The following is a 114282-nucleotide window of genomic DNA, read 5'->3' on the forward strand; positions in this document are numbered from 1 at the left end:
CACCAACCATCCAGCAGGAATTTTGCTATAACAATTGGCTATTAACCCACAAACACTGTCCATTTTCCCTGGTTTGTCAAGAGGTCAGCCTGCTGCGCTCGCGGTGCCCACATTATTTCTGCTCTTTGTTCTTAATAAACTCACTCCCTTCTGAAATGCTCTGTGTCCAGAAATTCTTTTTCAACTCGCTCTTGGACTGCTCCAACATTACCCACACGCATCAGCGAGTCGAACCCTGAATAAGGAGCCACACTGCTGGCTGGACCATTCTCCCCCTGCCCCGCCCCCTCCCCACCACACCCCAGCATTGGGTTGCAAGGCCTTGGACGGCCTCCTGGGCTCATGGTCTAGTGAGGAAATGAAGTCTAAAAGTCAAAGTAAGGCTTCTGTGGTGGTCTGGTGGTCAAAAGTCCGCTGCCAGTGCAGAGGACACAGGTTCAATCCCTGGTCAGGAAAGATCCCGTGTGCCGTGAAGCAACTAAGCCCACGAGCTACAACTACTGAGCCTGAGCACCTAGAGCCCATGCTCCAAAACAAGAGAAACCACTTCAATGGAAAACTCTCGCACAGCAAGTAGAATAGCCCCCACTCGCTGCAACTAGACAAACCCAGTGCACAGCAACAAAGACCCAGAAACAGCCAAAAATATAAGTAAATCTTTTTTTAAAAATAAAATTTTTTAAAAAGCCAAAGTAGCTTCATGTGGTGAAGGCTCACTTCTGGGCAGCAGATGCCAGGCAGGGCTCTGAAGGATGAATAGGAGCCCTGGGAGTCCGGGAGACAAGGTGAGAAAGGTGTACAATGAGGAAGAATGTGCGCTAAGCACTGTGGCCGGCTCCACTCTTGATGAGATCCGGAGCAGGTGGCAACGCTGCTGGCCATGGCCCAACCTGCAGAGGGGCTGGAGCAAAGGCACACCACCTGCAGGGAAAACATACATCACATACATTAATATCTTGGAGCCAAAAGATATAACTGTTACAGGATCTGCGCTTAGTCGTTCAGTCATGTCTGACTCTTTGCAACCTCACTGATTGTAGCCCTTCAGGCTCCTCTGTCCATGGGGATTCTCCAGGTAAGAATACTGCAGTGGGTTGTCATGCCCTCCTCCAGGGGATCTTCCCAACCCAGAGATCAAACCCAGGTCTCCCAAATTGCAGTCGGATTCTTTACCATCTGAGCCACCAGGGAACTGTTACAGTAAGACAATCCAATTTGCAGAGATTTGAACAAATCCTTCAAACCCGAGAAGATGCATAGAGAGCACCGGCAAAGCGGTGCAACATCATGAGTCAACAGGGAAACCCAAACTGAAACCAATGGAACAGCCAAGATTAACGTCTGACCAAATGCTGAGGAGCACACAGAGCCATTGGGAATCTCAACACTCCCAGGGGTGAATGGAACATGGAACAGCCACTTTGGGCCACAGATTGGCAAGTTGTTACGAACTTACAGACACACCTAACGCAGGACCGGGCAATTCCCCTCCTGGGTAAAAAAGGAAGAGAAATGAGAAGATGTGTCCACACCAGAGGGCTTCCCAGGTGGTCCTAGTGGTAAAGAACCCGTCAGCCGATGCAGGAGACCTGAGACGTTTGTTTGATCCCTGGGTCGGGAAGATCCCCTGGAGGAGGACATGGCAACCCACTTCAGTATTCTTGCCTGGAAGGTTCCCATGGACGGAGGAGGCTGGAGGGCAACATACAGTCCATAGCGTGGCAGAGTCAGACACGACTGAAGCGACCGAGTCCACACGCACATCCACATCAGAACTTGTTTACAGAAGTTCAGAGCAGCTTCCCCAGTAATCACCAAGAGCCAGAAACCACCCAGATGGGTGAGTAGACACAAAGCGTGGCATATTCGTACAATGGGACCCTACTCAGCAATAAGATAATGAATCTTGGTGCACACAGCATCAGAGGAACCCTGCAGTCACTATGCTGAGTGAAGAGCCAGGCTGCATGACAGCATTGATGTGAAATCTGGGAGCAGGCAGACATCACGAGTAACAGAGATCAGGGATGCTTAGATGGGGCTGGGGCCTGCCTGGAAGGTGGGCGGGGCTAATGGTGAGGGCTGCCATGGCAGTGTACCTGAGTCTGGAGGGTTTGGTCTGGAGGCTGCAGGTCTGAGATCAAGGTGTCCAGGGTCGGCCTGAGGCCTCCCTCCTTGGCTCGCAGATGGCTGTCTTCTTGCCACATCCTCACCCACATCACCCATGTCTCTCTTCTCGGGAGGACACCAGTCCCCGGGGACCAGCGCCCCTCCCTTCTACCCACCTCCTGAGAGCCTGTCTCCAGACACAGCCACGCTGGGAGTCAGCACTTCAACACATGAATCCAGAGTAGATGGGATTCAGGGCAAACAGACACGGAGCAGAATGCAATTCCTGAGGGCCACGAACTTTCTCCCTTGTTCAGTGCTGTCTGTGTCCCCAGCACCTGGCACCGAGCAGAGACTCAGAACAAACCCAATGAGGCCAAGGATAGCTGCTTGCCCGCCTCGTTGCTCTCCCAGTGAACAGAACAACAGCACAGCCAGTGCCCACAAAGACACGTCAACCAGGTCTGACCGCAGACGGAACACAATCGCAGTCAGGCCACAGAAGTGACCCTGCTGATGCAGTGACTGCTGCTCCTTCCTGCCTCAGCCTCAGCTCCAGCTTCGTTCCACCTGCTCAGCAGAATGTACTGAGATGCTCCATCATCGACTTACCCTGTCCCTGACAGTGAAACCTATCAGAGCCTCTGGGGCTCCCAGGCACAAAAGCCTTTCTGTGTGCACCATTTCTTGTTTGTAAGGAATAGACTCCAGCCTCTATGACCTTCCCTGAGTTCCAAAGAGCAGATTCAGACAGTTGCTAATCAGGGAAGGAAGGGGACAATGGAGGGGAGCAACTGAGGCCAGATTAAAGGAGTTCAGGCCCTGACCGCACCCTGATCCTTAGCAATCCCACCCCTGAACCATTGCTGTAAAACTCCTCATCAAATCCCCCTGGGTAGGGACACCGTTTTTCAGGGAAGGCACCCACATGGGCCCCTTTGCCTGATAAAGCTGCTGGATCTGGGGATGGGGGATGGAGGGATGGGAGTATGGGGGAGGGGGAAGGGCTGCCACAGACAACCTCCACTTTCTCCTCTATCCTCTTCTGCAGGCTCTGAGTTTTGGGAACTGCATGTTTCACTTTTATGAGAAAAAGGCTGATGAGGACATGGATTAACATTCACTGCTGGTCAAGGCCACGTGACCAGGACACCCCTGGGAGCTCCATACTGACCCCAGAAGGAAGCCTTGTCAGGTATTCATTGCCTGCTGCACCCCCCACCCCCCACCCTCCACAATGGGCCCTCACTCCTCAGCACTGGACTGTGGGATTCAGAAATGAATCAGGCGCAGTCCTGCCCCCAGGACCCACGTCCAGCGCTCCATACACTCACATGGCACAGCAGAGTTAGTCACCTTTGTCACCAAAAGGTGGAAGACACCCGGGAATCCAGCCACGGAGGAATGGCACCCCCATACAAGGGAGGGTCATTCATCCAGAAGAAGGGACAGAGCTCTGGCACCCGCCACAGTGTGGAGGAACCTTGAGGACACGATGCTACGTGACAAGTGGACGTCAAGTGACCAGCACCGAATGACTCCAGTCACGTGAGCGTCTAGAGCAGCCAAGTCCACAGAGACAGCAGGTGAAGAGGGGGAAGGGGAGTGAGTGCTCAATGGGGACAGAGTTTCTATAGAGATGATGAGAAAGTTCTGGAGACAGTTCTGATGGCTGCACAACAATATTTATATCCTTAAGGTCACAGAATTACACACTTAGAAACGGCTAAGGTGGTAACTTAAAGTATGTATGTATGTTTTATCACAATCTGAAATTAATGATTCAATAATGTTTTGTTTGCAAAGAAAGCAGGAGTGATCCTCGCGGTTTTGGAATGTTCTGTATCTGGACCCAATCAGCACTCCCAATCTGATCCCTGTACTATAGTTGGCCCCCCCACCCCCAACCGTGCCATGCAGCATGTAAGACCAGGGGTCAAACCCACGCCCCCTCACCCCTGCAATGAAAGCATGGATTCTTAACCACTGGCCGGCCAGGGAAGTCCCCCTGCGCTAACGTTTTGTGAGGTGTTACTGATGGTGAAGGGTGCATGAGCTCCTTCGTGTTGCTTCGCACAATTCCCTGTGAATTATCTCCAAACAAAACGTTCAACTAAAAGAATATAAATAAAAAGCATGTGAACTAAAGGTCTGCACACTACGTGCAGGAAGAGTTGGCCAATTGACCAGGCTCCTGGGCTGTGGACCCTGCACTTTTGAGATGCCACCCCGGGGTGTTGCTCCAGCTTCCTTCCTTGGCCAGAAAAAAGGAATCACTGCCTCCAGGAGGTGATGCTGGAGGGTGGGGCCCTGGGGCCTGGGAGCTGGTGTTGTCCACCTTCAGGAGCTATGGTTTCCTTTTTAAATGTGAACCATGATCATGTCCTTCCCCCAAACTGATATCAGGACATTAAAAAGATGCTCACCCCCAGCCTGTCTCCTTTGTTTCAATGTGGTCACGGGCTTCATTTCACAAAGAAAACCTGGGACATGAGGGGAATGTTGTCTGGCCACAGCCTGGTGAAAGGCTCCCCACCCCCAACTCACGGGTTCTTGTCGTTTTGAGCAGCACTTGTGAGGCAGCCCTGAGTCTCCACCACCTGTGACATGGATGTGGTCAACCTATGCCCCATATTCTGCTGCTGAGATATCTGACACATGACAGATTGGCTCCCTGGATTCTCCAGCCAGCCATGCTAACCAACTGCCCAATTGACCTGGAAGCAGAGGACCGTGTCCATGGCCCCAGCCCCGTCCCTGGACCAAGGTTCCCAGATAGGCTGGTGGGGAGGGGGGCCCTCCAGGGCCCAGGGACCAGGCAGTCACCCGCTGCACAGTTGAGAGTCTCTGCCCGCCTCTGATAGGGAAACAGGAGGGCTCTGAGCCAGCGGGCCTTACCCTGAGTCCAGGCTCCTCAGGCCTCCAGGAAGCCAAGCTCTGTGTAACCCACATTTATTAAACACCTACTAGATGCTGAGGAATGGGGCAGAGGGATGGCCCATTGGTGGCTGCCCCCTCCCCTAGAGGAGTGACCTGCTGGTAGGGGGAGTAACTGGAGCCCTGAGCGTGGAGCAGGGGGCTCAGAGGTGGAAACTTTCATTGGGGTGGGAGATGGCTCACAACCCCATCATCTGGAGCCACTCCAGGCACAGAGGCAGCGGCGCCATCCACAAGGCTGCTGCCTGCTGCTGTGGTCACCACCTCTGCCCGCTGACCACCTTCTCTGACTTCTGCTTGCTCTCTGCATAGCCCACCCCTTTTCCAGAGCTTGACTGAAGCCCCACCCAGGCGGGGGCAGCCCCTGGCTGTCTGTCCACACCGGGCCTGGGGCAGGCTTGGGCCCAGGGACCCTCCACCTCCACTTCCACCTCTGCTGAGAAGCAAGGGAACTCAGAGCCCCTTACCTTCTGGGAGCCCAGCACTTCCAGGCGGCAGGACCAGGCCAGGAGACACCAGGGGGCAGCAAACCCCAGATCTATGCCCTGGTCTCTCCTGGATGGGCTTTAGTCAGGGAGCAGGGGAGGAGCGGGCCAGGGGAAGGAGCCTGGGGCCACACTCCCTTTAAGATTGTGACCCCGCGTCCCCTCCCATACCGGTTCAGTGCGGGACACGGGCTGGGCCCAGGACTCCTGACTTCTCAGCCTTGCTGCCAAGGGAGGAGGGGGCTCTAATCATGGGGAACAGATGGGGGCAGATTGAGGGGTCCACGAAGAGGTACCTGGGGGAGCCGCAGTCCTTGCTCTGCTCAGTAATGTTGGGCGGTCACCACAGGGGTGGAAAGGGAACGAGGGAGGTTAGGGCCAGCCTCCACTGCTGAGAGGCACCAGCCCACCCCCACCCAATTCCTGGTGTGTCCTTTGCAGGGTCCCTGGGCCAGCAGGGTCACACTAGGAACGCTCTGCCATGAACTGGGGACAATGTCGCTCTGGCTCAGAACCCACATCGTGGGCACCATAGGGAGCTCCCAGAGACAGGAGGCTCCCCCTAGGAGGCCTGGCTCAGGGTGGCCCCAGAAGACAGAGGGTCTTCTTTGTCCTTAGAGGCTGAGGGAGTAGACTGGGCAATGACCATGGTTCCAGGGAAGAGGTCAGCAGGGCAGGGATCCAGCCCAGGACACCCTGGCACAATGCCCCACCCCTGGAGGGCCAGACCCCTCCCCATGCCCTGGGCAGGGACCCCAAATCTCAGGGGTGGTGGTCCACTTGAGGGTGGGGCAGAGACCCAGGTGGAGTCTGCAGACCAGGAGCTTTATTCAAGCTCCACGTGGTCCAGTTCTGAGACACACATGGTATGAACCCTGCACCTCTGCAATACATACCCCTGTATCCCACGGGAATGGCACATGCCCCTTAGCCCACTGATGTCCAGCAGGTGGGCATGCCCTTCAAGGCCACAGCAGGCCACCACCTCACTCCCGCTCTAACATAAAGCATCTAGTCCTCTCCCAGCCTGAAAGAAGGAGAGGTGGAGCTGCAGGGCCCGGCTGGGATGACCAGGCACACCCGCCCCGGCCCCACTCCACTCCCTGCCATGGACAAACTTGATCATTTACCGCCTTTGCAATATACAAAACCCTTGTCCCCAGGACTCCTCTTCAAGGTGAAGGCTTGGGCACAGCCCACAGCGAACAGTGGAAGGCCGGGCTCCTCAGCCTTGGCGGGAAAAGGAGGGGAACCACATTGCCTTCTTCGGGAGGAGCACTGCAGCTGGCCATCACGGCTAAGCCCCGACCTGGGACCCTAGTAGGAGAGGAACCTAGTGGGAGGGGAGTGCCTTCGCGTGCGGCTCTGGCGGCGGGGGCGGGGGTTCTTCCGCAAGGGGCTCTTCAGCTCCACCTAGGTCTCCATCCTCACTTGGTGCAGGGAGAAGTCCGGAAGGCTTCTGGGAGGCCGCAGGCCACGCTTTCCCTGGATCCATCCGCAGTGTGAACAGTGTTAGGGAGAGTGAGCCCAGCTGGGGACTGCGCGGGGGTGGGGGTGGGGGGCAGCGAGGGCTGTCTGGGGCCCGACCTCTGGGTTTGGGTGACACCCCTCCGCGACCCTCGCCAGGACGGATGCAAAGCGCACCAGGGATGGTACCACCGCCATCTCCAGCACGTCCCTTCCCCGGCTCCGACTTGACCTAGCGCCCACGCAAACTGCTCGAACAGGAGGGAGAGCAGAGTGGTAGCGAGGTGTACGCTGGACCCTGCAGGGACCCCCAGTGACACCCTGCGCTGCAGTCTAACCAGACCCGGATCAGGGTTCACTCTGGGGTACTCACGGGGTCACGCCAAGGGCTGGGGCGCCTGGTGCAGGAGGGCGGCAGGAAGGCGGTAGTGGCGGTGCTTTTATGGGACTGGGTTGGGACTAGGGTAGGGGGCCCAAGGGCAGGCACGCTTCCCCACCTCCCCACGCTCACTCAGCAGCCAATCGGAGGCCGGAGCTAGATGAAGCTTGGACGCCAGAGGCCGCTGACTGGAATAAGGCAGTGCCTCCGCCCCCAGCAGGTGGGGGTGTGGGCGGGACGCTCGGGGACACGTGGGCGCAAGCTATCTCTGCTCCTGATACCAGTCCTCAAAGCCCCATGGCCCGGCCCCCAGCAGCCAGCAGCCTTGTAGGACTCAGGACCAGAGAAAGTGTCCCTCCCTGGGGTCTTGGCATACGGATCAGTTCCTTCCCGGACACTGAGGACAGGCGTCCCCACTGGCCACGTTCTGGTCGCTGTCTACCGGTGACACATTTGGTCCCTCCTATGAACCTCTCCAGTGGCTCACACCTGACCAGGAGCTCTCCCAGACAGGGGACCTTCTGAAGAAGGCCATCCTCACTGGGCGACAATTGGTGCAGGGTGCCCAGAATGTGGAGCCCCATGAAGATACAGCCTGAATCAGAAAAGGGTCCTACCAGCTAGGCTGCACTGAGAGGCCATTGCCTCTGCCCCCGAGAGTTCCCACACTCCTCCCTGCTTTTGAGAAGCCAGCCTCCACCTGCCACCTCCTCTGGGAAGCTCCCCTGGCCTCCCAAGGCTGGTCCTTGTCTGATGTGCACTGGGCAGTTAATTCCTGAGGCCAGGCACCCTGCCTCCCCTCCTCCCTTACCCCACCCCCTGCTTCCTCCAGGACTTGGTATTTTGAAACATCTGAATTTAGGGGGCTCTGACACCAGCCCAGGGAAGTGGCAGTGCTGTCCTACGTCTCAGATGAGGACGCTGAGGTCAAGATGGAGGCTGCGCCCAGCCTTCTGCCTTCGCCATTTATCCCTCTTGTCACCTGCATGGTGTAGCAGAATGGGGTTGGGGCAGGTGAGGTGTCTAAGCAAAAAGGAGGTGAGAGCAGCAAGGCAGCGTGCCAGCGGGTGATGGTGATCTGAGGCCAGTGGGAGAGTGGGAGAGGGCAGGCTGGTGGCGAGGCAGGCACAGCAGCGGGAGTGTGCCGGTCCGAGGAAGAAGGCCAAGAATGAGTGACAGGCCCAAGAACCATGCCAGCTTCCAGCGGGGGGAGGTGGAGGGGGGCGGGTGGCTGGCCTGGGTGGCCCCATAGGGCTCTCCCAAGTGCCCAGCCACAAGGACCTCCCAGCCCCTGGTGGTCAGTGGGCAGGCACCGCCCCCATGGTTGCAAGCTCTGCCTGGGGGTGGCCAGGTAGGCTGCACTGCGCCTCTGCTCACCCCACCCGCCGGGCCCTGAAAGGCTGGGAGCCTTTTGTGGGAGAGCAGCTGGCGGCCGGCCTTTATGTGGGGCTGTGGGAAAGTCCGCGGCCAGCCTCTCACAGCCTCTCAAAGGCAGGGATTATCTCGGGGCCTGCAGGACACCCTCTCAAGGACATCCCTCCCGGCGGGGGTGGGGGCAGGGCGCCTCCGCAGAGGTCCTGTCCGCCAAGCCCTGGCCCCACAGCCCCTTGGACAGGAAGGATCCCTGAGTGGGGGAAACCCTGATGCCCCTCTCCCTGCCCCAGCCGTCCAGCTGCCAAGTTCAGAACTGCCTGCCACATGAGGTGGGGTTTTCAGGGAGCCCCCCACCCTGCCCCTCAGGGCTCTCCCCTCAGATTGTCCAGGTCCCTAGCCCTTCAGGGGCTGGTCAGCAGAAGGGTATGCTTGGGGCTGTGCCCACCCTGGGCTGACTCAGGGCAGGCCCAGGGTGGAGGTCAGGGGGCCTGAATGAGGAGAGTGGGGCACACTTACTTAGCGCCTACGGCATGCAGACCAAGCAGGACATGCGGCTTCTCCCTGGAATTGCTTGGAATCCTGAGAGGAAGGCAGGCCCACCTGTGCTCTACTGGACAGAGGACAGACCAGCCCCGCCACTGCTGAGGTCACATCGTCCTGGGTGCTCCTTGGCCCTGCACCCAGCCTTTTCCTGTTCCATCAGGTGGCTTTCACGCAGCCCAGATGTAGACAGGGATCACCAACCCAAGAAATGGAACCAAGTGGGGTGGGTGGAAACAAAAGCATTAGTACCAGCAGCGCCTGCATGGCCACCTGAATTCTCTGCCTTTATCCCCTCCCTTTGTCCTCAGCATGGTCCTGCGGTGGACTGTTGTTAGCCCCATTTTACAGATGAAGAAACTGAGGTCTACTACTAAGTGGTAGTAGTAGTCGCAGTGCCTGGGTTTGAGTCCTGAGCCCACAGCCCTGTCCTGAGGCCATGCTGCCCCCAGAGGCTCTCTGATGTGTGCATCCAAGGGGTAGCAATCCTAACGGCTGGGGAGGGGAGGCAGGCGTCCCCCTTACCCCCTCGTCACCCTAGCAGTGCCAGGCTGGGGCGTGCATGGGACACCCTGGGGGCTGTGGGACAGGAAGGTGATGCCAGGCCAGATGTGTGGCCTTCCAGCCACTGCTGCTTCCTCAACCTTCAAAGGCAGCCCGGGGCCCCGCCCTGCTGGGACGACTGCTCCCCAGATGGCCTCTGGGTCCGCAGCCCCGCACACAAAGCCCGGCAGCCCGTGTGAATGAGTTTGTCGCCGGGCACGCGCCTTTTGTGCCAGATGAATGTCCCCAGCAGGGGACGGGGTGTGGGAAGCCACCCGGAGTGGGCCTCCCGCCCAAATTCCCGCGGACTGGGGGTGGGCAGGGCTGCGGGGCGGCTGCTCAGAAAAAGCCCCAGAGCCAAGAGCCGGCATCAGCCTTGGGCAGCACAGGCTCCCTGTCCACAGGCCCCCCGGCTTTCTCAAGTAGCATCCGACGAAAGGGGTCCACAGGGCCAGCAAGACCACTGGGGTTCTCCTGTCTTGTTCCATACGCAGGGAAACTGAGGAGCTCCAGGTTAGATGGCAGCTGCCCCATGGGGCCCAGAGCTACTGGGTGAACCCAGGGGGTCGCCTGCTGGACACCTGTGGTTGAGCCCAGGAGCCGTCTTGAGTCCCAGAGGCTAGAGGTGGGACACCGAAGATGGGGTCACTGCCAGACCTGGGCAAACCAGAGAAGGGAGCCCTCACCTCTATCTGAGTGGAGACCCCATGGCCAGGCTCTGGGCACCCTGCCTGGCATTTAACCACCACTTTAAGTAGCTGGGGGTGGGCAGGCTTGATCTTGCCCCCTCCCCTAAGCTTTTGGCTGGCCAGGAGCCCAAGACTGGTTTGGCCACACTTGCCTTCACCTGTGAACCAGGCATCGTGTCCCCTGCCCCACTAAGTGGGTCCAAGGAGACTCCCCAGCCCAGTGGCTCAGGGAGCACCAAGTGTGCCCTGGACCACTGCTGAGCCTCACTGAGAGGTCCCCTAAATGGGCTGGAAGCCTGGAGCCCCTGGCATTGGACTCTGAGTGCCAGTTATAACGTGGGGTCTGCAGGAGGTGGGAGCCAGCAGGTACCCACAGGGAATGCTGATGTAGTAGTTTGGCATCAGGGCAGGGATCTTGTTGGGGGGGAGGTTGGGAAGGAACTGAGGGTCCAGGGATCACGGAGGAATGACCAAGAAGGATGTGGAGCCTCACATCTGTGATCCCCATAATACCTGGGAGCAGAGGGTCCCGGCTGGGACCATACCTGCAGAGGTGGATTCTTTTCTCCTTTCAGCCATCACAGGACAAGGGAATGGGGATAGGTCAGCTGAGTGAGGCAAAGAGAAAGGATTTCCAAACTCAGTGCCCCAGAACTGCAGGTCTCCTTGGCATCCCCCCATAATTGATCCAACAGCAGGCAGGCCCCAGTGGGCCTGCCTAAAGCCCCCTTCCTCTGAGCTGTTGCCCCTTGTATTTCCCATCCCTCAAGCCCCCAGTGACCTAAGCACAAGGCAGGGGAGCGCCTTACAGATCAGCAAGACCAATCCAACCATCAGTGGGGACACCGAGGCCCAGAGCTGGACTGCTGGTGGAGGAAGGGGTTGGACAAGCCAGCCAATGAGCCCACGGAGCAGCCATGTGAGAATTAACCTTAGCCCGGGAAGGGGGGGTGGGTGGAGCTGGATCTTCTCTGTGGTGCACAACAGCACCTGTGCTGGGGCATGGACCCCTCCCAACGGGTGTGAAGGGGAAGATCCTCCCCGGGCAGTGGAAGACATGCAGGTGGGGTCTAGGAGCTGAGTGACCACCATGGTGCTTTATGCTGCCCCATCTGCCCTAACCCAGGGCCCAGTCTGGTCTCAGCCACAAACTGGGCCTCAGTGTGCTTACCTGTACAATGGGCATGAGGGCTTCCCAGGTGGCACTAGTGGTAAAGAATCTGCCAGTGCGGAAGACTTAAGAGACTGGAATTCGATCCCTGGGGTGATCCCTGAATCAGGAAAATCCCCTAGAGGAGTGCATGGCAACCCACTCTAGTATTCTTGCCTGGAGAATCCCATGGACTGAGGAACCTGGCACGCAGAGTGGCCATGAAAACCTTCACCTCAGCAAGGTGTCCCCTCTGAGTGGAGCTCCCACACCAGCCCCAGAAGCAAAAGGGATGGGGCGGGGGCAAGACCTATCCCTGAGCTGGGGGTGGGGGGTGGTAAGGATAGCAGTTAACACACCGATGGTGTGGTGGGTGCCGTTCCTGACTGCAGGACAGCGAACCTGCCCTACAGTAAATATGTCAGGGTTTAGGGGCCTGTGGTTCACGCACTCGGGTCTGCCTCCATCCAGAACAGCACTCCTCATATTAATAGCAGAGGGATGGTCTGGCTGTGGTCCAGTAATATTTTATTTCTGGATGCTGAAATTTCAACTCCATCTCATTTTCACGTGTCTCAAAATATTTTTCTTCTTTGGATGTTTTTTTCAAGGATTTAAACATGTAACAGCGCTCTTCCCGGAAGGCATGAAAATGGCGGAGGGCCGCGGCCCGCCCCTACCCAGCACTCCAAAACCTAGTAGGTGGGCGCAGGCATCCTCCCTGCTTTACAGATGAAGAGACCGAGGCACGGTAGGGTTCAGGCTACCCGGTGAGGGCCGCCAGGAGTCCTCCCGCCCCGCCCGGCCCGCGAGCTCTCCACGGGCGCGGGCAGCCCCGCGGGAGCTCCGTGCGTGCCCATCCGTGCCCTCCCCGCGGGCGGGCTGTGGGTCCGCACTGCCTGGCGGTTCCCACACTGCGCGGCGGCGGCGGAAGCGTGCCTGCTCCCCTGCCCCCAGCCTCCCGGCGGCATTAACGCCGGGGTCTGCCCCTGAATGAATGAGGGCGGCCGCGGGGGGCGAGGGGGGGCAACTCCCAAAAGACCATCTGGCTCCGCGTTATAATAGAGCAATAAAGGGCTTGTCTGCCTTTCAGAGGTTGGGAACGAGCTGCTCTCTGACACCGCGGGGTTTTTAACCAGCTGGGGACAGCGACCTGGCCCTGCCCTGGCCTCGCGGGGCGGGGGCGGGGCGCGGCCACGTGGGCCCGCGCGGCCCCTAATCCCAAGGCGCCGTGAGACGCGCGGCTCCCGCGCTTTCCCACCGCCCACCTCCGCGCGTCCCTGTGGCCACTCCCCTGCGCCCCCGCCCTCCCCGCCACCACCACCACCTTAGACCTGGAAAACTGAAGCCCAGGAAGTAGGGGCTGATGGAGCCCGGGGTCTGTGCTCCTGTCTGCCAAGCCTGCAGCGCAGCTCTTTTGGGAACCTGGGGCCTGTTTGGTCCGCAAAATCTGAGGGGGGTCCCCAAGTCTACAGTCCCTGGCTGACCCCTCACCCCCTCATGGAATGCAGGGGTCCCTCAGATCTATGGATACCTTGCTTCAACCCCAGGATAGAGCATAACCTTGATGAGATGAGAGAAAGGGGTAAGGGGTGGGGGAGGCCAGGCAGCCATCCAAGGGCAACTTCTGGGGAGGGTCCAAGCTCCGGGATCCCAGAATATGATCCAGTTATCAGGTTTATGACCTGGCCCAGCCCCTTTGGCCACCCTCAGTTAGCTCCAGCAACCCCTGCCTCAGGTGGTCTTGGCAGAGAAAGCCCATCCTACCCAGGTAAATCAAGGCACAGAAGGCAAGAGCAGAGCCCAGCCTCAGCCTGGACACACCCTGTGCCCATCCCGCCCAGTCCCTCCTCCCCCAAAACCAGCTCCCCTCAGTGTACTACTGAAATGCCAAAGGGAAGGAGACCATCTTCTGCGGGGGGGGGGGGGGGGGGGGTCTGTGTCTACACAGGCAGGGGCAGTACAGACCCCAGAAACTGGGGGCTGGCTGCAGAGTTGCCCCACCACGGGATGGGCAACTTGGTCCCACCCAGCACCTGGGGTGAGGGCCGAGAAGGGCATTGTCTGTGCCCCTAATGGTGCCCCTGGAAACCACCCCACTTTGGATGGGGGTTTCAGTGGGTCTCTGGGCACCCAGCCTGGAGAACTTTGAGCCTGGGGAGAAGCTGCAAGGCACGGGCTGAGAGCCTGACCCCCAGACGCAGGCTCGGGGAGGGGCTCTGCAGCCTTAGGGCACAGGAACAAAACTAGCGGGAGTGAAGGTTGGGTAGAGAGGAGCGCAAAAGACAAAGCCGCCAGCCCCTGCTTCAGCCCCTGGAGCTGCCACCTCCTCTCACCTCCGGGCAGGAGGAGCTGCAGGGCCCCAGCTGTCTGGCTCGGTCTGCGGCTTTCGGCCAGACCCCTCCTCTTTCGAAGCCTCAGTTTCCTCATCTGTGCAATGGACATGATAATAATCATCCTTGGATCCCAGAGTCAGACACCAAGCCTCTCCTCTGGCTCGGCGCGCGGTGGGCGCTCAGGAAATGCCAGCTTTACTTTAGTGCCCTGTGAGCTGGAGTGGCCCGGCCTCCAGGTTGACTGGAGGAGGAGCTGTGGAGAGAGTATGGCAGACCACCCCACTTCCCGAATCACCCCCTGCAGCCTGCTTTCTGTCCTGGAGCAGAAGAGGGTAACCCCTGGAATCCCCGCCCAGCAGCACCCAGAATTGGCCAAGAAGCTGTCTGTGGAACCCCAACTGCCCTGGGGAGAGGGCTGGGGGCCCCCTTTCTGAAACCTGGCCTCTACTATGGGGGCTGCAGGCTGAGGGACAGGAGGAGGCATCTGTGTGCCCCCTCCACCCCGGGCCTCGGGTTTCCTGCTGTTTGAAAACATCCCCTCACCTGCCATCCCCGGACTTCCGGTCCACCTCCCGGGTCCAACATAACCCAGGAGCGCTGGTCCTCAGCTCTGAGTGTAGTGCTTGGGGAGAGGCCCCTCCCCAGACACCCTGAACCCTCAGCCCCTCTGGGCTCGGGGGGCTGACTGACCCGCCATGTGGCCCGGCACCACAGCCCAGCCCCAGGTAGGGTGGTGGTGGACCACGGCACTCTCAACTCCTCAGTTTCCCCTGTGAGATGGGGATAATCTTTCCTGCCTCTAAATGTTGCCGGAGGCCTGGCTGAGCCGTGGTGCCGCCCTGGGGAGGGCACTGACCCCCAGACAGTGAGGATGGGGGCTGCTAAGAGACAAGGTCTTCCCACACCCACCCAGGGCCCCGAGTTCACCTGCTTCAGGAGGGGGCGCCCAGAGTAGCATCCAGCCCAACTCGGGTCCTCCTCCAGTTGGGGCCCCTAATGCCAGGCTGCAGGAGGGAGGAGAGGACGCCTGAGGTGCGTACACACGCTGACCTACCAAGGGAAGCAAGCCAAGCTGAGGGGCTGGGGGCAGTGCCAGGCCCTTTACCTCCAGAGCCCAGGCATGGGTGCACATCCATGGTGTACATGCCAGGGCACACATGCATGGCACACACATGGGGAAGCCTCCTCCAGCCGGACCTGGAGACTACCCATCCCTGCCTTGCTCACCCCCAAGTCTGTATCCCCCCAATCTCTTTACCTAGATAGAGCTTCTCAGAATTCCTTACCAGGCACACAGCTAGTCTCCCTTCAAGGACCTCCTTGGGCACCGCCTCCTCCAGAAAGTCCTCCCTTGGTATCCCCACCTTTCTCTTCAGCCCTCTAAATCCAGGGCTCTTCTGAAAAATGTCAGTGTCTCAAGCTTTCCCCAAGACTCCCCATGCTCCCTGGGTCCATGAGTGAGCCTGCTGCTGCTGCTGCTGCTGCTAAGTTGATTCAGTTGTGTCCGACTCTGTGCGACCCAGAGACGACAGCCCACCAGGCTCCACCGTCCCTGGGATTCTCCAGGCAAGAACACTGGAGTGGGTTGCCATATCCTTCTCCAATGCATGAAAGTGAAAAGTGAAAGTGAAGTCGCTCAGTCGTGTCCGACTCTTAGCGACCCCATGGACTGCAGCCTACCAGGCTCCTCCGTCCATGGGATTTTCCAGGCAAGAGTACTGGAGTGGGGTGCCATTGCCTTCTCCGTGAGTGAGCCTAAATGTGCCCATTTAGAAATTATACAAGCAGCTGATGCTCCTTCCAGAAAATCTGAAGAAAGCAGACAGAAGAAAAACTAAGTTTCTGGCCCCAAACTGTCAGCATTTGGGAAGCTTCCCCCAACCTCTCTGCTAATGTCAGGTAGACATTCTTTCTTCCTTGTAACTCCATGGTAGGCTAACTACTCCCTCAAAGTGACCTCCTACGTGTAAGGTCTCCCAGCCCCAATTTTAGCCCCGCTCCAGCCCCAGGACAGGGGCCAGGCCTCAGTCCCCTCTCAGGCCAGGTACATCATCCAGGTGTCTCCTCCCAGGGAAGGAGAGGGAAGCATCCACAGTGGGCAGAGGGGAGAAGAGCCTCCTCTCACATCCAGTTCTCTGGTCTGGTTCTGGGGGTGCGGGGAGCTAGGGTGGAAGAGAGCAGACAGTGGAGGGCCGAGTGCTCCCGCACCCCAGAGCACTCCTCCCCCAGAGCGCCTCCACTGCAGTGCAGTGCGGCCATGCAGCCAGAGGTTCCCACACTCCCGACCCTCCACCTTCAAGCCACAAAGGCAGCCCGCGTGCCTCGCAGCCTGCCTGGGAGCTGCGGCCGCCCTTTGTCCAGAGTTCTGGCCACTCGCCATCTGGAGCGTGGCTCCAGCCAGGGGATCCAGGGAGCGATCAATGTGCCCCTTCGCACACACCCGGGGGTAAGGGAGGGGGAAGTATGTTGCCTCTCCCCAGTCCCATCTCCACAGCAGGCTCCACTCACGTCCGGGCCCCGGGCCCCCAGCCCTGACTCTGCACTCCTTCCCCTCCCCAACCCCATCTCTGCAGGTCCATGTCCCAGCTCCCACCCTCATCCTCCGTGTGGCCTCAGCAACCTCTCGATGTGCCTATGGGCTCTCCCTGCCTCGTACCTAGTAATAAATGCTCAAAAACGTGGACTCACCACCGTCACCATCATGTCAGCTGTCTCTGAGTTCATGGGACCATGGGCAACATTTAACCTCTATGACCCCCTGGTTGCTACCTGTCAAACAGGGAAGGGATAGTCCCCTCCCTGGGCAGTCCTAAGAAGCCCTTGGAAGTCCTTGTGTGGTGCTTAGTAGATGCTGAAAAACTGAAATTGTTATCCCCATCGAGCACTGCTTGGATCCCCACAGAGAAACCCCAATGCCCTCCCCACCCCTAGACAGACTCAGCAGCCTGTAGACCCTGGCCATCGAGGGCCCCTAGGGGCCTGCCTGGCTGGGGGTGACTCTGAGTGGCAGCCTTGTCCCTTCACACCTGGGGAGATGAGTTGGGCGCCTCCCTGCTGTCCTGGGTGCTCTCTCAGGGGTCACAGCAGGTGGTCCAGGTGGTGATGGAGGGCTGGCCAGGGACTCGCTGGAAGCCACTAGGCAGTAGGAGGGGGCACAGCACTTGCTGCATTTGGATGAGCCCAGGGTGAGGGCCATGGCACAGAACAACCCCGGGGGCACCCATCTCTGCCCTGTGCACAGCCTGGGGTCCTTGTGGTGGCCCTGGATGTGGGGGCACCATTGTGGATAGTGGAATCCCTGCTTTCCCAGAAGACCAGCCTTGTTCCTTACCTGCCCCAGCCTGCCCACGCCCCACATGCCAAGGAGGAAACCCTCCTGTACCTGAGACACTAGGGCTTCATACAGCCCTGTGGACGGCACAACCTGTTAGGGAATCTGGCCCCAGGCAGGGTGGAAGGGCAGTCTGGAGCTGGGCAGAGGCCAGTGGGTATGGCAGTGTCCCCTCCAGACCAGTCCTGCCTGCAGGGCACTGGGAGGTCTGGGGCAGAGTCGCCTGGGGCCAAATGCAAGGCTGGGCAGGAGTGAATGTGTGGCTCTTCTTCAAGCAGTCCTCCTTGTTTATATATGTTTTTAAACTGTGGTGAAACACACGTAACAGTGGAGTACCGTCTCAACCATTTTCAAGTGCACAGCTCAGTGCCGTTGAGCACATTCACATTGTTTATGTCTCCAGAATGGTCTCACCTTCCCAGATCAAAGCTCTGTCCTCATCACTCACTCAATCCCCACACCTTCCCCCTCCCCCGACTCCCATGCTCCTGCTTTGGCCTGTGTGTCTTTGACTCCTCCAGAGACCTCAGAGACGTGGAATCACATAGGATGTGTCCTCCTGTGTCTGGTTTATTTCACTGAGCTTCGTGTCCTAAGGTCCATCCGCGTTGGAACAGGTGTCAGGACCTCCTCCCTGTTTCAGGCCGGACCATATTCTGTCATACAGATGAATCACATTTTGCTTACCCGTTCACCCACTGATGGACACAGGTTGTTTCTGCCTCTTGGCAACTGTGAACATGCTGCCGTGAACATGTTTCAAAGGGTTTCCTTGAGACCCTGCTTTCTATTATTTTGGATACAGAGCACGAGTGGAATTACGGGGTCACGTGGTGATTCTGTTTAACTTTGGAGGAACAGCCACACTGTTTTCCACACCACTTGCACCATTTGCCCTCCCAACAAGAAGACCTCCCTGGATACGGGGAGCAGATGCCTCTGGAGCACGCGCCGCCCCCCCCCCCACCATGGTGCTCTTGGCTTTGCAGTCAGCCTGGGAGGGGTGGACTTGGGGTGTGGGTTACTTAGAAATGGGTTGTGGTCCTAGATTACCGAATTCTAACATAATCACACCCAGCTAGTGTGTTTGGCCTGAGCCTCCATATCCACAGCAAGGTGCCTCAGTGGTTGTTCCCAGACACCCCACCCCAGACTTAGTGAGCTCTCCAGGATGGCGGCAAGACACGCTCCCCTCTCTCCTCCCCAGCTGCTGGGGGCTGCCGAGGCAAAGGATCTGATCCCCTCCACACCCTGGGCTGCCTCTGCGCTAAGACTGCCAGCCAGGAGCAGCCCTGGGTTCTTCCCCTGCCCCCAAACCCTCCCTCCTCGGCAGCCCCCCCAGGCTGCTGGGCCACTCACCTCGGACGTGTGAGCCGGGAGCCCAGCGACTTTCCCACACTTTGGCCCCATTCACAGTGTTAAGCGGCCCACAAAGGCCAGGCGTGTGCCTCGGAGGCCGCACTGCCATCTGGCCCACACGCGGGGAGGGAGCCAGCGAGCCTTTCATCCGGCCGGGCTGAGATTTAACACCATTCATTTCATATTTCCCACAACTCAAAATTGGATCAAAGCTGCTCCTGTCAGGGGGAGGGGGTGGAGGGAGGGAGGAAGCATCTCCCCCACAGACCACCCGCCACCCTCACCTCCACCCCGGCCCACTGCAGGTGGGCATACAGTTGGGGTGGTGGGGGCCGGACCACTTCTGCTGGCACGTGTCTCCTCTGGGCCAAAAGCTGGCTCAGGGGAGGCAGCCAGGGCAGGGCACACACCCCCAGACAACTGCCCCTCCAAAGCCAGGAGGCAGGGGACAGGTCCCAGCTTGGGTGCTGCTCTCAGTTCTGGGCAGGACTCTGGGGCGCCACTGCCAGCAGCCGGACAGTCAGGCATATGTGGGCTCAGGTGGGGGCTGCAGCCACAGCCCACCCCTTACTCCTGCGTTCCCTTTTCCTGACCAAGCTCCTCCTTGGCACCGGGTGCTGGGCTGGCAGGGTGTGGGAATGGGGACACAGGAGACTCAGCCACTCTGCTCTCCACCCACAGCCTGGCCCCCAGGGAGTCCATAAGCAGGCCAGCTGCCCAGCACAAGCCCTACTTTGGCTGAGCGTCACCAGGTCCCCCTTGTAGCCTGTGGGAGCTGCCAGATGGACTGTGGAGCAAAGCACAGAGCCTCTGTCCTCCGCACACCCACCCCCATTTTGCCCAGGTACCCTCTGCCCTTTGGCATCAACCAGATATGGCCAGATATCTGTGGCAGGGGTCCCCCTGCTCAAAGAGGAGCCCAGGCCCAAGGCAGGAACCTCAGGGTCACCTGCGTCCCACAGCCAACCTGGGCCTGTGTCCCCTTCAGGAGAGGTGCTTCAGGGGAGAAGCAAGTGCCAAAGGGTGAAGGTGGGCTGCCTTCTATCTCGATCCAAAGTCATCTGACATTTCCACCCCCAGAGCCCCTCACCTAATCCATCCCAGGGGTGACCAGGGGCTCTCAGGGCTGTCTTGGGCTGACTCCAAGCCAAGCCTGCCCACTATCTTCCTGCTTCCTAGACAGGGCCCTCTCTGGGTCACCAAAGGCTTCCTGTGCTACGTACTTCTTGAGCAGGTCCACCAAGCAGGCCACTCAAAGCTGCGAGTCCCTGCCAAGACCTTTGTTAGGGCCCTGCGATTCCCAGCCGCACTCAGAGGTGGCTGCTGTCCAGGGAACTGTGCTCCTGGATTTGAACTCCAGCTAATGTGCCCTGATGCCAACTGCTGGCTCCCAGGACTGAAGCCCTGCTCCCCCTTAGACCTTCTTGGATCCTGCCCTGCCCCTAGAAAGCAGGCCCAGCCCCACCCCCTTGCTCAGTCCCTACAGAACGGGATTCCTGGCTGCAGAGAATCAGAGGACAGTGACTATTCTGGGTGGAGGGGTGCTCCAAGCAGCCACTCCCCTAGGACCCAGGGTGGGGCTGGCCCCCAAGTTGTCACTGGCCCTCAGCTGGGCTGACCAGGGACCAGGATCAGCGGTTCCGCTAGTGGGTCTGAGCTGGTACAGCATTTGTGTGAGCTCCAGGCCGGGGCCTCATATCTGCCTCCTGGCACCCCTTCCCCACCACTGGCAAAGTGCTTAAGGACAGCAGACCTTATAGGTGCCCCCAGGGCTGAAATAGGACAGCACGTGGCTGAGGCTTTCCCCCCGTCCCACAGGAGCAGTGACCACACACCTGTAAGGAGCATGCCTGGAGCCACTGTGACGGCCAGCCAGATGGGGGTGGGGTGGGGCCACGCTGGCCACCTGTTGGTTCAGAGCACCCCAGATGCTACAGCCTGATAAGCCTTAGCTCCCCAGAGGAGGGGGCGCAGAAGCTCCTGGAAGGCATCTCAGGGACTCTGGCTCCCTAAAGCTACCCAAAGCCCAGCCTAGGAGGTGCAGCGGCCCATTTTCCAGCTCTTAAGTCACGTGTCCCAGGTGACAGCCTGGGGACTTGCCACATATGCCAGTAGGTCTGATGCTGAGAGCCCCCCTTCCACCTGAGCAGAGGGAGGTGGCTGTATCTGCTTCCTCCGTTACCCCTCCCCTGAGGGCAGCAGGTCCCTGCTTGGGAGGGTGTCCATCCCTCTGGAAGCTGCCGCACTTGTACATTCTAGAGCTCTCTCCGTATCTGCGCTCCTGTCCTCTGCAAGCCAGCAGCGCGGAGTCGCTGGGGAGGGGGCTGTAAGGAGAGAGGGGGACTGGGGAGGCGAGGGGCGGGGAGGGCGCCGCTCCTTCCTGCCCCCCGCCCTCGTCCCTGCGGCCTGGGAAAAGGCAGCATATTGAGGCGCGGGGCTCCCAGCATCAGGCCCCGGGATGCTAATGAGGGCGAGCGCGTTCCCACAGCCCGGACATTGTGCCGCGCGGCCCACCTGCTCCTCGGGGAGCGCCCATTGTGCCCGCGCCAATTCACAGGCAATTTAGCGTGCGCTAATGGGCCGGCGCCTTTGTGCGGCCCGCGCCGTCATTGGCCGCGGAGTGTGGGAACGGCCGCGGCACCCGGGCCCCAGGCGCCAGCCCGCCGCCCGCGCCTATATAGGGGCCGGGATCCGCGCCAGCCCGGGACGCGCCAGCTCCGCTCCCTGCCGCCTTGCCACCTCGCCTCTCCCCGCGCCAGGCATGGCTCCCAGCACCGTGGCCGTGGAGCTGCTCAGCCCCAAAGAGAAAAACCGAGTAAGTGCGCGGCCGGTCTGGCGCGCGGTCCCCGCGACCCCTGCGCTGGCGTGGCCCGAGCCCGGCTGACGCCCCCTCCTCCCGCCTGCAGCTGCGAAAACCGGTGGTGGAGAAGATGCGCCGCGACCGCATCAACAGCAGCATCGAGCAGTTGAAGCTGCTGCTGGAGCAGGAGTTCGCGCGCCACCAGCCCAACTCCAAGCTGGAGAAGGCCGACATCCTGGAGATGGCCGTCAGTTACCTGAAACACAGCAAAGGTGAGCCGCCCTGCGTCCAGGAGTCGGGCCGCGCGACCGGCTCACCGCCGCCCCGCGCTCCCTGACCCTTTTCACCGGCGCCCTGCTCATCGCTGCCCACCTCCCTGCGCCCCAGTCCCGTTGCCCAATCCCCCGCTCCCCGCGCCCCGGCTCACCGCGGTCCCTGCTCACCGCTGTCCCCGGGCCCCGGCCCCCGCTCACCGCGGTCCCCGCTCCCCGCAGCCTTCGCCGCCGCCGCCGCCGGCCCCAAGAGCTTGCACCAGGACTATAGCGAAGGCTACTCGTGGTGCCTGCAGGAGGCCGTGCAGTTCCTGACGCTGCACGCGGCCAGCGATACGCAGATGAAGCTGCTGTACCATTTCCAGCGACCCCCGGCCGCAACCGCTGCGCCCGCCAAGGAGCCCAAGGCGCCCAGCCCCGCGCCTGCGCCTGCCCCGGCCAAGGCCGCCACTGCCGCCGCTGCTCGACAACCCGTCTGTGGCCTCTGGCGGCCTTGGTGACCAGCGAGACCGCAGGCGGCCGCCCAGCCCCGAGGACAAGAGGGCCGGGGCGTTCCTCTGGCAGGGGAAGAGCCTTCCCATCGGCTGTGCGGCCTCAGGCTTGGATGCACCCCTTCTCCGGAAGGCTCTCTCTCTCCAGGCTGGCCGGCCAGCAGGAGAGTCATTCTCAGAGAATGCGTGCAGAGTCCTTGTCAATTAGGACAATCGGGCCCGTCTTCTGCCAAATGTCTGACCCTATGGGGTTGCTCTATGTTTGCATTTCAGCAAGTGACTTCTGGGAAGTCCCCACTGCAGGGGTTCTATGATATTTGTAGATGGCGGGGCTCGGCCAGCCGGCGCCCCGAGCTGTGTGTAGAGGGCTTTCTCAGATCCGGTGCTGCCGGCCGCATTTGCCTTTTGTGAAGGCGGAACTCAAGGTGTATCCTCATAGGAAGGAGAGCGTCAGCCAGGATGGGCGTGGGGCTAGGCAGAGCCAGGCCAAAAGGCCCTACATCTGCTTGGTTGTCTGGTCGGGGCTCACAGTGGGCTGCGTGGGGCGGGTGGGGGTCTCCGCCATGATCCTTAAAGGATTTCTGTGTGGGTGGGTGCACGTGGGCACGACTTTGTACTCAGAATTTGAACTCTCGGTCATGTGGGAACCACAGGGCTGTTCTGGAGACTGATAATAAAATCTGATTGTTCAGCCCTCTCGCGATCTGTCTCTGTGCCGCACACATGTCCTTGGTAGCCACCAGGCAGGCGGGTTGGCAGGGATGCAGAGGAGTAGGCACTATTGTGATATATGCAGCCACAGGTGGGCGCTGTCCTTGCTAATGACCCCCTGGACACCCGAAGAAGGGCTGGGCTCCGGCTGAGGAGGGAGGGAGGAGGGGGAAGCAGAGGAGAAGCAGGGGTGCTAGGAAGCAGGGTTGACCGGCAGGGAGGGAAGAGAAGCTGGGAATGAGGAGTGAGGGGACAAGTAGGTGGGGCCGGAAGTGACTGGGAGTCAGGGAAGCAAGGGAGAGGCAGGCTGGAGGGGAGAGGGTCTCTGAACACCTTGGGTCCCCTTGTGCAGTAAGGGGGCGTGGGGGGGGCGCCTGGGTTCCTGCCTTAGACCTCTCACTAGCTCTCTGCAGGTGGGGGTGAGAGTGGAGGCTAAAAGGGACCCCATAGCCTGAAGCACTCTCACCGCAGTCAAAGGGGTTTAGTCGTGCCAAACACGAAAGACATTCCCCTCCACGGTCCTCCCCACACATCTGGAGCCCCTGTGTCCCTGGACCAGCCCCTGGGGCACCTTCCTGGCCAGCCCAGAGGTGGCTGGCCTGCCTCCCTGCAGGTTGACCACTCACCAGGGCTGAGACAGGCAGTGCTGGCAACAGGAGGGCCAGCCCTCGCCTCAGAAAGGGCAGCTGTCTATTTTTAGGCAGGCACAGGGTGCTGGTTGAGTCTGCAGAGACCCAGAAGCACCCAGGCCGGCCGGCCCTCCTACCTCCTCAGCACCTCTCTTGGCCCCGCCTTCCAACCCTTTCTGTCCACTCTGGAGGGGAGGTCCACAGCACCCCTTCCAGAGGAGCACAGTGCTGCTCTGCCCTCGGGTCCCTGCTGAGCCCTGGGAGCAGCCCCTCCCACACCCACAAGTTTACTGTTTGTGTGCCAGACACGTGGTTGAACCATCCCTGTGGGTGTGTTTCCAGGCCAGCCTGGTGGCCAGGCCAGCCTGCCAGGCTGCCTCCCTCTCCTGAAGCCCTGCCTGAATCACCCTGGAGCTCTGAGTCTGTGCTGCTCACAGGTCTGTGTTCCAATGGGCCTTGCCAGGCAGCCTGTGGTATGCTCAGACAGAGGCTGAGGTCAAAACCCAAAGTAACTGGCCCAGGAGTTTGGCACCGAGGAGGCAGGTGCCAAAGGTACCTGACATACTGTCTGCTTCCAACCCTGGGCTCCTTCGCAAAGCTCCCACTGCCTTTTAGGGGTACACGTCCCTTAAGAGTCTCCAAGCCTTCCAGGGTTTCCAGAGATGGGCCCTGAAGTCTGTCCCCAACACCATCTGGGAGCTTTCTCAGCTTGTTCCCTGCAAACTCCCACAGACTCCATCTTCCACGAGGAAGATGCTTTCCCCTGCACTCTGAGGATCTCGCCATCAAAACACACTTGTCCAGCTGCAAGGGTATCTGCCACCCCGGTGGGGTGGGGGAGGGGGCCCTAGAGAGCAAGGTACCCAACTCTCCCCGTTTGCATGGGATTTTTGGCAGCGACGGGCCTGTGCTCCTAGGGAACCAGTCTGGTGGGGTCACAAGCGCCTTCGCGTGCAGGAGTTGGTCTCTCTGGTGGTCTGCACGTTCCAGGTGCCCTCTTTGCACTAGCTCATATCACACGAGGTCAGCAGCCAGCTAGCTCAGTGAAAGAACAGAGACGACGACAGCCCAGAGGTTTTGCGTTCAGTTGCCTCGCTGTCTTCGGTCTTAAGACCCGCGCCCGCCGGCCTGTGTCCTCCCTCCAGTCTTCACCGCGGCGGCGGCGGCGGCGGGAGGGGCGGGGCCGGCGCGGACGCTCATTAGCATAATCTATGCGCGGGAGGCGTTTAGCAGTCAAATATATGCGCATATATCTCCATGGCTGATGAGGCTGGCCGGGCACTTTCAAAATGGCGGAGTGTGGAGCGAGCGGCAGCGGGAGCAGCGGGGACAGCCTGGACAAGAGCATCACGCTGCCCCCCGACGAGATCTTCCGCAACCTGGAGAACGCCAAGCGCTTCGCCATAGACATAGGTCGCCGCGGGCTGGCACAGGGAGAAGGGCGGCGTGGGCAGGCGTGGGTGCGGGCGGCGGGGCCGGAGGGCCGGGGTGGTGGCAAGGACGAAGGGCGGGGCGCGGGCCGCTGGTGCCGCACGGCCTGTCGGGCCTTGTGGTCTACGACGGCTGGCGCGTACAGCCTTTCGGTCCTTGTAGTCTGTGGGCTGCCGGCGCGCGCGCCCTTGCCGCGGCGACCGGACTGCAGCTCCCAGCAGGCGCCGCGTGGCCGGAGCAGGGCATGCCGGGGCTCGCAGTCCTGAGGGAGAAGCAGCCGGGCGGCCGCCTTGGCACTCCGCCTCCGAGCGGGGGTGGGGTGGGGTTCGGCCGCCGCGCGGGGCGTCTCCCCGCTGGCGGGAGATCGGGGACCCAGTATCTGGGGCCAGGGTTTTGGAGGACTCGACCCCCACGGGGCCCTCTTCCCTCCCCGACGCGCTGACGCCTGCCGGCGATCGATTTCTCAGATGTGGTCGCTGAGGCGCGGAGACCCGGCTGGTCAGTGGCCAGTCCAGGCTTCAGCCTGAGCGCCCGGGACCCCCACGCGCCTGGCCAGGCATGGCCGCTCAGTAAACGCTGGGACTGACCGTGCGATCCTCCCCGGAGGGGTTGGGCCGCCCCGCCCCCCGTCTTTGGGAGTCCCTGGAATCAGGGGCTTGGGTGGAAGGCATCCAGGGAAGTGGGGAGCGCCTTGAGTCCCAACCTGCAAAGCGCGAAGCCGGGCGGAGCCTAGCAGAGGGCGGGCATGGGCAGCTCTGTGAGCGGGAGCTCGTCCTCCTTGGGGGAGACTTGCCAGAACGATGCCCTCGTGGACGTTGGGCTGGAAGACGGTAAGCGGAGGCCCAGCTTGGGGGCTCGATTGAGCGCTACCGCTGTCCTCTGAGCCCTGCTCACTCCGGAGGTGACCCCAATCCACTGGTCCTGTGCTCTGAGCTTCTAAACTTGGTGCTGCTGCTGCCCTAGCTCTGGGAGTTCTGCTCCAGCCAGCCGCACCTAACTGGTTTCTGAAGTGCTCCCAAAAAGTTCCTGGCCACAAGTCTTACCTCGATTGTTTGGTGTGGCCCCAGCTTGTCTCTGCAAAGGGAGGAGTGCCTGCCTGTCCTCCCTAATCAAGGTTCCTTGGCAGACCCAAAGGGATGTTTCCAGTGTTTGTATTTATTTCCTCTCTGAAATCCGCCATTCCCGCCGCCCTCCACCTCCGGTCTGGGTCCTCTGTCTGTTAAGGACATGTTCATTGCTAGTAAGGACTGACTTTTGCTAGTGCAGCTAGCTGCTGAAGGACCACTTGGGGCAGTGGTCCTCAGCCAGGAATCTGCAAAGCCAGAGTGCTTGTCAGTGTTCGGTTTATAAGCAGGCTCCCTCTTTTGTCTCCCCTCCCCAAGCCTCTCCATCCAGGAGGGCTCAGCTGCAGGGTCCTCAGAGAGCCCCTTCCTCTCTGTGGTGGGGCACCCCTGTCTGCTGGTGGAGTCCCTGCTTCAAAAGCCTCAGGGAGGCTTTGTATCAACACATACTTGAAGCTGATTTGACACCAGCTTTTTGTTTTGTTTTAGTTTTGGCTGCACTCAGTCTGTGTTGCTGCACGGACTTTGTCTAGTTGCAGGCTTCTCACTGTGGTGACTTTCCTTGTTGCAGAGCATGGGCTCTGGGGTGCTCAGGCTTCAGGAGTTAGTTGCAGCTCACTGCAGAGGCCCAGCTCAGTCATGGTGGCTCACGGGCTGAGTTGCTCTTTGGCACATGGGGCCTTCCCAGACCAGGGACCGAACCTGTGTCTCCTAGACATGGATTCTTATCCACTGTGCCACCAGGGAAGCTCTGACTCCAGGTTTCTCCTGGGCCGGGGGAAGGTTCCTTGGGTGAAGCGGAAGGGGCCGCAGGGCGAGAATGTGTGCAGCGATGTCCTGCACCTCTGGGTGCCTAGAGAGGAGGGACTGCGTACCCAGGCCCCCAGGGATCTGGATGAACGGCTCTTGGCTCAGGTTCCTCCCATCAGTCAGAGATGCTGTGGGCCCCAAGGTGGGGAGGGTGGGGTGGGCAGGAGGCCTGGAGAGCCCATGGTGTCCACCAGAGAGCACAGTGCTGTGTGGGTGTACCTGGTCACTGCCCTTGTCTGCTGTGGCGTGTGGAGCCAGGGGGAGGACAGGTTGACGTGCAGTCTAATCCCAGGGGACCTGAGAGCAGCCGGGATCTCCTGGTCCCCGCAGGCTCCTGCATGCTGCCCTGTGAGCATATCTGGGCTCAGACAGAGCAAAGGCTGCACCCACACCACTGACCCCTTCTGCTGCTCTCAGCAGGGCTGGGTGACAAGTCTGGGCAGGGCCAGGCTTCTCCCACTTGGTGCACATGATGTGCAGTGCACAGAACCCAGCTAACCACACCCCCCAGGGTCCCCCACAAACCATCACAGTCATGGCTGTGATATGTAGCTGACCTGGAGAACACACCATCTGCAGTTGGATTTCTGTGACCAGAGAGTCTGTTGATAGTAACTTCTAATGAGCTTGTCAGATAAGTCTTCATCCCTTTGCATTTGCCGGTGTGTGCATGATTTTTTTTGGCCACGCCATGTGGCATGTAGTATCTTAGTTCCCCAATCAGGGATCGACTGAACCGGCGGGTGGGGAGCAGTCTTACCCACTGGACCTCCAGGGAGGTCCTGTATTGCCTCTTTTTAGGAAAGGATTTGTTCATAGAGGTGAATCCGGCAACAGGCATTTCAGTGAAAGGTGCTGCGGGCCAAGCTGGGATTGGGGGCAGGGAGGAGGGATAAGGAGGCTTAAAGCCAAGTTCTGTGTCTTAAGCTCATGGCCTCGGGATGGGAGCAAGCCCAGGACAGTGGATTCAGTAACTGGACGTGGGCCCCTCCGTGCCTGATGCGGCTGGCTCACAGGATGTCTCTGGAGGCCCTGTCCACGCTGCCACGTGGGCGGCTCCAACCAGGACAGTGCGCTTGGTCTCAGAAATGGGGCTTTGATTTTTGTTACCTGGAAGAGCCGTGGCCCTCGGGTACAGGGGTGTTTCCAGATGCGTGTTGTGACTTGAGCATTTCCTGTATGCTCCCTTGGTGTTGTGTCACAAAACAATGGTTGTTGATGATTTTAACCTTCTTCTCATGACGAGGGCTTCCTCCTTATTTTTGTCGGGCCTTCTGAGAAGCACAGTTTGTTCTGAAGTCGCTTTGCAGAGCTGAGCCTTTGCCTCTCTCTACTCTGTGTGTGGTTGGCTGCTTTCACAGCCCTGCATCACCTGGAGCCTCCCTGATGCCTCCTCTCTGACTCCAGAAAGGACCACTCTGGGCATCTTTTTAACTTGCCCAAAGGCCTCATCTGCTTCCTGATGTTCCATTCTCGGTCACATGCCAGGGGCGTTAACGAGTCCTGCTGCTGATCTCCCTGGCGACTCCAGGCTTCGGGTGGCTGCTCCCGGGGCCCTTCCTTCCATGTTCCTGGTGAAAACAGTCCCTCCCCAACCTGTCCACTCTGATAAATGCTCCTTTTAGCGCCTCTTCCACCGCTTCTCCATGGACTGTCAAGGGTGTGCTTTTCAGTGAAAACAGTAGATTCATCAACTTTTTCCTTTGGTTCATCCTCATGATCAAAGCTTGAAACCGAATTTTCCTAAACCACCAGCAGTCACTGAGGTCACCCAGAAGCAGCCCTGTCTCTTTGCTCCTCTAGGAGAGACAGACAGTTACCACTTCAGCTGGGCTCTGAGGAAGAACAGACCTTTCTTTTCAAGGAAGGCAAAGGGTTGGGGTCTCATAGTTCACTCCCTTCCTCTGTTTGGTGCCCTGCAGGCTTTTCAAGTTCAAGTAGCACCAAACACCTCGTGGGCAGGACCCAGGTCTGGCAGAGGAGGGCCTGTGGAGGGGCAGCCTCAGGTCCCTTCCAGCCGCTCCTGAATCTGCCGCGTCCGTGTCTCCCCCGCAGGCGGGTCACTGACCAAGCTGGCCTACTACTCCACCGTGCAGCACAAAGTCGCCAAGGTGCGGTCCTTCGACTACTCTGGCAAGGTGAGCTTATGGGAGGGGCCTGGGCAGGCCCTGGCACTGTTGAATGCTCACACCCCTCTGTGCCTCCTAGCTCAGCTCCCCTTCTGCCCCTGCTCATGCCCCTGGCTCCCACATGCGTCAGCACTGCTGTGGGTGCTTGGGGCTGTGTCTCAGCGTTGCCCCCTCCCCAAGGCAATGCACACACGCGGTCCCCCAACTTCTCCCCAGGACACAGAGCAGGACCACGAGCCACCCTATGAGATCTCAGTCCAAGAGGAGGTAACCGCCAGGCTGCACTTTGTAAAGTTTGAAAACACCTACATAGAAGCCTGCCTGGACTTCATTAAAGACCACCTCGTCAACACTGAGACCAAGGTCATCCAGGCGACTGGGGGTGGGGCATACAAGTTCAAAGACCTCATCGAAGAAAAGCTGCAGTTGAAGTAAGTATGGACCTTGGGATGGGGTGCGGTGAGAGCTCAGAGGCTGGTTGGCCTCGGCTCATGGGTCGGGCTCTGAAGTAATGACCACAGTGGCCCAGCTGCTATATACCCCCTCCTCCCTGCTCTGGGGATTCCTGAGACCCCACGACCACAGTGAGACTTTGGGGAGCTGCCAGGGGCCATGGGCCTGAGGTCAGGCTCTGGGCCAGCTGCAGTGGGATTTGGGTGGCCAAACCTCAGGAAGGGAACTGTGCAGGGGAGTGGGGGGGCGAGGGCTGAAAGGGAGGGGAACCCCGAGACCAAGTCTGCCCGCTCCCGTGGTGACATGAGGCTCCCTGGCCCACTGGATGGAGGCTCTGGGGTCCATGGGCACACCAGCTCCAGTGAGCGGGCCCTTCTCTATCAGGGTTGACAAGGAGGATGTGATGACCTGCCTGATCAAGGGCTGCAACTTTGTGCTGAAGAACATCCCACACGAAGCCTTCGTGTACCAGAAAGACTCCGACCCTGAGTTCCGGTTTCAGACGAACCACCCCAACATCTTCCCATATCTCCTGGTCAACATCGGCTCAGGGGTCTCTATCGTGAAGGTGTGGCCTGGCTTGTGGAAGAGGGCGGGGCTTCCACAGTGGCGTGTCGAGCCCTGGCTATGTGTCAGAGCTGTGCTAGGCATAGGGACACGGGCACACTTGGGCCTGGCTCTGGTGTTCATGGGCCACAGGCAGAGTGCTGGACACCAGCTGGCTGTGGGAGGTAGCATCTCTACTCCCACCATGAGCACCTGCCAAGCGTCCCCAGACTTGGCCTCCAAGAGGGCTGTAACACGGGTAGGGGATACCCCGAGTCGCCACATCTGCTGGCCGCAGGACCTGCTGGCCGCAGGACCTGCTGGCCGGTGGCTGGGGGCCTGCTTGCTGATGCATCTGCCCTTGTTCTGCTCCAGGTGGAGACAGAGGACAGGTTCGAGTGGATTGGCGGCAGCTCCATCGGGGGCGGCACCTTCTGGGGGCTTGGGGCTCTGCTCACCAAGACAAAGGTATTTTGGCTACTAGGGTTGGATGCTTCTGGCTCCAGTTCCCTCCAGAAAGGGAAGGCTGTGTGGTTGGGGCTTGTGCTTGGCGGGGGTTGTGTGCAAGTGGCTCTCCCCTTGGTCTCTTCCTGTTACTTAGCCTCAGGAGGATGGGCATCTGAATGGCCAGAGCATCACCCGGCTGGGTGCTCCAAAGAGGATGCCCACCTCCCCCTGCCCCGCGCCCCCAGGGCCATGTCTTGAGATGGCCCCGGTTGGCGGCTGGCATCCTTCACGTGCTGTGGGGCTGGCTGGGGAGCTCCGCCAGCTCGCGGTCCCTGACAGCCCCATCTGCTCTGTCCCCCAGAAGTTTGATGAGCTGCTGCAGCTGGCCTCCAGAGGCCAGCACACGAATGTGGACATGCTGGTTCAGGACATCTATGGAGGGGCCCACGAGACCCTGGGGCTAAGCGGCAACCTCATCGCCAGCAGCTTCGGGAAGTCTGCCACCGCGGACCAAGGTACTGGCCCTGCGCCTGCTCTCGCTCACCGCGGTGCACAGCGCCCACCCGGCTGCCTGCCCAGCGCACTGCTTCCGTCCCCCAGAGTTCTCCAAGGAGGACATGGCCAAGAGCCTGCTGCACATGATCAGCAATGACATCGGGCAGCTCGCCTGCCTCTACGCCAGGCTCCACTGCCTGGACCGCGTGTACTTTGGCGGCTTTTTCATCCGCGGCCATCCGGTCACCATGCGCACCATCACCTACAGCATCAACTTCTTCTCCAAGGTAACAAGCTGCACTGCCTTCCTGGCCCTGCCCGCCCTCAGCCCAGCCTCCCCTCTACCGTGTCTCTAAAACTAGCAGGCCTGAGGGGAGGGGGCAGCGAGGCAGGACCAGAAACTGAGTGCCCCAGACACCAGCCCGCAGCCCCTTCCCACCCTCTAGCTTTGGGTGTCCTGTGTTTGGGGCGCCGTGGCTGTCCCTGAGTTTGACGTGTTGCTAAGGGTGAGGTCCAGGGACTGCCTCTCACAGAGCTCTGGGTGAGCTTTGAGGCTGGGGTGCTGCGGGGGCGTGTCGTACCTGGTGGGCACAGGAAACTGGGTGGCTATCTGTTTTTGTGGAAGACGCTCCACATGCTCTAGGTGGTAGGCTTTTAAACTCCATGTGTGCGTACAGTCCCGGGGGCCAGTGCACTGTGGGCAGGCTTCACCGTGTTGGGAGGGAGGCCTCCTGCCTCAGGTGGATGTGTGTTCTTGGGCCAAGTGCTGTGTGTGTGAGGCTGGCTTCAGGGCTGTTTCTGTGGCAGGGGGAGGTCCAGGCACTGTTCCTGAGGCACGAAGGCTACCTGGGCGCCATCGGAGCCTTCCTCAAAGGAGCCGAGCAAGACAGTGAGTGCAGCCCGGCTATGGGTCCTGGCCCGTGTCCAGCAATGCCAGAAGGGGAGGTTTCAGGGAGGCTGTGAGTGGGATGTGGGGGCTTCATGGGCCCCTCCCAGCAGTGGCAGGAACTTTTCCTGTGATCGCTGAGGAGCCAGTGGAAACCAACTCACATGGGTGCCATGTAATCAGCCCACAGGATCCTCGTGCATGGCGGGCTTCATGCAGAGGCTCCACACACGTGACGTTGGCCCTCCTGCACCCTTTGGCCCCTTGCCACCATCTCTCCAGCTGTTGAGATGTGCTTCTGGTCTGTCCTCTTTGAAGGACACGTGAAGGAGTCGCAGGTGTGATTCTGTCCCCAGAAGCGCAAGGCAGGCTTCTTTGGGATCAACACCGATCAGAGTGGCATGGGCTGACCTCACCGTGTCCTTGAGTCCAGTTTCTTACGTGAGATGAGATAAACCAGGGAGGCCTTTCAGAAGCTTGGAAAGGTCTCAGTGATTATCTTGCCAGGTCTCTGAGCCCATGAGAAATAGCACAGCAGAACAGCCTGGCACCAGGGAGACCTTCAGTGGCTGGTCCTCCAGATGTGGCCCAGCCATCCCCGGCTTGTAGCTTGCCGAGCTGCTCGCCCCCTGACGTTGGGTCTCTTGTCCTGCAGACCCAAACCAGTACAGCTGGGGAGAAAACTACGCCGGCAGCTCCGGGCTCATGAGCTCATCGCCCGAGCTCTGCCCCACCCAGAGGGCAAGGAGCGGCACTGTGAGTACGGAGTCAGGGGCCTTGGGTCCCACGTGCGCCACCTCTGTGGACTCTCTGTGGTCCCCCAAGAGAGGCCCTGTGTTGCTGCAGCCAGGCTCAATCCTGCCCCTTCCTGGTGCAGGCCGGTCTCAAACCACATACTCTGGGGGTTGAAGAGTGATGTTTGTACCTGCAGCTGACTTTCCTCCTTCCTTCTATAACATCTCAGCTTTTACAGACATTTAGCTGGAGCCCCAGAGCCATGCAGTCCTTCCCGTGTCTGCAGAACAAAGATAAAGTTTAGGGAGGCTGGGGATCTCTCTCCAGAGCTCTGGCCCATTTACAGCACAATCAAGTGAAAACCCAGTGGGACCCCTTCTCTTAAGTCATGTTCTCTGCACGACAGCTCCCCGGCAGTCCCTGGCGTGCAGAGCTTGCTGTCCTTGGGAAATACTGCCTATTGCTCAGTCTCCCCTTGGGCTGAGGAGGCCTGTGAAGCTGATGTGGAGTGGGGCTTTAAGGTGGGACTGGGCAGTCTCACATGACCCACCCTGGCCCAGGGCACTGTTTGAACGCTGTTGCTGGCTTGTTGACAGCACATCCCAAATAGCCCAGGAGCGGCTGTGAGAACCACATGGGGCAGGAGGACAGGCCAAGCCTGCAGGAGCCGGGTCTGGGCCTGCGGGTCGGGGCGCCTCCTTCAGGACAAGCCTGTGGGCTGTTTGGAGGAAAGACTGCTTTTCATTTGTGGATGTAGTTTCTAAAAAGTTGGCATAAACATGGTGAGAATGTGCATCATCCATGTCTCTCTCCTGGGGGAGCCCCCGACATGTGGCAGCCCTGGTTCCCAGGCGAGGCCCATGCTCCATGCTGCGTCCTTTACACCCAGCCCAGCCATGCAGGGTAGCTGGGTCCTTTCTGAGTGCAGGTGCCTAGGGCAGGGGTGGTGAGGCCCAGGCCTGGTCAGTGCTGTGACTGATTTTCAGAGGAAGGCCCAACATCCTCCAGGCCCCGTTTCTGATTCTCGGAGGGCAGGCAATGCAGATCCCTGCTCTACAGGTTGCAAAACTAAATGGGCAGGTGGGAAGGCTAGAAACCCTTCAGCCAGCCCTAACGTGCGCACAGTTACCCTCTAGGACCTGCGCCCATCTGGTGTGCTGGGCTCCCTGCAGCCTTTCGGGTGGGTGTGGGGATCCCCACTGTGTCCTAGAGATGCTTCTCTGAGTATCGTGGCCTAGATGAGGTCCAGCTCAGATCTGAGCTCCCACCCATCAGGGAGGTGGGGGAGCCCTTGCAGGCCGGCCCAGCTGGAGACCGCCACCTTTGACCCCCTTGGGAACACGGCAGCTTTCACTCTGCTGAACACACGTTCAGGGGCATCCTCGAAACCAGTCCTTCCCTCATGGGGTGGATCTTCTCATCCCGACCATCCCTGGCTCCAAGCACACCTGCTGCCCCAACCCACTAGTGGGCCCGTCAGAAGCACTCCTAGGGGGGCAGTTCCCTGGAGGGTTGTGGGGGCACCTGGCGGGCGAGCCCGAGCTCGCTCCTGTGGCCTTGGAATGGCTGCCCACCCCAGTTCTCATCTGAGGTCAGGGCCGAGTACATGGAACCCTTTATTCCCATGACACTGGCGTCAGCCTCGAGTGTCCAGGCCCTCTCAGCGTGGTGGGAGCAGTGGCTTGGCACTGGGACCTCAGGAGGGGCAGTGTGTCCTTGCTGGAGAACTGGCTCTGGGCAGGAGCTGCAGGACGGGCCCCCTGGGCAGGGAGTGAGGATGGTGGCAGTGGCACCCCCAGTAGGAGAGGTGAGGACCAGGCAGGTGGCTGTGTGCACAGGGTCCCGAGCTTAGAGCACAGCACACAGGGTGCAGCAGGAGAACAGAGGGTGTCCAGGAGGTCAGGGCGTCAGGCTCAGGCCCGACAAGTGGAGGGGACACCCACCTGAGAGAGGACGTGAGGGGCCCAGAGATGGGGGGAATGGGGCTGTCCACTTACCATGGGACAGCTTCCCTTTGTGCAGAGAAGCCGGTTCTTGAACTTGCAGGAGCGGGTTTTGATTTTTCTGAAAAGACATGGCTGACGGACCTACCTGCTTCTCATCCTTCCAGTTCGACTTGCTGGAAATGGATCGGTTGGAGAGGCCACTGGTCAACCTGCCTCTCCTTCTGGACCCATCCTCCTATGTACCCGACACAGTTGACCTCACGGATGACGCCCTGGCCCGCAAGTACTGGCTCACCTGCTTTGAGGAGGCCCTGGATGGGGTGAGGATCAGAGCTGGTGGGGTAGGGGTGGGGTGAGGGATGGGGACAGAGCTGGACGTCCCCCCAGGAGTAAGACACCCAACCGTCAGGAAAGGTGACTGTGGGCCTTTGAACACGGCCATCTCTGAATGCCTCGGGTTCCCAAGGGGTCACTAGAGGCATGGTGAAGGACAGGGACTTTTCCAGGAGATGTTTATTTGCAGCATTGTTTATAGTTCAGAAATGTGGCTCTCCGTCGTATCTGGTTGGGACATGGTGTCAGCGAAGCTCATCCTCACGGGCTCGCCTGGCAACCCGTGTTTCCTGAGAAGGCTGGCGGGTTGCAGAGGCACAGGAGCAGCAGGAGCCGGCCCCGGGACTCAGGCTAGTCACGTCTCAAGGCCACAGAGCCCCCTAGGAGCACCTCCTCCATGGAGCCCCTGAGAGAGGCCCATGGGATCTGTCCTCAGAGTGAGGGTCCCGCCCTGCCCACACGGACTCTGAGGATGGTCCAGAATTGCCTGTCCCCTTGGCCAGATGGGAGCTGGTGGCCGGTGGGCCCCGGGGATCATATCGGAGGACATGAACATGAGCTTTGGGTCAGGGCAGTGGCGACCCCGTTTCCAAATGGCAGGGGAAGCCCCCAGTGGCTGCCATGGCAGGCGGGTGAGCCTGCCATCCATGGGCTTGGGGCTGCCCTAAGCACCGCTGGCCACCCTGTCCTTGATAGGTCGTAAAACGTGCTGTGGCAAGCCAACCGGGCTCTGTGGACGCAGCCGAGAGGGCCGAGAAGTTCCGGCAGAAGTACTGGAACAAGCTGCAGACGCTGCGGCACCAGCCCTTGTGAGTGGCCCCTGCACCCACCCAGGCCAGGTTCCGGAAGCTGGGTGCCCTTCCCCCACACTTGGGGGCCCTAAGCACAGCCCGGTGCCTACTCAGCCTCACCACCCACTGGCTTCCTGGGCTTCTCCTATTGGCATCTGACACCTTGAGGACATCTCTGGAGGTGGAGGGCGCAATGGGCAGGTACTTGGCTGTCCAGCCCACTGAGCCACTTTCCACCTGGCTCTGTCCCCAGCGCTTATGGGACCCTGACTGTGCGCAGCCTCCTGGACACGAGAGAGCACTGTCTGAACGAGTTTAACTTCCCAGATCCCTATTCCAAGGTAAGCACTGCCTTCTCGTGGGTGAGCGGGTGCATGCTTATGGGGAGGCGCGGGGTCCTGGCAACAGGCTGTACCCTAGAGTCGCCCTGGTGAGGCCTCATCCCCTAGAAGCCCTGGGCAGCCTGTCAGCAGCATCAACTGTGGATCGATCGCAGGCAGCATGGTGACTACCTCAGCAGAGCAGAGTCGCGGGTCTGACGAGCAGCTGGTATGGCTGTGGGTGATGGCGCCTCCTGAGGTCGGCCTGGACGCTCAGAATTGGTGCCTGAGGATGTCTGTTCTGCTGACAGGCCTTCCAGGGCATGGTGGGCGGCCTGGAGGCACCTCCTTGGGCTCTTTGACCAGGAGGCCACATGCCCAGGAGCAGTGGGAGGGGTCAAGGGCCAGCATGACACACAGGCTTCTGCCCACCACCCTCCCCAGCACACAGGGGTCTGGGACGGGATCTGTGTGCTGAGGGTTTCATGGTCAGATCAGCAGTGCCCATGAGGATCTGGGCCCCCGCCCTGGCTCTTCTCTGCTCTGCCCTGCCCTTGGCCATGGCACAGTCACCCCTGGGCCCCAGCCCTCAGGGTGCAGTTGAAACCTGCACCGACATCAGCGCCCCTGGCTCTCCCACCCCCACTGCCGTGCGTCAGTGCCATTTTTAAACTGACGTGGCCTGGGTTTGTTTGGTCTCCTGTGATGACGGCACTTGGGGTCTCCTGTCCCCTAGGGAGCAGGCCCACGGTTGGTGGTATTCCTGCAGGTCCCAGCAAGGTGCTGGGGGCTGGGGGAGGCTGGCCCGTGTCTTCACATGTGTCTCCCCGCAGGTGAAGCAGAAGGACAACGGTGTGGCGCTGAAGTGTTTCCAGAGGGTGGTCAGTGCCCTGGACGCACTGGACTGGGAGGAGAGGCAGCTGGCCTTGGTGAAGGGGCTGCTGGCTGGCAACGTCTTTGACTGGGGTGCAAAAGCCGTCTCTGAGTAGGTGCCTCCCCGCCCCTGGCCTGTCCCGCCCCCTCTTTCCAGCTCAGGCTCAGAGCCGCAACCCCTTGGCCACATGTGGCCCTGGGTGGCCCCAACCCCTGCCTCAGCTGGCTCAGCTTGGCCCACCAGCAGTGGGTCTCAGCAGATGGGGTACAGCTCAGGCCCTGCTGGACACCTGTGGCCTCAGGAGTGGACGGGACAGGCACGGGGGTCAGCCTTCCCATCCATAGGAGAGCAGGCGTGTGAGTTTTTTCAGTGGGAAACTCCACGTTTACGGTGGCCATGTAGAGTAGATGGAGGTGGTACAGGGTGTGTGGAGGAAGCATGTCCCTCACCAAGTTCAGCAGCCCTGGGTCACGGGGTGCGCCTTCCAGGACCCCCATCCCCCGTTCAGTGCCTTCCCTGGGCTCACCTCCGTCTCCACAGAAGCGGCACTGCCATGCAGGGGCCTCACCCGGTCCAACCCTGGGTGCTTCTGGACCCGGGCTCCTCGGAGAGCCGCCACCTCCCTTCCTGCCCACATACCTGCCACCCCTTGGGCGAGGCTGGTGGCCGGCACTGCCCAGGGCCTGGCCTATGGCCGCAGCACGGAGGCTCCTGTACACCTCCCCCTCCCCGGTGGACACGGCAGCAGTGATGGTGACCGTGCGCTCGTCCAGCTCGGGGCCTCAGGCAGCCAGCGCTGAGGTCGGGGCTGAGGTCAGGGAAGCTGATGTCGGGGGTGTGAGAGCCAGGGCTGAGTTCAGGGTCTAAGATCAGGAAGCTGAGGTCTGGGGCATAAGGTCAGGGCCTAAGGTCAGGGAGCTTAGGTCAGGGAGCTGAGGTCGGAGCTAAGATCAGGGAGCGGAGCTGAGGTCAGAGGCTACGGTCAGGGAGCTGAGACTGGGGGCTGAGGTCAGGGCTAAGCTAAGGTCTGGACTTTGGGTGACTGTTTGTGTCTTCCTCCCCGTGCAGTGTCCTTGAGTCTGACCCGCAGTTTGGGTTCGAGGAGGCAAAAAAGAAGCTGCAAGGTAGGGGCACCCAGGGCTTGCCTCTGGTCTGGAGACTCGGGGGAGAGTAGCGGGGGCCACGTGTCCCAACCAAGCCGGGGGCAGGTGAGAAACGGGCAGTGGGTGACCTCGTCCCTGTTCCCACAGAGCGGCCCTGGCTCGTGGACTCCTACAGCAAATGGCTGCAGAGACTGAAGGTACACAGCCGCCACACCTCTGTCCTGTGCCCTCGGGGCCTGGGGGCAGGGGGCTGAGCGGGGTTCCTAGGATGGGCGGCAGTGCAGGGGATGGACGCACAGCTGCCCAGGGGGGACCCGGGGTAAGCCAAGGGCTCACCAGTCTCCCCCGCCCCCAAGCTGGGAGTACAGGGTGACTTCCCTGCTCCGAGCCTGACTCCCACAGGACAGACATCAGGCCGCTGGCCTCAGCTCAGAGGTCCTTCAGGCCAGCTGTTCTGGAAGAGGCCGGGGCTGCCCCATACCCCCGGCGCTGGCAAACCTGGCAGCCCTTGCCCAGCTGTGGGGAGTGGACTGTGGAGGTGTCTGGAACGCTTGGACGCGCCTGTTCCCAACTGAACGTCCTGGTTTTGTCTTACAGGGGCCCCCTCACAAATGTGCCTTAATTTTCGCAGATAACAGTGGAGTAGACGTCATTTTGGGAGTCTTCCCCTTTGTCAGGGAGCTTCTCTCTAGAGGGACGGAGGTGAGTGTAGGGGCCACACGGCAGGACCCTTGCCCCACGCGCCTGCGCCCGGTGGGGTTGGCGTTGCCCTGGGCTCCTCCGTGCGCAGGTAGGTGCCAGGGAGGCCGCGGCAGGGCGGGAGGAGAGGAAGACACCCCACGTGTCGGGTTCCAGGGCTTATGTCAGCCTGACCTTGGTCAGCCTGACATGAGAGCTGTCCAGGCCGTGAGAGGTCGCCAGAAGCCATGCTCTTGGCCAGCAGCGCCCCCGGGGTGGAGGGGTGCGGGGCGGGCAGGTGAGCCCAGGCTGGCCTGGCACCATCATGGTTGCTAAAGAGCTGGGCATCCTGCCACAGGTCATCCTGGCGTGCAACTCAGGACCCGCCTTGAACGACGTGACCTATAGCGAATCCCTCATTGTGGCCGAGCGCATTGCAGCCATGGACCCCGTCATCCAGTAAGTTGTGTGGGAGGCTGGGCCCGGCACCCTGAGGGGGCAGGGGCAGGGGCGCGGGGGGGCAGCTTCCTGGGGTGTCACCTCACAGTGCCGACCCCTATGCTCGGCAGCTCGGCGCTCAGAGAAGAGAGGCTCCTGCTGGTGCAGACAGGCTCCAGCTCCCCATGCCTGGACCTCAGGTAGGTAGCCCTCCACTCCCAGGCCTCCTGGGCCCCCTGGGCGAGGCAGAAGTCAGCAGGGCCGGCCGCAGCCCTGTGGCAGGGGACCTGCGAGGGTGGGTGGAGGGAGCAGGGGCCCTTTGTCCCCCTGTAAGTGGCGGGGCCATCTCCCCACCGGGGGTAGTTGCTCTCAGATAATCAGTTCATGGCTATAGAGCTCTCCATCCAGGGCTCCTAGAAGGTGGCGCCACCCATGTAAAGGCAACATGGGACTCTGGGTGTCAGCCTCTCCGTCTCTTCTTGTGACACCTCTCTGGTGTCGACTTCATCCCTCCCTGGGTGGGGGGGACAGTAAAACCCCATGCAAATAGAAAAGCATCACGAAGGCCCAGTTTTCAGGACAAGCCGCCTTGTAGAAATGAGCACAGCTGCCGCAAGTCCCCGAGGCCTTGATCCCCAGGTCTTGGGAGGGCGGCTGCCTGGCTGGTTGTCTGGGGAGCAGGCTGGACTCAGGGCCCACAAAGTTGGTGAGCTCAGGGTCACTGCCTTTGGCAGGAGGCGGGGTGTGACTCAGTGCAGGGCTCGAGGCCCCTGCCTGCACCTCCCTCACTGCCTCCTTCCTCCCCAAAGCCGCCTGGACAAGGGGCTGGCCGTGCTGGTGCGGGAGCGTGGTGCCGACCTGGTGGTCATTGAGGGCATGGGCCGTGCCGTCCATACCAACTACCATGCGGCGCTGTGCTGCGAGAGCCTGAAGCTGGCTGTCATCAAGAACTCCTGGCTGGCTGAGCGGCTGGGCGGCCAGCTCTTCAGTGTCATCTTCAAGTATGAGGTCCCAGCTGAGTGAGGCACGGCCCCCGGGCTACTCTGCTGGTCACGCGTCAGGAATGTATTTCGACTGCAACAGGGAACCGTGTTCAAATCAAAATATTTATATTGTGCTTCAGTGACTCGGAGCCGGGTGCGCCGGGGTGGGCCCAGTGCTCATGGCCTTGGGCTCAGTGTTCCTTTAATGCTGCCGTGTTCGTGGTGGGAGACACAACTTTTGTCCCATGAGACATTCGTATTGGAATCTATTTAACTGTTAAATAATCTTTTATATATATATACATATATATATATAAATATATATACATATCCGCCTCTGACAGGATGCCGAGGTCGGGGCGCAGCAAATAGAGTTTCCAGAGTGAGAATGGAGCGCCTCTGCCTTTGCTGTTTCCTGTGACGGGGGCCTGTCTACCCTCCTGGGAAGCCCGGCAGTGGGGTCTCTCCCTAGGTGGCCTCCAGAGTGTCTGGAGAAGACCTCCCCCCACGCCTGCCCTCCATGGCCCCAGGGACAGACTGGGCTCTGAGCAGCTCTCCTGACTCAAGAGTCTGCTGAGAGGACGCCCTGGCTTCGAGGACCCTCGAGGGCCCTTGGGCTTAGTGATGGGTCTGTTCTCCTGCTCAGAGCACCTCTGACCACGTGGGCGTCCAGGCTCAGAGCCCTGCCCAGCTCTGAAGGTTACTCCTCTCCCTCCGGACCCGTCCCTCAGGCTGCGCCGGACATGAGCTGCAGATGTTGGGTCGCTGCAGAAGTGGATGTGCAGGAGCTGTGAGGCTGCCTGCGTGTGCCAGGGTCTCGGGAGTGAGGAGTTACGTGAGGCCCTGCCACCACGGCTCCAGCCTCAGAACAGCCCTCTGCACTGGGAAGGACCAACGGCCCAGCACCCGGGGCCGCTGGAGAACCCAGCAACATGAGGACAAGCCAGCTGAGGAAGGCCAGCGAGGCTGTCCCTGCAGGGACCGGGGCCTGGTCCTCTTTCCCCAAGACCCCCTCACACCTGTGCTGCCGGGCCTGGGGAGCCAGGGCCCTGTACCCCATTCCAGGAGCCTCAGCTCGGTGGTCTGGGACCTACACCGAACCCCAAGGTGTGCGACATGTCTTGCACCTCAGCAGCCACCCCGGGTGACCTGAGTACTGGCCCTGCTCCTGGGTGGATCTCAGAGCTCTTACTGGGCCAGCAGAGAAGGGCCGGCTTTCCTGTGAGTGGCCGCCAGGGGGAGCAGAGGGCCCAGCCAGGCCTGCTCACTGTGTGGTCCCTGACTGAGAGGCCCTTTCCTCCAGGGCTCCCCCACCTCCACCCCAACACTGCCCCCAACCCCTGGCACGGCTCAGCTTCTTGTGGCTACCTTTGTGAGGTCTGCCCAGGCCGCCCCTTGTCTTCCCCTTCTCCCTGGTGGGAAGGCAGCACTGTCCTGGCTGGTCTGGGGCTCCCTGTGCAGAGGGTGCCCAGCCCAGACACCCAGCAGGGCTCCAGGGGTCTGATCAGAGCCCTACTTGCCCTGGGTCATGACCCCTCACAGGTCTTCCCGCCTGTCCGGCTGGGCCCCTGAGCATCATTGGACAGGCCAGGGCAGCCTGAGGGGCTGCACAGTGAGAGGGCTTCAGGGCTCTGAGCACCTGCCCCGCCCATTGCTCCTCTTGCCACCTCCATTCCCTTTCTCAGCTGGAGCAGAAGGGCCTTGGGCCTCCAGGAGCCGAGGCCAGCCTCTGAAAGTTAACTGGCCACAGAGGCAGCACCCACCTGGGACTGAACAAGCCTTATAGATCGCCCAGCCTGTGTCCCTCATGTCCACACCCCCACTGTTCCAGAGACCCTGAGAGCCCAGATGCCCTGCCTCCCGAGGCTGGGCTCCAGCTCCACAGGCTGAGCCCCTCTGACTGACCAGAGGATGGAGGCAGCCTTGCCAGCTCCCGGGGGCCTGGGGGGAGGAAAGTGGAGCCAGTACAGCTGCCCACCCCCAGGCCTTTGCTGAATGTGGGCAAGTGACCAGCACAGGTCCCTGGGGCCTACAAGGGACATGGCAAGAGAACGCCCACCCCAGGTCATCCACACCCACCAGCCTCCAGCCTTTCAGACACTGTTCCTGGCACTCATGGCCTCCGGGGCCTCAGCGCAGATCGCAGAGCTGGTCCTGGTGCGGGCCCGTGGCCTCCCCAAGCTGAGCCTGGGCGGGGAGTACCCTAGGAGCACTGTCCCTTGCAGAAGGGCTTGGAGTGGCCCCTGACACCTCAGCTGGCTCCTGTGCCAGCCAGATTCTCAGCAGGAAGAGTGGACAGACCTCCTTAGGACCCCGCCAGCTCCCCAGCTTCTCCAGGGATGGGTAGTCCTGAAAGTGTGCGCACAGAACTTCTCTGGGGTCCCAGGCAGGGCCAACGTCCGCCCCCGACAAGACAAGCAGGGCTTGGTGGTGTGGGCAGGCTACAGGATAGTTGGGGTTGTGGCCCTGGCCCCGGGCAAAGTCCAGCCAAACCATCCGTGGACAGAGGTAAGGGAACAGGAACACTGTATGGGCCAGAGAGGGAGTGAGCCAGGAGCCCACATGGGCAAGCACGGATGTGTTTATTGGAGTTGTGTTCAGGAGTTTACAAGCATATACAACGTCCCGTACAGAGCAGGGTTTGTGCAGAGCCAGCCAGCAGTCTGTGGGGATGGCCATGCTCTCGTCACCCTGGGCGCCTGACAAGCACACCAGGCCTGGCACAGCAGGACCGGGCAGACGCGCGCCCGCACACGCCACACGGCTGAGACTGGGAACAGTGGGAAGGGACACGGCACCATTTTCATATTGTAGAAGCTTTTGTCTCTAAAAAATTTAAATATCCCTCAATGTGTACGTAAATCTTAAACGGTCATGGAAGCTTTACCTGATCCTGGGACGGGGGTCCCTTCCTCCCTGGGAGGAGGGGCGGGGGCCAAAGGGCACAGCCACGCCAGGGACAGGCAGGCAGCCTCCCATCCTGAGCAAACACTGGCCTGCCAAGGCCCGGACTGCAGTGAGCGGTGGGGGGCGGTGGGCACCCAGGCTGGTCAGAATCGGAGCAGAAGGCTGGTGGCGGCAGCACCTAAGGGCTGGTGGGTGGCGCCCTTGGAGGGGGCCTGCACATCACCACAACCCTCTTGGCCCACGGAGCAGGCGCCCTCAGGGGTGCCCCGCTCCTCCTCCGGGGGTCCCCGTGGACCCCGCAGCCGCTGCTGCCGCTCCTGAGCCTGGCGGGCCCGGCTGGCGATGGCACGCACACGGCTCTGGCTGCGGGAGGAGGAGCGCCGCAGGAAGCCCGGGGCACCTGCCACCCCCTCCCCGGTGGGGCCCAGGCTGGTAGGTGAAGTGATGTCCCCAGCCTGCTGGAACCCCGTGAGCCAGCGCAACTGCTCTGTCAGGGCATCCGGCCGCACCCTTCGCCCAGCCGGCCTCTGTCCAGCCAGGCCCAGGCCGCGGCCCAGGCTTTCCACGCGGGGAGCAAAGTCGTCTGCAGTCAGGTCCCCGAGGCTCTTAGACTTGGCAGCCACAGTGCAGTCCGGGAGGCCTGCCAGGGGGAGGCGGCGCCAGGGTGGCCCCGGGGCCAGGGGCAGGGGCTGCAGCCTGTCCGGCCCCACAGGCAGCTGGCCAGCAGCCCGCAGGTTGGGGTTGGATTTGCTCTTGGTCACAGCGGGTGGGTCCAGGCAGGCGACTGGGGCCGAGCAGGGCCGCAGGGGCAGACGTCCTGCCAGGGTCCCTGGGAGGCTGTCGCAGCCCAGGCCCAGGCCCAGGCCCGGCAGGGCGAGCTCGATGACCGTGTCACTGGACGACAGGCTGGAGGACGAGGACACGCTGCCGCGGTGGCTGCCTGGCTCCAGCCGCTGCCATAGCCGGTCCCCGCCAGTGGCGTCCAACGACACGGTGGGGCAGGGCCCGGCCAGGGGCCACCGTCCACCCAGAGACTCCGAGGGCACCTGCCCCTCGCTCTTGGCCCTTCTGGGCACATGGCCCAGAGCCCGGGGGTGGCCCTTGCCTTCTATATGGCCGCTGGGGGCCCCCTTGCAGGCCCCAGCAGGGCCCCCAGTGCTGCATGCCCACTGCCTGCTTCCCGGGGCTGGCTCAGTGCTCGCATGGCTCCCTGTCCGGAGCTGGAGGGGCCTGGGAGCTTCCACAGCCGCCCTTGGGGGGCTCGCCGAGAGGGTGCTGAGCCCTGTAGAGCACTGGGGCCCTCCAGGGGCATGGCTGGGGGGGGTTGCCCCTGGCAGTAGGGGGCCGGGACCCAGGGCTGGCTCCTCGGCAATGGTTTCCAGGCTGCACAGCGAGGAGACCGACCTCTGCATGGAGAAGGGGCGGGGCTCTGTGGGGGAGAGGGAGAGGCCTGTGTCGGGGGTGGCCCGGGGCTTCATGCCCACAGGACGCCCGCACTCAGGCCCCTCCACGTGCATACAGCTGCCCCCACACCCCACTCCCTCCAGCCCACCCTCTGGTTCTACTGCTGCTGGGGAAGGAACTGGCTTCTATGCCCACAGGCAGGGGGCCTCCCAAGGCCAGGGCAGCAGGGCACACGGGGGCCGGGCCCCGTTACCTGGCACTCGGCTGCTCTCAGTTCCTAACTAGGGAGGCAGCGTGGGGACAGAAAGGAGAACAGGGTGGTCAGCAGGTGTGGGGTTGGCCATGGACACAGGAGGGGAGGCTGGGCACGTGCAGGAGAGAGGCTCAGCTTCTAGCGCACCCTCCCCAGGTTGGGTCCGCTCCCTGTGACCAGGGTCCACTCCCTGTGAGCAGGGGCCACAAACAGGTCTGTCATGACCACCCCTGAGGGCAGAGGCAAGGGGAGGGTCCAAAGCAGAGCTGCTCACACGTGTGTCCCCGTCCCTGGGAATGAGGGTCACCTGCAATCTGCTCCCCTCATACTTTGCAAGCTGAAGCCCTGGTGTCAAGGCTCTGAGCCCCTTCCAGGAGCCCAGGCCAGTCTTCCCAGAGGACTGCAGTGCAGGCCAGGGCTGGGGAGAGGCGGGAGGAAGACCCGGAAACTGCCTCCGGGTCCTGGCAGTCAGGCCAAGGAGGGAGGCTTGGCCTGGCACTGGAGCTAGTCTCCAGAAGCCACGCTTGGGCCTCCAGGCCTTGGCAAGCAGGGCACAGCTCAGACTCCCCAGTCCCCACCCTGGGGTCACTTCCCAGCCTCAGAGGTGTCAGGCCCGCGGGGCACGTCATGGGCACACAGGGAGCTGGGGGCAGCAGGGCCTGCAGGACTAGCTGATGGAGCACAGAGAGCACACGAAGGCCACAGTTCTGGACATGGAAGCGCAGCGGGACGCCGGCCAGGCCATGCGGGATGGGGCGGGGCCAGCACAGGGACGCTGCCAACGAGCGTCTGGTCTTACCGGTGGAGAACACGGGGGATTTACTTCTAATCTCCTCCAGCTTTTGAATGAACAGGGCGTTCATCTCCCTCTGCAGGGCCCCTGCCTGCCTGCGGGTACCCTCGGGCCAGCGGGTGGCCCCCTCGGGGCTGCCCGGGCTGCTGGAGTCCGAGGACATGGAGCCACTGCCGCCCGGCCCGGGATGCCGGGCCCTGGAGCCCTTGGGGGCCCCTCTGCTTCTCCCAGGGGCAGCGTGGGGGGCCCCCAACGAGTCCTCCCAGGCACGGGGCTGCTGGCTGATGGCCGAGTGCCCACCCTCGGGCCCCGGGCTGGGCAGCCGCCCCCTGTGCAGGCCCTCAGCATCCTCGCCGGCACAGGAGCCCACCACACACTTCATGCAGGTGGCGGCCATCCCAGCAGGCCCGGGGCCCACAGGCACCCGCGGGGGCTGCTCCTGCTCTGGACTCCTCTCCGCTGGCGCCTTACCTCGGGGGCTGCGGCTGCCTGGCTCCTCCCGGGTTGGGGCCTCCGGGATGGGGCCAGGGCTGGAGGGTGCCACATCGCCAGCCTCCCCCTCAGAGCCGGTGTCCTGCAGGCCCAGGACCAGCTCTGGGAAGGCCTTGCGGCCTGGCTTCTGACTCTTGGTCGGGGCGCTGGCCGTGCGCCGCAGGAGCCGCTGGCTAACGGAGGGCCGGGGCAGGGGCCGCCCAGCAGCATGACTGTCCAGGGAGCCGGGCTTTGGGCCTCGGAGGAACAGGCCTTTTAGGCCCAGAGCCTGCTTGACCTGCAAAAGAAGGAGACACATAGGGGACAGCCAGACACCGGGGGCTGGAGACCGCCCAGCCCCATCCAGCTGAGCTCCACAGGGTGCAGCCCTAGGGACCAGCTCGTTTTGAGGCACCACTCGGGGCCGAGCCTAAGGAGGAGGGTCTCCAGGGTGTCTCTACCAGGGTCAGCGGCGGCTGCATCTGCGGCCTCAACCCAGCCTGCACCGGGTGGAGTGAGTGGGCGCTGGCGGAGGGGCTGCAGGTCTCAGGGCAAGTGTCCCAGGGAGGGCTGGAGGGTCTCCTAAGCAGAGACCTGGGCTCTAGCCCTGTGCCCACTGCACACTCCACCCCTCCAGCCCTTGGCCCCCAGCTCTGAGGGCAGGCTGGCACAGGGCTGGTGCAGAGAGCGCAGCGGGGTGAGAACCCAGTGGAGCAGCCCCGGTCCCGTTCACCCACCCCAGGCACTGTGGCCGAGGCAGCAAGCACAGCCAGGTGCAGCCCCGTGCTCTCGCCCAGGCCCCTGCCCGGCCCACTGCCTGGAGGTGCTGTCTCTTCCAGGAGGCCTTTCCGGGATCCTGCCAGGCCATGCTTCCAGCCTTGCCCTGCTCTCTGGTCATGGGGCCTCAGGAGCAGGGCCCACGCTCGCTTGGTGCTCCCTGAACCAATGCTGGCCCAGGGCCTTCCCGGGCAGCTGGGCCCAGGAAGTCCCTGCAAGGCCTCTCCCCATAGCCTCCCTGCCTGGGGAGGGCAGCCAGGGTCCCCAGGACCAGCTGGCAAGTGTCTCAGTCAACACCGGACAGGCCGACTGGGTCCTCGCATGCAGAGACCCTGCAAACAGTCACGGTGCCCATGACACGGGGCCCTTCAGGGTGGAGGTGTTAGTGGCCAGCACTTGAATCAGCTGCCTGATTCAAGATCCCAAATCCAGAGCAATTTGGTCAGAGTCAGCGAGAAAGTCATTTAGAGGAAGGTCCAGAATTCAAGCTCAGAGCTCCTGGTCCCTGGGGCCTCTCCCTTCCTCCCCACCCCCAGCACAGCACGGGGCACCGAGGCACAGAGAGATCAGAGGGGCACACAGGCATTCGGGGGTGGTGCACACAGAAGGAGGGGGAGGGAAGAGCACAGGCGCCAGGAGGGCTGGCAGCTAGAGGACCTAGGGAGGGGCAGGAAGAGACGGGCTGGACCCCGGGGCAGACACACGGGAGGCCTGGCTGAAGTCCTGGACCTGCCTCGTAAATGCTGTTCTGTGCCTGAGGATGGCCCAGGGGACCCGGAACCACATCCCGACCCACATCACATGAGCTGACAGTCTGCAAAATGCTACCAGGAATCACAGATGCTAACGGGGTGGCCTGAGCATGCAGGTGGGGGCGGGCAGGCCACGCCGCCCCCGCGCTGGGGTACCTTCGAGCTCCTAACAGAGCTGTGCTTCTAAAAGTAGACTTTGGACACACAGAAGCCCACTGCAAGACCAAAGAGACAGAGTGAGGCCGTGAGACACCGACAGCAGGCGTGCAGCGAGGAGACGGAGACACAGGACAGACAGGGCGACCACGGACGCACGATGGAGCTGGGAGGCCAGTGGGGGCCCCCGCCGGCAGCACCCGGGGCCGAGGAGCGAGGCAGGAAAGAGATGGTTAGTGCCGGGAGATGCGCGGACCCCCGTGTGTGCCTGACAGACCACCTCCTACAGCCCCGCTGGGCCCCGGACACAGAACCGGGGACCCCTGGGCTCTGCACATTGGGGAAGTGGGAGCAGACCCTCTCCTGGGGTAAATGTGCTGGGGTGAGAGGGAGACGGGGGCAAAGCCAGGCAGACGCCTTCAAGGACGGACAGAGAACCGGGGACCCCAAGCAGTAGGGGGGCTCAGGGGAGACGGGAGGGATCAGGGGCGCCTGGGAAGGCCCATGGCTCCCACATCCTGGCAGACACGGAAGCAGGACTGGCAGAGGGGCATCAGGAGCCCCGCCAGCCCCTTCCTGGATGGAGACACAGGCCCATCAAGATATCCACCAGGGACAGGAATGGAGGGGGTGGGGTGGAGCTGGTATGCCCCTTACAACAAGTGACCTTGTAGGTGGCACTCACCTTACCACTGATGTCACTGACGGCCACATGGACAAAGATAGAGGCTTCTTCCATCCCCTCCAGGTACACGTGCCGATAGCCTGAAACAGCAGAGGGCAGGCTCACCCCAGCCCCACACTCTACTTAAAGGTCCCAAGGCCCTGATTACAACCCACGAGCCGGGTCCTGGGGACTCTGCTGCCTTCAGGAAGCCTCCCAGGACTGCCTCAGCTGCAAGGATCTTTTCCTCCTCTGGGAGCTGAGGTTAGAGCTCCCCTCCCCCATCCAACCACACAGTGCTGTGGCCTTGAACCCTCCTCCTCTGCACTCTTGGTGTCCCCAGGCCCAGGCGAGGCAGGAGCCAACTCGCCCCCTCCTGGCCCTCAGGGAATGCACAGTAGGGGCACTGGCCCCAGGCTCTGCCCTCCCCCACCCTCACTGGCCCCCTGCGCACCTGGCATCATGCTGCTGAAGGCCAGCGTCCTTTGGCCGATGAAGTCACGCCCAATGGGGTCGTGGTCCCAGACGAGGAAGCGTACTAGCGCTATCTCAGGCATGTGTACCGTGAACACCAGGGTCTCCTCCCACATGGGGTTGAATCCTGGAGGCCGCCAGGAGGAGGTGTCTGTCACCTCTGTCCCATCCCCACCTCTCAGGCCGTCCCCATCACAGCTCCAACCCGGAGGCCACCTGGGCCCACACCCTCCCCCAGCAGCTTCTCCTGGGCTGGCCGCTGGCACAGAGAAGCAACGCTGGAAGGCCAGGTGGCTGTCACTGGGCTCCCCACTGAGGGGGCAGCCTGGGCAGTTATGTGAGTTACAGGCTGCAGCCCTTGCCCTTCCCAACCTGGTCAGACCAGCATCACCAGCACAGGAGCTGTGATGGGGCCTGGGAGCACAGGCTGGCCTCTGGGTGCCCACGCCCCTCCTGCACCCCCACCCCACCCACATGCTCACCATTGTCGTCCACCACCCGGGTCTGCTCCTTGTTGCAGTCCACCGGGAGCCCGATGACCTCCACCTCCACGAAGGGGTCGATGATCTGGTACACAGGGCAGAGTAGCACCGCAGGCCAGGCTGACAGCCAGGCCCTCCCGCCCGCCCAGGCCCTCCCACCTACCTCCCCTCGGTCCCCCAGCATCGAGTCCCGCGGCTTGGGCAGCTGCTGACCACTGATGATCCGCAGCACCAGCTGCTTCTTGAGCTGCCCGGGCAGGGGGTCCTCAGAGTTAGGGTTGAAGATGCCTGTGGGGGGCCGGGGCAAGAGGATGAGCAGGCAGGGTGAGCCCCCCACTGGCTGGCTGGGGCAGCCCCAAGGCACCCACTCCCACCTCTCCCCCACTGACTGGACGGGAGTCCCAGGTGCAGGAGGGGGACGGGAGGCAGCACTCCAATGCAGGGGTGCCGAGGGGCCGGTCACCTCTGTGACCACCCCGTGATGTGCACCCAGCTCGTTTCCTCATGGGTGAACCACAGGGGCTCAGTGTGGGTGCCAGGCCACACTGCCTCTGGATGGGTGACTGGGTGCCCGGTGATAGGGTCCAGGGTGACAGCAGGAAAAGATCCACAAGTTGCTTTCAGCACACACGGGAGAAGCTGAGGGTCTGAGAAGGAGCAGCAAGTGCCCAGCCAACCTCGCTCAAGGGCGCCTCACCCAGGGACCCTCATGTAGGGGCAGGCTGGGGAGGGGCTCCAGATCCCGGCAGGGTCGGGGTTCCCGGGCCGCGTCCTCACCCTGGCACATGCACTGAGGCTTGAGCACGTAGCCGCAGCTGCCGTTGGCGCTGAACTTGGCCCGGTTCAGCTGCAGCATCCGCCCCTCCGACTGGTAGTTCAGGGCGACTGCCAGGAAGGACGCGGGGTGACCAGGTCAGTGGGGGGTGCAGGCATCCCACCTCTGCACTGCTAGTGAGCCCAAGTCCGCTAGGGTCACACTAGGCACAACCAGGGCCCTGCGACCCGGCAGGACTTTCCTAGAGCCTGCACAGCGGCCCCTGCACAGGGGCAGAGCTTGGCCAGACTGGGGCTTTCACCACCTTACCCTGGGGTCCTAAGGCCCCCACCCCCGCGGCCCCCACCAGTGCCATCCTGGTGAGGGTGACTGGATACCTCCGAGATTCTCCCGAGTCAGGGGCGAGAGAGCTAAGCGGAGTGACTGCGGAGTAACCAGCCACATCTCCCTCGCCGCCCAGCCGCCTCTGCTGCCCCAGGGCCCAGGCACCCACCCATCTGGCAGCCGGCGTTCCAGAAGGGCTGCGGGTTGTAGTTGCTGGAGTCCACGCGGTAGGAGGAGGGGTAGATGCGCGAGAGCTGGTGCTGGTTGAAGCGTAAGTACTGCGCCGGCTTCTGCTGCAAGATCTGCTGAGCCTTGGTCTCGCTGAAGGAGGACACCTGCCAGCTGGACGCCACTGAGGGCCGAACGGGTATCGTCAGGGCACCGGGTCTGGGAGCACCCCCACGGGACTCCGTCCCAATGCCTCTGCCCCTCACTGGGCCCTGCCCCCAATGCCCCTGCCCCTCACTGGGCCCTGCCCCCAATGACCCTGCCCCTCCGTGGCACCGCCCACCTCCAAGGCCCCGCCCCTCCCCTCCCCAGGCCCTGCCTTCAATGACCCTGCCCCTCAGTGACCCCACCCCCTCCACAGCCCCGCCCCATTGGCCCAGTTCCGTCCCTGAGGGCCCCATCCCAATGGCCCCCGCCCCTCCCAGAGCCCCACTTGTAGCGACCCCTCACCCTCCGTCTCCACGTCGTGGGTGCCCACAGACTTGGTGTACTTGACCAGGTCTGAGAGGGCCCGAGACAGCTTCATAGTCTTCTTCTGCCTAGCGGCCCTGCAGGAGGGGGTTGTTGGGGTCAGGACCTGGGTAGCACTCCTCCCTTTGAAGCTCTGGGGAGCGTCCATCACGCGCCAACTGTGCCCGTGTATTCCAGGGCTCGGGTCACACATGGATGTACTGAGAGGTGACGCTGGGGGTGGGGGCAGGTGCTGAACCCAGGGAAGAGCACCGACCCTGACCAATCCTAAGCAAAGGAGCCCAGGGAGCTGCCGGCCCTGCACCCTGGGGTCGCTGCCTCGAGCCTCCATGCCCCCTCTGAGCCTGCACATCTGACGCCTGCTGTTGCCAAAACAACGGCCTCAGCACTTTCCACGCAGCCATCTCTTCAAGGACCGAGGATGGAGGTGGGCACTGACCCCCTGCTCTGGCTGCCTTGGGAGTCCAGGTCCTCGTCCCCCTCCTCCACACTGGCCGCCTTCTTCAGCTTGCTGCTCTTTTTCTGTGCAGAAGGAGGGCAGAGTCAAGATGGGTGGAGTCTCAGGCTTGGGGAAGGAAGGATCTGCTGACCTGGGGTCCTGGCGCCCACGCTTCAGCTGGGCCTGCCCCTCCTCTGCAGTGCCCTGCTCAACCTGGGCCCTGGAGGACCTGAGCTCTGGGCATTGGCCACTGTCGACCAAGGGAGAGCCATCGAGACACCTGCTCCATCCAGCCCTGACCAAGGCTCCACACCTATAGCCTGAGAAGGCAGCCAGGAATCCCAGGGACTCTCAGGGCTGGAGAAGCCCCCGCCCCACCTCTGGCTGGGGGACATAGGGGCAGGCTCCCTGCCTGGGAGCCGGGCAGACCTTGCGCTTGGAGAAGCTGCCCATGAGGAGCCGGCTATTCCGGCGGCTGGTTCCGGCCTCTTCCCCGATCTCCACGTCCTCCTCGAACTGGAAGCAGAGACAGACAGGGGGCCGAGTGAGCCCAGCCTCAGACCAGGCCAAGGGGCATGGGCAGGAAGCTCCTCCCAGTGCCTCCTTCCTGGAACAGGGGGAGCTGAGAGGGGCCTGGACGAATGGGGTAGCTGGGCCTTGGGCTGGCCGCTGCCCCAGGCCCTCAGGAGGCACAGTCCCCACCCACATGGGGTACACAGAGGTGGTTGCCAGGAGCAGGGGCCTGGCCGAATCAGCTCCCCACAATGTCCCACTCCAAACTCACTAAGTGCCCAGTTCTGATTCTTCCCCATGGATGGTGATTGCATAATGAATACCGTCAGTGTGTCTGGAATATTCCGTGGAGTGCCTGCTTATGTAATCCTCGTTTGAGGATCCCAAGCTCAGGAGCCCTGACCTGCTTCTCACAGCTGCGGAGGTGTTACCTCTTTAGACAGTCCCCAGGGCTGTGGCTGTCCACTGCTTGCACTTGGGGCTACAGCAAGTCTCCTGAAGCCACAGGACCGAGCCTCCTCAGCACCATTTACAGAACACACGTATGGGCAGCTCCCCTCCCGGCCCCTGCCCCCTTCACCAGGAGGGGGCCCGGTCCTGGCAACACTGTGGCCTGTCCACCTCTGTCATCTGTCACTGAAGCCCAAAGCTGTCATCCATAAAAGTGAAAGTCACTCTGTCGTGTCTGACTCTTTGCAACAATATGGACTATACAGCCCATGGAATTCTCCAGGCCAGAATACCGGAGTGGGTAGCCATTCCCTTCTCCAGGGGATCTTTCCAACCCAGGGATCAGACCCAGGTCTCCTGCATTGCAGGTGGATTCTTTATCTCCTGAGACATCTAGGGAAGCCCATGCTGAAGCTCATTTACACTCCTGGAGTGGCTGGAAGCTTGTGCCTGTGTCCCTGAGGCCACTCACTGTAGCCACCACCAGCTGCCCCCGCCAGCCCCTTCCACAGATGCCCCCACAACCCTCCCAGCTTTGTTCAGGCTGTGCCTACCACACCATGGCAGGAGCTGGTTTTGCAGCCGACGATCCCTGTCGGGGAGGGGTTTCAGCAAGACGTACACACCCTGTGTGTGAGCTTGTACACACACCGCTGGGGGCACCCCTGCACATGCTCCTCCCTCAGTCCCCTGGCCTCACCCAGCAGATGAGTGGAACCCTTCAGGTCTGGATTCTGGTCACCAGGCAGGGAGCCTGGAGCTGGAGCGAGGGACAGGAGGCCCTCGGCCCAGCAAAGAGGGGCAGGGACAGCCACAGGCCCATCCCCCCGGATGCCTTCTCTGCTCACGTGCTAGAGAGGGGGCACCTGGCTGGAGACATGGCCTGCAGTGTCAGGAAGCTCCCGGGAGTCACCCCCCAACCAACTCCGCTGCTCTCCTGACCCCAGTCCCCTTCTCCACCCTCTGGGGAGTCCTGTCTCCCACTGGTTGGCAGGCTACATGGAGGGGTGCTGGTGCAAAGCCCAAGCCACAGACCCTGGGTAACGGAGGCTCTCAGGAAACCCATGAGCTGGCAGAGGCATGGGAATCTGTGTTCACAGTGTTTGCAGCCAGCAAGGCTGACACACCTCTTGGCTCGTTAACCCTCGCCTGAAACCCCATGGTCACCCAGCACAGCAGTCCTCCTGAATCTAGGTACAGAGCAGAGAGGTACGTGCTGGCCCAGCATCCTGAAGAAGTGCTGCGGCCAGGGCCAGAATCCACTGTCACCCACCCCCTCCCCTGGCATCCCAGCTTGGCAGGGAGACAGCACCCCTCTCCATCCTCAGCTGTGAGGGGTGTGGGCAGCAGGGCCACGTCAGCCCCTCCCACCAGCACACAGAGCCGGATGTGTCTTGTCTCACAAAATGGGGTCTGCAGGACCAACTGGCACCCTCCTAGCCCTAAGGCCAGCCTCCCTGCCCATCACAGCCCCCACGGGGTTCCCCCCAGGCCACTCTGTTGATGTGACCCTCCTCCAGTGTCGGCCAGTCCCTCCAGACGGCACCACAGCCGCCAGCCCAGCCTGGCCCCCAGGCTTTATGTCTGCCCTGACAGCCCCCACACTGTTCTCCCTGTGAAGGTACTTCCCAGAGCTCAGCCGCGCTTCCCTGTGAGGCTGGGGGCCTCCAGGCAGGGGGCAGCTGGACAGCTGCCAGTACTTACCAGGCTTTGAACCCCTCCCAGTCACCACCAGACCCCCGAGGCCACACCCAAGTTCTCTTTTAGGAGGAGCTGGAGGTCCCTAGGGGGCTGCCATCCGCTCCTGCCCACAGGTGGGGAGGATGGGGGCTAGAGGAGTTGCCCACAGACCTCTGGGGACAAACTGTCAGCCATACCAATGGAGCGGCCCCACTGTGGTCATCTGCCTTGTGACACTGACGGCTGCAGGTCTCTCAAGATGAGACTCGGAAGAGCCAGGTGTGAGCTCCTGGAGGCCCCAGGGTGAATATATGCACCAGGGGCAGTGTGTGTGTGCAGATGTAGGTGTGTGTGTGTGCAGATGTAGGTGTGTGTGTGTGCAGGTATGAGTGTGCAGGTGTATGTAGGTGTGTGTGTGCAGGTGTGTGTGCAGGTGTGTATGTGCGTATGCAGAGACCTCACGTGCCAGCCCCTCTCCCAGCTGCAGGCAACCCCCTTCGTGGCCTCAGGGCTCTCACCTTTTTGGCCTCTGCCTTGGGCCCAAGTTTGCCAGGTGGGGGCAGCGTGGACACGGTGAAGTCGCTGGGGTCTTCACAGTCCCGAATCTTGGACTCCTTCATTAGGGAATCCAGTTTCCTCTTGGCAATGTTTTCCACACGTTTCCGGTTGGTGGAGGCCTGCGAGAGGCAGCCAATCATTGGCCTCCGTCCCCCGCCTCGGGCAGCAGTGTGGACTGCATCCCGGGTCTCAGCAGGGCCAGCGCCACCCCCCCTCCTCTCACACTTGGCACTGACCGCAGGCTCACTCCTGCATCACCGTGCTGGTCCTCATCACCCCCCTGCTCCCCCTGGGGTGCACAGTAGGTGTGCAGTTTGTCCTGGGCCCCAGACAGGCCCAGGCCCATCTGATTCCAACGCCCGCCTCCTTCAGCTGCACTACGCTGCCCTGGGACCCGCAGATGAGTCACGGGCACCCAGCTGCCACTATGCGCTCAGGGGGGCTCAAGATCGGGAACCGACCACCATCCACTTTGTGTCTGGAGGAGATGAATGGGGGTGGGGGTAGCCCCAGTGCGCCAGGGTATCTGGGCACCCCCACACCCAGGGTACAGTGGGTGCAAGGGGGCCAGTGCAGATGTAGGGTTTACTGTTGCCTCGGGCCAGGCAGGGAAATGCACAGGCCCACCCAGAGCGTGAAGAGTCCACTGCCTCGGGGCTTTCTAAAACAATTAGCCAGCAGGGCCAAGAACTCTACACAATTGCTTTCTCATCTGATGGCCCCTCAGGGAGAAATAATACTTCAGCAGCGCCCAGAAAAGGGAGGATGCTAATTAGAGGTCCCCCCACCTCCCCATGGCTACCTCCCCATAGCCCACTCCTCTGCTGCTCGACGCTGGTGCTGACTCCTCAGCCTCTCAGCACTGCCCCAGCCTCACGAGCTTGGAGAAGAGGTGACAGTTGCTCACTGGGAACTCGGGGTTTGTATCCTGTGGGGGGGGGGGGGTGGCTGGGCAGGGGGGCCCCCTGTGGCCCAGGCCAACTGCATGCCCAGCAGCCTGGCAGCTGTGCAACTTACCCTCAAGCTGCCCCATGCCCCTCTGTCCCTGCTGCCTCCATCCCACAACCAGGCCATGAGCTGGCCCTTCAGGGCTGTGGCTCCCCAATCTGGGAAGAAGGTCCCCCCTCCTCACTCACATCCCCATTGAGGAGCTTGCAGTCCTCATCGATCTCATCTGCGCTGTCCTCATCAGACACTTCGCCCTCCTCAGCATCCTCACTGATGTTGGCTGGGAGCTTCTTGCCCTGGGGGAGCAGGTGGGCCATGAGAGGGGTCCCTGCGGGAAGTGCTAAGAGGCCAGTACCCACAGGAGCAGCAGCTAAGGATGGGCACCTTTCCCAAGCTTGCTTGTGGCTCTCGGGCCAGGGGCAGGGCCAGGGGAGGGCCAGGGGCAGGGCCAGCCCTGCAGCAGCATCACAGGAGGGACATGCCCTGGTGTGCATGCCGAAGGCCCCAGGTTGATGGACCTCCCTGGGGAGATGGAGGCCAGGGCAGGGGCAGGTCTTGTCCTGACCCCTCAAATCTATCACAGATGGTGTGGAACCCCAGCTGGTCTGGAGCAGGGCTCTGCCCTGCCCTGATCCTAAGTCAGAGGTAGGAGGTCAGAGGCTCAGCAGGATGCTGGTGCCAGGAAGGGCAGGCAGGGTCTCACCTTCACCAGGATCTTGCCCTTGAGCACCTGGGGAGAGGGCAGCATGGTGGCATCCTCGCTGCTCACTGATGACAGGTCCAGCTTGTCCCCAAGAATGTCAGTCAGATACTGGGCCATCTTCTTCTGCTGGATGACACTGCAGTGGTTCTCAATGGACAGGATCACTGGGTACCTGTGGCCCCAAGACGGAAGGAGCAGGATGAGGCTGGGGGAAGGCTAGGTCCCACCGCAGGTCACCTGCAGCACTGCATGTGGAGGGGGGGTCTTCACAGGAGCCCAGGAGAGATGTGGCTGCCAGCCACTCTGGGAGGGTGAGGACTTTTCCTGGTGGCCCAGCGGTTAAAAGTCCACCTGCCAATGCAGAGGATATGGGTTCAATCTCTGGTCTGGGAAGATTCTACTTGCCTTGGGGCAACTAAACCCACAAGCCAAAAGTACTGAAGCCTGAGTGCCCTGGAGCCTCTGCACTGCAATAAGAGAATCCACCCAGTTCAACCAAAAATAAATAAATAAAATTTTTTTAAAAAAGCAACTGAGTGTGAAGGATAGGAACCAGGAGACCTTGAGGGTGGGTAAAGAAGGCATGTACTTCTTCTCCTCATAAGAAAAAAATCAAAGGCAATTAGAAACTCCAGGAAAAATAAAAGGAAACGTTCAAGCAAGTCATAAAATGGGGTCAAAAAATGATGTGGACTGAACTGAGGTGCAATGTGGAGCAATGGACAGACTGTGAGAAAGATTCCCAACCACCAAGATCCTGGAGACACTGTCCAGTGTGTGGCCCTGGGGCCCAGTGTTGGCCCAATAGGAGGGAGATACAGCCTGGCACAGCTATGACCTGCGTGGTGCGGGTAAGGAGAGCAGTGTGGGCATTTTTGTAATAGGCTCTTCAGTTGTTTGATTTATTCTTTTCAGTCACGTGCACAGTTACTTGGATTTTTGTCAAAAGGCAACATAATCCTTTTAGAAAATGTAAGTGACCCCAGCCTAGAAGTCACAAACTGGACCAAGAGGTGGCTGAATCCTGTGATGCAGGGAGGCAGGGCCTGAGCAAAGGTGCTTCTCGCCTCAGTCCTCAGGCGAGAACCAAGTGCCTGTAAACATGATGCTGGCATGGGAGGTGTGAGCCCCATCCCGAGACCCCAGCAGGCCCCTGGCTCTTTGGCAGATTCAGGAGACCTGTGTGTCCCAGCCCCACTGCCCAGGATGCCCCCGCACCTGCAGTTCCAGAGGCCAGGCTGTCCTGCAGAGGGCCCCCATGCCCACCCCCTTCCGAGACAGAGCCTGGGCCAGGTCTTCCCAGAGGAACCCCTCTGTTTCTAGTTCTTAAGTCAGTCTCCTTCTCCTTTTCATTCAATTAGCTCTTCCCTCGCCTGCGAGCCTCGCTGATTTGGGGTAACTAACAGTGTGGGGAGGCGGTCTTCTATTTTCAGAAACTAAACTGGATTTTGTTCAATAGTGTCTATAGCCACAGCTGAGTGACAGCAAAGTGAGTCTGGACGCAGAGTAGCTTCTTAAGGACAGTCAGCGCCAGAGGCGCTATTGGAGGCGTCTGACACCTGGCGTCGCCACCGGGTGTGTGGGGGTGGGGTTTCTGTCACACACACCCCTCCCAGCCCGTGCTGCTATTGCACCCACCACCTCTCCCCTCCTCCACCCCTTCCCTGCCCCTCATCCTCAACAAGAAAGCCCGAAACCAGCACCTCGGCCACTACAACCACTGTTCCCCAGAAAGGATGTGGGGGAGGGGCAGGAAGAACGCCTTGATTCCTTCCCCCACCTACCCCCCGGGGCCAGCCCCCCAGTCCCAGTCACTCACTCATTCTTGATGAAGGCGTACTTGTTGATGGTTTCGATGACGTCTTTAAAGAGGATCTTGGAGGTCAGCGTGTAGCCATGGTGCACGATGGGCTCCCCATCAGGCCCGTCCCAGCAGTCCACTGCAGGCAGGCAGACCTCAGTGGGTTCCAGGGACCCACAGCCCATGGGCTCTAACTGGAGGCAGTCTTCCTGCTCCTCAGTTAACACCAAGAGAGACCTATGCCAGCCCCTGCCAGACACAGGGCTCCTCGGGGAGGCCCCCAGGGCCGAGCGGGGGTGCAGGGCCCCGGCGCCCAGCGCTCACCCTCCACACAGCGGCAGCCGGCCTGCAGGACCCGGGCGTACATGTCCGCCCTCGACTGGGACGTGAGCTGGTCGCCCGCGAGGTAGGTGTTGTGAGACGAGGTGATGAAGTAGTGGCTCAGCGGCTGCGTCATATCCTGGTGCACGAGGCGGTGCTCCGGGTTGAAGATGTCACCGGCAGGGCTCCGCGTGTAGTTGGTGAAGCCTGTGGGGAGCAGCGTGGGTGGAGGGGCAGCGGGGGTTCAGCCCCCATGTGCCAGTCCCGTGCTGGTCTCAGCTCAAGACCACCACCCTCATGGCATGTGGCCCCCTTGGCACCCCACTGGCCTGGCAGCACAGCTGGGCCAGGGTGGCACCCACTCACCGTCAATGCCCATTGCCCCTTTACTCTTGTTCTCTGGGCAGGGTTCAAACTGCTCGATGATGTCGCGACAGCTCTCAAGGGTCACGCCCGTCATCTAGGCCAGAGCAGGGGGCTTGAGACCAAGCTGGCTTCAGGCAGCCCCTTGTCCTCCTCCACCACGGCCAACCCTCCCACCCCAGCTCTGGCCGCTGCATCGCCCAGGGGCCGACATGGCGGGGCTGAGACTCTGGTCCTTGTAGTGGGGGCTCACTGGCCACACCTAGTGTCACAAGACTTGGGACTCGATGGCCAGCAGAAGATAGAGGGTCCCCTGGCTTTGGAAGAGCTGGCGCTGGCTAAGGATCCCTGCCAGGGGGAGGGTCTTTGGCCTCATCAGCTGGGCCATCCCCCACTGACGCCGTGCTGGGGGTCTCAGGGCAGGCTAGCAGGAGTGAGGCCTGATATGAGAAAGTGCAGGAGGGCCAGGACTGTGTCCCATCTTGGAGGAGCAGAGGGGGCTCACCCGGCCCCTCCTGCCATCTGCCCAAGTCCCTCTCAAGAAAGTTGCACACAACAGCCAAGCCCAGGTGGCCCCATGTCAGAGGCTGAACGATTCTTAGGGCCCCACAGTGCAGCCCCCAGGAACCTCCAGCTCTTGGAGACAGGCCCACCAGCAGGGCTTCCTGGACACCCCCAGGAATCTGGGGCAGGTATAGATAGTGGAGTGGACAGATGGGGTCAGAGCTTGGAGCAGCTGCAGACCCAGGAGGCCAAACCACCCAGCTGATTTGGGCCCCAGACTATAGGGAGAGTTGTGGAAAGCTTAGGGCAAAGGTCAGGGAGCAAGGGGTCAGTGCTGCCCTTCCCACACTGGGCCCCATTCCCTCCCTCCACCCCCAAGTATGCCAGCTGTTGGGACAGTTGCCCCTCAGCCTCGTGCCAACACTGCCCACAGCCAGCCTGGTACCCACCTCTCCTGCCTGGGCGAACCCCAGTGTCCCCATCAGCAAGGCAGGAGGGAGGCCCCAGCAAACCGCATGATGGCAGTTGGGGGGAGGGGACCCAAGAGCACAATGCGGGGGCAGCTCCCTGGGTCAGGACACTGGCAAGAGGTCCAAGGTGACCACCACCCAGACCCAGAGTAAGTCCACAGCCACTCCTGGTTCCCAATACCCAGCCCCCAGCCCTTCCCAGTGGTGGTCACCCCCAGCCCATCACCATGAGCTGACACTGTACGTGAGGCAGGTGGGATGAGGGCCCTGAGAAGTCCTGGGGCCAGGGAGTCTGACCCCAGAAAGGCAAGGCAGCTGGGGCCTGAATGTTACCCCAAAAGTGGCTCTGCAAGAGTCCCGGGAAGTTAGAGGCCTGGACCCTGATCCCCATGGCCTTCTCCCACAGCCTGGGGGCAGTGCCTATGCAGTCTGTGTCTGAGCACCCCTATTCCCCACCCCCTTGGTGAGTGCTGTCTCCTCAGAGGTTGCTGACCTTCCCCTCCCCTTCCATGGACTTCCAGCCTCTGTCCACCAGAGCTGGCAGCACCTGGCCTCCACCCAGACCCCTGAGTTTCTGGACCCTGAGCTTTAGTTAGGCAATGCCTCTTGGAGCGATGGAGCTGCCTGAGGTCTAGGACAGTGGGCAGGCATACTCGGCTGGCCCCCATAGGCACCCACACATCTGCTGGACAAATGTTTGAGTGAGTTGGCAATGGGCACAGAACCCTGGGGGTGTGAGCCCAGGTGGAAAGGCTGGGCCATGGAACCTAGGCCAGGAGATGCTTGACACTAAAGTCGGGGCTGTGGTCAAGCTCTGGGCTGGGGCACAGTCAGAGCTGAGCTGCCCTCCTCCCCCACCTGCTTGGTAGTGGGGTGGCTGATGAGAGCCTGGGCTGGTCCAGTATATGGGCCTCAAATGCCAGGCTGGTGCCCACTCTTCTCCCACACTGTGGACAGACTCAAATGCCTAGGGAGGCTGAGGGGAGGCCACCTTGACCAGGAGCCTGGCTCTTGCCGGGGGACCCTCACCTTCTGCTCCACCTCCAGGAAGCGCAGCAGGTCAGTGGCGTCCAGGTGGTCCTTGTGGTTGCTGTAGGTGAGCATGAGTAGGTAGAGGTCCCGGCGTGTAGACATCATCTTGTAGAAGGCACAGAACTCCTCAAAGCCTAGTGTCCCCTGGTGGTCATCCGTGTCCGCCTCCTGTAACGCAATGTCTCTGCATCCCCTCATGTCCCATCCTGGACCTCGACTGAGAGGGGGCCTTCAAGCCCCTCATCCCTCAGGCAACCCTGAGTCAAGAGTCACCTTTCCCCCTCTCAAGATCACTGCCTGTATCACAGGCTCGTGGAGGGGCTCATCGTGCTCCCTAAGTCCTACAGCAGCAGCCTCACTCTGCCTCTCCCACCAAGAAGCCACCACGTGATCCATTAATACAGATCTCACCCTACTTGCCCCTTTCCTAGCCTTCCAAAGTCAACCAGCACCTGAACCCGGCAATGTACCCCCACCTTCAGCCAACAACATCCACCCAGTGCCCATACTGGGCTGTGATCTGTAATCACAGTTGGTCGTCCATCGATTAGAAAAGCACAGGGCTGCCAGGCATGCAGAAATCCCCAACTTCAGCCTCTATCAGCATCTCTTCAGCAGAGATGACAGGCCCCTGATCTCAGCCACTGTCCTCACTTTTCTCAGCGAACAGCTCACACAATACCCACAGGGACCCCTGCCCCAGGCAAGCCCACTGGGCTCCTAATGAGACCACAGGCTCCTTCGTGAATCCACTAGCTCAGGAAGGATGCACTGAGATGTCAGACTCGGGACACCAAGAGTCAAGGCCAGGGGCAGACTCAGAGGACAAGGGCACTCAGTAACGAAGTCTAGGCTGCCCAGAAGATGCCAGAGGTGCTACGGGGCAGTCAGGCCCTGAGTGCTGAGGTCAGGTCCTTGGCCTGTCGGCTGGGGTTGGGGTGGGGATGGGGTGGGGGAGGTGACTGCCTGGCAAAAACAGACACCAGGTTCAGCACCATGGACAGCAGTACTCGCCAGCCCTGCGCGCAGTCTGCATGTCTTTCCTCCTATGGCCACACCATCTGGGATGGCTGGAAAGAGGCCCCTCTGAATCAGGAGAATCACCCACAAGCCAGGGGGCCACAGCCACCCCCAAGTCCCCGAGCCCAGAGAGAGTGGGGCTCTCGGGAAGTCTGTCCCTGCCTTTCCTGACCCTGTGGCCTGACACTAAGGTGGGCACCCAGCCAGCCTGTGTCCATCCAGAACCAGTCACCCAGGTGGGGTGCCCATGCCATGGCTGGAACAGGACCCAGCCCAGAGTCATCTGTGCTGAGGCCAGCAGATGCCAGTGAGGACCCTGTGTCTGCCCGGTTTGAGGGTGGCCCTGCATCTTAGAGCTGGCAGGACATGCCCTGCAGGTCAAAGGGCCTCTTGGGGACCAGGCTGGGACCTGGCTCCCAGAGCCAGGCTGGGAGCCCTTCCTGGGGCTGAGACTGAAGCTGGGAGAGATGCCCATATGCTGAGCATCCACCCACAGGGTCATCTGGCCTCCCTGCGGGCTCTGAGCTGGGCAGCACACCTAAGGCACGACTGAAAACCCTTTGGGATGATGAGGCCCTCTGGACCCAAAGGGATGGCCCCAACCCCTGGGCCCAAGGAATTCCTTCCGATGTGGTCCCGTGGTTGCTCTCCTCTCCACAAAAGGAAACTGCCGTGGCTGAAGGCACACACTGGCCGGAGCCACGCTGCTGAGCCAGGCCTGGAGCCACCCAAGGTGCTCATCATGCAGGAGGCCCAGGGGCCACACCAGCCTTGCCCACATTCCACTGTTATTTTAGACTTAATGAAATTATGCTCAAGCCTCTTTTTACCCACCAGACAGATCTATCCTTTGATTAGGGCAGTTCCAGGCAGTAGAAACAATATTGAGATTTCTCGACAATAAAATTGATGTTAATTATCAGAGTGGCTCTGCCTGGCTGGAGGTCAGCCCTCTTTCCCTGGGCCCCCAAGTGCCCACGTAGGGCCCCATGCAGATGGGCCAGGAGGCCCAGGTGCTCAGAGGACACCAGGGACAGCAGCCACTAGGGGCAGAGCTGCCCAGGGTCTGAGGTCAGCATTCCGGGTGACAGCCCCCACTGGACTCTCTCCAGATCCTCGCCAGTCCTTCTCTCTTGTCGGTCCACCTCTCCAGTCCTTCTCGAAGTGGTCTAGCCAGTGCCCAGATACCAACTGGCCTGGGGGTGCTCAGGGTGCTCCGCATGGGCCCCTCTTGCTCCCAGAGGGGCTGGGGATGTGGGCTCCCTGGAGCTCCCAGTGGGGGCATTTTCAAGCCAGGACTTGACCTTAAGGTGCCAGAAGCCTGTGCCCACTCCATGAGGCGCACTCATCTTTTGTCCTGTCTCCAAGGCCAATCTGAGCCCTGTTGCCTGGCCCCTGGCACAGCTTCATGTTCGGGAAGGGACTGCTGACCCCCGAGCTGCTCCCAGAGACAGAGCAGGCAGAGAATGGGGTCGGGGTATGGCTCTGCAAGCCTGAGCCACCTGCCAGTTCCTCACTGCCCAGGCAGGCTCTTTCCCCGCTGGGCCTTCAGGATGGGCCATGTGAGACCCCCAGTCCTCAACCAGAATCTGAGATCATCCAGTTCACCATGTCCCCCTCCCACCCCTGCTATTTACACAGACCCACACACTCTGAGCTGGCCAGCTCCCCTTGCTCCAGCCAAGCATGACTTCCTGTCCATCACAGGAGCTCAGGAGGGAGCCGCCAGGGCTTGCGCCTGGAGAGGCAGCTGGCTGTGTGTGTGTGCGTGTGTGTGTATGTGTGTTTGAGTGTGCACATGTGTGTGAATGTGTGCATGCATGTGTACACGTGTGTGCATGCGTGTGTCTCTGTGTGTTTGTGTGTCTGTGTGCATGTGCGTATGCATGTGTGCATGTATGTTGGGGCATGGCACCTCATTCAACCTCACAGAACCCTTTCCCCAGCAGCAGTGAGACAGCGAGTCCTGAGTGAGGGCAGGCTTTGCTGGCCCAGCCCCACCCAGAACCAGGACCCACTGACACCACCTGCCTTCCTCCCCCATCCCAGCAGGGGTTCCGGAAAGAGAGAAACTCATTACAGACAATAAAGGCAGCCGCTCAGCTGAGGATGCATTTTCATAACTGCTAACAGCAGTGGCAGCAGACCACAGGGGAGGCGTTGGGTGACCAGCACTGCTGCCCGCAAGGCAGGGCTTCTGCCCCCCATCGGGGCTGGGGAGTCATGGGGTGGGGTGGGATGAGGATACAGGCCCTTGAGTGGTTTCCTTTGCTGGCCAGGCACCTGTCACGTGCCCAGTCCATCGGCCAGGGGAGGCCCCGGGAGCTGCTGCAGGGAACCAACACAGCCAGAGGCAGCAACCTGGGGTATCTGACTGATCGCCCCCCAAAGGTCCAGACCAGCTGCTGCCTCGCTATTTGATGGCACAGCCCAGGACCCTCTGCAGCTCGGACAGGGTGGGGCTGCTCCCGACACATACCTGGGTCTGGGCTTACCTTGAACATCTGCTTCACCCTCTGCCGGGGCAGGTTCACGTTCAGCTTGTGAAGCAGCTGCAGAACCTCGCCAATGCTCAGGCTGCCATCCCCATTCTTGTCGGCCTCGTCAAATGTCTGCTTCAGCCACTTTGGGGCCAAGTTAGGGACCAACGTGGGTCCAGCAGGGCCAGCCATACCTCCCCTCCCCTCCCATTCCCGGGCAGGAAGGCGTGAAGGACCCCATCCCAGTGCCGCTTTCCCCAAACACATGAGCCAGCTGGGGCGGGGAGCCCACCGAGGTGGACAGCGAGGGTGCGTCCTGGGGCCCGCCCGCCTGCCGCACGCGAGGATATTGGTCCCGGGTGCGCTGGCGGCGGGCCAGGCTGTCCTCGTCGCTGATGCCGGCCATGAGGTAGCGCAGGCCCGTGACCCAGGTGCGCGCCTCGTCGCCGCTGGGTGAGACCAGGTCCAGCGACTCCCGGTGGCTGCCGTGGTAGATGCTGAAGCAGCAGTTGGGGTCGAAGCTGCCGTCAGGGTAGCGCTGGAAGATCTCCGACTGCCGCCCCTCGCTAACCTCCTGGATGGAGTCGATGGAGACTGCAGAGGTAGGGGGGTGCAGCACAGTCACGGCCCTCCCCAGGGTTTCCCTCCTGTCTGAGGCTAGGGGAGGGGGCATTTCAAGGGGCCCTTGGGGTGTTGCTGTTCTGTCACTTGGTCGTGTCTGATTCTTTGCAACCCCATGGACTGCAGCTTCCTTGTCCTTCACTATCTCCTGGAGTTTGCTCTAACTCATGTCCACTGAGTCAGTAATATCATCCAACCATCTCATCCTCTGCTGCCCGCTTCTCCTCCTGCCCTCAATCTTTCCCAGCATCAGGGAAATCTTTCCCACCCTTGGGGAGAAGGAAAAATCACAGATATGCTGGGGCTGGTGAGTTCGCCTCTTCCCATTCCACTCTGACCCTGGGGTCTGCCCGTTTTCCCTCTGGCCATTAAAGAGGTCCATCCTCCCCAAGAGAAGGGCTGCCTTCCCCCAGTCAGCCACCCTGGGTCTGTCCTCTGCACCCGGAGTGAGGAGAACCAGACAAGCCAATTCCATCTGTCAAGCTCCGGCCAGTTGCCTCTCATCCTGGGAAGGCAATTGCTGGCCAGCACGGCCGAGAGCCTGTGGCGATCTCTGTGATAAACTCTGGCACCAGCAGGTGGGAGCCAGGGGTGGTGGGGTCCCACTTGGCATGTGCCAGATCAGGCTGCAGGAAGAATTTCATTACTGGCCACAGTGTCTGGAGCTCCGTGGAGCCTGTGTTCAGAGACTGAATCCTCAGGAAGAGATGAGCTCAGAGGTCATCCTTAGGGTCTGTTTCTGTGCACTCGGCAGGGTCCTTTCACAGATACCAGGGCACAGGTAGCCAGCAGCCCCTCTGGGAGCAGGTGCCCTGAAGTCGGCACAGCCAGGGACCCCTAGCATCACACGCTCCGCCTGGCTCCTGCTGCCTCTACCCCCAGAGCCCGGTGCCTACTCCCGGAGGTGGGGTTGGCACCCCTCTGGGCATGACCGTGTCTGGTGCAGTAATGGTGGGCCTCCCCGACTTACACTGTGAAGGGTGGCCTCACTGCTCTGTCCTCTGCCCCCTCTGCCCCCTCCCTGGGGGCTCCTGCTTCCCCTGCACCCCCTGCCTGGAGGGGGCCTGTCCTGCCTGCTTCTCCATCCAGCTCCCTGTAGCTCACATGTCCTTGGCGAGGAGGCAGGGGTTCGGGGCCCCCAGATTAGGGGATGCTGACAGTCAGGAAATAGCTGCCTCTCACCCCATTCCTCTCTCCCAGGGACCCCTCCAAGGCCAGAGTCAGCTGGTCTCTCCCATCCTAAGCCTGCTGGCCTCAACCTACCACCACCTCCCCAGAGGGGCCACCATGACCCTGTCCACCTCTCCCCTCTATCTGCCATCCGGTGTCCTTCTCGTCACTCAGCATGACGTGAAGTTATCCTACCATCAGGTGGTATCACGACCTCACACCCAAAGACCAGAGTCACGTGGGCTAAATTCCCACAGCAAGCCCAGCACTGAAACAGTGCCTCCCGATGGAGCACAGGGGCTCCTGCCTGCACGGCTCACGGTGACTCCACCTCCCCGGGGCCCACAGAGCAGTCCCAGCCCCTTCCTACAAGACGCCCTCCCAGGGGGCTCCACAGTGTATCTCTCCTGGGCCCCGTGGTGGTGGCAGCTCCCGTAGCAACCATTGGGCTCAGGCCCTGCCCTGGCACATCTGCGTCTCTCCAGCTGCCAGAGCCAGAGGAGGGGCGGCAAAGTTCCCTCTGTCACCTGCAAGGGCTCACGTGTCCCTCCCTGACTCCCAGGACCCCCAGCAAGGTCCCTGTGCAAATCCTCACAGCTCATTACCCTCCTGACCCATCCAGACAGCCCTGCAGCCTCCATGCCCCTGCCGGCTGCTCACGCCCCAGGCTGCCTGGGCCAGCACTGGGCACCAAGTCCTGTCCTCAGAGTGCCCAGGGGGCCAGACCAAAGGTCCTTTTGCCTCTTAGCCCCTCCCAGCACCCGGCGCAGGGCTGGGCATGGGTGCCACCCAGTCTCCACGGAGTCCCAGAGGATCTGCTGGGTGGACAGCAAGGCTGGGGCCCTCCCTCCCCGACTGCATCCAGAGGCCACCATGGCTCTCCAAGGCCAGCTGAGCCCGTGTTCCAGGCCTGGGGACTTTCAGGGCTCAGGGTCTTGCTGCCCCTCCCACTGCCCGGAGGCTGCTCTGGGAGGGTCTCCTGTTCCAGGACTGCCCCACTCATTCTTGGCCTTCTCATTCTTGCATGAGGAGGGTCTCCTGCCACCCCCCAGCCACTGGGGCCAACCCACTCACTCTTGGCTTTCTCATTCTTGCGTGAGGGCCGCCAGCGGATGCAGGAGCGATGCTCGTCCAGGAAGTAGAAGCGGACCAGGCCCTTGGAGCTGCCCCGGAGCTTCACCATCTGCGTCCCCGCCTGCATGGCACTCATACATCGCTCCACTGGAGGCCCACCGAGCCGCCACACAGACAGACCGACACAGACAGACAAATGGAGCACTGGTGAGTGCTGCGGCAGCCCCCTGCTCACCACAGCCTCAGGTGTACCCCCAAGTGCTCACGGGGTGCAGAGAATACCCCCCACCCATCAGGGCACCAAACTCAGACCCTCCAGGGCTGCCTGTGACCCCAGGTGCTGGCCCAGGTCACAGATCCAATCTGGGACCCTGCTCAGTAGCCAGAGTCCACACTTCAGACCAGCTCTGCCCAGCCAGGTCCATGAGGCTGAGGGTGCACCCAAGGGCAGAAGTCCCAGAAGGTGCTGAGCCCTCACCTTCCTTACAGGGCCTAACTGCCTCCCCCCCCACCCCCCCCTCCTCCATCCATTCAGCCTCCGTCTGCAGCCTGCACATCTCCCATGTCCCAGGGTAGGGGATACTGGCCAGGACAGTGGCCCCCAGGGCTGGAGAGGTAGCAGGCTCCTGAAGTCCCAGGGACAGGACCATCCCGGCCCCCCTTGGGCCTTTACAGCTGCTTACAGAAGGCCCAGAACCAGGAGGTGCCCTCTGGGGAAGCACCAAGTCATTAACCCACGAGGTCCCCTGATGAGGGACCCTCAGGTGGTGTGGAGGCCTGTGGCAGTGCCAGCCCCAAGGGACCAAGCAGTGGGAACTTCTCAGAGGAAGCCAACCTCTGTTCTTGAGCTGCAGGCATGGTGGGCTGCAGGGGGGCGGGGGCACCCAGTGGGGACGGGTGCACAGGGTGGTGGGCTCCACTGAGACACCAGGAGGGGAGGGGATGGTGTGGCCGCGGGGACATAGTAGCAGGTGAAGAGAGGAGGCTGGGGGTGAGGACAGGGATGGTCCAGGGGCCTAGAACAACTGGGCCAAGCCCCACTCCCCCAGGTGGACAGAGACCCGGTGGAACGGACCAACCTGAATGGGGCCCTCCACAGGCCAGCCCCACTGGGACAGACTCTACTGTCCCATCCCCCCCAGAGTCTCACCGCAGTCAAGAGCACCCACTCTGTCGGCCTCTTAGGGCCGACATGTCTGACCCCAGCATGCTGGCCTCTCCCCACCGGGGCTGAAGGTGCTACTGACCCCAAAGTACCAGGGACCCCCTCAGAGAGTGTCCAGCCAGCACATCCACCAGGACCATGCCCTCGGCCCCTCCTTGCCCCTGACTCCCCCACCCCTTCCTTCCCCACTGCCCGCCTGGGGTTCAGCCTCCAGACCCCAAGGTGGGGGGCTCAGAGAGGCAGACCAGGGGATGCTGTCAGAGCCCCAAGACCCTCAGAGGGAAACCGAGGGGTCGGGAGGTTACAGGTTTGCATGGGGGGTGGTGGGAGCTCCCAGGCTTTTCACACTCCGAGGAGCAGCCCCACCCTCCTGATTCCAGTGACCCTGGTGCTGGGCGGGGCTCTGGCAGGGAGGAGCAGACCAGTCCCCGCCCCAGAAGACCAACCAGACAGGCCAGCCCCCTTACCTAGTGGGCCAAGCTGCCACTGCGGAGACACAGCCATGCTCCCGCCGACCCAGAGGAGGGCCTCCGCCAGGCAGGCCACGGTTCCCTTGGTCCGGCTTGGGGTAAGTGGCCAGGGGACGGACATGCCCCGATGATGGCCGGGGTGGGTTCACGGAGGCCAGGGAGGGCCGGAGCCCCCCACCCTACCTAGGCAGTGGGTCAGGTGGTGGGGGGCAGCCCCAGAGCTCCACGGGGCCCCCTTCTCTCCTCGGCTCCCTCTTTCCCTCTTCGCTGGCCTCTAGCTCCCCCGCAGGGCTGTTCCCAGGCGCCTCTGGCATTGGCCTGACTGTCACCCGCTGTCTCTGATGGCCCCTGTGCCAGTCCGCCCCCCTTCCAGGGCCATGGAGGGGTCCTGGGAGAAGCTGCAACCCAGGGTCTGGAGGTGGAAGAGCCACAGCGCCGCTGCCCGCCCCGCCCACCCTCTGCCCAATCCCCTGCGCTAATCCAAGCCTGGATCTGGCCCAGCTGGCCAGAGGATTTAGGCCAAGGGAACTCCCAGCTGGGGACTGACAGGGACTGGCAGTGTCGTCAGAGGCCCCAAGTCACCAGCCCCTACAACCGGCTGAGTAGGGACAGGCAGGACAGATGGGTGGTCTCCCTGGGGACCTGTAGAACACAGCTGCGAGGCCTGGGGCAATGATCCTCACAGGGACCATCCACTGGAGCACACTCTCAGGCCCCCCAGAGGCTGTGTCCCCCACCCTTCCCATGCGGAAGGCCTTGCCCCGGCGGCTGGGGTGGCCAGGGTCAGCTGCCTGGCTCACGACCGACCTGTCCTGAGGGAGGGGCTGGGCCCAGGAAGGACCAGCCTCTGCCTGCTGACCGGACACAAGGCCTAGTCAAGGCCACGCAGCTCAGGCCCAGACAAGGGCAGCTGGGGGCAACCAAACCCAGAAGGAGCCGACTGCTCTGTGGGCAGCTCTGGGGCAGCAGGAGGCACACCCTCCTCTTGTGGGCCAGGGACCACTGGGTGTCTGGAGCTCCTGGGGCAGGCCATTTTGGCAGACAATGGGGCACAGGCCGGAGGGCTGAACCCCACTGAGTCACTGCAGCTGACCTCACGTTCCTCCTGCCTCTGGCCCATTAGCCCCAGCTACCCTGTGCCCCCACCTAGGCCCGCAGGGAGAGTGACAGTGCTGGGCCGGCACCCTTGAGTCCTCACTGCCATAAAACCCATGGCTCCTGGGCAGTGAGTCAGCCTTCCCTCCCCAGCACAGACGGTCAGGGCCAGGCCTGGGCCCCAGAGACTGGGACAGAGGGCACCAGAAACCAGGCAGCCTGGGACACTTGCTGGGGTCCTCACTGGCTCAATGGGGAGCCTCACTGGCTGCAGTCTGGGGGTGCCCTCCCCTTCCACCCCTTCCAAGGCTCCCCGCTTGGGCTCTCAGCTGATCAGGGGTCTCCTACCATCACCTGGGGGCCTTGGGTCCCCATCTTCATGGTCAAGGCCCCTGGGAGAGGGCACAACACCCACATCTCAGACTCCCTGCATCTTCATGGCTGCCCCAGGCCGTAATCCTGCACTGACCAGGCAGATGAGGTCAGGCTAATCCAGCCTCACTCTGGGCTCTGCAGCCAGGGCTCCTCTACTGCCCAGGGGACCCACACCACCCCTGATGCTCCATGAGACAGGTGGGCACAGGATTGCAGCCACTGTGCGAAGCCAGGAATGCCCCAGACTGCAGGGCACTGAGGGGAGCCTCCCCCAGGAGTGCTGCCTCACCCCATGGTGCACCTGAGCACTAGGTGCAAAAGCTACGCCCCAGTTAATCGCCAAGCTAGGCTCGAACCCACGACAGGCCCCAAGCCCAAGTGGCTCAGTCCCCCAAACCAGGAGGCCTGGGTCCCCTGCTTCTCACCCCCCACAAGGGCACCAGGCTGGCAACACCATCTGGGACCCCATGCCCACACAGTCGCTTGAGCCAGTCCCACCCTTCACTCCCTGAGTCACACTTGGGGCCCAGGACCTGAGAAACCCCCTCCACTGTGTGGAGTCCTCTGTCCTGTGACCCCGGGGACTCTTTCAAGGCTCCTCGTCCACCTTGCAGCTACTGATGGGACCGCGTGTATTCACCTCTGCAATCCCCACCTCCTGGGAGAGGAAGTCCGGGCCTGTCCTGCTCTGCCCCTGCACTGGCTGGGACTTGGCACTCGAGTGTGGGTGGGCACAGGGCCCAGGCCACCAAGCCAGCTCCAGGAGGTGACAAGGAGCCAGCATCTGACCCGGCCGTCCAACCTTCTAAGGCTCAGCCTCCTGAGGCAGCACCAACACCTCCAGCTGCAGCCCTGGGGGACCTTGGCCAGAGGACACAGCAGACACCTCTTGAGGCCAGGAGAGAGCACAGTGCCCTCGATCCTACAACAACCCCTGGAGGAGAGGCCCCGGGGGCCCGCCCCGCCTCAGCCGCTGCCCCACAGCAGGACTGCTGGCCGGGACACCTGGCCACAGCACCGCCAGGAAGTGGAGGCCTCAGGCGCCTCACCTTGTCCCCCGCCTCTGTTCCCCTGGCTGTGAGAAGGTGGCCCCCAGCCCTTCGCTCCTTCCTTCCCCAAGCCCTGAGGAGGACGGCGGCCATGGGACATGGGCGGCCACTGCGCCAAGGAGGGAGTGCCCTCGCAGTCCGGTCAGAAGCTGGGCAGCTCTGGCTTAATTTTGTTTTTATGGCCAAGATCGATCTTGTCCTAACACAGCAGCCAGCACCTCCACCTCCCCCTTGGGAAGACTGGAAAATCAATTTAATCTTCCAACAAAACCCACAAATTACACCCACAGTCTTCCTGGCGCGAGCACACACACACACACGCACGCATGCACACGGACCCTTGCGGCACCCAGGCTCTCCATGCGGGGCACCTGCCTTATCCACTCACCTTTCAGAGGGCAAACCTGTATCTCCCCTCCTGCTTGCCTGCCTCCAGCCCCTCCCTCCTCTAAGGCTTCTGCGCTTTCTTAAAGAACCTTTGAACAGGCCACTCCTGCATCCACTCTGCTCAGAGTGGTCAGCAACAGTGGGACACACGGGCCCAAGGCTGCTCCGGCCCTGCCCCCACTGCAGGCCCCCACTGGGTCCTCAGCCCTCCGCCCTCTCCCCACACTGCATGGCGGGCCCAGCTCAGCACGCAGTGGGTGCTCAGACAGTGCTTGGCTGGAGAAGGGGAAGGCGGACAGGGCCAGTGTGCCGGGCTCCAGCGCCCACGGGGCCTCAGCCCCTGGCCGGCGCCTCCAGGAGGGAGGGACGGGCCCACTCACATATGGCGGAGATTATTTAAACGTCTAGAAGCAGCGCGTCCCCCCGCACGTCTGGGAGCCTCCTCCCCAACTATTTTTATTTTACCAGGCAGTGTGAGCTGGCGCCTTCAAGTCCACCCTCCCAGACGAGACCTCGCGGAAGCTGTGCCCAGGGCCTGGGGGCATAGAGCCCAGGCTGGCCTGAGGGGTCCACACCAGGCAGTGGAGTTGAAAGGTCACTTTGCCAAGTCAGCAAGGCCTGGGCCTGGCCCCCAACAGTCCTGGGGTAGGGCTGAGGGCTGATGGCAGGGGCAGCTGCCAGGGAGGGAGACACTGTCACCAGGCTGTGCCCTTTTCCTCCCGCAGGGCCCCTCCCACAGGCAAGCAGCTCAGTCCTGCAGCGGAAAGAGGGGCCTTTGGTGGGCGGGGGCCTGGCCCTGGTGTCTCACCCAGCTGGGCAGTGAGGAGAGTCATGGGGGCAGGGGGTGAGTGGCCAGGCTCTACTCTGCCATCTTGGGCTGTTTCTGACTACCCGCCCTCTGCTGGCCTGTGCACTGGATCTCAGGAAGCTGGGGATCGAGAGTGTCCTAGAGGATGGAGACAGACTGACGGCCAGTCTTGCTCCATCCAGCAGGCCAGTCGGGCTGAGCTTGTCCCTTCCACTTGCCCAGAGGCCCTTGGTGCTCCTGCTTTGGGCGGGGACAGCAGCAGCCTCCCCACCACCCTGCTCCCTCTGCAGCTGGTGGCCCAAGTTCCTGCCAGGATCAGTCCCAGGAGGGCCTGTGGGAACCTTCTGTCCAACGACTAATAGAGAGATGTAGCCGAAGCACTCACGGGGGTTGAAGCTGTCCACAGCTGTCCCACAGCCTCCTGTGGCAGTGGACACAGTAGACAGGACACTTTCTGGGGCAGGGGGTGTCCAGTGCCCTGCACCTGCCCCCTGGAGAAGCCCCTTCCCACACAGTGTGCCCCCACATTGTCCTGGAGCCATCTGAGCACCACAGGGGCCAGGGGTTTCCAACATTCAGCCTTCCTCTGCCCATGCAGCAGAGCCGGGGTCGCTTCGCACCAGCCAGGGACAGTGAAAGCCCCGGGTCCCCTGCCTGGCTATATGGCGCTCATCCCATTCCACAGATTTTGGGAGAGGACTCCGCTAGCAGTGTTCATGACCTCCAGCCCTCAAAGGCACCCCAGTGCCCGTGTTCTGGGTGCTCCTGAGTCCCCTCATGGCATCACTGGGCAAGGCTGGACGCCATGTGGGCCAGCACATGTCAGGATGGGCCCCGGGGAGCCACCGGGAGCAGCTGGAGGGGGAGAGAGCAACTCACAGCGGCACTGGAAGGGGGGCACTTTCCTGAAAAGTCACCAGATGGAACCTGGTCTGCCTGGGGGGAGGAGAGGAAACTCCTGCCGGGCTGGGAGGGGGGGGCAGCTCCAAGGGAGGGGTCCTTGTGTACTGATGAGCCAGTCCTGCCCCAACCCCATACCCACCCAGGCCCCGTGGGGAGGCCGCGCAGCAGCTGGTGGGGCTGGATGGCCACCAGGCAGAGTGGGCACAGAGCCACGAAGGAGCAGAGAACAGAGGATGCCCGGGCCCATCCCCCAGCCCAGCCAAGCTTCCCAGCCAGGGCACCGGCCACCTCCAGGCGGCTTCCTCGAGAGCCCTGGGGCCTGGGCACTGAGAAGATGTCCCAGGATCGGGTGGGCCCCCAGAGTCTGACTTCCTGAAGCTGCCCACCCTCCCCACCGGGGGCTGGCCCAACAGCCCACTCCTGCCTCCTACCCTGGGGGCCCAGTGGACCCCACACTCATGCCACTCGCTGACCGAGGAGGACACTGAACCTGGCCCACTGGCAGGTCCACCACATGGCTCTGACCTCCAGGAGGAGTTTCTGAAGGAAACAGAGCTTGGCTGAGGCAGACCAGGCCTGGGCCAGGCTGGGTCCTGTTCAATGTGAAATAGAGACCACCCTGAGTCACCTCGAAGCTGTCTGTGGGTCCCTGGATCTGAGCAGGCTGAGGAAACCCCCCGGGACTTGGTGGGGGGTGACTTCCTCATGGCTCGGAGACTTCCTGGGCCACCACGCCTGTGTTCCCTGCCTTTGGGACACAGAGCTAGAGGGGGGTCCAGGGGCCCTGGTGCAATGGGAGCAGGTGGACTCAGAGCAGCTCACCTCTCCCCTTGGCTGACCGGCCGGTGCACAAGGCCCTACCTTGGGCCCCTCCACGCAGGCTGCCCGGCGGGGGTGGAAACCCTGGCCCACTTCCTCTCCCCACACTTCCCAGGAGTGGGGAAGCAGCCTGTCCTGGGGAAGGAGCCGGCTGTCCCACCTGGAGGCCCACGCCCACTGGCCTGCACCACACAGGAAGGCTGTCCAGCCGGTGGGAGCCCACATAGCGGAGCAGAAAGTGAAGTCCCGGGTAGAAACAGACGTTTCCGATTACTCATCCCCCTCCTCAACGCCCCTCCCACCACAGCCCTCAGTGTGTGGAGCCGGCCTGGGCTCGGCACAGGAGGGGCCTCGAGTCCCTCAACCACCTGCCCCCACCCCAGGAGAGGAACACTTCCTGGAGGGGGGCCGAGCCACTGACTTTCCAGGAGCCCCAAACCACCGCCATCCGCTCATTAGCTGTGCAGATGGAAGCTGGACCCAAGACTCTAGCCATCTGCTCCATCCTCGGCTGCACGTTTGAGGCTGTTCTCTCCCTGGGAGGGAGAGAAGGGCAGAGAAGGGCCATGCTGCATGCCCTCTACTTGAGCTGGCCGAGCCCTCTGCCCAGAGGATGGGGCATGGAGGGTGGGCGGCTCTCAGTGGGTCCTGCTGCTGACAGCCCACACCCCTCCAAGGACCAGGATCTTCCCTCGCTGGTGGCATACTCTGGCCGTGTCGGGGCTCCCTCAACCTTGAGACCTTGGGGCCATGTGGCAGCGCCATGTCCATACAGTCTGCAGGTAGGCATCCTGCACCCAGAGGCTCTGATGGAGGCTGGGCCAGACCAGAGGTCCCCGCAGGGCAGACTGGCAGGAACATGCTGGGTCAGGACCTCTGCAGGGACCACACACCCATGGGAGCCCTGCTGTGCACTGGGCGCTGCGGTCAGGGAGTGGGTGCTCCCAGGGTGGCATGAGCATGCAGCCAGGCCGGGAACTATATCACCATTCCATCTGTACCACCAGTCACACTGTCCTCCATTCATAAAAGGTAACTCAGCTGTGGGGGGAGGGGCAGGAGAGGGGACAGGCAATCCTGGAGTAGCCACACAGGCCAGGCACACTCTTCTCAAGGCCACCTTATGAGGGCAATCCTATGCTGTCCTTCTCTTCCACGAGAAGCTCAGAGAGGGCCAGTGCCTTGCTTGAGGTCACACAGCTCATCAGAGGCACCACCAGGGACCCATGCTCAGTCTGCTGGCAATAAAGCCCCTGCCTTCTACACAGGCTCTCCAAGGCTCCCCCCCACCCAGCCCTCCCTCATGCCCATGCCAATCAGAGGGCAGAACAAACTGGGTCTAGAACAACCGGATCCAGACAAGTCACCAGAAGGCTGCTCCTGCTGTCCTTAGAATCCCTTAACTTAGAATCCCAGTTCTTGTGTTGTCTGGCCAGAGACACTCCTGCTGCAGCCGTGGGGCTGGCCCCCTTCCCTCCCTGCCTCTCCCAGCCCTGGTCCAGACCAAGTGCTGCACTGGGGATACACAGAGACCCTCTTTGGAGAAGTTCTTTCCATCCCATCCCTGCAGGATAGACCGCGACACCCAGCACTTGACCCTTCTACACTCAAGCTCCTTGTGCCAGGCAGCTCCGGGCAGCCCCAGAGGACTCCTGCCACCCCTGCTGACCTGTGCTGTCTGCCCAGGGCAGTGCCCAGGCCCCCAGGTCAACACAGCGTGACAGATTTGAGCAGGAAATCGCTCACATAGGTGCCAGAGTTCAGCAACCATGGGCAGGTCCCTCAGGCAGAGGCTACCGTTGCCCTGTCCATGGTGCTGACAGAGGTGTGGGGCTGCCCCCACCACCCTGGATGGGGGCAGGGGTGAACAGGCTCAGCCCCAGGGTCCTTCAGGTCAGGACACCCCAGATTTGCCCCCCCACCAAGGCTTCTGCCCACCGGGGGTAGGTTGGTGGCCGAGGAGTGTGCTGGCTCTGCCAGGGACCTCTTCCCACTGCCCATGGGAGTGGGATGCCAGCACAAGTAGGGACAACGTGGGTCAAGGGGCAAGCAGAGGGAGGGATGTGTGGGTGTTGATGTGAATGGGGTCACCCCAGAGATCTTCGATCGGAGTGGGGGTGGGTGGGAGTCAAACATTGCCCACGTGGGGTCAGAGGGTCACCAATGGGCATCTCAGCACCTGGTCCTAGGCTCCCCAAGGAGCTGACCACAGCCTTCCTCCAGCCCCTCCTGACCCCTTACCTTGGTCCAGGCTGAGCCCGCCGGGGTCCCCAGGTGCTTCCATGGCCCGCAGGCGCCACCCCCACCACTACCAGAACAGCTTGAGGGGTCCCCAGGCAGCGTGCTGGCCCCGTGAGTCCGTCAGAACCGAGCACCCCTCGCGCGCCCATACCCGATCAACAAGCTGAGTGCTGAGTGCTGCCAGAGCTGCCGCTGCTGCCGGGACCGCCCCTCCCGCGGGAGCCCCGCCCGCCTTAACCCTTCACTGCCACTGCCTCGGCCAGGCTGGGAACCACAGAGGGTGGGACAGAGCACCCCAGGCAGGGGTTGGAGTGGGGGTTGGCATGAGGGAGGCACTTCTCCAGCAGAGGCTCGGGGCACCACCCCTGGCTGTCCCTGACCTCACTCCCATCCTCCGAGCCAGGCCTTCTACCAGAAGGGGCAGCTGCATGCAACTGCCCCAGGAGCCAAGTGTGGTCCCAGCTGGCATCCCCCACATCACTGAACAGCCCCCTCCCAGGCAGGTGGGCCGGATCCAGGACAAGTCACCCCACTCCACAAGGGGCCCCCATGAAGGTTCAGCACTTCAGGGGTGACATTTCACTGGCTGTCCTGGTGGGGGTTGTGCAGGATGACAATAGTGGGGGTCCAGGAGCCCCTGGTGACAGCCCAGTCTCTTAGCATCCAAATCCCTCCTGTCCCCGCCCCTGCCTACCGAAAGTCTGTGGGGTCTGAGAGGTGGTGGGGCTGTGGGGTACCAGAGAGTAGTCCCCTAGCATGCTGCCTGGGGCAGGCCCTGCCAGGAGCCAAGCAGGGGCACAGTCTCAGGAGGACAAGTGTGGAGCAGCGCCCCCACCTCAGCCCCGACCCCAGCAAAGCCGGCCTCTCCGGCAGCGCTCCAGTTTGACCTGCTGTAGCGCCATCGCAGGAAACAACACTTCCCAGGTCAACACAAGGGGTTTCTCTCCCTCAGGTGCTGCTTTGAAAGCTGCTGCTTCTGCCCGAAGCCCCGTCTGGCAGGGCTGACCCCGTCTGCCTAGGGGCATCCTGGGGAGGTTTACAGGGATGAGGGAGCCCGGCCTGGGCCCAGGCAGGCAAAGAGCCTGAGGAGGAGGACTGGGGGCTCCTCGGGGCTCTCTGAGCCACTGCCTCCCCAGGGGCTGATGTCTTCCTGCCAGGCGAGGCCCCCAAGTACGGATGGGGATTGGAGCCACGTGGGCTATCACCACCACCACCTGGACCCTACCCAGGGAGGGCCCAGCGTCACCTGCAGCCCCATGAGAAGGCAGGGAGCAAAGCGAGGAGGGACAGTCCAGCAGCCACGCCTGGGCTTGGTAAGTCCAGTCCCCACTGGGAATGGGCCAACAGCCCCAAACTCTCAGAAGGGGAGAAACCGGGGCAGGAAGTGGGGAACAAGGGAGAGGAGATGACAGGCTAAACCAAAGGCAGACCTGAGATGGAGAACGCGCCGGGTGGGGGACAGGGTGGGGGTAGGGGTGTCGGGGAACCACAGGGTCCTGGGGGAGGGGCTCTGGAAAGCCCAGCACGTCTCCCTGGAGTGGACCAAAGGCCCCTTAGCCCTCCCCTGCGGAGCAGCTGGATGAAACTCAAGTTCAGGTTCTAATGAATAATCCATCGGTGTCGCCAGCCCCGCCCACTGAGCTCAGCCCAGCGAGATGATTTCCGTTACTGGGGCCTGCGATTAAAGGCGGTGATTAAAAGCTGCCTGCTGCACATGTTAATTTGCTTAAGATTCTGATCTCCTAAATCTCCTTTCTGGGCATTTAAGCAAAATTCTGCCTTTGGGAGCATGTGATGTGGCCTGGCTAGTGTGAGTGGGACTGCACATGGAGGAAGGGCCACCAGCCCCCAGTTCAGGAGTTTGATTTCCTTCTTGTTTGAAGAAGCAAACAGGACAGTCAGGTGATGGGGAGTGGGCACAGGGCCACTGCCTGAGCCCCCTCTCTGGGGCGGGTGTCTTGTGCCCTTGAGCCTCAATTCTGTCCTCCAGGCTGGGCACACTGCCCTCTCCCCTGCCCCCCTCCAATGTGTGATACTCCTGCTTTGGGATCAGGCTTGGCTTCCTCAACCTGCTTTGGGTTGACTGGGGGACCAAGGGCCTTGCTCAGGCCTGGGGTTACAAGGAAAAAGGGGCTTCCCAAGCCCTGGGGACGGAGCCCAGACCTGGACACCCAGAGCTGGGCGGTGCATTTGGCCCCACAGGTCAGAACAGTTAAGGAGGACCAAGCCCAGCACTGTGACCTCTCTACCCCACTCTCTGGGGCAGGGCCACTTCCCAGCTCAAAACGCTGTGTCCGGCAGGGGCCAGTCTGAGGCTGGATCTGGCCATGAGCTCCAGCTGGGTCCAAACTTCGGTTCCCAAGCACTGCTGGGAGGAGCCAGGAGACTGTGCCCTAAGACATGGGCGCCAGCCTGCGCCTTGGACCCAGAGCCCTTGGTTTCCAGGCAGGCCTGCAAGTTGGGCAGACCTCACGTGTCACCTTGGTTTCCCTACCCGAACTGGAAACACTGCACATGTGCCCCTAGGACCAGGCTCTGGAAGGGGGCAGCCACTCACTACCAGCTCCTGATAGCCAGGGCCACCTCAGGACCCTGTTGAGCCCATCCTCCCCTCCTAAGGCTCCCTGACCAGACCTAAGCTGGCCCTGATCCCCCCAAGACACGCACCAGGGGTCGCCTCCTGCTAACGCCATGCTCGGTGTCACATGTGTATACTGCCATCACCCCTGACCCTACAGTGTCTCCACCTAGCTCTGTCTCTGCGGGGGATGGGGGCCTCTAAAGACTGGACAGAGACTCGGAGAGGGGCGGGGCCGCCCAGGGTCTCAGAGGGCAGAACCTGGTCCCCAGCTCCCACCACCTACCAGAGCCCTTCCACAGCCTGAAACCCAACTCCCACTTAAGAGTTTCATGGTTTACTTAAAGGGGATGGCACAGCCCTTGTCCTGTGGTCCTGCCAGAAGAGGTCCTACAACTCTGATCCCCAAAAATGCATCAGGCAGCCCTGCCCTGAGCTAGGTTGGAGACCTGGGCCATGACCAGGACAAGGTCTCTTCAGGTTCAGGGGACCCCCAAGGGCCTATGTGAATGCATGTGTGTGTGCCCTGAGGATGGTGGGCACTCCCGTGCACAGCCTGTGGCAGCCTGTACCTGATCCTCTGGCCTCAGCTTCCCCATCTGTAACTGAGGAAGTTCCAGTAGTTCTGAGGGGGTGGCCAGCCTGGAGCCCCAGCTGAGGCCACAGATGGTCTGGAGGGCAGGGAGGAGCAGTGGGCACCAGGCGGGGTCGCAGCTGCAACCAGGCCATCTTGTGCCACAGGTCCAAGTGCAACACCCCTCGTGGGGGCCGCTGTGAGAAGAGCCCAGCCCTGAGCAGTGCCTGGGCTGCAGGACAGCTGGGCAGCCTGGGCCGCAGCGGCCACGGAGCTGGACGGCCCTTAGCAGCAGACAGCCTTGAGGAATCGCCTTGCCACTGGTGGAGTAAGAAACCCTCAGAAACCTTCACGGGGCACCTCAAGGTTCCGGATTCCGACTCCTACATGAACCTCCAGGGAGATGTGCCCCAGGACCCTCTGCAGGACGCCAGCGTGTGGCCACGGCCTGGTTGCCTGTGAGGCTCTGCCGAGGCTCCACGGGCACCAGGGACCCGGCGCACAGCAGAGAGGCCCTGGTTGGGTCCCTGATTCTGCTTCTCCAAGGCTGCTTCAGAATGTCCCAGTTAGCAGGGCCCTCAAGGCACCAGGTCCAACCTCTCTTCTTTTCCATAAGGAAAACCAAGCAGAGGGGTCTCGCCCAGGGTTCACGGCCAAGCAGAGTCAGAGCAGAGACCAGGACCCAGGCCCTGACTTCAGGCAGCACCCGTTCCAGATAGGTCACCCCAACAGCCACACTGGTCCCTGCTGCCGCCTCCAGTGTGGGCCCTGTGGCCCAGCGCACACACGCATGTCTTAATCACCTCTGCAAGGAGTTGAGCGCTTGTTTAAAGATGGAAAGGCGGCCCCTTGGGCAACAAGGCGGTACTGACAGCCCCACCACTGGGAGTAACACAGCCCAGTGGCACCGAGGAAGTTTTATTAATTATTCAACAATGAAGCCAATTTAGCGTCACTTTCTTGGTTGGTTTGAGAGTTCTGTAAACGTTATGGCTTCTGTTAAAGGGACTGAGAAGCCCGGGAGGCCTTCATGGGTGACCTGATGCACCCCACCATCTTATATACGCACTCAACACACCAGTAAGGGCTGAGCAACATCCTGTCTTGGGAAGTAGCTGGGGAGGCAGAGGCAAGTGGCACACGGAGGCCAGGCAGGGGTCAGCCCCTCTGTCTGGGCCCCAAGATGTCCCCCTATGAAGATTTCCTGCTCCCTCAGGCCCTGATCCCCTCGTGGGATCACCCCTGTGATGAGCTGAGCCCAGGGCTTGGGCCTGAGGTTGCGGTCACAGAGGAGCACTTGGCCTGGCTGGAGAGGACTGACTAAGGGCAACCAGCCTCACCAAGCTGCCTGGAGTGACCACAGCTGCCCAGAGTGACCACAGGCCACGGGAGGAGATGGGGGCAGGGTGTGAGGTGGCAGTGAGGTGTGCGGCCAGCTCAGGCCAAGCTCCAGAGAGCATCTGGGAAGACGACTGAGAAAATGGGACCCAAGGAACCAAGAACTGGACAGAATCACGGGGTACAGGGTGAACAGCCCAGGAGACCCTGACACAGACATCCTGGGTGGGAAGGGTGCTGCTCTGGGCCTGGCATCCCCACCACCCCCCACACCCCCATGCCAGCCCCCTACAAGGGCATGAACCTGTCTTTTGGGGCCCCAAGCCTGGCAGAGCCAGGTGACCCTTTGAAAGAAACATCGTCGCTCAATCCCCAGGCAGGAGAGGGACAACAGAGTCACACACAGCAAGGAGGGGCTGGGTTTGAGGTCGGTGGATTCAGAGGGCAACAGGGGCAGTGGAGTCTCACTGACCAGGGAGGTTCCCATCGCCACAGCCTCCTTGAGGGTCACCGGGCAGGATGAGGGCCAAGGCCCCAGTGTGGCCAGATCCCTAGAACTTCAGGTCAACCCGTGGGAGGAGGCAGGAAAAATAGGCTGGCAGAGAGAGGAGGGCACAGATGGGGGAGGAAGGATGAGTTCCCAGAAGGTTCTGCCTGAATGGCCAAGGCCACACCCTCACGTGCAGGCCCCCAGCTGCCCAGGGGCCCAGTCCCCACTCAGGCAAGGGCACCGCAGCTACGACACACATCCACTCACCTCCCCCAACCCTTCCCCTGGACAGCCTTGTGCCCAGACCACCAGAGGGGCCTGGCGAGGTCACTGGGTCAGGGCCCAGCCCAAGGCTGCTGCGGTCCCCCAGACACAGCCCACGGGAACAGCATTGCCCTCACTGCCCGGCGCTGCTGCCCTGCACCAATCTGACCTAGATCCTGTGCCCTCATGCAGAGCTGGGCAGAGCCATGGCTGCCAGGCACCAAGACAGTGGGCTGGTTTCCAGGCTAAATGTGGCTGCAGAGCCGCCGGTCCAGCCCACCCAAGGCAACCCCCAACACCCCAGAAGCGGCCTACCATTGACCCTGTAGCAGGCTGGGTCAGCCCCCAGGACCTGGGCATCCCCTTCAGCCTCGCCAGGCTGTGCACCATCTTGGCACCCATGTGCCCCTGAGCACGGGGATGGAAAGCCATTTGGCCACTTGCGTCGACTAAAACTACACACATCTTTGAAATTAGAAGCATGTGCATGCCAAGCCCAGCCTTTGGCCACCAGGCCCGCAAGCCTTGGACATCCTCCTGGACCAGAGGGGCACAGGTGGCACGCATCCCCATGCTCCGGCCACATTCGGCCACCCGTGTCCCTGGGCTGTCCTTCCTCGCCCTTCCCCCCACCTGTTCCACTGCCACACACCGACCCCCACCCCAGCCAACAGCCGATGTTTATTAACCACCTGCTATGTGCCAGGCATTGCGCTTGGGGCTGGGGAGGGAGTGATGAGTGAAGTGGAAGCAGCCCACACCCTCAGGGAGCTTGCAGTTCAGGGAAGGTGGAGGAGTGGCCAGCAGTCCCAGGCCCTTTGCGGGAGCCCTGGGTTGGGTATGCAGAGCAGGGGACCCCTGGAGCCATCAGCTTTTGCAAAACCTGGGAGAGGACAGGTCACTGCACTGTGCGGGGGCGCCTCTGACAGGGGTGGGGAGCCGCTCTTCAGGCGGGGCCCAGACCAGGCAGAGAGGGGGCTGAGGGCACAAGGAGGCCAGAACAGAAGCAGAGATTTCAGCGGGACCACATTCACACAGTAAGATGAGTTCTGGGCCCAGGATCCAGCTCAGGGCACAGAGGAGCCGGAGGTGGGTGAGTGGGAGGAGTTATTGGACCCCTCCTTGGCCATCAGCTCCCACCCCGCTCCCGCCAAGGACGAACAGACAGTCCTGTCACTGGCGCTGGCCTGAAACCGTCCTCTAAAAGCTGCCTGCCCCAGTCTTCCCGGAGGTGCAATTTCATGTACAAATTATTTCTAAATTTACTCCATTGCTATATCCAGACGGCCACTTGCTGGGTGTTCATTGGTAGAATGGAAACCATTTAAAAATCCTGGGCACCAGCACATGCGTCTCCAACCACAAAACTGAATAAGCAAATTAGAAAGGATTTACGATGAGGGTGGAGTCTGTCCTGATGACTTGTAGGGGGAAGGTGAGGCCACTGGGACAGGGCCAGGAGGGAACGGCTCACGGTTTAGCCCCAGGGGCTCCAGGCAAGTGGAGAGCACCCTGCAAGCTCGCGGTACCCGCCAGATTCCCAGTTTTCCCACAACACATGCTGAACTCGGTCTGGACACAGACCACAAGGGGCCTTCAGGACTGACCCTTTACAAAGAGAAGCCAGGTCCTACGAAGCCATGGTAGGCATGTGGGCAAGGACACCCTGGGTGTCACCAAATCCTGACCAGTGGCCAAGGGCCGCCCCAGTCACCGGGAGAAGGGGCCCCAGAGCAAGAAGTTAGCCACTAGCACCATGAGACTGCCGACAATCAGCTTTCCACCAGCGGGACAAAGCTTACATCCACACAAGTATTCAAACCCAGCAAGACTCCAGGGACACAGGAGGCAGACGCAGGGAATGAAATCGGGACTGTCCCATGAAGATGGGTCTATGGGGGGACACCAGTTTTTGAGAGCACAAGTCTGCCCAGGGGCCTCAGCCGGTGCCAAACAGACCCACTGTCCCTCCACACCCCTGCCCCACAATCGAGTTCAGATCAGATCAGATCAGTCACTCAGTCGTGTCCGACTCTTTGCGACCCCATGAATCACAGCACACCAGGCCTCCCTGTCCATCACCAACTCCCGGAGTTCACTGAGACTCACGTCCATCGAGTCAGTGATGCCATCCAGCCATCTCATCCTCTGTCTTCCCCTTCTCCTCCTGCCCCCAATCCCTCCCAGCATCAGGGTCTTTTCCAATGAATCAACTCTTCGCATGAAGGCCCTAATCATTACCCTCCTCCTTCAGAGAGGTGGGCAATGCCCTGAGCAAGAGGGGTGCAGGGTGTCTGGGAGCAAGTGTGAGCACAGCTGGGAGAGTGAACACAGTTCAGAAAGGGGGTGTGAACACAGCTCAAGAGATGAGTGGGGGTGTGAACACACAGGTCAGGGGAGGTGTGAACACACAGCTGGGGAGAGGTGGGGTCACCCAGCTGGGAGAAGTGTGAACACACAGCTGGGGGAGGTGTGAACACACAGGTCAGGGGAGGTATGAACACATAGCTGGGCAGAGGTGGAGCCACACAGCTAGGGGAGGTATGAACACACAGGCCAGGTAAAGTGTGAACACACGGCTGGGGGAAGTGTGAACACACGGCTGGGGGAAGTGTGAACACCCAGCTGGGAGAAGTGTGAACACACAGCTGGGGGGAGGTGGGGACACATAGCTGGGGGGAGGTGTGAACACACAGGTCAGGGGAGGTACGAACACATAGCTGGGCAGAGGTGGGGCCACACAGCTGGGGGAGGTATGAACACACAGGCTAGGTAAAGTGTGAACACACAGCTGGGGGAGGTGTGAACACACAGCTGGGGAAGGTGTGAACACACAAGTCAGGACCAGGGCACCTGGAAATCATACTTTCCCTCACGTTCAGAGACACCAAGATCCAAATGGACCAGGGGTCCCACCAGGCAGCCAAGGGTTCAGGGCCTGGTGGGACGTGGAGGGGCCCCTCTCACTACTCTGTGCAGAGGACACTGCCCACAGAACAGGCAGTCTGGGCTCCTGTGTCCATTAGCTTCCTGCTCAGCTTCCCTGAGCCTCGACCCTGGGCAGTCGCCTCTCCTTTGCTTTCAGGTTCCCGGGGACGACAACCTGGGGTGGTGACAGGTCACTCCCCTGCCACATGGTGATCGCCACCCAGGTTCCCTCCGGGTACATGCATTTCCACTCACAGCCCAGGGCATGAAGCCCTGGACAGACATAGCACTGGGAGCCCAGGCACCATGCCCTTGGCCTCCTGCTGGCCCCCTGCAATTGTGTGGGCCCCAGCAGCCATCAAGTGCTACACATGCAAATGTTTATTTTCTCTTAGGGCACAAAAAAAGAAAAGCAAGAGGGTTGGCCTATCCGGTGGGTGAGTCACTGAGGGTGTTCAAGCAGAGGCGGGGAGCAGCCCCCAGCACCTCGCAGTGGGGATGGGAACAGCCCCACCCACCCACCCCTGCAGGTGCCACCATGACACAGAAGGAATGCTGGTCAGCCTCTGGCTAGTCACTCCAAGGAAAGCTGCCTCCTCCAGGGAGTCCTCACTGACCACCTGCAACCTCTTGGTGCCCCTCAGGGGTGGGAAGTCACCCAGTAGGCTCAAGAAGGGGGCATCCCCCACTTCAGCAGACCATGGTTCCCCAGGGAGCAGCTGAGCCTCATACTTCTGAGTGACCCACTGTTGGCAGCTGGAAACGAGGGCAGAGGGGTCAGGAACCCCATATCATAGCCCTTGGGGCTGCCGAGGCACAAGGTCCCCCAAACCCCAAGTCCCTCACAGCCCCCATCCCATGGCTGCACCTGCCCCTGACCGCTGAGTGGGCAACCAGCCGACTGACTGCAGGCTGGAGTTCCAGCAAGCCAGGGCGGGCTGACCCAGAACAGCCCCTCAGGGCCAGATCACACTCCTGTTCACCGAGGATGGAGTCACCAGCCCATCGGTCCAGGATGGCTTCCGAGAGTGGCCCCGCCTGGGCCGTCCTGAGAGATATGTGAGTGTCCTATCCCCAGACCACCTGGGTAAGGACTGACCACTGTGATGACCATCCGGGCAGGACCGAAAGCCACTGCAACAGCCTGGAGATGGCTCCTTAGGAAAGGAGATGGCAGCCAGGGACCCAGACTGGACAGAGGACCCGAAGCAAAGGCCCATGGATGGTGCCGACCACCCTGTGGTGCCCCAGTCACAGGGGCAAACCCCACAGTCTTTTCCCACCTGGGAGCTGATATGGCCCTGGGACTCATTCTCTGCCCATGGAGCACAGCCCTCCCCGAGCCCAGGAAAGGATGGGAGGGGTTGTCCTCTGAGGACTAGGTGGGCTACAAGCCAGGGCCCTCCTCCCACCCAGACCCTTGGACAAGCCCAGATGAGGGGAAGGTGCCAGAGGTGGTGGCAGCTTCCAGCCCGATCCTCCACATGAACCAGCGCCCTGCCCTTCCATCTTCCCTCCCACCCTGCAGGACCAAGGGGCACTCACAAATGCAGCCTGGGCTCCGTGGGAGGCCAACTGCTGGGGGGTTGCCTAGGCCCCCACCTGACGAGCCTGCAGGTTTCAGATGGGCCAAGCAGCCCCAGTGACCTCGTGTGTCACCAGGAGCGGGGCCCAGTGGTGACGGCTGAGTCACCTCCTAGGGCTTTTTCAGGCTCAGCTGAGTGCAAGGGGGCAATTTAGGTCTTTTTGAGGAGACAGGAGAGCACGTGATAGAGAACACGAGGTCAGGACTGAGCACGCAGCCACATGTCTCCCCACAACGGGACGCCCCCAGCTCCTACAGGTGGGGGCCGCAGATGCAGCGTGGGGCCTTGATGGGGTGGGAGCAGGCACCCCAGAGGTGGGGTGTGTAATGGGCTTGCTGGGCTGGTGGGGCCAGGTGGACCTTGATGCATGACTGGGGGGGTTGCATCCTAGAAACCAGCTGTGGCTCTTTGAGTGTCTTTCTAGGAGGGACAGCCCAGCAGCCCCCACCCCACTCCTGTTCTGTCCTGGACAGCAGGCAGAGGAGGTCAAAGGCTAGTAGGGGTCTGGCGCTGTGGTCTAATGTATCATCTGGTCAGGCAGCTGGCTGACCCCGACTGTGGCTACAGACCCGAGGGGTATGGGCTGGTGGCCTCCCTGTGCCTAATGTCCCCCTCTGGTCATACTGACCCTCCCTGGGCCTCTGTCGTTCCCTATCCATCTGCCTGCTCTGAGAAAAGTCCCCCAGAACCAGGCACCAGCCAGAGTCTGTCCTGTCCGGCTCCTCGGCTGTCCAGCTCAAGCCGGCAGGTCTCTGCAAAGCAGCCCCTGCAAGGGGGACCAGGGAAGGACTCGCCGGGCAGGGCTGTCAGAACCCATGGGCCAGAGGTAGTGGGCAGCCCCAGGGAGACTCCTGCCCTGCCCCTATTATAGCCCCCGAGGGCCCCATCTCACTCTGGGCTCCGCTTCCTAAGACGCATCAAGTACCCCCCAACTCAGCCTGTGTTGATGCTGTTTCCTTACAGACACAGAATATAACTCCCAATAATGCCAAGCCCAAAATAACCCCACAATGCGCCACGTGCCAAGCACCCACCGGAGAATGTAGCCGAGCTGAGCACAGCTGCAGAGTTGCTTTAAAAATACTCTAAACACACACATGCAAACACACACAAACCTGCTTCGAGGATGCCCGCCCCGCCCACGGCAGGTGAGGGGTGAAGATGGGGGCACAGGCAGGAGGGAGACCCTGTCCTCCCCCCAGGCACCGACAGGAGCCCCCAGGCAGCAGCACGGGTAGAGGGGTGGACAGAGCACCCGAACGTGCTCTTGCACTCCTGGACGCGGCTCTGACCCCCAGCCTTTCCCAACCCTGCCCCTGAGACCTCATGAGATGATGCTACCTACCCCAGCGGGGAGGCCAGTGAGCGGGGCAGCACCCCAGGCGAGCTCGCCTCTGCTGGAAGACGTGGCTGCCTGGACCTCCACCTTCCCCGACCCAGCCCGACCCCATCTTGGGCCCTCAGCCCCCGCCTGCTCTCCTCTGCCACCACCCCGCCATCCCAAGGGGCAGCCGATGCCCACCACGGCTGAGGGAGGTACAGATGGGCCTTTCAGGGGGCTGTCCTCGGCTCTGCTGGGGGGCGGTGGGCCTCTCCCAGGCCGGGTGCATGTCTGCCTGAGGCACGTGGAGGAGACACCGACTGGGCCTCTGGTGCCCAGTCCCAGATGCCCACTGGCCTCGACTTCCACACCGGAAGGTCCTGGGCCTGGCCGGCTCCCTGCACCCCCAGCCCCAGGGCTGCACCTGAGAAACCCAGTCTAGCAGCTCTTCAGCTACTGAGAGGCCAGCAGGGCCCAGACACTGCAGAGACCAACCCAGATCCCCCCGCCAAACGTCAGGAGAAGCTCACTGGTGCCCAAGTCCTCCCCTCCCCACACTCGGGGCCTCATCCGTGAGGGGCGCTCCAAGGGCCCTCATGGTCCCCACATCCCAGGATCGCGACCACAAGATTCCCAGGAAGGTTAGGGCAGCCATCAAGCCACCTGCTCCCGGTAAAGGGGCCAGGCCCACCCAGGGCATTGCCAATCCAGTCCCAGCAGAATGAGGGGCCGAGACTTGGACACTTGGAGCCTCCATGGAATGACCCCTCATTGAGCCATCCTGTGGGGGGCAGCCACGCAGGCCACACCCCACGCAGGTTGGAAGGGTGATGGCAATAGGGACAGGCCACGGTGACGTCCATTTGCTCAGTCCCTTGGGATGCAGCTTCGCCCAGAGTGACACAGGCTGGCTTTGCTCTGAGGAAGCAAAGCCCCTGCCCGCCCCCCACCCCCAAGCCCATCTAGGTAAGCAGAGGTTCGCTGGAGCCCAGCCCCTGCTGCTGCCCGAGGGCTGGGGTGGATGGCCACCTGCTGCTCTGGAATTCCACTGCACCAATCAAGCTGCAGCTGAGAAGTGGGCCACGGCCTGGCCTGGAAAGCGGTTGCTCAGAAACGCTCCGTGGTCACGGGGTCTGCTCTGCAGCAGACGGCCTGCGGGAGCAGCGTGCTGCTGAGGTGCCCGGACCTGGGGTGGAGCTCCCAACCATCCCCTCCTGCACCCCTGGGGGAGCGGACCCCAGCAGCCCGGATCCCATGCTCACGTCCTCTCCCACCCCCAGCAAGGCTCAGGTGGTGCTGGGTGCCGAGGACCCCAAGCCTCGGGCTCACTGGGGGCTGGGGGCTCCCTTTGCTACCCCTCCCCACCTGAGGAATGCAGAAAGGGCTTTCCCAGCAACCCCTGGCCTGGTGTGGGCCACAGTCCTGGGGACTCTGGCAGCTGCAGCAGCCCACCACAGGTTGGGGAGAGGGGCACGCACACCCAGGCAGGGCCCACTGCTGGGATGGGCAGGAATGGGATGCCAGCACCCCAGGAGGCAGGGTGCACAAGAATGAGAACCCCAGCAGGGCAGCAGGACTGGATCCCGGCACAGCTCTCCTCCTGGTGGGGGGAAAGCCAGAGGGCAGCACCGAAGGTGAGGGTCCTGTTTGTGCCAGGAGCAGTGGTCCCACCCCCCGTACCACAGCCAGCATGACTGGGCCCCGTGACCCCTTCCATGAAAGGAAGAGGAACCAGCACCCAGTGAGTGCCTACTGTGTGCACAGACTGTCCTAGTTAACCAGCTGCCACGGGTGTCACCTACACCTCCACCTGCTGCCCCGGAACTCTGGCAGTTCACCCCACCCAGCCTCCATGTCCTCAACTTTTAAATGGGGCAATAACAGGACCAAGGTCTCTAAGCCTGGAAAAAAACACTCAGGGGGTTTCCCAAGACCTAGACAGAGGGACAAGACCCCTGGACTTGACTGGACAGCCCTGGCCAAGCCTCCCCACACAGGAATTATTTAGGTGCCTCTCCAGGCAGGAGGGGAGGGCGAGGTGGGGGGAGGCGACAAGAGGCAGGGGCAGCCTCACGTCCCACGCGGGCCGGCCCTCTCCCCAGGGATCACTCCAGGGCAGAGCTGTCTCTAAACTGAGATTAAATCCTCCCACCAGGCTGCTCTCCTGCATGCAGGGTGGGTCCCGGGGCCCCCAGCCCAGCACGGCTCTCGGGAAGCTCCCATTTGCTCCCTGAAGGCTCCATCCAGCACCCAGGCCCAGCTGTCCCCTGGGCTCACCTCTCCTTTTGCAAACCCGGGTGGACACGTTGCCTGGGGGTAAGACAGTGGCTGACACAGCCCCACAGGGCCCCCGGGGGTGCCCCATCCCAGAGGGGCCCTGCTCAGCCTGCCCTCCAGGCTGCAGGAAACACAACCCCCACTGCCCAGGTTTGGCATTTCTGGAGGGTGACAAGATCCCAGGATCGGAACGTGTTTTCTGTGTGAACAGACACTGGCACAGGGAGTGCCAGGTGCCAGCGCCGCCCCCAGCTCAGCCCCCCAGCTCAGCCTGAATCATCCCCTCCTGGCAGTCCCGGCGGGGGGCGGGGGCCAGGCTGGGGGCCCAGAGCCCATGGACACAGTAGGCAGAGGCCATCCACTGAGGGCTCGATCCACAGTTACAGGGGAGCTCTCTGCTCCTAGTGCAGGGGACCCTCTCCAGGCGGCCCTAGCACTGGGTAAGGGTCCCACACCGCCAACCTACAGGGCTGCCCATGGCCCTCCTCCTGAGGAACGGTGAGGGTTAGGGCTCCAGGGGTGAGCTTTGGCCCACGGAGCCAGCTCCTGGCAGGGGTCTTCCGGGGAGCAGGAGTATATGGCCGGGCACGGTCCCCAAAGCCATCTTCATAAGCCATATTCTTGGTGACAGTTTCTGGCCTGTTGCGGGAGGCTGCAACCCACGGACATTCCCTCAAATAACTGTGGAGGGTGGCGGCCCCTCTGAGCGCACACAGCTCTGGGCTCCAGACCCCCAGAGGAGCTGGGGCAGGCCCACCACTCCGCCTCCATCCAGAGATGGTGGGAACAGGGGGGTCGGGAGCCCGTGGCCCCTTGGCGACGTGGAGGCCAACAGAGGCCTCCATCCTGGACCACCAGGCCCTGTCCGCCAACTGCTGCCTGGCACCCTGAGTCCTGCTTCCAGGGGCCGAGCGACAGGAACCCATGTCCCCTGGGGAGAGCAAGGAAGCCCCAGCTCAAGTGGAGCAATCGCCACCTTCTGGCAGGCTCCTCACCTTGGCTACAAGTTAACTCATTCACCCTGCCATCACCCACATCCCTTGTGACAGGAGAGGATGCTGAGCTTGGGAACCAGCATCCGGCCCAGGAACGCACAGCCCAGGGAGCTGCAGGTCCAGGATTGCTGGGAGACGGTGGGGCTCAGGACCAGGCTATAGATTCGCCCCTCTCCGTTTTCTGAAGGCTGCACCAGGCCTCCCGGGAAGCCCTTGTCCTCGCTGCTCAGGAAAGCGATTGGGAGCTCCCAGAAAAGTGGGCCATTTGGTGACTGGCCCAGAGCAACACCCTATGCTGAAAGGCCACCCAGGAAGGAAGGGAGCCTGGAGGACACGGAAGGTCTCCTGGGAGGCGGGAGGGGCAGGAGGCCCCGGCTTTACTCCAGATGGAGAGCCAGGCTCTCAGCTCCACCACGGGAAGGGGACAAGCCCCTCCGACCAGCCTCAGGATGCCGGCCACTGCTGGGAAGCTGTTGTATACTCCCTTAAGGGCCCTGGTGGAGGCTGGGCTCCGCTGAGCTCTGAGTATAGAGAAGTGGCCATGCTCACCCAAGTTACAAGACCTGCAGGCTACCAGCAGCCATCGCTCAGCCCTAGGCACTCAGAAGCAGCAGAGGCCGAGGGGGGAGGTTCTTCAGGCAAGAGCCGAGAGGGGGGTGGTGGCAAGGGGGTCCCCGCTGGGGTGGGGCAGAGGGCTACACACACAAACAGCCTCCCCCTTACTGCACTGCAGGCTATTACTTCCCCATTCCACAGGTGAAGACACTGAGGCTGAGTCCCTGCCCGAGGCCACAGAGGGGCTGAAGAACTGGAGCTGACCCAGGCCTTCCCACTCTGGGGTGGGGTGGGGTGGGGTGGGGTGGGGTGGGGCCCTCCCACCCCTCATCCCAGCCGTCCTGGGAGGGCAAGCCCAGAGCAGACAGTGCTCCCAGGAAGCAGAGCTACCTGCAGACCTGGTCTCCACCCATCCCTGACCTGGTATCCTGTTTACAACACGTATTTAGTAGCCCATACCTCTCTTGAGTCTGTGTTTTCCATGCTTTCAGCTAACACCTAAATCCTGCTATACACAGTTCTGGGGCTGCAAGGGGCCGCACCGGGGCCAGAAGGGCCTGGTCAGAGCAGCTGACTGAGGCACTAGAGCCCTCAAATTGCTGGCTGCAGGGGTCAGGCTCTGATGTGGGGCCATTTGGGAGACCCCCCACAGGGGGTGCTGTGACCTGTGGCCGGTGGGATCTGGGAGCAGCCATTCACTAAGAGGATGAAGCCCCTGCCCAGGACCCACCCGGCCTCCACATCCCCCAGGAGGCCAGGACCTGCAGGGCCCCCTTCGCTCCTGCCCCCAGGAGCCTCAGGAGTCAGTTCGCATCCCTGTCTCTCAGCCAAGGAGAGACAGGGGTGTCGGAAACCAGGAGGCAGCCAGGAAAGGCTCCACAGCTGGGCAGCCCTGCTCATATGTCAGAGAACCCCACGCCAGCCCCATCCTCAGCCTGGGGCGCCCAGAGAGGTGAGATCCAGGCTCTGGCTCACCAGTGGGTGCAGTAGACCGACAACACGACTAATGTGGGGTGCTGAATGGTGGCCCCCAAAAGATGTGTCTACACCCCAGATCTTATTTGGAAAAAAGTCTTTGCAGATGTAATCAAGTTAAGGATCTTGAGACAAGGCCATCCTGGATTACCCAAGGGAGCCTAAATCCAACAAGTGTCCTTATAAGAAGAGGGGGAACAGGACACACAGAGGACCCGGCCGAGTGAGGACAGAGCCTGAGGCTGGAGGATGCAGCTGCAGGCTTCAGAGGGAGCGAGCTCCTGTCGACACATTGACCTCAGACTTCCCACCTCCAGGACATGTGAGAATAGCACCAGTAATTTGAAGCCCCCCAGTCTGTGGTCATTTGTTCCAGAAGCCCCAGGGCACTCATGCTACCCTCTGGGCTCATGGGTTCAGGAAACGAGACACCTTCTTGAGGCCTCTGCCGGGGTCTGACTGTCTGGGAGCCACCAGGACGAGGACCACAGCGGCCTTAGGCCCAGGAGCCTCCCACCCTGGCAGGGAGCCCCTTTCAAGAATGACTCGGAGGACGGAGGACGGAGACAGCTCGGGGACCAGGGGAGGCCAGGCAGGAGAACCGGTGCCTCGCTCAAGTCAGAGTTTGCCCCAGGCTCTCCCTCCCTGCATGAGAAGGCAGGGACATTTCAGAACCTGCCCCTACCACCGCCCTCCCTGCCCTCCTGCCTCCTGGGGTTGAGGTCTCAGTCATAAATGAAGCCCCGGGGTCATAGCCCACCCTTCGACCCACCCACAGGTGGTCCCCGCCTCCCTCCATCACAGCTTTCTTGTCCGGCTCACATGTCTCTGTGCTCCCCACATCCATCCAGCTGTTTGGTCCTGTTAACTGGTGGGACAAACCCGTGGTGGGTGCCCTCAACGTGCCAGCCATTCACCCTTTTCCCCGAGGTCTGGGAGTGAGACCCTGTATAAGAGCCAGGGTCCATGCACGTTTCCGCAGGCCCCACAGGGATGGAGGCAGTGAAGTGGTTGCTGACCCCACAGGATGAAGGCAAGGGGAGCCTTTCAGGGCCTTCCCCACACATTTTCAGGGCTGCCTGGATGGGCTTGTTTGCCATTCAGCCTGAGCCTCCTGGAGCCCCAGGCCCAACATGTCTGATGCGGAGCAAGAGCTGCGAAAAGAGGCGTGAAGAGTCTGCTCTGATCTGCGGGGGTGGAGACCCTGCGATCAACCCCAGAGGCTGCTGGGAGCACAGAGTGGGTAAGAAGCAGAAGAAGAGCCTTGGGGGGTAGACTGGGAGCAGAGTGGACCCCCAGACCACTCTGCCCCAGAGGGATACACACACACACACACACACACACACACACACTCACACACACGGCTGCAGGGGCTGGAAGCTACCATAGACCCAGGCCAGATGAGCCCCAGGGAGCACATGCCCTCGGGCCGGGGCCCTTTCCCCGGGTAGGGCTGGGTTGGTTAGCCAGGCGGCCTCCTTTGTCCCTTTGTGCTGGGCTGCGAAGGGACAAACTGGCTGGCTGGCGGCTGCGCTGGAGACATCTCCCAGGAGCCCTCCCTCCCCGTTCCGTGGATGCGGGCCTGTTACACAACAGACCTAAGAATAATCCGGAGGGCGGGCAGTGCAGGGAGAAGGCCGTCCTGCCTCCCGGGACCCCTAGAGCTGCGGCAGGGGGTGGAGTCAATGGCGTGTAGGTCCTGCTGCCGCCTGGGGCCGGGGTCTGTCTGGAGGCTTGGGGATCCCCCGGGGCATGCCCACCTCCAGCACCTGGGAGACTGGGCAGTAGAGTCCTGACTCCCACCCCAACCCTGGCTCTCCGGACGGGTCTGGCAGTTGGGAGGGGCAGGCAGAGTCCTAGAGGGCCCAGGGCCCTGTCTGTCCAGTGGCCCTTGGGGTCAAAAGTCCTGCTGGGCCGCAAGAAATCTGCAGTTCAGTGGGTATGTGCCCCGAGCCCCTGAGGGCTGTCCTTTCCCAGCAGCTCCCAGAGTGCGGGGCCTGGGGGCTACAGTGGACATGGGTGCACATCAGGGTAGGGGACAGTCGACCCAGCAGTGACAGGAGGGGAGCAGGTGGCAGGCCACCCATGGGTCCCGGGCCCAGACTCCCATCCTTCCAGGGAGCAGCTGGCAGGGCGGGCAGGATAGTTACCAGCTAATGAAGTAGTCCAAATAAGTGCAAGGTAGCAGAATATATACAAATTGGCCCACAGCTTTTCATCTACTGCAGACATTAAAAATTAAAATCCAATTACAACTCGTATTGTCAAACCTGGCTGCTGCAGCTTACGGCAACCTGTGTGCAGAGTGAAGGATTATGTAAGCTGAGCTCTTAGCTGCATGGAGTGAGGGCCTCGAGGAACCTCCTAGAGAGTCTGCAAGCACTTCTCCTACCCACTGGCCCCTCTGGCACCTAAGGGGTGCCAGACCTGCCCCAAGTCCCAGCTGAGGGAGTCCCTGCCTGGCCACCCCGAGGAGGGGTTGCTGCCAGCCTGCTGGTCGTCCTCCCAGTGCTCCCCAGCAGCCCCCTGACAGCAGCCGCATCAGCTCTGCCAGTGGCTGGGTGACAGGCCCAACCCCAGGGACCCCAGACCAATCTTGGGCTCACTGCGCTCCCTGGACGCACCTCATACAAGAGGTCAAGGCCAGCAGGCCCCCCCACCTCCAGCCAGGGCACCCCAGGCACAGCACACACTGCCTGGCCTGAGAAAGGGTGAGCTCTCTCCTACCATGGGCACAGGGTCACTGCCTCTGGTCAGGCACAGGCCAGGGCAGGGCCACCGAGCTGTTGGACCTTGGGAAAGGGGGCCGTGGGGACCCTTCAGACACGGTCCAAGGGCACACACTCCACCTGCCTCCCCGCACTTTCTGGAACCCCTGATCCTCCCCACAGGGTGGCACAGAGGATGTGGCTATGGGTTAAATGCAGAGGGAAGATGATGGGAGTGGGGGGCTGCTTATCCCAGAATCCTAGGGGAGACAGGCCAGCTAGCTCCTGTTCTCACCACCCAGGAGAGGAAATGATGACCTCTGACCTCTGTGAACCCCCTCTGGGGCTGCAGCTCTCTGACTGGGCTGGGGGCTCGGAGGACCCTGGCTGATCACAAATGCTGCCGTGAGTGCAGCCTTCGGGCCCCAGGTGCCACAGTGTCACCTCTCAGGGACCATGCACAAAGGAACAGAGGACACAGAGCCAACACATTTCCAGGGGTGGAGAAGGCCATGGGGAAAGGCCAGTCTGGGCAGGGGGTCTGCGGTCACTCTGTGCAGCTCAAGGGTCCCTGAGCGGGACAGGGTGGAAGAGAGGGGTGGGGAGGCCTTCTGCTTCCTGGGCTTCTTCCCTCTGCTAGCCACAGAGGTGTCTACATCCCCAAAATTACGCTGGCCCCCTTAGCTCCGCTCGCAGGCCCCGGGCCCCAGGAAGGCCTGCTTCTCCCACCCCCATCAGCAGACCACCTGGGCAGAGCTTCCCCTGAGCCTGGCTGTGTCCTGCCAGCCACAGCAGTGCCCACCGCACGCACCCGTGCCTGCCAGCACTTGGAGAGGCTGGCCCGAGGCCAGAAGCAGCACCTGCATCCCCAGGAGACATGCCAGCCCCTTCTCTGCGCAATGTCCACCCAGCACCCAAAAGGCAGGGCCCCTGTTGTGCCGTCCACACCCAACTAGAGAACGTGGCCTCTGGACCCGGGCTCTGGGGGCACAGTCTCAGCTCAGACATCCATCCCCAACCAGGGCAGGAAAGTTTGCAGGGGGCGGCCCCCAGATCCCTCAGCCGGCACCTGCAGCCTCCAAGAGAGCCCAGGACCTTTCCCATACCATCCTACACCCATACCCCGGCCCGACCCCTCCAAGATCAGGGCCGAGGTCTGGACCTCAGAAGCAGCTCGACCCACCAGGCAGCGGCGGAGGCCGGCACGAGGGGAGCCGCTCGCGCCCCCTCCTCGCTGGGGCCCGGACCCGCCGCCCAGGGCAGCGGCGCCCCCGCGCGTTCACGGAGCCCCGGGCGCAGCAACAGGAGCGGCGCGGTACCTACTGTGCTTCCGCGGGGCGGCTCCCGCGTCCATTGTCTCCGAAACGGCGGCGGCGGCGGGGGGCCGCGGCAGTCCGGGCTGGGGCGCTGTCAGCGGCCGGCTTAGGGCTCGGGCTGGGGCTGGGGCTCAGGCTCGGGCGGCATCGCCCCGCCGACTCGGAAGCCCGCGGCGGGCTGTGCGCGCGGCGGGCTCGGCGCGCTGACACTGCGCCCCGTGGAGGCGCCGCGCGCGGAAAGCGCTGTCACTCGTGCCTCCCGCACCACACCCCCTGCCCGCCCCGCGCGGGAGGGGGCCGGGGGCGCGGGCTCGCGGCCGGCGCAGAGCTACGGGCGCCGCCGGCCGTGGAGCCGGAGCGCAGAGCGCGGGGCGCCGGGCGCATAGTGGGGCCAACCCGCCGGCCCCGCGCTGGCCCGGCCAAAGTATAATACATTCCGGGCAAGGATGCGCCCGCAGCCTCCCCGCCCCGCCCCCACGCCCCCCCTCCGGGCCTCGGGTAGGCCCGGGCCGCGGGACCGGGAGGGGGGCGGGGCCGAGAACCGCTTCCCCATCGAGAGGCAGCGCACTTGTGGAGCCAGCCGGCAGTCGGGCGTGTGCCAGGCGTTGCCTTCCCACCACACTCCCATCCACCGCCACCCTGGTGCTTGAAGCAGGGACCTGGGCCACCCCTCACCCAAGGCATAAGGTGGCACGTGCAGAAACCTGCAAGAGTGCCTGGAGCTGGTGGGGGAGGGGTGGCAGCCCAGCCCCAGAGCGGTTCCTGGGCAGGACACCAGGCACCCCCACCCCTCAGCTCACACCAGGGGGCCGAGGGCCCTGAGTCGGAGGAGGGGCGCTTAGCTGCACTGTCTTGGAAACTGGGACACTCCCCCCTTCCCCCCCGCAGTCAGGAGAGGGCCTGGACACCACAGGCAGCAGTGGGAACTGCCCACTGCCTGCCGGCCACAAAGGGCAGCACTCCCTAGCAGCTGCCCCAGCACACTCCATGTCAAAGATCCAGGTCCTTGGGGGCCCCCTAAGCAGTGACGCACAGGCTCTGGACCCTGGTCTCTCCTTCGTGGCACCTCCCAGCCGGATCAGGCTTCCTGAAAGCCCCCAACTGCCCCTTTCTACTGCAGTGGAGGAGGTAGGGACAGGCCGGTCAGAGAACAGGTCCAACCAGGTACCCGTGTCCAGAGAGGCCAAGATCCCGCCTGCCAGCCCTGGTCTGGTAATGAGACAAGATGCAGGCTCGGGTCCCAGCTCCCCACAGACCCATGCAGATGTAACCTCAGCTCAACCCCTCCCCTCTCTGGGCCTCAGTTTCCCTGAATATAAGACCCGTTGGTCTCTAAGGTTCTTTATAGACTGCTGCAGCCTGGAGGCCCAACTTTCTCCAGGCTGCATGGTAGGTGCCATGATGTGCCACAGACCGTGGGGTGGGCCTCAAGATCCCTCCCAGGCAGGGCCTCGCAGACCCCCGAGAGATAGCATGCTGGCACCGGCCAGGGCCAGCCTATCTCCCCAGGGTTTCTGCTTTCCCAGTGCACTGGACAAGGGCTGAACTCCTGCTCCCAGCTCCCCCTGCACACCCGCACTAGGAGCTGCAACCAGGCAAGTGCTTGGGGTGCTTATCTAGCCAAGGCTGACCTAGCTCTGGCAGCCTCTGCTCAGGCTCTCCCAGGCATCAGGCTCTCCCACTGGGCTGCAAACTGAAGACAAAGACCGCCCCCCCCCAACACTTCCAGTCAGAGAGATACCTCCAGAGCTACAGAGGCAGCAGTCAGGTCATGCCCGCACCCCCCACAGGGATGCACCCTCCATGCCCAGGGGATACAACTGAGAGCCCAGGACCCAGGGACAGAGAAACACGGAGACACCCAGACACGCAGAAACCAAGGGTAACGATGAAACAGGGAAACTGGGCTTGCTCCCACAGGAAGCCAAAACTTAAATGCAAATTGGAAGCCTTGAAAGAAGTCTCCATCCTGAGCCAGAGACTCCAAGAATCCCCAAAGAGGACCACAGAAGCTCTGGGACTCAGGGCCTCCAAGCAAGGAGGCTGCACAAAGCACGGGCTGTCTGTGTGTGGACGCACCTGCCGCATACAGTGTGCGGGGTCTGTGTGGACACTCCTACTGCACTCGGAGTGTGCTGTCTGTGTGGACATGCCCTCCAGATCCTCTGGGGGCAGCCTCAGCAGCCAGGATGGACAGCCTGCTCGCCCCTCACCCACCTGTGCCCCCACTGAGATCCCCCCTGGCCACCCTTCCTTACCCATGTGTCCCTGGCTGGCTGCTATGCAGGCCTCCCCATCACCTCCTCTGGCCTCAGGGCCTCCCTCCAAGGCACCCTACCCCTGCTTCTCCTACACGGGCCTGAGCGGCCTGCTCTGGCTCCAAACCCTCAGGGACTTTGCTCTCCTGTCACTCAACACAGACCGCTCAGCCTGGTGCCCAGGGGGCCCCACCCACTGGCCTCCACCCCTCCCACTTGGCTCCCAAGGCCCGGAGTGAGACCCCTCCTCCAGGAAGCCTTCCCTGGTTCCCTCATCCTCCGGGCTCACTCCCTCTGGGACTACCACACAGAACTTCCCTTGAGATGTCACAGGGGCTTTGCCCTTGTTTCCAGTCTGTCTCCAGCAAGATGATGAGGGCCTTGCAAGCAGGGCACCCTGTGCCCACTGCTCCCCCAAACACACCAGCCTCTCTGGCTGCAGGTGGCCTCAGGCACATCTGCTCTCCAGACTGACCTGCTGCTCCAGGAACCTGGAAATCCCCATAGGCAGCATTGCCTGGCTTTGGGAGAAGCAGGTGGTCCAGGCGAGAGCCCAAGGTCACCCTTGAGGGCAGAGGCCCAGAGACACACACGTAGAGGCAGCGAGAGGCACAGCGCATGCCATGGGCAAAGCAAGGGTGTGCTCACCAGATCAATAAGCGTAATTGGGTGAATGTGCAATTCTCACCCGCTTAATTTAGAAAGTATTTCAGTTTCCACCAGCATCTGGTCTTAAGACATCTCGTTCTCCATCAGAACTCAAGACAACATGCAGGATCAGAGCCAGCTCATCCATCTCCCGCCTCTACACACAGCGCAGGGGGCAGCCCTGGCCGGGCCAGCGCTGGCCTGGGTGGCAACCAGCCATCTCCATGGGCACCAGAAGCGGAGTGGGTGAGCTGCCCCCAGACCCTCCGGAAACTTTGCTGCCCCAAGATGGTGCTGACTGGGGGGATCTCTGATGGGCTGGAGGTCTCTATAGGCTCTACCAGCCCTTAGGAACCATCGATTCCTGACCCTGCTTTTCCTTGGAGAGGGAGCTGAGGTGCAGGAAGAGGAAGGCACCTGCCCCAGGCCTCCCCCACCAGAGACCAGGTATTTGGCCCCCAAAGCACTTTTTTCATTGGCAAGGGTGGGCACTTCCATCTGGGTCTGGCAGGACAGGGAGGGCGCCTGAGCTGGATCAGGACTCAGGGAACCTGGTCCAAGCCATGTATAATGTGGCCATCCACAGGGCCAGGCCAGCCTGAACCCCTGGGTCGGGCAGCACAGTCCACATCTGGATGAAGGAGGTAGAGCACATGAGCAACCCCCCCACCGGGGGCTCTCAAGTCCTGGGGCCTACAAGGGAGCTGCCTGTGGACAGGAAGCATGGGAGGCTGGTGGGCAGGCAGCGTGGGGCAGAGGGCTGCTTCCAGAGCAGGAGCTGGGGTCAGCTGGGGAGAAAACAGTCGGTGGCTGCAGCCCACAGCAGCATGGACGTGAAGATCCACAGGCCAGGGAGGAGGCGCGGATGGGGCTGGGCTGGGGTGCGGAGGGGAGGACAGAGTCCTTGACCTGCCCAAGCCAGGGGTGGCTGGAGGGGCCCTCTCCTGGCCCCGGGTGGGTAACAGGACAGGGTGGAGAAGCACAGCACCCTCCCCATCTTCCCTGAAGGCACCCCAACCCACCCTCGGTGCCCACCACTGCCTTCCCACCTAGCTGGGGGTCACTGGCTCAGGAGGGGCAGGGAGGGACCTGGGTGACAAGGAGGGAGATGGGTGGGAGAGGGGAGTGTGCCTTAGACAGTGGGGAGGGACAGAAAGAGAGGGTGGCCAGAGCACAGGAGGGTGGTCCTAGCAGAGAGACCCTCCCCAGGACCACCCCAGGGGGGTCTCTAGACCAGGAGACACTGGGGCCTGCCCCTCTTCTTACCCCATGCCCAAGCCCCTGGTCTATTCCACCCACCACTCTTGTGAACCAAATATGGCTCCCATGCAGCAGCCAGCCCATTCATTCATTCCCCCACTTGTTTGTTCCTTCAGTCCTGTAACCACTGACAGACACTCTTTGTGAGTCCCCAGGGTACCCAGTGGGATGACGGGATTCAGTGGGCCCCCATCCCAAGACCCCTGCCCTGGAGGCCTCTGCCCACTGACCAGCATGAGCTAACCAACTCGTCTTGCATCCTGGTTGATGAAAACTGTCACAGCTGACACTAGGCAGCTTCCTGGAGGGAGCACAGCAGGAGGGATCCTTAGAGGGGAGGGGCTGAGCAGAGGGAGAAGGGCTGGGGGTGCGAGATAGGAAAGGGATGCAGGGGCCAGATCACAGAGGGTCTTAGAGACAAAAGTGAGGAGGTATTCTCAGGTCAGGTCCAGAAGATAAGTAAGACAGGTGGTTAGTGGGGAGGGGCCAGGAGAGGAGAGATGAGAGCCTGTGCAACAGGAGGTCTGGCTGCAGGCCTTGTTAGGCAGATGCGGACACCCAGGTAGCTCAGACAGGCAGGGCCATGGGCTTGGATAAAAGTGTGGGGACCCGAAACATTGAGAGCAGAACTTGGGCTCCTGGACTGTGGGGGGCAGTGCTGTCCTCTCAAACTGAGCTGACATCAAATTCTCATGCTGACAAGTCTGAGATTCGGGCGGAGCTATCTGACTGGCCTTGGGATGCCCACGGTGCACCCAGCCAGGAGGGGGGCCTGGGCATCTTGAGTGGGGTGACTCCTGGTGGGAGTAGAGAGTAGACCTCAAGTCTCTGGGGTGGGCAACAATGCTCAGAGAGCAGGGGGTCTGAACCAGGCAGAGTGGCACCCTGCTGCTACCCAGGTGCCCCCCTCGTGGCCGGCTGGATGGAAAGCAGACCCCAAAGCTGTCATCCAGGGGCCAGGTCTGGACTACACTCTCCCTCTCCCACTGGCTCAGGTCTGGAGTCCTGTGCCTGCACACGCTGAGGGTTAGCTGTCCCCTGCCCATATGGCTGCCCGGCCCAGTGGGAGGACAGAGGCCCTGGGCACTGGGCTCTGGAGTAGGTCCTGGGAGGGGCCAAGCAGGACTTCATGCCCCTCACCCCCCACCCACCTGAAGGGTGTCCTTCCTGGCCCACCCCTCCTTATCTAGCCAGACTCCGGAGAGATTGGACCAGCCCCCTCACCAGTCCCTGCAGAGAGCTCCCAACCTGCCACCCCTAACACCCCTCACCTCACAAACACATTCATACATCCTCTGGCCTCAGCGAAACCCAAACAACTTCTGCTGGGCTTGCTACTGGCCTGGCTGGCTTCCTCTGGCCAGGATGGTTGGGTACAGTGCTTGGAGAGTGAGCCACCAGCACTGGTCAACTCAGAGGTGTCCTGTGTCTGGTGCATGAGGCCCCCTGCTCCCCTGGCCTCACTCTGGAATCCCCTAAGACCAGGTTTCCTCCCACAGGAAGCAGCTCCCAGGGTCCTAGCTGCAGCCCCTGACTGTCCACTGGCCCCACACACTGGACCAGCTGCTCCGTCTCCTGCTTCTACCTGCCACGGCCCCTTCCCTTCTCCTGATCAGAGTTCAGTGGTCCGGCCCCCTTTCCAAGCCGCCCTGGGGTGCCCGCCCCTCTGTAGACCCGGCAGGATAGTCTGAGGCCATCTGCTTCCCCACCCGTCATCACAGCCAGGTCTCTGTCCCAGGGCCTGGCCCAGCTCTGACTGGGTTTGCTGGGTTTCTGGTGCCTGGGTAGTTGGGAGCTGCAGGGCCCACACTTGTTAGAAGAAATCTCCCCTGTGCAGAAGCTCTGAGCATGGGGGACCCCCCATGCTACCCCAGGTGTGGAGGCTGGGGTATCCCTCTACACCCAGGGCCTGGGCGGATGCCCAGGACCAAAACAACTCATGGCTTCATCCACACAACTAGCCCAGGATTCATGAAGACAAGAAGTGTCAGTGCACGTGGCACCAGGAAGAGGGCCTGCAGGATCAGAGGACATGATCAGAAAGGTTCTGTCCCCCGTCCACCTGGCCAGGAAACCCTGCAGTCAAGGGCTCCTCTAATTGCGTGGGCTGGGCATTTACTAGAGGAAACACCCTCACCACACTCTCCAAGACTGGGGAGTCCAGTTGGCCTGCTCACCCTCTGGGCCACCTGTTAGAAACTGTGTGTAAACGAAGAGTTAATAGGCCACGAGTGAGCACCTGAGGGAAGCGGATGAGCTCATAGTACTTGGACTTTATCGTATCTACTTCATCTACTCACAGGCAGGGTTTGGTTTTGCTTCTCTAAACCAGGCTGCATTCTGGATTCCTGAGGATAAGGACTCTTCATGAGGGGAGCATGCCATGCCCAGAGGCCCTCAGGGTGTCCAGAGAATGAAGGAGCCCAAAGCTGCTATTGTCCAGGGAGCCACAGTCACTTTGCCCAGATGCGGATGGTCCTGAAGGTGAGTCCATGAGTCCTGCCTCCTCCAAAAAAGCCCATGGCACCGCACCAAGCAAGAAAAGGCAGCTGGGGAGGCTGGAGCAAGTGCACCAGACGCCAAGGCTGCCCAGGATGCTGAAGGTGGGAGCTTCAAGAGCTTGGATGCCAAGCACACGGCGCCTCCAAGGAAACAACGAGAGGCACAGACTGAGATGCCTGCATAACTGCCAGCGATCACGGGCTCGCTGGGTGCTCGGTACTGGCCGAGGCACCGCGTCCACCAGAGTGAGGCAGCCAGGAAAATTCATGCTCTGGAAGAAGATGCGAAGGTTAGAAGGGAGCCGCAGGTCTAGGCTCCCAGGGCGGGGCTCGACAGGAGGGAGCAGGAGAGTGAGGGCCAGAGAGGCACAGGCGGTGACCTGCAGCAGCTGGAGCTGCACATAGAGGGCAGGGGAGGGTGCGCTCTGTGCCTCCAGACCATCTCCAGCAGGCCCCGCCCTCAGCAGGAAAGAGACGCAGCAAGGCCAGCACAGGGGGACCAACTCCCAGGTAAGCAGGCAGTCTAAACACACTTCGAAGCCCCAGGAGTTCACACTCCTGCCGTGTAGACTCAATCCAGTCCCCACCCCCAGCCTCATGGCCCAGAGGCTACAGCCGCCACAGACCCTCTGGCCCCAGGTCAGCAAGGACACCCACTCCACTGCCCCAGCACTGCAAGCCCCAGGGCAGTGGGGGGCCAGACCCACGCCTCGAGCCCCTCCCACAGCACCCCCAGATCCATAACCTCAGGGCAGCTCATTTGCCCTCTCCGGCCTGGTGCATGGGATTAAGTAACTCTAAATGCTGGAGAAGCTGGGTAGGAGACCACGCTGTGGGGGTGGGGCCTGGCCCCACCCTGTCCACTGGCCCAGGCCGAGTAGGAGCTGGTGCGTGTGGTCTGCTCTGGGCCAAGAGCCCTAGGCCAAGATGAGAGCCACAGAATGTGAGCCACACCAGCCACACGCACTGCCCGGGCTAGAGCAGGGCCTGCCCCTATCGTGGACACCATGGACGCAAGTCCAGCGTGGGTGGCACTGAGTGGGCTCCAAGTGGGTCACTGGCCCCACAGCCCGAGTGACCAGGACTCCAAAGCAACCCCCAGGCCCCCACTTCTGGGGTGCCTCTGCCCCGCCCACCCCACTGGTCCCCACTTGGGGACAGAACTGGCCTGGCCAGGGTAGCCATTGTGGCCCACAGGAGCCCAGACGTGCTTCAGTTCAAGGCAAGAAGGAGCCTCCTGACCGTCCCAGACAGCCTCCAGGACATACTGGCCTGCTTCACCGGCTCTGAGCCTATCTCCCAGCCCATGGGCCTCCTGCCATCCCATGCTCACCAGGGCTGCCTCAGGACCTTCTGGAAGGACTTCCAGGCCAGATCAGGCCCCTGCCCAACCCTGCCAGCCCTGCCCTCAGCCCCACACCCAGCACAGGATCTAGCCTGACGTCAGCATCAGTGAGCCAGGCGTGGGGGAGACAGGAAAGCATGGAGGTGGGGGCTGGGAGCAGGGGGAGGGGCATCAGTCTGAGGGTGGGGCCCCCTTTCCTCAACATCACAGCCCCTCCCAACCGCCAGAACTGCCAGGGGCCCAGAGGCCTACCCTTCCCTCCGCTCCCTTGTCCAAGCACCCCTTCCCTGGGTGTCCATCCCAGACTGAGGTGAAAGGCAGGCCCTGAGCCCAGGCAGGGGACCGTGTGCCTCCAAGCAGACACCCCCTCAGGCGGAGAAAGCTTGTCTGGGCGCATCCAGGGAATGTGGAGGAATGAAGTGGGCGGCTCCCTTGGGGCCCAGAAGCGGGGGACAGGGAGCATAACGCCCACAGGTGTGCGCACACTCTCAGCTCCGTGTGCTCTGCTGGGGGCATGGCCCCCCAAGAGGAGCAAGCCCTCGTCTGCACGAGCACACACACACACCCCCACACACATGCAGGCACGCCCCACTGAGACACAAATCCGTCATCATGGCCATGGCCCGGTGCTAGCCGGGCACCATGCAGACCCCCACCCAGGACATCCCAGGAGAGTCAGGGTCCCCTGAGCTGCTGTGTCTGCCAAGGAAGCTCCAGGAAGAGGCCCCCGCCCCCCAACAGCAGGCAGAGACAGACACACTGCACAGCAGAGGGCCCAGCCAACCAGCCAGAAATCTGCACCCCAGGGTCTCTCCCTCTGGGTGGGTGAGAGACCGCCCCTGGGCACCAGGCCAACCACATAGCTGAGAAGGAAACACTGCCGAGATGCAGTGTGCCAGGCCCCCGAGTTCTGCTCCCGTGGCCCATCCATCCCCCTCCCAGGTGGGCTCAGCAACCCCTCATCCTGCAGCTCCTGGCTTGGGGCTGGCAGGCCCAGAGCAACGAGGGGCACACACACTGTGGTAACCTCAACTCAGCACAGCATGTGGACCTTGGGGCAGACAGCATCCAACCACCCTGGGCAGGGAGGGGACAAGCCCCCCACCTCCCTGTAAGTCTGCCACATGGAGCACTGCAGGCATGGTTTGTCTGGCAGGATGTGGAGCCTGGGCGGTCCAGGGAGGAGCAGGACACAGCTGGGCGCCCACCCTCCCCTCAGGCAAGGGCTCACACCTGGCCAGGTCCACCCACACACCTGCACGATTCCGAAAGTTGGAAGTCAAGATGCAGCAGACAGATGTTAGGTGATGGACATGAGAAGACTGGAGAGCTAGGGTGTGGGGGCAGCTGGAGCCCATAGTTCCCACTGCATGACCGCACCCAGCTACGCCCATGAGGTCTGTGTACTTTCCAGTCTGGACACTAAACTCCCGTGGTTTTTAAAATCAAGAAGACAGCAGGCTCTTCAACCCACACAACCCACTTCCGAGGCCACAAGTGTCCCAGCCAACAGGCCACAGGACACCAGGAAACGCACACCAAGGGCCAGAACTAGAGGCGCGGCCCATGGTCATAGGAGGCCCAGCCCAGCTGAGGGCCCCCAAGCCGGCGCAGGGCTCGCAGGGCTCTGACCGAGCCAGACGGAGCCGGAGAGAGAGCTGGCAGCCCCCAAGCTGGCTTCCTAATAAGTCTGCTTGTGCTGCGTCCCCTGTCCCAGAAGAGGTCCCACTCCTGGCAGCCCACGGCACCCCTCACCGTTCCAAAAGAGCAGGCCTGACCCTTTCCTCGGGTGGGACCAGGACATCACACCTGCTGGGTGAGCCCAGAACCACGTCACTGTCGGGCTGGAGACCGCACTCACCCACGGGCACGATGTTGGTGCTCAGGAAAGACCGTCTGCTCTCCAGATCAGGGCCCGGGTCCTCGGGCGAGGGTGCCATCACAGAGGGACCTTGGCTCTCGGAGGTGGGGCAGCAGGTGAGAGGCGGAGCTGGCCTGGATTACTAGCTGAGGCCGGCCATCTGCAGGAGGCAGGGAGGGGCTGCACTGAGATCCCTCTGCCCGGGGTCCCCCGCCCCTTCCCCTGCCCAGATGGAGTCTGGGCTTGCCCCTCACCACACCTCAAGAGGCAGGGGTCGCGGGGCTGGTGGGGTGAGGCCTGTCCAGCCGTCCAGGTCAATGCTGGGGCAGGAGGGCAGGAGGCGGCTGAAAGGCAGTCCAGCCCTACCCCCTCTCCAGGGCAGGGTGCAGGGCAGCCTGGTGGGAGTCAGGCAGGAGGGCGACCCCACCCCCGCCCCACCCCAGGAGTATCAAGGCTTTGGGGGAGGAGCCGGTACAGCCAAGGGCTTCCCAGGGGGGCTCAGTGGTAAGGAATCCACCTGCCAGTGCAGGAGATGCCGGAGACATGGGTTTGATCCCTGGGTGGGGAAGATCCCCTGAAGAAGGAAATAGCAACTCACTCCAGGATGCTTGCCTGCAAAATCCCATGGACAGAGGAGCCTGGCGGGCTACAGTCCACAGGGCCGCACAGAGCCGGACACGACTGAGCACGCACATACACGCACAGGCGCAGCCAGAGGCCGGGACCATATCAGTGGCCTCATCACCCGAGTGTGGCTGCATCGCTCTGCTGGGACTTGTCCCACAGCTCGATAAATTTCAAAGGCAAAACAGGGGGTGTTTTTATAGAAACCAGCCAGCCTCTTCTGCTGTAGATAGTGCTGGATGCCCTGGCCACGCAGGAGCCCCACAGACCACAGGGGGAACCCAAGGCACAGCTGGGCCCCCCTCTGCCCTTTCTCCAGCCCTCAGGTCCCTCTGCACTGTCACCCCCAGGTCTGCGGTCTCAGGCCTTCCCAGCCACCACTCAGTCTGGGCAGTGGCTCAAGGCCATGCTGGCCTCTCAGGCTGCCCCTTGCCCCTGGGCTGGCTGGGCCCAGGTGCCGCCCAGCCTCCTTGCAGCCTCCACAGAGGCTCTGTTGCCCCCGGGCCTCTGTTCAGGCCCCTCTGCTGCTCCCCCCACCTCTCCTGCATCTACCCAGCTCCTCAATTGCCCACCCATATCCTTCCATAGGCTTCCTCAGTGCCCACTCCCTCCTCTGAGCCCCCTCCCCAGGGGCACAGAGGGCCTTGGCCACTGGGCTCTGGAGCCCTCCTCACGTGCACAGGACAGAGCTTCTGAGGCCTGACCCTGGGAGGGACATCGGGACAGCTAGGCTCTCAGACCCTGGGAGCCACGCTCTGCCCAAGGGGAAAAAAAACAGCTGGGGGTGGGGGCAGCACCCCCCAAGGGCCCCTCAGAGCAGCCCTACTTTGTGTCCCTTCTCCGGCCCCCCCGGGAAGAAGGGCCCCTCCTCCACTCCAGCAGGCTTCACCCCTACCCAGGCTCTCCTCTTGCCTCACCCCCATGCCAAATCAGCAGCAGCAACCCCCCCCCAGAATAGGCTGCCACTCCCCAGACTCAACCACCAGGGTCCCCTACCCCAGCCTTGCTCATCCCCTCCCCGCTCCCCCAGGAGTTCGGGGTCCTGCTCGTCCCATGAGCACAGGGGCAATGCCACGCAGCCCTCCGTCCAGCCCAGAGGCCTCGTCCACCCAAGCTGGGCTGGGCCTACCTTCGCCCTTCACAGGCCTACATCCCATCCTGGGCCCCTCTTGACGCAGCCCGGGCCCCCGGCTCACCTGCAGGTAGCTTCTCCGGGGCGACTGGATCCCCACGGCCCCTTGGCCACACAGCCCGAAAGGCAGGCACTGCTCTAGCCGCCGTACCGGCTGCTGCTGGGGATCCAAGCAGGCCTGCGCTTCCTGCCTCGGCAGGAGCCCAGGAGCTGTGCCCGGACACGTCTGCCGGAGCGGGGCCGGGCTAGCACAGCAGAACCTAATTAGGCAGCAGCACCCACTGCGCACCAAGGCGAGGCCGCAGAGGACTGCGAGGTCAGCACCGGCGCCTTGAGCCTTCGCTGCCGGCCCTGCCTGAGACATGCCAGGGCCCTGGTGGTGCCCCTCGTTCCAGCCATCCCAGTCTCCCATGGGGAGGGTCCCCACCTCGGCCCTTCCTCCTTTCACAGGCTGACCCCCAGCTAAGGAGTGGGCACCTCCCAACTCAGGCCTCCAGTCTCTGCCCAGACCCCAGCTCAGTTGCCAGCATCAGGCTGGGAACTGGCCACTGCCCACGGGTGTGCAGTCAGCCTGACGTCATTAAGAATCAGGCTGAGTGGGTGGGGACGGGGCCACGAGGCCCACTGGACCCCTGCCCCTCAGAGGCCAGCCAGGACAGGGCGGGAGGGTGGGTGCCACTGTTGACGCACCAGGAACAGCTACTTGGCAGCCACTTCAGCCCAGCCTCGAGGCTGGGCATTGGCCACTGTAGGTAGGGGAGTCTGCTGGTCTGGGTGTGGGCATTGCCATCTGTGCATGTGGGCTTGGCTGGCCACCCTCCAGCCTATCTGGGCCTGTGCCCTGACCCCCAGGCTAGGCAGGAGTGACCAGGTAACACACCCACACGTCTGGGTCCAGGGGCTTCATGGAGCAGGACCCAAGCCCGGGGACAGGAGGGAAGGGCTTCAGTTGAGGGCAAGTCCTGGGTACAAGCGGGGATCACTCAGCCAGGGCCTGTGTGTGTAGCCTGGGACCCAGCCCCTCTGCCACAGAGAAAACCCCTCCTAGCCTCGAGGGACTGGGGCAGGGGTGCTGGAGGTCACACACTTGGAACAACACATCAGAAGGAAGAAGAGAGACCTCTCAGGGGAGAGACATGCACGGTGAGAGCACAGCGGCAAATGAAGGAGCGGAGATCCGAGGGGCAGCCAGCCAAGGCCATGCCTCTGAGCACTGCTTCCCAAAGTGCAGCCCATGGAACCCCAGGTGCCCAGAACCTTGCAGGTGCCCTCAAGGTCAGAACTGTTCTCATAATTCCCTCTCCTTCCCCACGCAGATATGTGTACCAATGGGGGCAGGGGGTAGCGCTCGCTCTGCACGGATCAAGGCTGCAGGGCCACGTCCTCATGCCCTGCATCACCACATGCTCAGGATTGAACAAAGCAAATGCTGTTTCCCTGAACACGTCCTCAACAGAGCAGTAAGAAGGACGCATCCATGAAACCTCAGCTCTGGGTTCGCATCTTTCTAGTTTTCTGTTTGAGATGACGACAAAGGGCTCCCAAGTGCACACAAAGCTGCCGCCCCTGAACCGGCCACAGATGCAGCACACAGACACCGTGTTTTACCCGGAAGAACAGCTGGCCCTGCCGTATGGGTGTGCAGACATCTACCAGCTGCTGTCAAAAACAAATGGAGTGAGTCCGCCACTTCAGAGGAAAAGAAATGAAATGACAAGAGCTGCCGCCAACGCTAAAAGTCAGAGCTTAAGTGAATATCAGCTTTTGGGCAGAACTGGTACCTACCGCTCTGGGTCTGATAGCTTCCCATCGGTGACGGCTTTTTCGCATGAGATTGGTGGTGTTAATATGATCTAATGAAACATGTTAACACTTGGAAAATCCAGCAAATGAGTATTTCCCAAATGACCAAAACAGGATAGTCCAAAATCATGGTGAAGATCCTTTGCAAGTGAAAACCAGACCAGTGGGTGTTGGTGGAACAGAATCCCTTATGGCCACTGATACAGCTGCAACTTTTAAAAAATGTATTTATTTATCTGTTTGGCTGCATCAGGTCTTAGTTGTGGCACGAGGGATCCTGTGTTGTGGCTTAGTTGCCCTGCCGCTCGTGGGATCTTAGTTCTCTGACCAGGGATCAAACCCATGTCCCCTGCATTAGCAAGCGGATTCTTAAACACTGGACCGCCAGAGAAGTTCCCCTTGGTTGTAGCTTTCACATCTCAACTTCCTAAAGAAGCTCTCATTGGTTCTGTTTTGGCAACTCATTGAAGAATACCCACTGTTACCTGGGCTTCCCCCGCAGGACAGTTGGTAAACAATCCGCCTGCCAATGCAGGAGACATGGGTTGGATCCCTGGGTCAGGAAGATCCCTTGGAGCAGGAAATGGCTACTCACTCTAGTATTCCTGCCTGGGGAAATCCCATGGGCAGAAGAGCCTGGCGGGCTACAGTCCTTCGGGCCCCAAAGAGTTGGACATGACTGAGCAACTGAACTGAACTGAACTGGCACACACACACCTGAATCAGAAGATTTCTTCGAATTCTTTACCACAACCAGTAGGGCAGATGGAGCTGTCTTCTCTTCTCTACCCAAACATTATGGAGATTTGCAACAATGTAAAAAATGTCACTCTTTTGCTGAATTTTTTGTTTGGAAAAACATAGTTATTTTCATAAAATGTTATTTATATTAACATGCAATGTGTTGATTGTTATTTTTAGTAAAACTCCATCCATAACTTTTCTTTTTTTTTGCTGTGCTGGGTCTTCCATGCGGTGTGCATGGGCTTCTCCAATCACAGTGCACAGGCTTAGCTGCCCCCACAGCATGAGGGATCCTAGTTCCCTGACCAGGGATTGAACCCACATCCCTATGCATTGCAAGGCAGATTCTTAACCACTGGACAACCCAGGAAGTCCCCCATAGCTATTGTTTTAAACGATCACTTTTATGGTCTTTGTGGAAACTGTCAGGAGCTCCTAACCCGGGGTGTGCAGGTCAAGCTCTCTGGGGAGGAAAGCCCTGCAGGTCATGCTCGCTGATGTCTGTGCTCTAAGTGCACCTGCCTCGGCCAATTTCAAGCTGCAACCGTGAGATTCAGGAGCAAGGAATCGGGAAGAAATGGGCACATTCCATCCCCTGGGATTGCCAGTCCTTAGATGGAACAGACACATATCCTATCTATAGTAAGAAGTGAATAATTAGGAAGTGCTAAATTTTGAGTGTTGATTGCTTGTGTTTTTATATAACTTATATGGTTTATATAATTTGATTTTTTTTTCATTTTTAACATTTTATTTTGTATTGGAGTACAGCCAGTTAACAACGTTGTGAAAATTTCAGGTGGACAGTGAAGGGACTGAGGCATACATATTGTTGTGGTTGTTCCGTCGCTAAGTTGTGTCCTACTCTTTGTGACCCCATGAACTGCAGCATGCCAGGCTTCCCTGTCCTTCACCATCTCTTAGGTTGCTCAAACTCCTGTCCATTGAGTTAGTGATGTCATCCGACCATCTCATCCTCTGTCATCCCTGTCTCCTCCTGCCTTCAGTCTTTCCCAGCATCAGGGTCTTTTCCAATGAGTTAGCTCTTCGCATCAGATGGCCAAAGAATTAGAGCTTCAGCTTCAGCATCAGTCCTCCCAGTGAATATTCAGGGTTAATTTCCTTTAGGATTGACTGGGTTGATCTCCTTGCCATCCAAGGGACTCTCAAGAGACTTCTCCAGCACCACAATTCAAAAGCATCAATTCTTCAGCACTCAGCCTTTCTTACGGTCCAACTCTCACATCTGTATATGACTACTGGAAAAACCATAGCTCTGACTATAAAGTTTCAGGTGGACAGCAAAGGGACTCAGCCATACAAACACATGCATCCATTCTCCCCCAGGATCCATTCTCCCCCAGACTCCCCTCCCATCCATGCTGCCACAAAACACTGAGCAGAGTTCCCTGTGATGTACATTAGGACCTTGTTGGTTATTCATTTTCATAATTTGATTTTAATAATGGCTATGTTTACCAACCAGCTCACAGAATTACTGAAGATCTCACAGCCAGCTCTCACCAGCTCTGCCTCTGTGGTGTCCCCAACAATTGTTCAGAGTGGAAAGGGATACAGAGACCAAAAACCTCTGTGCCGCTAATATAGATATGAATCAAAAGTAATTGCAGGGGGTGGGAGGGACACTCAAGAGAGGATAAATGTATACTTAAAGCTGATTCACGTTGTTGTACCACAGAGACCAATACAACATTGTAAAGCAATTATTTATTAAAAATAAATTTTAAAAAGTAATTACAACACAAAATGTGGAAGCAATCTGTGTCCATCATGTCCATCAACAGATGAATGGATAAAGAAGATGTGGTACCTATACAGGCTTCCTTGGTGGCTCAGTGGTAAAGAATCTGTCTGCAATGCAAGAGATGCAGGAGACGTGAGTGAGATTCCTGGGTCAGGAAGATCCCCTGGAGGAGGGCATGGCAACCCACTCCAGTATTCTTGCCTGGAGAATCCCATGGACAGGGGAGCCTGGCAGGCTACAGTCCATAGGATTGCAAAGTGTCAGACACGACTAAAGCGACTGAGCATGCATGCATGCATGTTGCTGCTGCTGCTAAGTCGCTTCAGTTGTGTCCGACTCTGTGCGACCCCATAGATGGCAGCCCACCAGGCTCCGCCATCCCTGGGATTCTCCAGGCAAGAATACTGGAGTGGGTTGCCATTTCCTTCTCCAATGCATGAAGTGAAAAGTGAAAGTGAAGTCACTCAGTCGTGTCCGACTCTTAGCGACCCCATGGACTGCAGCCCACCAGGCTCCTCCGTCTGTGAGATTTTCCAGGCAAGAGTACTGGAGTGGGGTGCCATCGCCTTCTCCGTGCATGCATGTTACATATATACAATGGAATATTAGCCATAAAAAGAATGAAATAATGCCATTTGCAGCAACATGGATGGACTTGGAGATTATACTAAGCGTATAGAGAACAAACTTGTGGTTTCTGGTGGGGAGGAGGGATCATATGGGGACAGAGGACTGGGAGGTATAAGTTATTCAGTGTAAGACAGTCTACAAGGATATATTGTACAACATGGAATACAGCCAATATTTTGTAATAATTGTAAATGGAGTATAATCTTTAAAATTGTATTTAAAAAGCTTTTAAGGTGATTGCAACAAAACACTCTATGCATTCTGAAAAATAACTAAAACCAAAGATGAGCACTGAACACCACCAGAGAGCACCCTGGGGGTACCGGGTAGGATGAAGACGACTGGTCAGCTGTGCGCCAGTGAGTCAAGAGGGCACTGGGTGGCACTGGGCAGTGAGGGCGCGGCCACAGCTCCCAAATGCAAGGGAAGACTCGCACGGGGGGAGAACACTAAAGACACCTCGTGGGGTTCCCCCTCAGCCCGGTCTCGGGGATGGGTCTTGGCAGGTTCCACTGTAAACTGTCATTTTACAGCCCCCAGACAGGCCACATCAGGGAGCCTGTGGATGCACACAGCACCCAGAGCCTCCTGCGAGGGACTCAGCTCCCGACCCCTGGCCTCCAACAGATGGGAGCCACTCTGTCCACACAATGCCTTGCTGGGTGCTCACCAAAGAAGCCACCGGACCGCACTCCTGTGTTTCTGCCTGGGGAGCCCCTGCAGTGCACTTGCAGTCCCCAGGCCCTGGTGGCTTCCTGACCCTCACATCCCAGGTGAGGAGGCTGCGGGCCTTCAGTAGCCTCAGCTCTTCTACTTCGAGAGTAAACATCCCTCCTTGGGGGTGCTCAGTGCAGCCTCAAGGCTGCAGAGGGGCTGTGGGAAGAGCTGGTCATTGGCAGCTACTAGCCACCGTGAGTCAGGACAGCCTGTGCCCCAAACCCAAATTCAGAACCAAGTGGACTTGGAGGTCCAAACCAGCGCAGTTCCCTCCAGAGCCCTGGCCAGCGGTGGGGCTGACGAGACAGACCACGGCCTCACTTTCCGACGAGCACAAGCTGGGGACCGTGCCCGCTGCGCATCCAGTCTCATCCACTCACCCTGGCTTCACAGCTCGGTCCACACAGGCCCCCAAGCGCTGCTGCCCACCGGACGCCCACTGGGAACAGACAAGGGAGCCAGACAGGAGACATCCTCTGGACTTGCCCTCTCAGCACCATCACTGGAGTCACAGACAAAGCATTTCTGCTTCTGAGAAGCCTGCAAACCCCTGAGGCCTTTACCACCTGCTGCCCCACCTCCCTGCAAACCCTGAGCAACTCAGCCCCAGGCCGCTCACGAGGGAACCAACCCTCGGG

The 114282-nt window shown here is 61.3% G+C and overlaps 3 protein-coding genes across 9 annotated transcripts; 2 read left to right on the forward strand and 1 right to left on the reverse strand.

Annotated features, from left to right (window-relative positions):
• The first annotated feature begins 18651 nt into the window (after positions 1–18651).
• HES5 (hes family bHLH transcription factor 5) lies at positions 18652–22963 on the forward strand. Its single transcript, XM_027565130.1, has 3 exons — positions 18652–21514; positions 21606–21771; positions 21994–22963. The coding sequence occupies exons 1-3, from the start codon at positions 21275–21277 to the stop codon at positions 22269–22271; spliced, it is 684 nt and encodes a 227-aa protein (XP_027420931.1). The 5' UTR covers positions 18652–21274; the 3' UTR covers positions 22272–22963.
• Positions 22964–24863: 1900 nt separating this feature from the next.
• PANK4 (pantothenate kinase 4) lies at positions 24864–40454 on the forward strand. Its single transcript, XM_027565139.1, has 19 exons — positions 24864–25015; positions 28960–29042; positions 29250–29464; positions 29871–30054; positions 30408–30500; positions 30841–30994; positions 31080–31261; positions 31782–31863; positions 32516–32616; positions 34706–34861; positions 35571–35683; positions 35919–36006; positions 36819–36970; positions 37928–37983; positions 38110–38159; positions 38560–38664; positions 38999–39099; positions 39210–39278; positions 39888–40454. The coding sequence occupies exons 1-19, from the start codon at positions 24892–24894 to the stop codon at positions 40099–40101; spliced, it is 2322 nt and encodes a 773-aa protein (XP_027420940.1). The 5' UTR covers positions 24864–24891; the 3' UTR covers positions 40102–40454.
• A 2153-nt stretch (positions 40455–42607) lies between these two features.
• On the reverse strand, positions 42608–108147 carry PLCH2 (phospholipase C eta 2). 7 transcript variants are annotated; one of them, XM_027565131.1, is made up of 24 exons: positions 108050–108147; positions 106230–106389; positions 67140–67286; positions 64625–64868; positions 64290–64419; positions 60772–60942; positions 58772–58865; positions 58409–58612; positions 58103–58223; positions 56284–56455; positions 55769–55876; positions 54593–54751; positions 51861–51947; positions 51432–51514; positions 50972–51069; positions 50463–50645; positions 49972–50079; positions 49358–49482; positions 49195–49279; positions 48693–48839; positions 48260–48339; positions 45890–46187; positions 44626–44649; positions 42608–44397 (listed from the first exon to the last, which is right to left on the reverse strand). In XM_027565131.1, exons 2-24 carry the CDS (start codon positions 106306–106308, stop codon positions 43112–43114), a joined length of 4233 nt encoding a protein of 1410 aa, XP_027420932.1. In that variant the 5' UTR covers positions 106309–106389; positions 108050–108147; the 3' UTR covers positions 42608–43111. The 7 variants fall into 7 exon arrangements, with proteins under 7 accessions (XP_027420932.1, XP_027420933.1, XP_027420935.1 ...); XM_027565137.1 differs by having other exon boundaries at positions 44335–44397; positions 44626–44653; positions 108050–108146; XM_027565135.1 differs by having other exon boundaries at positions 44338–44397; positions 44626–44653; positions 45425–46187.
• Between the last annotated feature and the right edge of the window lie 6135 nt (positions 108148–114282).

The sequence above is a fragment of the Bos indicus x Bos taurus genome, chromosome 16, assembly GCF_003369695.1.
Source record: "Bos indicus x Bos taurus breed Angus x Brahman F1 hybrid chromosome 16, Bos_hybrid_MaternalHap_v2.0, whole genome shotgun sequence".
Taxonomy (NCBI): Eukaryota; Metazoa; Chordata; class Mammalia; order Artiodactyla; family Bovidae; genus Bos; species Bos indicus x Bos taurus.

Coding starts and splice junctions, on each gene's coding strand:
- HES5 (XM_027565130.1), top strand. CDS start 21,275: ATGGGCCGGCGCCTTTGTGCGGCCCGCGCCGTCATTGGCCGCGGAGTG. Junction 21,515..21,605: donor GCCCCAAAGAGAAAAACCGA/GTAAGTGCGCGG, acceptor TCCCGCCTGCAG/CTGCGAAAACCGGTGGTGGA. Junction 21,772..21,993: donor TTACCTGAAACACAGCAAAG/GTGAGCCGCCCT, acceptor CGCTCCCCGCAG/CCTTCGCCGCCGCCGCCGCC.
- PLCH2 (XM_027565131.1), bottom strand. CDS start 106,308: ATGGCACCCTCGCCCGAGGACCCGGGCCCTGATCTGGAGAGCAGACGG. Junction 60,943..64,289: donor GGGTGAAGCAGATGTTCAAG/GTAAGCCCAGAC, acceptor ATTGCGTTACAG/GAGGCGGACACGGATGACCA. Junction 44,398..44,625: donor TGAGAGCAGCCGAGTGCCAG/GTAACGGGGCCC, acceptor TCTCCCCCACAG/AGCCCCGCCCCTTCTCCATG.
- PANK4 (XM_027565139.1), top strand. CDS start 24,892: ATGGCGGAGTGTGGAGCGAGCGGCAGCGGGAGCAGCGGGGACAGCCTG. Junction 31,864..32,515: donor CAAAGGAGCCGAGCAAGACA/GTGAGTGCAGCC, acceptor CTTGTCCTGCAG/ACCCAAACCAGTACAGCTGG. Junction 38,160..38,559: donor AATGGCTGCAGAGACTGAAG/GTACACAGCCGC, acceptor TTTGTCTTACAG/GGGCCCCCTCACAAATGTGC.